This window comes from Haemaphysalis longicornis, unplaced genomic scaffold (genome assembly GCF_048455015.1).
Source record: "Haemaphysalis longicornis isolate Haplotype H1 unplaced genomic scaffold, Haemaphysalis longicornis Haplotype H1 scaffold_1, whole genome shotgun sequence".
Lineage (NCBI taxonomy): Eukaryota > Metazoa > Arthropoda > Arachnida > Ixodida > Ixodidae > Haemaphysalis > Haemaphysalis longicornis.
The window spans coordinates 57,135,732-57,259,480 of record NW_027526203.1 but is presented as its reverse complement, the minus strand read 5'-3'; the positions used below and the strand labels follow the sequence as shown (position 1 = coordinate 57,259,480).

The 123,749-nt window shown below is 49.8% G+C and overlaps 1 protein-coding gene across 1 annotated transcript; it reads right to left on the bottom strand.

Moving 5' to 3' along the window:
• Positions 1 to 17,680: 17,680 nt before the first annotated feature.
• LOC144176474 (uncharacterized) lies at positions 17,681 to 59,306 on the bottom strand. Its single transcript, XM_077705213.1, has 6 exons — positions 59,154 to 59,306; positions 51,055 to 51,362; positions 45,137 to 45,285; positions 26,887 to 26,946; positions 23,823 to 23,916; positions 17,681 to 17,972 (listed from the first exon to the last, which is right to left on the bottom strand). The coding sequence occupies exons 2-6, from the start codon at positions 51,356 to 51,358 to the stop codon at positions 17,791 to 17,793; spliced, it is 789 nt and encodes a 262-aa protein (XP_077561339.1). The 5' UTR covers positions 51,359 to 51,362; positions 59,154 to 59,306; the 3' UTR covers positions 17,681 to 17,790.
• Positions 59,307 to 123,749: the final 64,443 nt, after the last annotated feature.

The following is a 123,749-nucleotide window of genomic DNA, read 5'->3' as shown; positions in this document are numbered from 1 at the left end:
GAGGTGCGGTGCTGGAGACGGTGAGCGGGATCGACGAATAGGCGACGTGGTGTTGCGTGCAGTGAGGTAGTCGGCGATTTCGGTCGGCCGCTGGCCAAGACGGGGAGGAGGAGCAGCCGGAGAGAAGCCACGTAGTCCGATCTCGCGGTAGGGGCGCCGTCTGTAGACGTGGCCAGGCTCACAGCAGTGATAGCACAGGGGTTGCCAGTCAGCTGTGCGCCACAAATTCGTTTCGCAAACCCGGGTGGGTGGGAATTTCGGCTGCGAAGTGGGCCACGACTGCACAGGCGGGGGTGGCTGACGGAAAGGGACAGTTGGCATGTTTGGTGGCTGCTGACGCATTGCTGCTGCGGGCGGGTCGGGAGGTGAGAATGCTTGGCGCAGCTCTTCGTGCACAATCCTGGCCACGGAGGGCGTCGGCTGTGGAGTCGCAATTCCAAGCTTGCCTAGCTCTTCACGCAAGACCGACCTGATCAGCTCCCGCAAAGCGCTGTCATCGCTCGTCAGGCTGGCAGTGGTTCCGGGAGCGTTGGCGGACCTCCGAGAATACTGACGACTGCGCTCCTGCACAGCCCGCTCGATAGCCGTGGCCTCCCTGATGAACTCTTGCACAGTGCGTGGCGGGTTTCGGACAAGGCCGGCAAAAAGCTGCTCCTTGACGCCGTGCATAAGGTAGCGAAGTTTCTTCGCGTCCGACATGGCAGGATCAGCGCGGCGAAAAAGGCATGCCATGTCCTCGGCAAACATGGTGACACTTTCGTTAGGTTTCTGGATTCTCGACTCCAGCAACCGCAGCGCGTTCTCAGGACGGTCCGGGTCGGAAAAGGCTTCCTGAAGCTCCTGGCGGAAGTCGGTCCAAGACGTGAATGTAGCCTCATGGTTCTCGTACCAAATACGAGCGCCGTCTTCCAACGAGTAGTACACCTGCCGCAGTTTGAGCGCATCGTCCCACTGATTAAAAGTGGCAACACGCTCGAAGTGAGCAACCCAGTCTTCCACGTCCTCGAAGGCATCCCCGTGGAATTTATTGGGTTCCCGAGGCTGGTGAATTACCACCTGTGGTGTGGCCATAATGGGAGCTTGTGGGGGCTTACGGGTGCGGACGTTGGAAAGACCCGGTAATTCAGGAGAGAGACCGAGCTTGCGCCGACTGCTCCGATGGACGGGCGTGTTGATGAGACACGGCCTTTCTGGGCTGGCGCCGGACAGGGGTCCAGGCATAAGAAAACCCGGCTCCTCCATCAGTGTTGCGTCTTAGTAGACGGAGGTGTAGAAAGCAGGATGGCGATGTACCTATTTATTAGGCGTAGCGCTACACCGAAGAGTAGAGGCAGCACGGCGAGGCTAGACGAAGATGGCTGAATCAGTCTGGCCCGCGAGCGGTGAACCCACACATTTACGTCGTCATCTTCAGAAACCTGGTTGGCCAAGGAGCACGGAACGTATCACTAACTGGGGATTGAACTTTGCACGGCGATCGCACACATCGCAAGCAGGGCATCGCGGCTTGACAAATATCCAAGTGACAATATTTCAATATTAGGATGGATTATCAGTAGATGACTTGAGAAATAAAAGTAAAGAGATTAAAGAAAGAAATAAAAAAGGTAAAAACGAACACCATTTAATGAAAATCGGAAGTAAGAAACACGAAGAAAGTGGTACAGACGAAGCAGCGAGCTGGGCGCGCACATACTTTACAAGGGAATCCAGTAGGGCTAAATGATGTCTAGCATGGCAGACGGCCTGATTTCAGGATGAATGAGTGCAACGCACTGCAACGATCCCCGTGGCAGAATCCCAGTTCCTTCGCCCCGAATGACAAAATAACGGTAGCAGACAGCGGGATGTTTAGCCCACGACCTTCGTGGTTTAGCCGGCTACCCGTACCCTAGGTGCCAGGAGCACCGTCTTCCTCTTCTACGCAATTCGCAACATACTCCCAGCCACAAAAGAATAAAACAACGTCCACATGTAGCAAACGCCTCCTGGCATAAACACCTTACCGCCATACTCCGCAGCAATCTAACGTATGTGCAAACCAGTTCCGTCAAGACCGCCCTTTTCTTTTAGGGGCGAAGCTCCTTAGGGCGTGGGTCTGTCCATCCTCGACGTATGTATGTAGCCAATCGTTGGTACAGCAATTGCACGGACCCTATGCTCGGCGTCGTCAAACTGGCTGCGTAGTCTCACTTTGAGCCGTCTTTCATTCGATGGGACAGCCGACGCAAATGAGTTTACAGCTACGTCTGTCTCCCCCACAACCTTTAGTCCCAGCTTCTCCACGAGGTCTTCCTTGAGAAATGTCCGCTGGCTGCCACCGTCCAGAATGCCTCGTATGCAACATGGGCCGTTTGGGCCGATGATCCACGACCGGAAGGTCTGAGGCAAACGTCCTCCCCCAACTGGCAGCTAGCGAGGGCAGTAGATGCTGACTTGGCGTCCTGAGTCTGCACCGGGGCTTTGAAGGCGTGGTCAGTGTGCGCCTCGTCTGTCTTCACTTTGCATGCATAGTCTGGGTCGTACATAACAGTTGCATGCCCCCCTTGCATGTCGTACACATTATCTTTCGACGGCACTCCTTCGATCGTGTGGCCCATCGCCGTAAATCTATAGCATCGGTTCTGCTTTGCAAGCCACTTCTTTTTATCTTCTCTGTTCAACGAAGACTGGCATGCCTAGGTGTTGTGAAAGAGAGTGAATTGCTGGGCTAGTTGGTTCATAATGTTCAGGAAAGGGGAAACCAGCGAGCAGAACGCAGGACGAGAAGAGGAGGCACACACAACACCGCTGGACTAACAACGAAAAGATTGCCAGAATCGTGCCCCACGGTTTAACCCAGTGTTGTACACGTTCCTCCAAAATAGGAACGAAAGCTCGTTCCTCGTTCCTTGCCAATTTTGAAACGAGTTCCCGTTACGAGTTCCTTTATTGCGAAAGGAACGCGTTCCAGTTCCAGTTCGAAAATTGGAACGTGTCGTTACATTAACGTTACAAATAGATCTTTAAATTAAAATATAGTGTCGGATAATCCTGGGTCAAAATTAAGTGAGACATTTAAAACTCACATCGAGCTACGTATATTATACGAATATTAAAACCACCGGCAGCAGATTATCTGGAGATAAAGATAATCAAAAGAAACGCTCCTAGACGAATTTTTTCAGGGAGCACCGGACAAACTCCAGACGGCTCAAGGGCATTTCGATGCAGGATATTTTGGTGCGGAAATTTTGGTGTACGGACATATCGGTGTACGGGCGTTTCGGTGCACGCACATTTCGGTGTACGGACATTTCGGCGACCAAATTATCCGGTGCTTGCCGGTTTGCGACAGCCGTTATATTTTTATTTCCGCTTTACCTGGGTTATGGACAACAATCTGGAGCAGTGAATTTATTTTTTTGATTGATGCCATGTCAGATCTTTGCCAGGTATTTTTAGAAGTTTTACATTTATATATTTTTGTTTAATACCTCTTCCTGGGGACACCTGTTATGCAGCCGATTGAAATCTTTAGCACGCGTTTTTTTTATTTATGACAGGTTGTTAATTTATTCACTCTTTTTTTGCTAAGACAATTACCCGTGTTTACTATGGTCTACCGCCTCTTTTGTATTTTTTTAAATTACACACCCCCAAATTACATAAATTACATGCACACTCTCAATATCCAAAAAGTAACAAACATTAGCTAGCCCCCCCAGAATGAAGAAAACCTTTTGAAGAGTATTACGTAGGCTGGGCTACCTTGCTAAAATTAATTCGCGAACACTGGTCTAGGATATTGTCGGTGAGAAAACGGGCCTTTTGGAAAGCAGCCGCAGGCTCTAATGTCCTAAATGCTGATTAAGCGCGTACCGGTTGTGCATACAAATTCCACCCATTGTGTTCGGGACAACCAACCTTCGTTTAATGTTAACAAGCCTACATTTACCACATTTTAATTCTTTGTTCTAGCGCCCCCCCCCCCCCTCCCACCTCCCGCCTGTACGCTTGAATCTCGTACAGATTTTTTTTTCAGCCATATTATTTTCGGTTTCACCTGAAAATCCTACTGGCGTGGTGGAGTTCACGGTCTCCGAAGCGTCACCGCAGTGATTTTTTTTTCTTTTTTATTTAGAACATACTGCTAGCCTCTTAGTGGAGGCTTTTGCAGGGAATTGGGTGATACATTCAGAACAATGACATTGCACACTTCGCGTTTAAAACAGAGAAAAAGCTTTACATTCACCATGGGCGCACGAAACCTCTATAATGTGACACAAAAAGCCACCCAAAAGCCGCTGAGACCACAATGGCCACTATCGTTTGCTGGCTACGCCCTTCCGCGCGTCGCGGTCATATATCGACGGCGCCCCCACTCCAGGAATCGCTCTTTCTGCGCCTTCAGTCGCCTCCTTGGGAATTAACTCATTAAGTCGCGCATATCATGGACCCCCCAGTTATACATCGCTTCCTCCCATTATAAGGAGCAAAAAAAATGAATAGGCTAGTGTGACGAGAGCGGCAACAATCGTCTTCAAGTTTTCGAAGTCCAGTCGACGCAATGGTAAAGCTCAAGTCACACTCCTCTGCAGGCAGGCTCGCAGGCCCGCAGGCAGTGGCAGGCCCGCGGAACTAATCCCCCTACCGCGACGAATGCCCAAGTGCCCAGCCGGATCCCCGTCAACCCAGTAACAATGCATACGACAGAACGGACAGACTGCTAAAACTCTCTATTCTTTCCCCGCCAGGGAACAATTCTAGCGGCCAGACGCGCATTCTGGCCTCCCCAGACAAACGATGAAGGGTGAAAAGCATTCTCGCGGCTACGCTATTCACCCGTCGAACGCCGCGTAAGCAACCAGCATGAAAGCAAGCACAAGCTGCGGCCTGCTGCGTGGTTATTCTTCTGCCTTTGACTTTCGAGGAAGCACGTACGGCTGAAGGCCGGGCAAAGTGACCATCTTATAGGAAGAGAAACGCAGTAGCGCTTTGTGGATTTTTGTACTCGAGCCTTGCAATCAAAAACAGCCAAATCCTAGCGATGTAACGGCAGGAACGCCGTTCCTGCCGTTCCTTCAAAAACGTAACGAGTTACCGTTACAGTTCCGCCGACCCTTAGGGCCAAATTTTAAAACCTTTCTTACCTTACTAAGGTCGCCTTAGAACTCGCAAGGAGGCCTTAGTTCAATTTTGGAACGTTCCCTACTGAGGCCTCCTTACGAAACGCTCCCTTGATGTCTCCTTACTGCAAGGTCGCTCGCGGGCTACCTTGATGCGACCTTACCCCGCTCTTTCAACTGGACGCACACTTCTCCGCAGCACTCGGCACACACCTCGTTAGGCCGCGCGGAACGCTGGGAGCTCCGTCCGGCGGTGCTGCGGGAGGAACGCGACGGCTATGGCGTCCGAGTTTATTGCTTCGTACGACAGCTGGGCGGACTTTGCACTGTTTTGCCTGCGGGTGGACGACTTCATGTGCGGCGACGTGTACAGATATCCGTCGCTCACGATGAGGCAGCCGCGAGACCGCCTCAACCCGATGCAGTGATTTCCCTACACCCCCCCTAGGGGGTGTGTAGACCCCCCCTAGTTTTCCTGGACACCCCCCCTTGAATCCGCAAATTTCACTCTTGTCAGTCCTTGTATGGACCTTTTTCAGTATGGGTCTGCGCATGCGCGGGCTGGATGATTAGCGCTGCTTTCACGCTGCGTCAAGTAAGACGTGTGCAAGTTTAATTATAATAACTGCTAATAAATAACATATCGATTCGTCAGAGGCCACTGGTACAGAGCAAGAACAAGCCCGTGAGGAGGTACGAGCAAAGCATATATCGACAAGCACTCACCCAAAATTACTTTGACTGAGGCCGCCTTTGACTTGAACTAAGTGCAGTAAACACATATAATTTACTTTCTTCATTGAATCGATGCCGTTCTTTGTTTACAACCGTAATCTTTGCAGAAGCTCTTTCAGCATGTACATTTAAAATGGGCAATTTGGCGAGGCGAAGCGCTACGGAAGCTAATCCTGGCGTTTTAATAAATCGGGAGCGTACAATCGGTGCCTGATTTATATAAGTGCTGCATAATTCGTGTACTACCTAAACATTGTTTCAAGAACTCAAATTTCGTCACTGGCCCTGGTAACAACTTCGAAAATGTCCTTAGACGTTGAAAAATGGCGAGAAATTAAAAACAAAAAAAAATTGAATATGGACCTTTCATGGTAAAAAAAGAATTTCTCTAGATTTGTTTTTTTCTTAGATTGAATAGAAAACACCGCCTCTTATATATATATATATATATATATATATATATATATATATATATATATATATATATATATATATATATATATATATATATATATATATATACATAATCCAGGGAGTAGTAGAACTTTGAAGATGGTAGAGAACACAAGAGAAGAAAAACTTCGAACAAGGTAAAAGCACCATTGTGGCCTACGTTTCAGCAAAGAGAACTTGCTTTCCTTCTCTTTGCTGAAACGTACGCCACAATCGTGCTTTTACCTTGTTCGAAGTTTTTCTTCTCTTATATATATATATATATATATATATATATATATATATATATAGAGAGAGAGAGAGAGAGAGAGAGAGAGAGAGAGAGAAAATGAAAAACGCACGTCACGGGGATGAGCGTTTGGTTCACCGACGTCTATTATTTAACTAGTGGGATAAAAAAACAGCTTTTCCAGTTTATGCACCCCCCCCCCCCCCCCCGAGCCATTGAGACACCCCCCCTTGATTCGATGCCTGGGGAAACCCCTGGCTGGGGCATTTGAAGCCAGGCTGGAATTTTACTGAATCCCTTCTTCTGCGCAGGTGATTGCCAAAGCCCAGAAGATGATGCAGAAGAAGAACCAGCACATTCTATTCGACGACCTCTGAGGCTTGTACAGCATTGTTGAGGGCATTGCCCGAGTTGCAATGCATCTAAAGCCATTGCTGTGAGCCTTTGTTACTTGAAACGGCGATACGCTTTTGTTAATCGGCATTTGGTGCCCTTAATAAAACTATATGTGGTTGACTTGTGCAGTGAAACTGGCTAGCCACTTCTCTTTTTGCATTTCTTGTTCTTGGAATTGATGTACAAAGTTATTGGCTATTTAAAGTCATTGTTTCCCATATGCATTTCTTTTGCCTAGTTTGAACACATCTCTTGCAGTCAGAATTGATGCAAAAAGTTCGTGCCATTATTTCCCAGGCACAATTATCTTAAATCAAGTTAACAGCTTCGTGTATAGAGTAATGAAACAAATACTGTATGCTGTTGATGATGCTCAAATAAATAACATTCACAGTTTTAGCATCCTTTCTTTGCATATAAAGTGCTGTAGAGGCAATTTTCACAATGTCTGCCCATGCTGCAGTGGCATTTCAAACTTATCCAAAACAGAATGTCATTCGGCTCAAACAAAGGACTTTGAATGGCGTTTGAAATTCTCCATGTTCCACTGCAATTTCAATGGCAGCTCAAATATTTAACGTTCACGTTCTGTGTTGCACTGGCACAGCTGACATGAAGGTCCATTGTCATACCATAGGACAACATTCGAAGTAAGAGGTAATTTCTCGCAATCAAATCGTTGCCACCTGTGATTAAAACTAGCTAAAAATGTAATTTTGCGTTTTCTTTTTTTTTATACACACTGCTCTAGTTCAAACTTCATGGCCTGCATTCCTAACCTGTACAGCACTGATGTGACGGCGACGTGTCTGTACGAGCTTCATTTAGTCCGGTCTCCTTTGCCCTTGTACATTAAGTTCATCCTGCTCGTTATATATCCATGTGTCCGGTATTGCCTTCTTTTAAAGGCGATAGTCTTTCTTAATTGGGCTACTTAAACCCAGAAATTTTGGTCTGTCTGTCTGTCTGTCTGTCTGTGACTCGATTCAGCCAACCAGCCAAAGTAAAACAACGCCTGCGCAATAGTCTATATAGTCACAGCTAAATGTACCCGTCTAAGTCCCGTGTAATGTTCATACTTGTCAACATTGTTGAAGAAGAAGAAGACATTACGCAAATCTAAGACAAGAAATTAATACAAAAGTGATATTTGCAGTGTTCCTTTATAAACAATCATACATGCTTGACTTTTGCGAAATTAAATACTTCATCAACTGCAGAAAAAAAATTCACTCCGCCGTCGCCTGCTGTCGCCCGCGCCACTATAGCTTCTGGCGCCGTTTTTACGAAAGGTTCCACTAGATAGGTTCCAAGTTCTGCTTTCAACGCACGTGGGGTAGGGAAACGCGGTTCTATAAACGTTGAAGTAGGGCGCCTCGATTCACGCGCGTCTTCGCCGTACGACAGCGTTGGTATCGGGACACCCGGTTTGGAGCAGTGGAACGCGGTAAATTTAAAATGATTTAAGCAAACCTTTGGCGTCTTTACCTTGGGAGGAGCGCGACGCAAGAGGAACAACATGAGAGGTGAGCGGGAAAGCGAACGGAGGCATTTACTTGACAAAAGTCGATAAAGACTATCGTCTTTTGACGACACTTGCTACGAAAGGAGCAGATACGCGGCCAATTTTTTCTATCCCTGTGCTGATGGCTTGTAGTAGCTTTCCCTTGCTCTTTGACCCTAATTGGTTGATCAACTCTATCGGTATTCCATGCTTGGCTACTGAGGTGTTTTGGGGGACCTTTTTCTCTAATTTTCTCCACTTGAGCTTGTCCCCATCTATCTCTAGACGCTTCCCGTCATTTCATCTCTGTGACTCTGTGGGGCCGCTTCATCCACCTTACAGAATTTCAAAGTGATAATTTCACGAAGGTGTGCCAATGCTTGCTCTCCCTCGAGCATCTGCCCCTGCTCGTTTTCCATAGTACCACCTTCTGTGGGACACGTGCGTTTCCCTAATATCCACACATGGGTGCGTTTTTACCCTTCCCTCGTATTGGAGCCACCTATCGCTCGCTGTCACCCTTTATCTTCGCGTGCACCAACTTTTGCACTTTCACTTTGCTTGTATTTGACAGTGATGACACCTGCCATCAGAAGACCGTGGCCGACTCATACGGAGGTTCTTATAAGTTGAAACAAACATACAAGGCTGCCACCGTGAATGTTTTGTTTTGTGGTTTTAAATCAAACTTCCTGGAAAGGCTCACCCACCTCAAGGAGGCAAACTTCGAAAAAATATTGGCCCAGCTTGCACTAGTGGTGCAAGGCTGGAGAAACAACAGAGCTGGTGGCCCCTCTCCCTTCGTCGGAGAACCGGCTGTTGCGCCTCACATGGATTTCCGAACTTTCCGTTCATAGTTCTCTATGACCGGCATGCCCGGATCGTTTTGTTCGCAGCCCTTCACATCTTTACCAAAGTGGACTGCGTCAACACGCACTAGAACCAGTGACAACGGGTTTCGTGAGCTCGTCGTCTGTTCTCCCCACCTCATACGCGAACGCACGGGAATCGGCAAAGAAATCACACCAGGAAAGCTGGGCAGTGTTCTCGAAGGTCAAGCTGGCCGACGCCGGGCGCTCCTCGCGAGGCACACACTCGCGTGCGCTCAGTATTTTTTCTTGTTATTCGTTTTGCGAGCTCTCCACGTGGCGCGTGCTCACACGCAAGCCTAGACGACGCCGGGCGCTCCTCACGAAGGGCACGCTCACGCGCCTTCGGCTGGGCTGAGTTTTCTGGTAACGCTGGACGGCGGAACTAAAAGCATAAGCAGCTCTGCTATTAAAATTCTACCGGTGTAGTGACACTCGCACCAGCCTTCGCACACACCTGGCCAATGGATCGACAGGCATAGATTAGGACTATACTCGGCCATAACACAGTGCCCCACTAATTGTAGATGCATTCGCTGTTTTCGGTGAACTTCTCATGGTCTCTAGCACTCAGGACAGTGACGGTCAGCAAAAAAGGTGCTGCATCCAGGCCTACCACCAGACAACAAACGCTGGCTCTTTGGGCTGGCGTTTCGAAGAGCAAGGTCCCCCTACAGGGGAGCGAGAGGGCTTTTTTAAAGTGAAAGCTTTCTTAGTGGGACCAGAGTCCTTCAATGCTTTACTGGTCACGAAACTGCTCCGTAACTCAATGGGAGAGCTTCATATGCTGCATTTGGCCACCGCGCGGTGGCGCCACCCTCTCATTGAGGTCACTCCTCGGGCTGCGTTGCGCTGGCTCGAACAGCGGAGCCGCGGCGAGTTGTGTTTGTTTTGTGCGGGGAAAAAAATGTAACGTGCATTTCGCGCTCTTGTGATGCGACTTAAGTAGTGCAACGACGATGCCGAACATGTGTTGCGTCCCGGGATGTCGTCCCTTGTACAACGATACCACAGAAAATGTTTCCTTGTTCTGTTTACCGAGCGAATGGGAGCTGCGTGAGAAATGGAGGTGTGCCATTCCAAAGCAAGCAACGGGAGATTTCAGCTTCCATTATAAGTGTATGACAGTGTGTGGAAATGCACTGTGTGTGAGAACGGAAAAAGCTATGTACCCTTTTGAGAGCATCGTGGACCTAGAATTGTAGAAGGCTAACTTAAAGCCGGATTTTGTCATATCAGTCAGGTTGTAGCGGTGCTTTATTACCTGTTTGCAAACTTGTATTATGTTGGGCTCAGGCTCGCGTGTAAAAAAAGCTGTGGAATGTCCTTGTGCTTTTACTTTTCATATTTCCGCGAATTATCCCTTAGGGTTCGTTTTGTTTGTTTTGTAACCGCGCGTGGCCGATTCCAGTTTTTTATCTGGCGTTTCAACCCGTTTGCTCTTTTTGTCGTACGTCCCGTCAAACAATATTGTTTCTATGGAAAGGGTTCCACCTTGTCGCTAACTTGATTTTTTGTTTCTTCGACAATGTTCTCGATCCTGTTTCCATGGATCTGAAATTAATAACGTTCCGAGAGTAATGCATGCACAGCAAACGCCGCGCAACTCACTTTATGTCGACGTTCATCTGTGCACGTCATACTGCGGACTGCTTCTTCGACGTTTGTGTTTCATCCTAGTCTTTTAGGAGCTCGCTAGCTCGCTGCGTTCAGAAAAGCTTTGCGTCGTACGTGGCAATATTCTGTTTCCTCCGTGTGCTGCATATCGCAGCGCGAAAAATAAATTTTTGTACGCTGGACCACGCTCTTTTGTCTCCCTTCGTAACATTGAAACTTTTTTGTGTGTGATAAAATCAGTTTTATTGTTCTTTTTTCGCTTCCTGTTTTTTCAAGGATTGCAAAGCGTGGAAGGGGAAAGACACATGGTGCAACAAAAAAATTGCACCCATCTCCCCGAAGGGAACCATGAGTAGGATGCGGAGCGTCATGGGGGTTCCGTTTGCGTTTCCGTGATGTTGGTTTGCCAAATTTGGTGGAAATGCAGTGAACCCTGTAATGCTCATATATCCTACTCATGGTTCCCTTCTGGGAGATGGGTGTAATTTTCCTTATTGCATGCGTATATACGCGAGTGAGACGATATTGAAGTGGTATCTAAAGGTCTTTATTTAGGTTTGCACGTCTTCTTACTTTGAGTATGACGGCCTTATGGTCGCTGAAGTGCACAGTCAGTGGATCTCGTAGCAGCGGTTGTATGCAGTCATCGCTGTTGCAGTTGGTAAAGACTAGATCGATACACGTTCCGTGGATTGTAGTTGGCTCTGTCGATACGCACTGCAGCGAGTGACGCGATGCCATGTACTGCACTATCCAATCGCTCTTGGTGATGTCGACATTAAAGTCTCCCACGAGAACGATCGGACGCACCGTGTCTGTACATTTCTTCTTGTAGTCACCCATTGCCTCGTCGATGTACCTTTCCATGTTTGTACGCGAGAGGTTGGGTGCGAGGTACATTGTCATGACGGTAACGCCGCCGGCGTCGTCACCGGGGTAGCACACGTTGGCGGCACAATGCTCGCCACTGCTGCGTTGGCAGTCGGCAGTGGTGGGTGGTCGGAGTTGCAGGTCGAACGCGCCCACGGAGCAGGAGGAAGAAGAATGTTTGACGTACATTTCTACACCGGCGTCCAACTCCCCCTTGAATACGCGCGACCGTAACGTAACCCGCAATGCAAACGTTCACCGCGTTCATTGTCACCGCTGATGCTCTCACTTAAAGGGACACTGAAGTGATATGTAAACATTGCGGGATTACTAGCGCAAATTGTAGTCCGGAGTCCCCAGGCCATGTTTCGACCACTCTAGGCGCGTTTACGCGATTTTATTTAGTAGAAAAACTAATTCGAAAATGCTGTCCTCCTCTCTTTACGCTCGCCCATTTTCTGTGGCGTTTTCGTGTGACGTCAGGAGGGGATGAGCTGGCAATTGGCTGCGCCACGGCTGCGCTACTGCACGGCTCCCCGGCCGACAGAGTCAGTCGGCCCAGCGTTTCGTCCGCCGGCCGCCGGCGGGTCGTCGCAATCAAGGAGGTTAAAAAAAATTGCTTGGTCGCAATTCGTTCGCTTAGTTGAAACGAAGCCAGGACACGTTTGTGAATGGAAGAATGTGCCTTTCTTTACTTAGTTTGTTTGTGCACTGTATCTAGCTCCAAGTCAAGGTCGCTTCACACAAGCGCTGCACAAGCGCACACGCGACGCTTCGCTGACTGGTACGCCAGTAGGAAAATATAAGGCCTCTTGAAGGCGGGAGAAGAGTTAGCGAAGTCAATATAGGTACTAAGGAAATAAAATCAACTGATATTTTTACCGTACAGCGTAAAACTAGGGCGCGGGAAGCACTTTTTTGCGCTGGGCGAACAAGCACAGCGGTCAGCAGCACGACTACGCACCTGCGAACGCTTTTCCGTCTGCAAAATGCAATTGCTAGACGTGAGCTACTGTGGAAACTCGGGCGACGCTGACTGCACGATCGCAGTACAACAAATAGTCACCTAAGCTGCTTGAAATGCCAAAACTAAATAAAAGTGTAATCCGGTTGTACAATATATACCCTATATTAACTCGGCCTTCGCGTTTCGCTCCGTGGCTCAGTTGTCTAGCTGAGGCGCTAGCTCTGTCACCGCAACTGTTTTGCCAGTCACGAGTTCGAATCCCCGTGGGTACGTGCTTTTTTTTTTTTTGTAAGTTAACTTTTTTGTTTTCCGCCGATGTTTTCTATATGGAGTTCACCTTTTTTTTGGGCCGCAACATTCATGGCTACACGAACTAGTTCACAAAACGCACGCTAGCGAGTTCTCGTTGGCGTGCTGTTGCCATAAGCACCGACTGCTTGCAGGTAGTGGGCACAGGCCAGAATCAACAGACCCTTGGCCTGGTGCGAACACGCTTTTTACGATACAGGCATGAGGGAGGCAAGCTCCAAATATGGGGGAAAAGCGCATGACATTTGGGCGTCTGCGGGTACGCGGAGGGCGTTCATGCACTGCGTAGGTCTCGGCTAGTGAATGCTACGACTACAAGCCGTCCTGGGAGGCTTATCTTGTGCATTTTACAGCCGACAACATGGCAGAAGCGCGGTACGATGATTACTGAGATATTGAGAATGCCCATCCAACAACGCCACCGGTTGTGTTTTACAGAACCGAAACCAAAACTTGTTTGGTTGCTCACCTTGGGCATCGTCCAATCACGGTGCGGCTCCTCCTAACGTCACAGCTTTAGTTGATGCGGCCGCCGCAAACCGCGCATGGTAGTTTTTCTTCTTTCGCGCTTTGTAAAATAATTACCGATTTGTCAACCGGATAAACGATGAAAAGTGTGCTAATTTGAGCCAGTCTACGCAGTGCAAGCAAAAACGGGAGCTTGACAAATTCACTTCAGTGTCCCTTTAATTGCGTCAGCACACTCACTGACGGGGCTGTTGCTTCCATCCTACTTCATCTGAAGAATCACGGAGTAGAGCGCAAGCACAACCGGAGTTGTTGTTGTTGTTCCTCTTCTGTGGCACGTACCCACGTGGGGGATTGGCCAAGAAACGGTGGTGTGCGGACGCCGGACCACCGCCGACGCCGCGGGACATACCCCCGAGTATAAGACGTGGGGGATTGGCCAAGAAACGGTGGTGTGCGGACGCCGGACCACCGCCGACGCCGCGGGACATACCCCCGAGCATAAGACGCTCCGCATCTAATATATCTCTTCGTGTTCTGATTTTTCGCGTTTCTGCAGCGTTTTTAGATGTTCTCAAGTATGTACCCACTCATCGAAACGACAATACTATTGGGCTATCTCTTTTAGCGTTCTGTGCATTCCAGAGCAATCAACGGATTCATTAAGCGTAGTTTGAACGACGCGTACTTGGTTTCTTTCAGTTTTTTTTATTGTATTATCGATAGGTCCGCAGCAGTCCGTGACTACGCAGCTACCGTATGTGTAGTATTTACAACTTTTGCTTTAAGAAAATAAGCAATAGAGATTCAAAAGTCCGTAAACACGACGGCGCAGCGCTTGTGCCAGAGCACGCAGAAGCCGTGGCCGTTCGCGGCCGAAGTCTACGGTAATTTACTTCGAAAAATAAAACCCCATTCAAGGCAGGTGATATACAACAGTGACTGTACTATTCATCGCTAACTACTACGAAAAAAAGCACACTTAATCAGCGCGCAGACACCAAAAGCAGCGAGCGTTTGCACGCCAAGAGCTGGCCAATACGCCGCACGCGGGGCGGCTGGATGACCTTCGTGCGGCGGTGGCGCCTGCAGTGGCGCGCGCGGTCCCTATATGAAACGAGCGCCGAAGTTTCGTGACCAGTAAAGCATTGAAAGACTCTGGTGGGACCAAAGGCGTACTGTCAAAAAACTAATGCATGCCCCATAGGACGGTTGGTTATGCTCTGATAACATCTCTGGACACACGGCGCGGGCGTGTAAACTGGCTTCCAGTGTGTCAAAACGGTTACTTGAAAATCGCAAAAAAAAAAGAATGGTTCTGCATAGGACAGTACACGTATAGATCATGTAGAGGGATATGTACAACAGTATTATATACTTTTATTTCATAAACCACGTATCGGTATCCATTGCGATCATTCATAGATGTGTTTACATAGAGCGGAAAAAAATGGTCGCATGGTTCCTTTTTCGTTTTCGATTTGGGTTTTTGAAGGTTTGACAATCGATTGGATGCACTTTCAGGGAAGGTATGATGCACTTTTAGCTTTCACGCCTCTATCGACTTTATTTAGGATGGTATGATTTTTGTGCGTGGAGCAACATTGGCCATATAAGCGGTACTCCTCCTTCAAATGCACGTGGTAAACTTTATTTTTCCGTTATCTCACCTACTTCCAGCAGTTTCTTAACCTCAATGATGGGACTTCAAGTTTATGATAGTATTTGGTACCCCCGTCATCGCATGTGCCCAACAACAGCACACGGCTTCTATATGGTGCAAAGGGTGATAAACACACGAAACTATAATGCAAAATTAAACAATTTTAGCGTAGTTTTCTTTTTCGTGAAGAACAGAGCTTCACGTTGCAACATCACACAGTGCTGCTCGGAATGTTTCCTTATCTTGCTCTTAAGCCAGGATGACAAGACTGGTATCCTAATATTAATTTATATGCCATTTCTATCCCTGCAATAACCCCTAATTGAGATTGGGGGTATTAATAAATATATAAATAAAATGTAACCCCCCAACAGCAATGCATTTTCTTATTTTGTGAGGTTGCGTTCTGCCTTGCGGGGTGTTTTCTTATATTTTATCTTATCTTGCACATCGTCCAATCACGCAGCATCTTTACACGACGTAACTATGGTTAGTTGGTGCGGCCGCCGCAAACCACGCATGGTAGTTTTTCCTCTTTCAGGCTTACTGCCTTATCGCCCGGATAATCGATGAAAAGTGTGTTCATTTGAGCCAGTCTACGCAATGGAAGCAAAAACGGGAGCTTGGCAAATTCACTTCAGTGAAGGTTTGTGAGGGAGGAAAAGATGTTGCCCCTTTTCAGGGACCCATCACGTTTTGAGGGGGGGGGGGGTTAGAAAATACCATATGCTATTGCATAAAGCAGGGATCGGGCTTCCGCAGCCTTACCCTGATAGCTGAAGTGGTCCTGGAGCTCTCTGCCTGGCAAACGGACAGGGAGCCTATCAGTTGGAGCTTGACCACGACTCCGACTGCCACCGTTCGCGATTTCTTACCCTCCACCTATAAACACATTGTCACGGTAGGTTAGAACTTATGTTTGAGGGCTCGGGGTCCGCGGTGTCGCCAATACCGCCACCAAGATTGCTCAAGGTGCCCCGTGCGGGGATAACCGCGCATTTATTCTAGGAATGGCAAATAGGTAGTGCCCCGGATGTCGATCTCGGTGGTGTTAGCCCCATTCAATTCAGACGCGATTCCCTGCAAGCCTGGACCGGTGCATGGTGCGCTACGCCAAAGCACTCAATTCGCTGCTGCAGGAATGGTGCCGTGCCGCCGCAGTGCAGAGAATTGCGGAGGAGGTGCAGCGAGTTGGTGCCATGAGCACATGCTGTAGTTGGGGCGTTGCAGGTTGGCAGGAATCTACCGGCAGTTGCGGCGAGCGCGTGAAAATGCACGTCAAGCTCGAAGATACACGGGACTAATTATGTGTCGTCGCTTGTGCTCTCAGCGCAGCCTAGATGGCCGTAAACTCGAGTTGTGCAGGACGACAGGCGAGGATGATTAGCAGAAGGGTTGCAAGCTGAACTAGTTGGAAAGCCATATTCTTGGATGATACCAGCGCGAACTTAAAACAAAGACAAAGGGAGTGGAACAGTACAGCGGCTGTCCTTGTGTTCCACTTCCTTTGTCTGTTTAAGTTCGTACCAGTTTCATCCAAAAAGAGGATGATTAGCAGACGACTTTGCCTGCACCTTGCTCAATTGTAAACGCACAAGGGCGCTGCTGACAGAGCCGCCATGGCGCACAGCACCACAGAACTTTCTCTGCACCGCAACGGAGCTGCTGATTCACCCCCCTAGTCGTTTCCTCCTTCCGTCCACCTGTAGACAAAGTTGGGGGATGTGGACAACACGGGGTCCACAAAGACGACGTCCTTTTTTGTTTACATTTTCTTTTCCTCTGCTTTTCTTTTGCTGGCTGTGCTCAGTTCTGTTGAAAAACGCTGATCAAGCAACTACTGTGAACGCAAAGCACGGTCGCGTGGTGGTCAACCGTTCGCTGCACCCGCGTTGCATCCTCGTGCCAGTTTGTTATATCTGAAACAAAATGCTGTTGCCTCATTGCATGCTGTGACTGTCATGCAGCATTCGTTCGTTGTAACCATGCGTTTGTTATAGTTGTGGCTGTTATAAGTGGGCTCTACTGCATACCTCTCCGCACCATGCAACAATATTGCTGGGAATTCTACTGCTGCAATAAGTGGTCCGGTTTGCTGGTGACTGCTACACCACTGGTTGAGGCCAGTGCAATGCGTTCTTAACGCACTCTCTCCAGTTTCTTGCCTAGCAGTGTGCCCTTTTCTTGTTTTCATGTGCCATGGTCCATGGAGCAATTTGGATACATGTGGGTGTAGGAGCCGTTTCACTGCTTCTGATGTCACTGCCGGCTTTTTGCTCAAAAGGCCATTTACTGCTTTCACATTTGAAAAAAAAAAAAGGCATTTCTGTCCTACACATGCAATACTCAACAATATCTTGGTGACTGGGCAAGTGCAATTCACCGCAATGCTCACTAACGGTGCAGAAATCAAACAGTGCATGGCACCTTGTGTGCGCCCACTGTCAAGCTCACGTTACTCAAGGCAAAGCGAGACAAAATGGGCGATGGTGATGTGGACCCTTTATTCACAGCGAGCGTGCCATCTCGAAAAACGAAAAGTGATCCCGTTCGCATAAAAGTGTCGCTATACAATGAATGGTGCGGTGAGCAGTGGCAGTTCTCATGAGCCACCGCGGCCTCTGCCTCCCCGGAAGCCACCCCGGCCACCAAAGCCCCCACCGCGACCACCAAATCCACGGCCACCAAAGCTGCCGCCACGGCCACCAAAGCCGCCCCCACCGCGGCCACCGAATCCTCCGCGGCCACGGAAGCCTCGACCACCCCTGGCACCACGGGGTCCACCTGCATGGGAAGCAAAGCAAGGGCAACATTTGAAGTGCTGAGTACTTCAGGGGCCCACCTTGTCATCGTAGCTCACTCGCTGGACCCAAGTAGAGCCACACGGCGTACCGTCGTAGTGGCGTCCCACAGAGGCTTCAAAAGCCAAGCGGTTTATATAGTCATAACTGTTCAAAACTTGTGAACTGCTGGTGCTTATCATACATCTCTTCATTGTTTAGCAAAAAAAAAAAAAAAAAAAAATCTGCAGGTACATTTGAGGCAAAATATACGTAATTAACCGGCAGCGCCCGTGTTCATTTAGTTAGGAACGCTCATTGGATTGGTTTTTACGACAGTAAGCAAAGTGGCAGTAAAAAAAAAAAAAAACAAAGTGGTTGGCACCTCTTTCATGGGAATTGGTAAAACACGAAAGTGAAATGTGCCTTCACAGGAAAATTTATTGAGCACCCATATGAAGCTGCACATCGCTATTTATATTACGTCGGTATGGCACCGTTAGACGCATCAAAGTTAGACATTGCATTGTACGCGCCGGAACATTGCATAAATCTGACTGAAACCACAGCCCCTCGAAAACCGTGCGAATGAAACGGAACCGAAACCGATACCAAAAGCAGTAGGTGGCGCAGGGTGCCTCAATTCACCCACATCCCACGTACATGAAGATACTACTGGCATCGAGGCGCCAACTAACGACGCTCATTAGTGCCATGATGGACTACTTCGCTTCACTTCTCCTAGATGGCAGCATCTCCTAGATGGCATCTAAATAAAGAACGTAGTGGGAAAGATATAAGGTGCATTTCGTAGACCCACTTCTTGAATTCGTAGCACAGTGGGCAGAGCGCTGCGTACCTCCCGTTGTGGTGAGAGAGTTCGTGGCTCGAATCCGGCCACAGCTGCGTCAATGGAACTTTTTCTGGCGACGCCATTTCTGTGATGGATAGCTCTTGGTTGGTCAGATTTTGGTGTACTCAAGGAAAAAACACGTTCGTGTTGGGAAGAGAGAGAGAGAGAGAGAGAGAGAGAGAGAGAGAGAGAGAGAGAGAGAGAGAGAGAGAGAGAGAGAGAGAGAGAGAGAGAGAGAGAGAGAGAGAGAGAGAGAGAGAGAGAGAGAGAGAGAGAGAGAGAGGGGGGGGGGGGGAAACGTTCCAAATTGTGCAGTAAGGTGCCGGTGGTGCTGGCACGTGCGGGAGGAAAAGTAAGCACAAAAAGAACTGAACTTTCACTGGCGCAGGTTCATGCAGGGGGCACGCGAGCACTGCGAAGAGGCGGGAAATTTGAATGGCATTGGACAAACTCTGTTCCATTCATCAAGTGAGGAGTGAGACAGGGTGGCAAAGAGCGTGATGGCTGGTAGCAGTGAGCGGATAACGGCGCTACTACCCATTGTAGCAAACCACTGCTCTGCAGTTCAGACAGCTTTCACATTGAATGGAAAAGCTTTAATCACTTTCTTGTTTTGTGCACTGTGCATCCACTTCTAAACCACCATGTGATGCTTTCAATGTTTGTTTTTAATTTACTACACACATCCTTTTTACTTCACAGGGGCACACAGATGACACTCAATAGCTGTTACCTGCTCACTGGAAAGTGGGAGTGCTTCTCTGCTTCGGAAATTTTTGGACTGTACACATTGTGAGAATCCTTTGCAGGTGTGGGTACCGTAGGAAAAATTAAGATACAGGGTGAATATGAATACATGAATATGAATCGAATAGTACCTCAAAGAATAGTTCAATTTGCGAATCAAATATCCACTATTTAATGTTTCAAATACACAGTCACATAGATTTTCCGAATGTGCCCAGCTCTGCAAAAGTGAGAGATGTCGGCGCATGCTAACACACTGCTGCTGCATTATCTGCTCATTTTCAGTCTACTCTGCAAGCTTCATCCAAATCTCACTTTTGAAAAGTGCACCTTCTAGAGGCCATAAATATTGTTGTGCAGCACGGAGTAATGTGCGACTTCATCGATGAGATCGTCGTTGACTTTGCCTGCCATTTCAAATTCTTTGACCGAGTGTTTCCCTGTTAGTGCAGCATCCGGTAAAGCAACGTTGCCGCTGCTTTGGTTGTTTTTTACAGTAATTGTGACAATTTAAAACCAAGAGGTACAGACTTTTTTGCACGCTGTTGGTGTATGCTTTCTGCATGCCTTTTTTTGTGTGTATGTTCTATACCACGGGGGAAGAATTGGCGCGATAGTTGTACTACGTTTACTATCCCTTTGTTGAACCAATGAGCAGTTAGCGCAAGCCTTCCTTCCGCAACACATCGTTCACACTCGGCATGTGCTTCCGAAGAAAAGCTTCATCGTGGTTCGTGATTGTGGTTTTGCCGTGTCGCACGCAGGAGTTACGGGGCACTGTGTCATCGTTGCCTGCGATTGCAGCACAAGCCATTATTCGGTGCATATCGTGCCCACTCCACATTCCTCATAGTGTGCTTTGGAGACTAATGCAAGCAAATACAAGTATAAAAAAATGCCTTCTTCAGGTTGTAAAAAAGCACCTTCGCTTTTTTGCACAAAACCCTGTAAAAAATTGAGGCCTGTAACAAAATTGTTTCTTGTCTTTAATATTCGATTCGAAAGCCACTACTTGGTATTCACACACCCCTAATTTAAGAATGATGCGAAGACAACTACACTTGTGGTAATCACTGTTTAAGATCGACTAGAACTCACATTGGCCTCAACTCTTTGCAAGGATGCCCTTTCAACATGATGGTCGCCTGGAATGTTGTACTATGTCCTAAGCAGTCCCTAATAGTACCACATTTTTCTTCTTCGGCGAGGTTACTGCCCTCAGTGAAATTTACTTGCTAGAATTGAGTTGCACTGCTCAGAAAAATTCCTTTAGCTTGCATTTGACAGAAGATGTAGAGTTGACTGCCCGAACATAGGGCCCAATATCCCATCAAAAAAAAAAAAGGCATACCCATTACTGTTTCACTCTCCTTGGCCATAGTTGCTACTTGCTGAAGAAAGCTGTCTCTGCAGTATCCTGACAGCCGCCAACTACCATTCACTTTCTGTACAAAGGCCAGTGCTTCAAGAGTTCACCACTAGGGGTGTGCGAACGCCGAACAGACCCGCCGCGGTGGCTCGGTGGCTAAGGCGTTGCATGAATGCCCAATAGTAACTCTCGAATCAAATATCAATTGTTTTTTCACAGGTCTCGATTTTTCAGAGGTTTTTTGTGCAAAAGCAGAAGCTACTCCGCATGTTCAGGAGACATGACGTTCTTTTTCAACCCGGACAACACACTTTTCAACTTGCATCGGCAGTACTCCAGGAATCCGGAGCAGGCACAATATGCATTAAAAAAAAAAAAAAAAAAAACGGACTTGCACTGGAGTTGTACTGCAATCATAAGTACTAGTATACACCACCTCACAACTAGGAAGCAAGCACTTTGCAGGCATGAACAATAGGACGCGAAAACATGGCGCAACCACAATCATGGACCACGATGAGGCACTTCGGAAGCGCATGGGCAGCGTGAAGCAGGAATACTACGTAGCTGAAAGAGAGCTCGCCATGGACAAGCCTGTGCTATCCACTGTGGTTTAAAATACAAGTAAGCACGCAGTAACCATACACCAACTGCATTAACAAAAGCCAGAACCGCTTTTGACTTCAAATTAACGGAAGCACTGCCAAAACAGCGGTGGTCTTTACCGGAAGCTGCCCTAACATGTAAACATCCGGTCGCAGAATTCAAAATGGGTGCCAGAGTCAATGGCGACGGCTCAAAAAACAGATCTTAACGACGCAATCGCAGGTTACTCCGTGCAGTGGGATAAAATTTACGGCCTCTGCAAGGCGCGCTTGTCAAAAGCGCAATTTGGATGAAACTTCCCAAGCATACTATGTAGCAGCAGTGCGTTAGCGTGCAGCGACGTCTCTCGCTTGCGCAACGCCAGGGAAGTTCAGAAATTCCACTAGACTACCGTATTTTCCGGTGTATAGGTCGCGGTTTTTTTCGGAAATTTTCGTTGGTGCGTCTTATGTATGGAAGTATTCCGGTTCGCGGTGGCTGCGCGTGGGCAGCGCACGTTAAGAGACACAGCTCTATGGTCAAAATGAATCCGAAGCCCACCGCTACTGTGTTTCTCATAGCCCATATGTCGCTTCAGGACATTAAATCAAAGAATTAGCAGTTTATTCCAGTCGAAAACAATGATAATGGCCTGCGACAACCGCGCGCCACTTCTGCCATACGCAGTAACTACAGTTCGAATAAATTCAAAGTAATATCAAACTGGGTAGCAAAAATAAAATGCAGCTTATAAATTATCACAGAGAGTTACTCTGAAAGAGGTAAACGTGCTGCTAATTTTTAAAATGACAGCTTGCTGATAAGTATCGATTTTCAGGCCGCTTCCGGTCGCGCCACTTCCGTCTGCCATGACACCTTTATTGCGCTGATTTACGACAGCACGCAAGAGACGCGCGACGTTTGGAGAGGTGGCCAAATGGGTCTCCGACTCTTGAGACTCCATTTCTACAAAAGCAGTTGTAGCCGGGTTCATAAAGGCCGGAATGATCCGTTCCGCGAGTGGTGACGATGTTGGCGAAGAAGATATCAGTGAGTCGGAGGGTGATAGCGATGTGCTGGCGGAACTCCCACTTGAAGTTGCTGAATTGTTTGTTAGCGAGTCGGAGGAAGAAGACTTCGATGGTTTTGCCTAACGCCATTTGTAACTACATGCCATCTGTGTGTATCAATAAACCATTTTTGAGAACTTTGTTCTATCAAGACTTTGGACGGGAGATGCACGTGTCTAGCCCCCCTCACCGGGCGATGCGTTGATAGCCGCCGCAACCATGTACTTTCGCCGCTCTTTCTAACGATCTGATTCACTGTGAGTTTACCTAATTAACAAATGCGTCTTGTACACCAGTGCGTCTTATACACCAGTGCGTCTTATACACCGGTGCGACTTATATACGTTTTTTTTTCGGAAAAACTGTCATTTTGAGGGGGGTGCGACTTATACAAAGGTGCAACTTATAGACCGGAAAATACGGTATTCGAAAAATCAAATAGTAGATATTCAATTTGCAAATCAAATTATTCACGGAGGTACTATTCGATTCGTATTCGAGCATTCACACATCCCTATAAGCACCACTGAAGATGTGCATTTCTTTGAAGTGGCAGCTTGACTTAGTTCTGCAGCATGCTTTTATGCATTTTTTACAGCATTGTGCGCTTCATGAGACAGGAAATCTTGTTTTTTTCTTAAAAAATTCGTCAGCCTCTGAAGCTTTTTCTTTTAACCTAAATACTCTGGCTAACAGTTGTTGGTCACACCTCACTGCAGCCTGGCGCACATACCTTTTCTACAATGCATGCGTAATAAACACGGCTGCATAGAACATGCAAAAAGGCATTGCCATGTGGTTTTATTTTGTCGGCAGCTAAAACGAAAGAAAAAGGATTAAGAGAGAAATGGAAACTGTTGCTTTGCAGGCCAGATGGGCAGCCAAGCCAAAGTTAACCAAACCAAAATTGGTCAACACAAATAATGAAATTAGCCTGAAAAACTTCTGGTGTGGAATAGTCAAGTTCTTGAACTTTTCAAATGCTATAAAGCACACCCGCAAATGGAACCTAACCCAGACACCCACTCTTTCAGCAAGTCGTCGCTCTTAAACATGACAAAAACAATTTAACACTGCTTGGAGCATAAAACGCGTGCAGTGACCACATTGGCTTGGCAGCCATCCAGCTTTGTAGGACAGCACGCTTTACCACATTCACGGTGCAAAATCACCACCTGTGGTTACGCGTGCCCATCAAATGCGCGGCACGTGAAGCGAAGGCCGACTCACCCCTGCCGCCCGTGCCCCTGCGGCCACCTCCTCGAGGCTGGTTGCCAGGCAGGAACCTTGCCAGCGGCATCAGCTTGTTGGGGTCAATGTAGAACTGGACAGGCGGAGAGAGCGCAGTGGCGATGGCGGCCAGGCAGGGGCTAACGGAAAGAGACTGTGGCCTTGCCAGTCTCAATCCCTCAGCTTTCACACGTTATTACTGTTAGAGGTACAGCTGAAACATTTTGCACCAGTGTCGCACAATGATAGGCCTCGCGAAATTTTTTTTCGTCAGGAAGTCACAAAAGCTGCCTCCTCCAAAAAGCGTTTAACTGGCGTTTCACTTGTTTGTTCAAATGCGTGGTGTAGAAGGGTCATTCCATGACAAGCGTCCCCGCCGTGAAGTCGACCATCCTCACGTGGCCCACAATGCTCCCTCAAAGTGTTTTTGTCTAAAAAAATATTGTTCTTTTTCTAGCCGCCCTTTTATCTCCAGGATTTAAAGCAAAGTTACGTCTGTCAAAAAAAATTCATGAAATATCACTTCTTTTTTCAATCACCACCATTTTTTCGTGGACACCATGATGAGGCCTATGCCACATCTTTAAAATATTTTCGCTTTTCTATGCTGTGATTATGCCGTTCAGAAAATGCACGATGTTGAGCATTTTAAAACATTTTTAGCAAATACAAGCGCATTCTCTCAGTCAATGAAGCAATTCTTTCTGTATTTCACCATAGTGGACAATTGGTTAAAAATATATTGACACTGAAAAAAAAGGAGAAATGTGCGAGAAAACATTTGCCAAATTCGGAAAAATCTCGTTCCTGGCCCATATTCACCCCAAAATTGCACATTGTTGTACTCGCACTACAAATATAAAATACAGTTGAACCTCGTTATAAGAGACACGGATGTAAGAGACTAATGGATATAAGAGACACTATTCACCCACATGGTTGGCCGCCCTATCTTTCCCATTAAATTGACCTCTTTTATAACAGACATCGAATATAGAAGACAGATGGTTATAAGGGACAAGTCATCCTTGAACTTTAATCAATAATCTCTCTTGTAACAGGCATTTTAACTACTTCAGATGCAGTGCCACCAGTCACTAATTACAGTTGCTTCCATTGTGGAAACACAGGTGGACGACAGACGCCTGCAGTCGCTATTTATTATAACTTATGTTTAAATTTATTATATTTATATATAACTCATATATTTATTATAACTTATTAAATGACAATGAGAAGCCCTACCAATGGAAATGCAACTTACAGAAGTGGTTGAAGCTTATGCCATCCATTAGAGCGCAACCGCACATGCCGGCTCTCCCACTCGCGTAGCTCCCAATCAAGAAGTATCGCAGATGTTGGAGTCCTGCAAGCGTAATGAATAGCCTGAGCACACAGCGGAAGAAGCTCTGCACTCTGGCTATTCATCAGGCTTGTGAACTCAACGCCTACGATCCATCTTCCACAAACAGTGGAAGGAAAGAAAGCTTGTAGAATCGGTTGTAAAAAACAGTGTAAATACAGTCATGGAGCAAACAAAGATTCAGAACTGTTTCATAAATTCTGGGGGCCAAACATAAATTACAATGAGATCTTTTGCAACATGCTGTAGCGTTCTTTTGAGCTTATTTTAGTCATACGGTGCCCACACTGAAACCTGCTCTGATTAGTAAGTGAAAACATGGTTCCCTGCTTATAAGAGACATCTCGTACATGAGACAAAAACGGCTCCCCGGTACGTGCCTCTTATAAAGGGGTTCAACAGTACAAGGCATTCACTAGTACAAATGATCCCAGTTTATGTCAGAAAGTGTAATCAGAACCGTCTTTGTTTTACCAGAGCAAATTTTGAATCTGTACACCGACACTGCTTCACCAGGTTGTTCCACAAAGGATCTTCTCTGCACGGCATGCACCTGCCTGCATGGAAGACGCACGGGCCAGTGGGTTGGCGCTGCAAGAATACCTTTCCCTGCAATGGTATTTCGTAGTGTAAAAACGGGAAAAAGCGATAATTCGCGTGTTGGTGGGAGAAGTACAATGTGGAGCTAGTTAGTGGTGGTGCGCCCATTCTATGAGCACGTGTAGACTAACGTCTGACAGGACATAGACGAGCATTTAAAGCATTGGTGTATGTTACACGTGGTATCTTTTTGTATGCTGAACATTATGAAATAAACAGCAGCGGAGTCATCGAGTTACGTGGATTTCCTTGTATGCGGTAGCGGGAATCGCATACACCAAGCAGTGTCGGTGTAGATTCAAAATTTCCTCTGGTAAAACAAAGACTGTTCTGATTACACTTTCCGACATAAACTGTGATCATTTGTACTAGTGAATGCCTTGTATTTTATATTTGTAGTGCGAGTACAACAATGTGCAATTTTGGGGTGAATATGGGCCAGGAACGAGATTTTTCCGAATTTGGCAAATGTTTTCTCGCACATTTCTCCTTTTTTTCAGTGTCAATAATTGTCCACTATGGTGAAATACAGAAAGAATTGCTTCATTGACTGAGAGAATGTGCTTGTATTTGCTAAAAATGTTTTAAAATGCTCAACATCGTGCATTTTCTGAACGGCATAATCACAGCATAGAAAAGCGAAAATATTTTAAAGATGTGGCATAGAGCAGCCCGTGGCCTCATCATGGTGTCCACGAAAAAATGGTGGTGATTGAAAAAGAAGTGATATTTCATGAATTTTTTTTGACAGACGTAACTTTGCTTTAAATCCTGGAGATAAAAGGGCGGCTAGAAAAAGAACAATATTTTTTTAGACAAAAACACTTTGAGGGAGCATTGTGGGCCACGTGAGGATGGCCCACAATTTTTACGGAACAAATGCGTGATGGTCGACTTCACAGCGGGGACGCTTGTCATGGAATGACCCAGAAGTGAGGCAAGCCCTCTACTAGACCAAGTGCACACTGGCACTTTTGCCACTTACTGCCACCCTGTTATTCCAAGCACAGCTGGAAGCAGGAAAGAGAAGGAAGCAGTTGTTGAGGGCACTGCACGGTACTACTCTGCCGGATGAAGAAGACCCCTCAAGTCGTGCCTCACCTTTTGCTGCTTGGGGAAGGAACTGGACTTGACGTCCTCCTGCAGCTTGACCGAGACGTACTGCAAACAGGTGCAGTCAAGGAGCAACGCCACTCTTCAGACAATGTCACCACAACGCTGCTACGGTCCTTGCAGTAAGAAAACGTTGCAGCCGACATCTACGTTTGGGTCTTCCGATGTAAGACGCGACAGCATTATTTCGACTCTCAGGGAGCGTTTCTGAACGTAGTTGCTGTATTTACGATCTGCGCTTCACGAGCACTGAGGGTCAGCGAAGAGAGAAAGACTAGCAGTGAGGGTATTCAATCACCCTTTCAGGCCCCAATTTAAGGCCCTCGGCGCTTCTGTGGCCTAAGATAAGAGCAGCAAAGGTTGTGCCTGCGGGGTGTCGGTCAGTTTGAGCAAGAGGGTGGCAGTGTTTCAGAGTGTTTATGCTATGATTTCTACGCTGGACTGAACATTTTTGCTTTTTGCAAAAAGAGAAAGAGCTGAAGGGTGTAACCTGAAGACTAGGGCGTCAGGTGCAGCAGCTCCTTCCCTTGCCCTCCCATCAGACTGTGCTGATCTTGAGGTAATGAGCTGGTCAAAGCTGTCTCCCATGTCTCGATGAAAGTAGAATATGTAATGCTTGAGTTCTTCCTTGAGCGTACCCTTGGACATAGCTAGGTTGTGTGGAAGAGGGTGGATGTTTCCACCGATCATACTCGCCCACATAGATTTGTAGATACTTGTGTTGGTTCATGCTCTACAGAATGCGATTCTTCGGCATTGAGAATGTCTTGATGCAAAGAAAAAAATCGTGTTCCTATGCATAGGATGAGGAGACAATGTTTTCTTTTGAGGGAAATACAGCAGTTGAGGTCGCAACGAGCACGGTATGTGAGTTGCCTCGCTCTCTTCCAGACCCTAGTGTAGGGGTATCCAGGTGACGTTAACTTTCTGAATTGTGGAAGGGAGTATCTTACTGAAGTGTCTAGGTATTCCCTCTGCAGATAACAGTCTAATGCACTTTGAGAGTTTGTAAAGATGTTACCGCTTCGATTCGATACCTGCACAAGTTGGATTGCCAAGAGGATGTCTCCAACTTATGTTTCTGTGTCCCTGTACAAAAAAGGGCCATGCAGTCACAAATATTGTCTAAGTAGTCAACAAAAACAATTTATGCCTCGTACTTTTGTACATGCCGGAGTCAGTGCATACTGCGGTCTCATGATTTTGGAACTTTGCTCAAATGAACTTGATCCTGCCATATCACCCGTTCTTGTGTAGGTTTGGATCCACATTTTTGATAGAGAAGAGTTATTATGCGGAGTCGTTGTGCTGGTGATATGTCCATCATTGCGTGCAGTCGCTTCTTTTCAGAGGGGTGCTTGTCTTCCATTCGATGGCCTGTCTCGATTTTGATTTCCCAGCCCCTCATTGGTGCTAGGAGCTTGGTTTCTCTGATTTCTGCAAAACCCTTATGGCAACACAATGGTGAGGGTCTATTCATCACCATCATCATCAACATCCTATTCAACATCCTATTTAGGTATACTGCAGAATGAAGGCCTCTCCCATTGACCGTAACCGCTCTCATCCTGTGCTGCCCGAGTTCATTCTTTGCCTCAGAATGTTGTTATTTCATCCCTCCATTGAGGTAATAGCCGTCCCCTTTTTTTAAACCCGTCTCTATGCTGTCCATTCTGTCACCCTGGTGGTCTACCGGTTGTCGGTTAGTCTCACGCTCAAAATTGCAACGCTGAGGAGTGCCTTATATTTATGAGGAAAATTATCCACTTGTAAGGTTGCATCAAATATAGTCGCAATGTCTGTATAAGACTGCCAATCCTGAGGATTGTTTGCTTTCTTTGCCTTCCTATACGCTCTTTTCTTCTGATTTAGGCACCCCTTTGTGCTTACAGTGAACCACGGGGCATTAGTTCTTGTTCTAATTGTAATTTTTGGAATGCACACCTCTTCTATTGCTCTAAAAGTATATCGGGAAAATTACCCAGTTCTGGTCGGCAGTACGGTTTGAAAAATTCACTTCAAAATCTAAAGAAACGCTGGACAGAATGCGCGTAATTTTGTCGGTATCGGCCTTATGATAATTACAGATGTATTTTTTGGTTTTTTCTTTCGATGGGAGGGGCAGCAAGCAGAGCACAAAACAATGGCCACCGACTTCTTCCAGTGTACAGGCCTCCGCATTGATAGGTTGATTTGTGAAAGCAAAATCCAAAGTACAGTTTCCCCATGTCGGTGGATGCATGAGTTGCGTTAGGTGAAACAGCTGCAATGTATGAAGAAATTGTGTGCATTCATGTCGGATAGACTGTGTGCTGGGTGAGAATGTTTCCCAGTTTATATCTGGGTAATTAAAGTTGCCACCTAATATAATAATGCACTGTGGAAATCGATCACAAACTTTCTCAAGTGAATTATGCAGACGATCTACAAAATCAGGATAGCTCTGCGTTGGACGATAGCAAACACCAATTGCGTATGCTAGTCCAGAGAAATTGCATTGTCAGCACAGCAGCTCAAGAGGTGTGCCCAGAGTGAAAACAGTCGCCAGATAATCCCTTTTTGCTACTATGATAACGCCTCCTCCCCAAGATGCAGACGGGTCTCTTCAAAAGACAGCGAAGCTATTTGATAGTGTTAATTCTTTGTTTTCAATGCTGTATGTGGCACAGGTATCTGTACGAAGAATAATTTCAGCCGAACATACACTTGCCATTGCCTCGACAACATCAAGTTTGGGAAGTAAGCAGCGGAAATTCACCAGAACAGAAACATCACGCTTCAGACTATGTTTGGCTAAAAGATTTAGCGCTTCCTTTGAGGTTCCCGTCATTTAGAGGGACCAGCGTTATGCAATGGACCTTTTTCCAGTAGCGATCTGCGCATGCGCGGGCTGCCGGTTCGCCATTCTTGGCAGGCGCCTCCGGCAAAATAAACAAAAGGGCGACCCCCAGCTTTCTGTTTGGGGAGAGGCTATGCTGTCCAGCGCTGCGCGTTTTTATTTTTTCTCTTTCAACAGCTTGAAGTGGGTTCGTAAGTGCACACAAAAAGGGCTTTCTAGGGAAAGGGACAAAGACATTTGAGGCTGACCACGCTGGAAGCACATGCAAGCCAGTGAGGGAGTAACAAAAATGAAAAAAAAAAAAAAAAGTAAAGAAAACTGGGCGCACCGACCACTGCAAATTAGTCACGGGAACGACGCCTGCTGCCGTGACATTCACGTGAAAGGCACGGGTGACCGGTTGGTGTGGAAGGGGCTACAGTACCAGGATATTTTTTGTGGACGAGTTCTACGAAAGCTCGACTTTTTGTGGGCATGCATTGCTGCCAATTTTAGTTCGGCGTGGCGGCCGCTAGGAGGATCGGTACTGGAAAAAGGTCCATTCCAACTGAAATGATGTGCGTGAAGGCGCTCACTATTGCCCGCCACATGAAAATTCCGCTGAAAGAATTCAGAGAAAATTGGGGGTGGACTACACGGTTCATGAAGCGCAACGGGCTATGCATCCACCGTTGAACGACGATATGCCAAAAGCTTCCGATACAGTACAAGAGCCAGCTTCTGAAGTTTCACCGCTTCGAGAATGATCTCAGGCGCAAGCATGACTACGATTTGTCCCAAACTGGAAATGTGGACCAAACCCCCGTGTGGTTTGATGCACCAGAAAACACCACGATTGAACTTCGAGGTGCGAGAAGTGTGTCCATGCGCACGACCGGTGCAGAGCGATAGAGACGCACCGTGATGCTGTGCATTACGGCGGATAGCAGGAAGCTGCCAACGTACGCGGTGTTTAGGAGGAGGATGCTCCCGAAGGAGAAGTTCCCTCATGGAATTATTGTGCGTGTGCACGAGTAAGGTTGGATGTCCGATGAACTTGTTGACTGGGTGAAGACTGTCTGGGCCTGCTCAGGGAGGCCTGCTATGACGGAAAGCCCTCCTAGTGCTCGACAGCTTCCAAGGTCACCTGACAGAGCGCGTCAAAGTCCGGCTCACAGCCACCCAAACGGACTTAGCCGTGATTCCTGGCGGGATGACATGCATGCTGCAGCCGCTCAGCGTCAGCGTTAACCAGCCGTTGCCACCCGGAATGGATGGCTGCAGGCGATCATGGGAACACCCCGTCCGGGCGACTGTAGGGGGGGGGGCATCGCTGCAAAAAGTCTGCGAGCTGGTTTTGAGTGCGTGGCGAGCGGTGTCATTTGGCACTGTTGTGAAAAGCCTCAAGGTGACAAGCATTTCAAACTCAGTGGACGGTACCGAAGACGATCGCCTCTGGGAGGACCTCAGAAGGGTTGAAGCTTGAGCCAGTTGGTACATATCTTTAAAAGTAGGGAGCAGCACAATGAACGGAACGAAGCGAAGACGAGACAAACACAAGTGCTTACTAACAACCAAATTATTTATTGCATCGGGGCGCCAGTTTCATAGACGTTGGTCGACCACCAAAATAACAAGGAAAAAAGGAGGAGGGGCAGGGAAGAAGGAACGAGGGAAAACCGTACCTAATTCATTTCTATAAAATGCACAGCAATGGTGACAGGACACATGAGTCAAGTTTTCAGATAGCGAATCTCTTTCTTGGTGTACAGTTAAACCTCGATGTAACGAAGTCGGTAAAATTCGTAATTTACTTCGTTACATTGAAATTTCGCTACATTGAAATTCGCGGGAAGTGTTCATCCCGTGAAGCATTTCCTGCAAAAGAAAACGTGGCGCGCATACACGGCTGGCGCACTCTTTCTGTCTCTATCGGAGCTTAATCGTCTACGCGGGCATTAGAGTGAACCTCATGGAGCGTTTTCTCCCCGCAAAAGTGCACCCCGCAAGCCACAGGCGCGCTGACGCAGCCGCGGAGACAACCCGCGCGATGTGAGTAGCTCCGGCGACCGCTTCCGCTCGCTGAAACGCAACTCGTGGGGCAAATGAGAGGGGCATGCGAGGAAAAAAAAGCGGATTACGTGGGCGAAATTTTCACTGTAAAGCGCCATATGCGCCGCTTACGAAAGCACCCATCAAAAATCCTCGGCATGCCCGAGCGCTTCGAAGCTCCCGCCATAAGTTGCGCGCCTCCCCATTGGCGAAACTGGTCAGGCTCCTCCCACTACCGCGTGCAGCGCGAGTCACTTCCTGGCGCAGAAGCCGCCGCCGGCGCGCAATCGCGGACGTGGGTGTGAAAAAAATGCGCGCACAAGGCTCATAAAGATTCTCAAATGCCTGCTGGAACGATGAAACCCAACAAGCATGAGCGAACTCGACCGAAGGGGAAAACGGCGGCATGCGGCGGCGGCGGCGGCCCCGCAAGAGGCGTTTAGGCTTATCACCGCGGAGGATGTTTGATGGGCGCTTTCGTAAGCGGCGTGCATGAGATTTTACTGTGAAAATTTCGCTAACGTTATCAGCTTTTTTTTTTTTCTCGCGTGCTCCTCTCATTTGCCCCTCGAGTTGCGTTTCAGCGAGCGGTTGGAAGCGGTCGCTGGAGCTACCCACATAGCGCGGGTGCTCTCTGCGGCTGCGTCAACGCGTCTGTGGCTTGCGGGGCGCGTTTTGAGTTTTTGCGGGAAAAACACTCCATGCGGTTCACGCTGATGCCCGCGTAGACGATTAAGCTATGACAGAAACAGAAAAAGTGCGCCAGCCGTGTATGCACGCCAGGCAGTTTGTAGGCAAGGGGCTCACTCACAGGCCCGTGGCTCGCGGCATTGGGCGGCCCGTGTTGCCGTTCGCGTTTTATTGAGACCCCATTTCGGCGCTTGCGTCTCCCAAAATATACCTCTACAGCTTAAATTTCGTGCCTAGTTCTCCATGAAACTTCGTTACATTGAAATTCCGGCAAACGGGACTTCGTTACACAGAGGGTGAAAATACATGGTGTGCATACACTTGAAGTTACGAAAAATTCCGTGGTTCATTAAATCGAGGGTTTCGTTACATTGAAGTTCGTTACATCGAGGTTTAACTGTACTAATACAATCTTCACTGTGCTGAACAATGCAAAGAGCCTCGTAAATCTCGCATACCTTCTGCTCCCACTAACGGCCCAATATACTGCACAGATATACTACTTTTTTAGAAATGAATCTGGTGCGGTTTTCCCTTGTTCCTTCTCCACCCCTCCTATTTTTTTTCTTTGTTGTTTTGAGTGGTCGACCAGAGTGTATGAACCTGGCACCCCGATGCAATAAATCATTTGGCTGTTAGTAAGCACTTGTGTTTGTCTCGTCTCCGCTTCACCCCATTCATTGCACTGCCCACTACTATGGGAGGACGCCGACGAGGTGAGCTCTTCCACGAGCAAAGAAAGCGAAAGCGAGTAAGAATAATATGCTTCTGCTGTGTCATTTGAGTCTCTCTTACACTTTACTGCAGCAACAGAAACAGCACAAAAGCCGCAGCGGGCCGCCATCAGCCTGATTTGTGTAAGGACCCCACCCAGGCAATATTTTAGGAAAAAAAGTGCAGCCCTTACACGAGTACAGACGATAACTGGTGCGACACCTGGGAAATGTCCTATTTTAGACCAGTACCTAATTAGAGGTGTCCAAAGACCCCAAACTAGCAGTTTCAAGTACCTCAGCATCACACTAATGAGTAAACTTACAAGGTCGATACACAGATACCATTTGCGCTTCAGCACGACTAAACTTGGTATTTTGAGGCACAAAATTAAGACTTTGCCATCTCCTGTCAAACTGCTTGTAGCGGAACAACCACGCAAGGCAGACCTGGGCCATGGCTGCCCTTAGCGGGGACGATAACTTTTATGACACGGCGAGTTTGTTCGTGATAATGATGATAATTGGCCCATACCCAACGGGAGATTCAACATCCTCCCGTGTCTAAGATAATCAATGGTTGAACAATGGATCCGCAATCCTAACACTTTGGTTTTCTGTCCGCAGTCAGCCCTTGCGAAGCGGTCGTGGAATTCGTCACCTCTTCCATTTCCATCGATGCATGCGCCATCAAGCAGTCTTCAGCACACCCAGGCGCCGCCGAGGCGTAGCGTACGACAACCAAACTGTGTGAATAGCTCGCTGAAGCGTTTTCAGTCCCTTAGGTTTGTATAAACTGTAATAAAGGTGGTGTCGGGCAATTCTCAAATTTTTGGTGTAACCGTAGGTTTGGTGGAGCGAGTAGAGTGGTCTTCCCCAATCAGTATGTCGGCTGCCTCAAGTTTTCCTTTCAGTCTTTTCACCTTCTGAGAAGCCTGCTTTTGTGCTGGGTGGCAGAGTACTATGCGGCTTCACTGCTTCTTGACCACATCTCGCTGTTTCTTGGCACTGACAAGCAGGGAACAGCAAGGTTTCTTCTGCCGTTTCAATTTCAGTTCGATAAAACGACTGAGATTCACGCGTGACTGCAGCCTTTTCAACTACTTCGATGGTAGGCGCTGGTCGGGTCTTCATGTAGCGGAACAACCACGCAAGGTAGGCCTGGGCCATGGCTGCCCTTAGTGGGGACGATAACTTTTATGACACGACGAGTTTGTTTGTGACAATGATGATAATCGCCCCATACCCAACGGGAGATTCAACACTGCTTGCTTTTAATACGCTCGTAAGACCCCTTCTAGAATATGCAACGATTGACTGGGATCTTTCAGACTAAAAAGGACATCAATTAGCTCGAAAGAATTCAGAGACTGGCCATACGTTTCATTTACAACCGCTACCGTCGTCATTTAATGAATATAAACAACCCAACTGAATTAATAAATATAAACAAAACAATGACAGTGCAAGCTCGCAGGAACATAGCTAGACTTAAGTTTCTTTACCAACTATGGAACCGCAAATTTCTGCTTGACCCCTCATTGTACTACAGCCTCTTTTATCCCGGACAACCAGGAACTATCACCCTATAAAATTCACTCCCATATTTGCTCACACAAAACAACTTCGAACACTTTTTTTCTCTCGTACCATAAGTTACTCCAATGCGCTGACTCCTGAAATATTTCAGTCAAAAAATGCACATACCCTTATTGAACGGTTACAAGACTGACTCTTCGCTTTTATTAGATTTGTATAATGCTCCCTCACCCCGACCCCCACCTTTTTCTTTTTTTCCCCTCTCTGTTCAATCACACCCGTATCTGTTGTTTTTTTTTCTCATCTTTGCATTTTTGTGCAATGTGCTTCTATATGTTTACCTTCATGTCTATTTCTACAATCAATGTAATAATTTGTGTACACCACATCTCTTGCTTGGGCCACCAATGGCCACAGTGCAGAATTGAATAAAAAAAAATTGTAGCCGTACTGCATATCCACATTTTGAATTTAGTAAGAACGGGAGACATGATGCTAAAAAAAAGGAGGTTAGGATTTTAACAATTTTCAAGGCAGTGGGCATCCAGACCCTGCTTGACAACCATAATCTCCTCTCCTGTTTGCTCGATACGGCTGCTGCCGCTACTGAATGAAAACCACTAGAGGTGGGCAAATATTCGAAACTTCAAATACTTCCTGAATAGTGTTTGCTACTCAATTAGGAGTGCAGTTTCAACCTATGCAGTTTTTGAAGTTTTCAAATATTCTCAATTTACGAACAATAGGGCAATAAGAATTGGCTCTATTGCAGAACATGCAAACCCTGGGCAAAACAGGCACGCCAGCTGAAGTGAAACGCTGCTAGTGTAAAAAATTAGGCCGAAATGAAGTTTGCTGTCAATATCGTGGCAAGAGTGAGGAATCGAGAGTTACCGCTAGCAGTAAAATCATACCAGACAATAGCAAAGCCCTCTTCAGTGAATGGAGGGACCAGTTATTGACTGCTGTGAATACTTCCCACATTCACAGCATGTTGAGGAACCCGCATTTTTTTATGGAAATGTACACCAAACTTTTGTTCGACTGCTTTGCAATTAATTGTTTTTAAAATTTTTGGTGCCATTTTCTTATGACCCACTAGCACCGTAAGTCGGAATATAGGTTGACATTTCGTGCCACAAAATTTGCTGAAAAGACACACCTCGACCTATATACCGGTAACTAGCATAATGTTAGTTGTCATCTGGCAGGCCACGCAGGCCAACGTTTTTAGAACAATTCAGTTTCACAGCTCCGCTCCCGAGGCGGCCGTGGTGGCGGTCACGCGAACTAGTGGCGCTGCAGTCACGCTTTGCTTCACCTGCTCCTGCTCGGGCACGCGGACAGGCGGGCGCTTTGGCGGGCGCGCGTCGTTCGAAGCGATTTCGTTCCCCCCACGCACGGAGCAAGAATAGAATAGGAGGGGAAACAAAGGTTCCTGGGGCAGCCTGATAACGTCACAAGCACTTGGCAAACGTCAAGTTTTCGGCATCTGGCGGCAAGGGAAGGAAGTGCGCAGTCATCGCCACGGCGGGCGCGCGTTCTGTTCGCGTTCGCCCAGTCCAACCCGGCCGCGACATCGCGTCGGCATTTCGCCGGGCCGCCGAAACATTCCGTGGCTGAAGCGAGAGTGCGCGCGCTCTTCTGCGCTAACGTAGGCTGAAGAGCCCGTCTTCGCGATTAATTTTCTGGCAAATTTAAACCGGCCGGTACGAGGGAATTAAAGGGGCATTTTCTTTGAACGCGTAAGCAATCTTGCGCGAGCACCAAGCCCAAAATCAAAATACAAACCTGTAAACGCAAAAAAAAAAAAAATGTAAAACCTGTAAACGCACGGCCTTATCTCGCGTGCGATGCGCTCGAAGCGAGTTTGAGTGCACCGGCCAAATTATGACGCGCGCACGCGTGCGCGCGCTCGCTACGTCTGAGATAAACGCGCGTTCCGTCCCCGCGTCGCACAGCAGCTCGAGCGCATATCGATTCACGCCTTGTGGCGAATGCTGCAAACAAGAGTATTGCTTTTAATACATTCAACCAGGTGCTGCTGTCAAATTGTTCGTCGCCGCAGCTGCGGAGCTCTGTAGGTGGCCATAGTTATCATTGTGACATTATTTGGTCGCTCGATTGCGCCGGCTGCAATGGGCGTTTCCTCTCCTATATGTTCTAGCTCCGTGCACACACGTGCGCCTGAATTATCCGGTTTCCGAATGTTTGCTTTTTTGTAGTGGAAATGCCTTCGTGTTTTGCGCCGGGATGTACGAGTGGCTACAGAAATGACGCCGCAAATCGTCATTTTTTTACCCCACCACGAAAGGCCACGGAGTTTAAACAATGGGAACAAATGCTGCACCGCAAGGACAGGCGCCTCACGAAAAAATCCAAGGTATGTGAGAGACATTTGGAAGAGCAGGACATTGTAAAGTATTTCAAGCATGTTGTAAAGGGCCAGGAGGTTTTAATTCCCCGTGGTATAACTGGAAGTTAGGGCCAGGAGCGTTGCCGCGTCTCTTTCCTGGCTTGCCGGAGCACATATCTAAGCCAAGAATGACGACATGCACGCGAAAATCACCGAAAAAGCGGAACGAAATCGGCTTGGAAGCATCGGCGGAAAGTGCGTCTTGTTCGAGTGGCTCGTGTGGAGAGGCCTCCTGGCATTACTGACAGCACTGAAGTCACTCAAAGCAAAAGCTACCGTACCGAGGACGTTTGCTGTGACGAACGGGATCATGGGTACCAAAAAGATGGAGCACATGAGATGGTAGTATACTATCTAGCCGGTTATGTGCACAAGAAAATTACGAAAACAATAGCGTGCGAAAAATGCTGTGCGTTGCTCCCAGCTTCTCCCGATAAGTTCAACTCCAAGGAAACACAGCTCAACCAGAGGTACCTGACTGAGTTGAGGTCATTCAAGCCAGGATGCCTTCGAGAGGCCTCATTTCGGCTGTACGCATTAATTAAGGAAGTAGAAGAGGTTGTGCACGATACACTTGAAACGTCGGCAGTGTTCGGGGATATTTTCTGGATTGTATTAGACAGGCTTCATGCGACTGCACTGCCTGCAATTGGTTGTAATGAGCACCATGAATTCCTCACCGCAGAGATAATCAAATGCTATTGTTTGATGCGCATGCACTTCTTCTCTCAAAAGACGAACTGTGAACTGCTTGTCACGGAAAAAGTTCAAAATGCAAGAAAAAAAGCTAAGCTGCTTTGAGCTGCCTTTCTTGCTCAGGGAACGATGCAATACTATTCTGGATTTGCAAGAAAATATATGTTCCTTCTGTATTTGCCATTTTTACTTTCTCAGTATTATTATTCTCACCATGTTATCTTCAAATAAGATTCACGGGAATGGGAAAGGAAAAAACACCGAAATCGGATTGACCAGTCTGTTCGGTAAACGGCGCATGACTATGCGGCATCAGAAACGAGCACTGTGCTTTTAAAAAGTTTTACTGTATCTACGTTTTCTTTGAAGGGTTTTTTTTTTTACAGTTATGCTCGCGCGAGGCCGCCTATGCCCACATAAGAATGTACTGGCGACGGTAGCTATAGATGTAGCCTAGATACCTAATTCCACCAGATGGAAACGGGCGCAGCAACAATGAAATGCATGTATACGAAGAAGCTGCTGCTTTGGCACGAACTGTTCCGCTAGCAAAGCGAAACTATGGTCAGCGAAACGCTTTGAAATGCGAGCGGTAACACGGTCGTGCCGCACAGCGTTTCCTCCGGTGTAGCAGACGACGCGCGGAGTGCGGAGCAAAGCATGCCTACAGCGCCCCTAGCGCCCGCGACACGCTATGCGGCCGCGCCGGATAATGGGCGCCTATGGGAAGCTGTGAAACTGAGTTGTTCTAATAACGTTGACGCAGGCAGCCCATCGGGTCCATCCAAATTGCAAAGGCACCATTGCCACCACTATCAATCCGACGTGGCGATATCTTTTTTTGCTGCGTCTCTCGCTGTAAGTGAGCATGTGCATGCTATTTTCTTCTTGCTCAAGGTAAGTTCAGGCACTTGGCACCAGTTTGCCTCAGTAAACGGCAACATGCCTGCCTAGCGCCAGCTCGGTGTCATTGCAAAAAGTGGTACTGGCGTTAGCTGAAAGGCAGCTCTTGGTATGCAACGCTTAAAAGACCTCGTTTCATAAGCACTGCACCGTGCACCTGAAACTGAAGGACAAGGTGGCGACTTTTGTCTGCAAGCATCATGCGACCCCTCAATGAACCAGCGACAACCCCAAGGCATCTGCTGGCCGCCTGCCCAGACTGGTTCTCGCGACGGTCCGCGCATGGGAGTCTCGTGCTTTGCGCTTGTTTCACGATGACATGGTCTTGCGAGTGTTTAAGAAGTGCTGCATAAGCAATTCCCTGGACTGCACAGAGGACGACTTGGTGTGTGGGAGACGGCACAGTCGTCCATCAAGATTTAAGACAGCTCTAACGAGTACCCGAGACAAAACAAGTGCTTATAGCCCCAATAAAACGATTGCGTAATTCAAATTTCCTTTAAAATTTCTCGGCTGCAACGTGAGGAACTCGACCTACTGCATAATGCAAAATATAAGTCAACCCCCTTATCTTGTATTCAAAAATTCAAAAAAAAAAAAAAAAGTACACAAAATCGTTTTATTAAGGCGATAACTTGTTTCGTTGGAGTTCTCGTTGGAGTTGTCTTAAATGTCGTCGAACGACTGCTTCTCACTGGCTGTCACCCACACAGCAAGTCATCCTCGGTGCAGTCCAGGGAATTGCTTAAGCAGCACTTCTTAAACACTCACAAGACCATGTCATTGCGAAGTGAGCACAAAGCATGGGACACTCGTGTGCAGACCGTACTGAGAGACACTCTGCAGGCAGCCAGCAAGCATCTTCGGGTATCCATTCGTAGAGACGTCACACGAAACTCGCAGACAAAAGTCGCTGCTCTGTACAACACCACAGGCGCACAGAGCAGCGCTAAAACAAGGTCTTCTGAGCATTGCATACCGAGAGCCGCCCCTTCAGCTAACGCCAGTAGCGTGCACTTCTTTTGGTGGCACCGAACTGGCGCAAGGTGCACTCGTCGTGGAAAACTTCCAAATTTTCGTTTAAATACTGCTGTGAAGTGGCACCAAGCGATTAAACTCATTTTGAGCAACAAGAAAATAGTACGCACACATTCACTGACAGCGAGAGAAGCAACAAAACAAAGATGGTGGCCCGTCCGATTGATGGTGCTTGTGATGATGCTTTTGTGGTTTGGATGGGCTCGATGGGCTGCCCGGTTGCCAAATGACAACTAGAATTATGCCAATGACCACTATATAGGTCAAGGGGTGACTTTTTGGCAAATTTTTTCAGTAAAAATCTCGACCTATATACTTCTTTATACGGTATATTCCGGCTTATACGGAATATGAACAGTTAGTCCTGACCGCCTAAGTTATCATTTTTCTTGTAGCTATGTGTGAGAGCTACATGCTAAAGCAAAAATATTAATATTCAAGAATACTTGTTTCAATCTGCAAGTCAGTTTTTACTCTTCATGCTTTATTTGCTTTATTCCCAGTCCCAAACTCGATATTTGCACACCTCTAAAAATCACTCTAGTGACTATTGAACATTTACGTCAGCAAATCTCCATAAGCCACAGGGGAAATTACTTGGGAAAATGGCTGCAGTCAGCTACATTGGCGAAGGCATCCCCAACCCGAGCTCCGCTGCCTCTATCATGTAGTGGTAGCATGGTGAATGAGTGGCGAGCAGGAGAGCTGCCTCTGTTCCGGACGACGAAGAACCGTGAGCGAAACTTAACTCAGGGTTCGTACAGGCTTCAAAAGCAAGAATTCAAGGGTTTTCAAGCACTTTCAAGGACCAGAAAACACATTCTCAAGGTCCCAATCTAACGTTTTATCTGAGATTATTTATAACTTTTTCAACACAGTGCAAAATTTTTTTTCTTGCACAATACCTAAGCACATTAGTGCATGTTTAGATAGGTGCTAACGGGTTCGTCAATGCTCCCCCACCTTTTTTTATTTTATGGTTGGTGTTTTTCTTTTTCCTTGATGTTTTGCTCAGGCTGTCTGATTTCAAAACTTAGTTAATCCCGCCTGCATCTCTTGCTTTGTCAGAAAGGGTATCAGCTGAAATTAAATCAGCGAGTGTTGCTGCAAGGCAGTACACACTATATACACGCCTGCCATTTGCACGTAAAAGCAAACGCAGATGGAGCATATGAGGCACAGCAAACATGCAATGAGCAAGCGTCCACAGACTAGATGGAAGATGCAAGATAGAGAACAGAAGCCGGCTTTCACTGGATTGTATCCTGACATGGATTGGATTGAGAAGTGCCTGCTCGCAATGTTGCCTCATAATGAAAATTCACCAAACTTGTTGCAATTTCACGCAATACACTGAAACTTGATTGTTACGATGTTTCTTTACATTTGTTGACGCCTAAAATCCACGACAAGCTCTTTAAATTCTCATGAAAAGACAGGGCCATTGATTCTCTCCAGGAAAATCAAGGGATTTCAAGGACCATTTAAAAATTCCAGGACTTTCAAGGCCTTGAAATAGGGACTTCTAAATTCAAGGGTTTTGAAGGTTTCCAAGGACCTGTGCGAACCCTGTTAACTGTTCAATGCATGGCGATATGACGGTAGCAATGATACAGGAACACCAGCCCGCTGGCAAGCTTACGGGATGACTCGGGCAGACCAACGCTCTCACGTGAACGCAAAGCAATCTGACACGGGTCGCCGAAAGGGCGGAATTTACACACAGAAGTGCCAACGGACAGCAGCCTTTCCAGCGCTTTGCGCACAGCTCGAAAAAAGTACAAATACACAAGACACATCTTCCCTAGCTGCAGTGTTCAAATGTCCCTAGAATCAGTGTCGAGGTCCTCAGAAGTTGGCACATTCTTCCCCAAAGAGAAGTTGGGGAGACAATGAGCCATGCGTGCCACGGTCGCTGCTAGCATGAGTCACTCACGAGTGCCAAGCCTGCTGGACAAGTTCCAGCATGTCTAACTTGTTTGAGGAGGGCGGGCTTTACTGCCGTGCACGAAAACTTCGCCACAGCGCACCAAACGTGTATCATGCGTGCACAGTGTAGTGGCGCGCTGAATCGTAACAAGTCGTAGCACTACACTGAATTACACTTGGCACTTACGTAGGCATATTTTGCTACCCGGAAAGTAAAGGTGCTTCTGTTCCCTGACTACTCGTATTGCTCTCAAGAATGCAACAGTGCAACCCATACAGTTGGCAACCTGTTGCCAGATGTGCAGGCTGCGCAAAAGGGTGAAGCAAGGCCGAAACCAGCATGCCAAGCATGGTCCAAAGAGATGGTGGAACGCAGCTGTCCGAACTGCACTACAAGAGAGGAAGGCAGCATGTCGACAACATCGGACGGCGGTATGGGCTCAGCAACCTGAGCAAGTTCGCAAACAGCTGTGGGACACCTACAGAGAAAAGAAGTATGTGGCAGCCTGCACCATACAGAACAGTATCCGCCAAGTGAACAAGAAGTTCATTGAAGAGTTGAAAAGGAGTGGGCGGGAGGCACCCTGAAAGTTCTGGCAGCATATCCAACGCTCGCACAAACATGCAGAGTCCAAACAGCAGCTGCGACACCCAGAGACTCGACAGCTTCTGTCGGAGGGGGACAGCAGGGAGCTCATGGTGTCGGTCGTTGCGGCTCTATTCAAGGAAGAACACCCAAGTGGCGCCTCAGAAGGGATTGAGCATGGATGCACTAAGCAGGACTGCACAGAGACCAACACAGATGGGCAAGGGCAGGATGGAGGGGCTGCAGCAGAGCAGCAGACCTAGAAGAGTGGCTTGGGTCGGTAGGAGAAACCGAGTTAAAGCGGGCTCTAACTCATATACCAGCCTGAACAGCGACGGGTCTGGACGGCTTCCCAGCAACTCTGCTGAAATGTCTGGCCCCAAGGCAGCGTGAGGCATTACGTGAAATGTTCGGCATCATTCTGGTGACGGGGCAGGTGCCCAAAGAATGGAGCTGCAGCCGCATGATGTTCATCCCCAAGGGAACTGGAGATCGCAGACGCTGGAAGGCCTATAGGCCAATCATGGTCACAGCGGTGCTGTACCGTGTTTTCACCCAGATCCTTCGGACACAGCTGCAGGTATGGGCAGAACGAGAGGGAGCCCTGGGAGAGTTCCAGAACGGCTTTCGCAGGGGCAGACGGCTGGATGACAACCTCTACGTTCCGACCCAGTGCATAGAGGTGGCCCGCCTGCAAGGGCGGGAACTGTGGGCTGCTCTCCTGGACATGGAGAAGGCATATGACAGGGTTGACCACACCTTACTGTGAAAGAAGCTACAGGACAAGGGCCTGCCAGTGGAGGTAGTGAAATTGCTGCAGAGCCTGTATGTGGACACAGAAGTGGTCGTGGAATGGCAGGGCGTGTGCTCCCAGCCCGTACGTGTCGAGCGGGGCCTCCGTCAGGGTTGCCCTCTGTCCCCTCTGCTATTCATGCTGTTCCTGAGCGATCTGGAGGCAGAGCTGGAGGGAAGTAAAATAGGCTTTGATTGGACTTATACGGAGGAGGGGAGGACAATCCACCAGCGACTACCTGGCCTCATGTATGCTGATGATATTGTACTCATTTGCACCAAGCACGCAGAGCTGTTGGGGCTGAGGTTCAGCGCACCGAAGTGTGCCATACTTCGCTGGGCCGACACGAGCGCACTACCAGAGGGAGAAGCGCTCACAGTGCAGGAGAAGCCTGTCCCTTTTGCAGCGGCGTACCGGTACCTGGGGGTGGACTTGACCACCGATCCGGACTACTTGGCTGCACATGAGCAGGGGCTTTGCGGAAAGGCACTGCGCAGCCAGAACATCCTGAGGGCCCAAATCCTCTGGTCCTTCAGCAGGGTAGAGGTTGTCAGGAGCCTCTGGAAGACGGTGCACGTTCCGGTGCTCACGTTTGCTAATTCAGTGCTTTGCCTGTCATCAGCCACCCGAGAGTAGTTGGAGAGAAGACAGAGGGAGGTGGGACGACTGGCTCTGGGTGCCCACCGGTCGACACCAAATGAGGCAGTCCAAGGGGATGTGGGCTGGTCCTCATTTGAGGCATGAGAGGCCGTGGCCAAGCTCAGCTCCAACATCCGCGCATGCTTGCTAAGCGACATGCTCCGGGTGCGGTGCATGCTGCTCGCAGGTGACGCCACAAGGTGGAAGAAAAGGGTGCGCGCACTGGCCCACAAGAACGAGGTGCTGCTACCAGTTTTAGATAACATCAAGGAGACCAGCCTGAGCGGGAAACAGCTGCGGGAGCGAGTGGTAGCTGCGGAAACGAGAAGATGGGCGGACAGGGCCGTGGCGAAACCATCTCTCCGTCTGTACACATCACACAAACACTCCATTTCCCAGGAGCACTTTTACGACAACTTGCCAGGAAGTGCAATGTTGTTCGAAGCGCGGGCTGGGGTGTTGAGGATGCGGTTGTGGAGGCGGAAATGGGACGATGCGGAGGAGGTGATGTGTGCGGTGTGTGGTGAGGAAGAGGAGACAGCAGAACACATTGTGTTGCGTTGTGAACAATTGAATCCCCACCACCCTAGTGACACCACCATGGCGGAGGCGCTGAGCTTCGCTACACATCCCCCGCCAGGGGGCACACTGGGCACGGGCGACACCACGGATGCGAGTGGAGCGCCACCGGGTCGGGTGACTAGTGACGTGGCGCCGAATCTGGTCGGCACTACGAAGCGTCGACTGGAGGAATGGCGAAGACGCGCCCGTTAGTGTGAGGAAAGAAGACGACGTACAAAACTCTTGAGGCTAGGACGTCAGGGGGATTATTTGCCCTCAGGAGTGTCCCCCCGCTATAAAGGGGCAGCCACCAAGTCATCATCATCATCATCATCATCGTGCAGGTTTGGTCACAGTGGAAAGTAAGCTGCCACTTGACAGAGCTCTAGTCCAACACAACAGCTTTTATAGGGCTTTCCCAATGACTTTGCCTGTCCACCAGCCACCTCCATTTGTTCCACCTTGGCACGCATTGCTGCCTCAACCCTTGAAAGCATGCAGCACGAAATTTGAGGGGAGGAGGAAGACAAAGGTGGGGTGAGGGGTCCCCTCTTCCTGTGTCCGCCTTCACTAGACGTAGGGTCTGAACCCCTTTCAGTGTAAAGGTGTGGTAAAGTTGCTTTGCATAAATGAAAGAATGGTGGTATACTCAAGGATCATTTCTGTCTGGCAGAGTGTCTTTGTACAGCGACGCACACCACATGGTCGCAAGAGCCTGTCGACATTTGCTGTGCCGCTGCCATGCGATGCCTGCCCTCTGTCTCCTCTTCTACTCGCACACGTGCCGACCACTAGGCCACGATCATCGCTTCTCCCCCGCCCCCCTTCCCCCCCACAAAAAACTGACGTGCCAGGGCAAGGATACGAAGTCCCGGATGGGTCCGAAGATCTCGTCGACCTTGCCCACCTGCTGCTTGTTCTCCAGGTAGATGGGGGCGTTGAAGAAGGGCACCCGCTCCTCCGTCACCTTGGCCACCAGGTCGTCCTGGCACGGGTGGCTCAGGTACGCAAACTCTGAGCACAGGGAAATACGAATACAGTCGAGTCCACTGATAATGATGCCGTTTATAACAATAAATCGGATAGAACGATTAACAACTATGGCACCGTCCACTTTCGTATGCGTTCTATGGTAAATTAAACGGCTTATTAGGCACAATGCTCCGGTGCCACGGTATCGGATATAATGATTGAATCCTGTTACAGTGCACCGAAAATGCAAGCTCCCGTTGGCTCTCCATGCCGACCACGCTGACAACACGCAGCGCAATGCGCCTCGCATCACGGTACAACCCCCTGCCCACCCCTCAGAAAACGAGTCGACCGCGTCGCTTACGAGGAAGCGAGAGGAGGAAGGGAGCAGTTTTCCTTGTGAACCCCCCCCATCCCAGCACCGGTGCCACCACTTTGGCGTCGTCCCTGTGCCTGCTCGCACCGCGTTCACTTGTGTTATGTGCGCGTGACTTTCAATTTCGCTAGCTGCCTCTTCAACTGCCCCTGTTTTTCCGCAAAGGGGTGTAAGGGCCGATGTTTTGGAAACGTCCCAGTGCCTCACTGAAGAGACGATCGTTCAGATACAGGCTGCAGACAGCGATGACAGTGACGACTCTGACAATGTAGTTGCGCACTCTACTCAGGTAGTGTCTTTGCAGGAGGCCCAATGCATTACACTGTCCCTCAGGGTCTTCATAGGCCTCCTGCGCTGGAGTTTTGGCGACATGCAGCGCCCCTAGTGGCCGACGCCTCTGGGTAGTACAAAAGCAGACGACCCCAGCCGCCCTCCGTGCATTTTTAATTACAAGGCAGAGTGAAACTTGGTTGTACTTAGTTTAAGCGCTTTATGGTGCGTTTAAATGACTGCACACTGTATGAAATAGCCCTTAAAGTAGTTGTAGAGGCTAAACAAAATAATATCCGCTCAAACAAGCCGATTTATCGGCTTTCTTTTGAGCAAGCTGTCGCGGTCGTCGCGGTGTGGGACAGTATCGCCAGGTCGAGTGGTCTAACTTCCTGACGACGATTAGCGTTCTTTCTTCTTGCGTGCGGTCGACAAAGGAAAGTTCACGAGTAGCATAAACAGGGAACGTTAGGTAACTGCAAAAGGTTGCTTCGGCGGAAGCATGCAAGCGAACCCAAGAATTGCACAGCCGACTCAGCTGACACTGCTGGCCTCACACCGCCTTGAAAACGAGTGGAAATTTTGTTTTGTATTTTCGCGAACCAAATGATCCTTGCGTAACGTCTTACGCCGCACGATTTACGAACGGCAGGGTACATTCATACTAGCGAGTAGGTGAGGCATTGCGTGAAATAAACAAATTAATCGCTATTAAAGGACGCAAAACAATCACCAAATCGCACGCCCGCTGCCTGCAGAAATGTGTACTTCTATATTTGCTTACATAACATAACACAGCCGCATACACGGCGCCGCCCCGAATATTTACATTCGATCATCACTGACTCTGTTGGTTATCTTCATCGCTAACAATCTGAACGCCGACACGCCAGTTTTGTCCTCAAATGGAGTTAGACAGCGAGACAAGAACAGAAAATTGGTCGCTTCCAGTTGAATGGTCCCCTATCTCGACACTTCGCCAGAATATTGTCAAATATTATTGGCGATTCGCTGAATTTTTTCGCTTTGCATTCAAAGCCCCCCTTCCCCATCCCACCCGATTTGCCGTCCAGCCCTCCGCTGTGTCGGATGCATGCAACTCGGCCCTTCAGTTCAAAACGTTGCTGACCCTCATTCTAGCCTATTAAGTGCGAGCTGGGAATATATGATGCAAGAGCGTAATTAAGTAAAGTGAGCGCAAACAAGGAAAGCGAGCGGCCTCTCGGTTTGCCCGACGTTTTACGGCCACTACTTTCGGAATCGCAAAACAGATTTCAGGCTTCTGACGACCGCTGAATTTTGTCACTGAGGCATGCAACAAAACGGCAAGCTAATGCTGCACCATGTATTCGTAACGGCGACGCGAACGAGCACTTTTTAATGACAGTACACGCATAGTGCGCAGGTACGCAAAAGAGCGGCGCACCGGAGCAGACGAGCCTGCGGTCCGCCGGACTCGCTGGCTTTTTAAAGCGCGATCATCGCCGATTGCGTCACTCTTCTTTTCTGATCGGCTGTTGCTGAAAACTCCTTCACCCAGAGTATTAGTTTAAACTAGAAGTTTCACTTCAAATTTCACTTCATACGACCATCGATGGGTGAACCTGCGAGTGGCAGAGCGCCGTCACGGTCCCGGCACTTTCGTCGGTGCTGTAGACGAACTTAGCGCTGCAAAACTTTTTCCCCTAATGCCAAGTTGATCGCCTGAAGAGATCGGACTCGTCGGGAATGGGCTGATGGCCATGTCGCTAAACAGTCGGGAGCATCGAGCTCATTTTGCTTCTGTCAACACAGGATCCTATGGGACCCGCGCAGCTTTGTACTACTCGGAAGTACTGCCCGGAAGCCGCTTGCGCAGCGCCCCCTGGGCAGCGCAGGAGGCCTATTTGCACCAAGGACCTTTGGCTCAGCTAGCTGAAGCAATTATAGGTGCTCTTGAAAAAGATGTGTGCCAGCTTCACATGCACCAAACAAAGCTGACCGACTATAGCTTCTTTTCCACAAATAAGCAGTAAAAAGACCTTGCTTGCACGTGAATAAAATGTTTTGAGCTCTGTATCATCTTTTCATTTTGCAACCCGCTTTTAACAATTATCGGTTATAATGATGAGATTTCCTTGGCACTTGGATGTTATTATAAGTGGACTAGACTGTACACCTACCCAACTTTTGCCCTTTTATTATAAACGATTGGTACAACTGAAACACCAAAATCCTTGTTGCACAGCTCTGTTGCATATTTCAGAGGTTAGCTACAATGCTGTTTCGCTTGTAGTTTTACGTTCGCCCAAAATTTCAGCTGAACTGCCTTTCCGGCAACACTTTTTAATATTGCTCAGCAAGCGAATGGGCATTCATTTAATTAAGCCCAAGTTTGTTACTGATGTTTGTGCTGGATCTGTTCGGCAAGTTCACCTCTGGCATCCAATCCCATCTCTGCCCTTTGCTCAGACCAGACACCAATCGCATGGCAAGTAGCAGATGAAGAATGTTTCGTATTAAAAACAAACACCCTGTATACGTGTGCATGCATCCTAGCAAGTGACAATGTCAGGAGAAGGGATCAACACCATCGTCAGCCTCTTTATGTCCACTGCAGGACATAAGGACGAACGCCATTACCTTGCGACGCCCAAATCATTCTTTGCACCCCCCCCCCTTGATTTGCCCCCTACACATCGGTTGTATGCCATTCTTTTCAATGACAGGGCTGGCCTATTGTTCCTCACTTGAGTTTTCTTGCCTAATGACCCCCAGGAATTATACGCAGGAGTTCTTTGCTAGTACAGTTGCAGAAGCATTTTTTTCAGGTGTTCTCCAGACTTGCTGAGTAATATCATGAGTATGGTTAGACCACAGACTAGTCTCAGCTGATGGCACTGCTCTAGCACAATCACGTAAGGGAGCACTGGAGATGTAAAATACTTAAAACAGTGCATTTTCAGTTATTGATTTGATTGATTGAAGGGTTTAACTCTTTCGTTACCGCGGGAAATTGACCAATTTTGAGAGGTCCAACAAAATATTTTTTTTGTGCTATACATATTGGTTAGGCATACATTGCAGTGACATAAAATGCAGATTATTCCACGCGCTTTTCAACGACACCAGTTTTAATAATGTTTTCCTAAATAATGATTGCGAAAAAAAATATCGAATTCGAAATTTTTGTCCTCGCGTGGAAGAAAATAAGAAAAAAGTAAGTTGTGTATAATAAACGACCAGGAGTAGAAAAAATTTAGAATATACATTTTGTAGGTAGACATTTCAAAAACCCGTCCTAGAAAAAAAGTTGAGTTGCGCAGTACAGTTTGTCAGATATAAAAGAAAATGTTAGCCCGCGTGGTGCCCGTGCCATGTGGTGAAGCCCAACCACTATTTCAAATTTTGCTATTTTGGATGGTTCTCTAGAAGAAATCTGGTGGTTTCACATTATTAAAGGCCCAAATTAGCCTCCACGTGGTGTAAAAACACCTTGTCAATGATTATGACCGGCACAATATTGAAGGCAAGCAAGCGATGTGAAAAAATCCGCTTGGAGTTGAGAACCAAACTCTTTGGTGGATGCTTGTTGACGTTCTGATGATCACTTATCAGTCAGAACTTTCATTTGCGGTTTATTATCATGTTCTGACTCACTATGGTAGCCCTGCTTGCAGGAATAACGTACGATGCGCTAGAATCCCGCCCAGCAAGCTTTCACCAAGCCGCCATCGGGCTGTGAAGCAAGTGCAGCCCTACGAGCCTACTACATGGCAGCGCCACCTAACAATTTTGGAAAGAAACAAATACAAGGCTGTTGGAGACTTTGTCAGAATAGACAGTACTACTAAGAAGCGACACTAGACCTCCGGAAATACCCTCGTGTGAAACGAAACTGGCCGGTGACCAGCTGGCGGTGTTCAAGGCCAATTGGAAGCGTTCTCCTCGTCTGAACTGATACCCGACGACTTCGTGTTATCGTTTGACTTTCAGCGGAAGCTCTCATCGCAGAAGCAAGGCGTAGATAAAGTGGAAGCGCGAGCAGCATGCTTTTTTTGGGGAGCAGTAGCGGGCAACGGAGGCACCATGGCAAATGAGCTTGTAGTTGGGTAACTGCGTAGTAGCGCCAAACATGAATTTCGCAATGCAAAAACGAAACCGAAACTGCTGGAAACTGGTTGAAAATGGCAGGCACACTTGCTGGACATGCGGGGGACCATCAGAAATAAGCTTTGGGAGAATAAAGCTGCCCTTTGCCCGAACCAAAGATCATTAGTGAATAGCTGGGGCCATTTTCAAGTAATTATCACCTCTCAACGCTGTCGGATTACAAAGCTGACCGCATTATTTGGTGTTTGACTTGCCAGGAGCCTTTTGACAAAAAAAAAAAAATATATTATGGTAATGCAGCCTAACCACGACCTGCATCCTTTTTTCTCAAGTGCAGCAGCCACGCCCCCTTCCTCAAAAACACACGCACCTCAGCTCGCAAAAAACGCCGTCAAAAATCTCAATGTCACCGGAGCGGGAAAATTTCAACTAATTATAAAAGGGCAGTGCCTAGACTAACCACTGGCCGCATTACGTGTACGAGAAATGACTACAACATGTTGAAATAGGCAATATAAATCATCGATCACTGGTGATCGATTTGAATAGGCGTGGTAACGAAAGAGTTAACCCGCCGACGCAACGCAGGCGATGAGGCGCGCCGTAATCGAGGGCTCTGGTTTAATTTTGAACACCTGGGGATCTTTCACGTGCGCCGAAATCTCGAACACATTGGTGTTTTTGCTTTTCACATCCATCAGAAAAGTGGCTGCCGCAGCCGGGAATCAAACCTGCGTCCTCATGCTCAGCAGCACAATGCCTTAGCCACTGAGCCACCGCGGAGGGTGCGTTTTCAGTTAAATCAATTTGTTTGGATAATTCAGCGTGCAAGTGCCCACAATTCTTTTAGCCTGATTCGGGCAACTGAGGCATCTCTGGAACCTGTTGCTTTTGCAGCCTGGGCAAAAAATTTAACACCATGCTAAAATTGCCAATGTGCACCCAGTTGTAATTCAGGTGCCTACAAAAGGAAAAGAAAAGAATCACTGCTGCCCCAAGAGAACAACACCCCCCCCCCCCCTCCTCCTCCTCCTCTTCCCACCTTTCCAAGTGAAGAAGGGGTGTCTACTTGCCAACAACCTCTTCAGGGGGCCCCTGGTCGTAGCCTCCACGAAAGCCACCGCCGCCATAGCCGCCTCGGCCCCTGAATCCACCCCGGCCACCAAATCCGCCGCCACGACCACCCCAGTCACCACCGCCACCACCGCGGCCACCCCTGTCGCCCCCATAGCCGCCTCCCCGGCCGCCGTAGCCACCCCTGTCTCCACCGCCACGGCCACCACGGAAGCCGCCGCCGCCACGGTCACCGCCCCCGCGGAAGCCTCCGTGACCTCCGCGGAAGCCCCCGCCGCCACCAAAGCTTCCGCTCGTGTTCATGGCCCTGCAGGGGGGGAGAGACGAGACGCAGCCATCAGTTAAACACACAAAGCACTCAAATCCAGGCTTCGACGGATGCCCATATGGTTGGGAATGATCACTGGAGAAAAAGCAAAGACGCTGACCACAAGCTAAAGAAACACTGATGAAGACAGATTACGAAAATAATGTTTTCCCAGCATGGTGTACAAAGTTCCAGTCAATTGAGCATACACTGAGCGATGGCTATGACAGCATTGTAATGATGTAAGAAAAGAGAAAGTGTCTGGAAATTTTTAATCATGAAATAGACTCCGAAAAGACACATGTTCTCGCTGCCAAAGAGCTCACCTCCAGACTGTATCTTGAATCTTTAATAATACAGACAACAAAAAGTACACTTAAGATGCCCCCCCCCCTTCCTTCCACGCAAGTCATTGGCTAGCTGCCTCCAGCATGTCTAACTTATGTTTTATTTCTTCACTTTTAATGTGCACAAGGCCGAGGGACTGAAACGTCATTCAACTGTTTTTCTCTTGTGGTTGGTATCTTAGCTTTTTTTTCTTCAACCCACAAAGCACTGTACGTTCACTGCAAGATTTTGCACCGATACACTCGATTTTGCCACCCATACACGCATGAATTGAGGTGATGCAGGTGGAAGTAAATAACCGGTTGCTCGCTTCATCCACCTATTGGCACTAACAAGCTGGGCACTGGAGGGCCAACTACAAAAAGGGCCAAAGCAAAGGCTTGCATTATTTCAGCCTTTAATTATTTTCTTTGTTATTCAAAATGAAAGCACCTCTACCCTACCTCCCTGGATTCCAAGAGTGTAATACGAAGACTTAGCCATAGCCAATCGAATTGCTGGCATGACGAGGGGGGGGGAGGGGGGATGATATCCCTTTTAGCGGCGGTGTGTTAACGATTGTACACATCACGCCATGATGCGCAAGCTCCTTTGCTTCAAATGGAATGGTACTTCCCGTTGCGCACTGCTGCAAGCCTTCCAAGTGGACAATTAGCGCCAGCTTTTGTTTTCGCACCAAAGCCGAAGCCAAAACAAACACTCAAGATGGACGCCTCCAGCTATTATGGTAAAGCTATTATGGTATGGTATGGCACGTGAGTGCATTGTGAATTTTTGTTTTTACGGGTGATAACGTTTTTAAAAAATGTTCAATCAGCTTAGCATATAAGGTTCTAGCTTGTCGCAAATGAGAAGTTTCTGTGATTCTTGTAAAAGATGGCAGTAGGCCGCGGAGAAAAGAAACGCATATGTACAATTGTACACGATGCCTCAACGCTCACTAGCCGGATCACCTTGTCTGCATTTCATTTTTATCTAACTTGTGTTACTGCATTCATGCGAGTATTGTATCTGTTATAGGTATGAGAGACGGCTCACTAACTCTGCAAAAGCGGCGACAACGTCGTCTTGAGCTCTTTTGGCCACAACTGCTGATGGGAACAGCTGGCTGGAATACATATGAGATGCGAATGCTGAGGGACTCCCTCAAAGAGAGGTGAAACACATCGTGGCATTTCAGTCAGACATTGCACGTAGCTTGATTGCCAGCAACAGGGCTGCGCAACCCAAGAGGGGAAGACCACGCACGACCTCTCCAAAGCATGTCCACAAATTGCATGTTGGCACGCCCATGCCAATGAATTTCACAAGGTTTGACAGAAGAACCACTGGCCAATTCACATCAGTGCTAACTTCTTTCGAATGTACTGGAACACAGGCTGTGCGGAGTTTACCTCAGCCCCAAATGCTGCAAAGGATTGCCTATTCCAATTTCATGCCAAAAAGCAATCTAGAGGCATTGATAATGCACTCTTGAACACTACTAACAAGTCAAATGCCAGAACATGGTTTTTTATTGTGCTCACTGACACGCTTTACTTAAAAGGGGCACCATGTGTACAAATGTACACATCAGTTTTTTTTTCTTGGACCAATAAACCTAATTTCATTCATACCACTGAGTTTAGGTTTGTTTTTAGAAAGCAGATTTGAAGGAATCACAATTTTTCTTCTTATTTATCCTAATTTGTGTCTGAAGGGGATATGCGCCGGCCGCCGTTAGTACGCCTAATGGCACGTTTTGCAGTATAATGCCGCCGCCAGGTTGGCGCATGCTGCTCCGTGTATATCGCATCACAGTTTTGAGACTGACGTCGTGCTACCCAGGCGTGTTTGACCACAGGTGGTCTCGACATGTTCACTCGCTCTAGCGTGCAAATCCAGACTGGCCATGGTGCGACAAGAACAGTGACGTAAAGTGCCATCCTGTCATAACGGCCACTTCGGTGTTCACTTCACCGAAACACATACGAATAAATAAGGCTGCAAATAATTATTTACGCTGCGGTTGAACATCTAATGTGTTATTCTATGATTACTGGACTGGTAGGCATCCAAAACACAGTGAAAAAAAAAACATAGCACAAAAATTCTGTGTCAGCACTTCTGTAACACAGGCCTGACAAGGGTGACTCGTCAAAACTGCCAGCCGTAGTAAAGGTGAGAAGGAAAGATACAAAGAAAAAAGATGCTCTTACACCCACATCTCAATCTACACAAGTGTAGATGTCCCCTCTGAAACTTGCATCAAGCTCGCTGACAGTGGCACACACCAACAGAGGGGCATTTGACGCTTCACAAATTGGCTCACTCAATCATTTCAGTCAGTCAACAACTTAAACTGATCAATAACTCAGTGCCATCAACATTTATTTATTTACTGCAACATTTTGAATTACATATGTTACATAATCAACTGCATTGGTACATTTTTTTTTACATTTGTATGGAGCATCAGCTAAACTAAATGCACGCCAATACTGATGTTGCCTCTTTAGTTGCTACCAACTAAGCTGCAAGTTAAACATGGTCACATGCGCAAGACATGACCACATCTAATTAACATTTTAAGGCAGTACCGAAAGCTTTGCAGCCCAGCTTTCAAGCTGAAGGAAGCACCATCACTTGATCCCTTTTCAAATAGAATTGGCACTGTGGCTCTTACATTTTTTGCCTGCATTATGTACCCCTAGTGATAAAATCACTTACCACTAATCTTTCATTTTAGCAGAACTTTTGTCACAGAGCCAGCAGCTAAAGAAGGGTCACAGAAGTCTTCCGTGCCAGACAAAATCCTTCGTAAAGTAGTTTATTTTGTACCTGTTTCCTGCCTATTCAAAATTCTTAACAGCGTAGCGCTATCCTGGCATGGCAACAGAATGATAGGCACCATTTATAGGACTGTTCTGTTTTATGCTGGTTTACATATTCGCTTGTGTGTATGCACTGCAGTGAAGTTGTTGGCACAATGTAGAGTGGGACAGTGTACCCTATCACTAAAAGTGCAACTGAACAGTGGTCCCACTGAACAGTTGCGCACTACACGCGGGTGCGACTTAAGAACCCCAACAGAAGTTGCCCCTGCGCCTTACTGCGAGTATTTTGAATGTGACAACAGTCTTTTCCGTGAATTTTCCGGCTTAGTCTGCTTACAAACTACTTCAAGGACGACAAACAAACTACGTGAGAAAAAGTGGAAGATGCCGTGCATTAGGCACAATCTTCTTTCGAAACGCGCACCCGCGTTGACATCTAGGTTTATTGCTTCGGCGGAGTGATACACTACATGAGCTATTGCCGTTCTTAAGATGTACCCCAGTATAGCACTCAACAGTTGTTTACACTTGCCAATAATGTGAGAAAACAGTTTGCTTAGTAGAAAACCCTCTGTGCATCCCTAGGCAATAAGTCATGCAGTGACTTGCTCACTCGAAACTGTTAAAGGGCTTCGAAAAATTACAAAAATTAGCAAGCAAAACATCAAGGCACCTGAAAAGCTATTCTGATGTCATAGACATGAGAATTCACCTGGTTCTGATGTCTTGGGACTGTCAAGGACGCACCGTTGGTTTGCGCTGTTCCACAGCACTCATTGACAACATACAGACAGCTTTAACGACGAGATTTTGTTGAAGCCGTTTTATCAGAAACGTTTCACCAAGGCTTTTTGTTAAAAAAAAATTTACGCCAGTCCTTTACGTTTAAAAAAGAAATCCTTCTGTCTAGTAAGCGAAAATTTGACTCTGTTGATTGTACCAGCCCAATTGTTAGTTAAATCTCCTTCCCGTTCTAACCCTCCCTCTGAACAATAGCAACACAGCATTACAGGCTAGCTGTTTTTGATTTTTTTTTATTCCAGTGTTTTTTTTCACACATTTGCTGCTAAGTCATCGCTCCTGTCACACTACATTCGCATGGCACTTCTAGGTGCAGGTGTGTCCAATGTCAAAAAGAAAGTTGGAAGGCTTGTACCTGTGTCCCTCTTTCTTTATCAGCACTGCATTTCAGTGCAACAGGTTACCAAGCCTTGTCCTACCATTTCAACCGCCTTTCTTGGGAGCTGAAGGGAACAAAGTTAGTAACCACAATGCAGGTTGATCTGCCTCAATCTCTGTCTCCCTTCACCCAAGCATATCATGTGATTTCAGCTCCCCACAGTTTAATTCTATCTCTTGGCTCAGACCAGGTGTATCTTTTTTTTTTTTTATTTATGCAACGCTCCCAACCAGAACTGAACTTCTTGAGACGTGTTCAAAAGCAAAGCAAAATGCTGCATGTGTGAAACTTTAGCGCAAACTGACACAGGGACGAGAACGGGAAACGAGATCAGCACTGGTCTTGTTTCCCTTTCTCATATTTGTGTCCATTTGCACTTTAGTTTAACTCATGGATGTTCACAAAATAGCTCGTCTCTCCATTTTGCTGCATGTGCAAGACAGCAACTTGTCTCCTTCAACTTTCACGTTCTTGCCTCCACAACTCCACTTTTCACTCTACTGACTACCAAGCTTTATCCCACCACTTTTAACACTGCCGTTTGACGTAGACGGGGCAAATGAAGACGTTTCCAGATGTACCGCACAACAGCACCGGCTGCAAAAAAAGCTCCATCAATAGTTAAGGGAGAGCGGTTACTGAACACACTGATGTTCCTGACCACACTATGTTGGAAGGCCTCACGTCAATTCATGCACCAATCTTTCGAACGACTTTGCAAGCTATTTCTGCTAAAGGACAATAAGACCGCACTGCCAAAGCGCGAATCGCATCACTACATGCGTTGGGGGAGGACAAGGCTCTGAGACGCCTAACCATGAACAACAATGGGGAAAGGTATAAATTGACAATTTCCGGACTACAAGTTATTATTACACCAAGGCTGCTCTGAATTCTTCCAAATAGAATTATCAAATACTAAGCCTTGCAAGGATTGCTAATATGGTGATAAATTTCATAATACAAAAATTAAAGCACACAAATTTAGATTGAAAACAAGAACATAAATCAAGTGGGCCGGGGGCCGGGGGGAGATTCCTGCTGAAAGATGGGGCGACAAGCCGGAGAAAGTTGATATGCGAAAAGGCTGAGGCTAGCGTTCCATCCAGACGAAAGTAAAACCGGCTGATTAGACGCCATCTTGAGTATTCATATTTGGTGTAGGGGTTGCGCCTCGAATAATGGCACTATCGTACCGGGTTCGATTCCCCCCGGACATGGTTTTTTTTTTTTTTTTTTGCGTGGTGGTGCCAGCGTTTGTAACAGCTAACTTCGCGCCCACTTTACAATTGACGCGGTGAGAGCGGTCGGTCAAAATTTTGTACTCAACAGAGCCAAGGCCGACGTAGCCATCGCTAGTTACGCCCGATCTCCTGTAATTATTACCAGTGATTGACAGTGAATCAGGCTAGTCAGTAAGTGGAAGCGGTTTGGCCGGTTGGGTAAAGGTAAAAAAAGACTGCTCTCACTGGAATATTGTGAAGCGGGCAGCGGGTGGCGGCTTGGAGATCCGTTCGGATTGAGCTAGAGTTAGTCCGATCATCTGTGATTATTAATAACGATTAATAATAAACAGTGATTCTACAGTCAGTGAGCGGAAGCAGTTTGGCCGGTTGGGTAAAATTTAAAAAAAAAAGACTGCTCTCTCAACGCGAGTTGTGTTGCCTCTGGATGGAACTCGACACTTTTGTCTTCGCGTAATAATTCACACTGACTCTGGCTAGTTAGTGAGTGGAAGCGATTTGGCAGGTTGGGTAAAAATAAAAAAGACTGCTCTCAACGCGAGTTGTGTTTCCTCTGGACAGAACTTTAGTGACAGTTGCCTTTCCGTCTGGACGGAACTCGACACTGTTTTCTTCGCGTTCTGTCCAGACGGAATGGCAACTGTCAATAAAGTTCTGTCCAGAGGAAACATAACTCGCGTTGAGAGCAGTCTTTTTTGATCTTTACCCAACTGGCCAAACCGCTTCCGCTCACTGATTGCCTGATTCACTGTCAATCACTGGTAATAATTACAGGAGATCGGGCATAACTAGCGATGGCTACGTCGGCCCTGGCTCTGTTGAGTACAAAATTTTGACTGACCGCTCTCACTGCGTCAATTGTAAAGTGGGCGCAAAGTTAGCTGTTACAAAATGCTGGCACAACCACGCAAAAAAAAAAGCATGTCCGGGGGGAATCGAACCCGGTACGATAGTGCCATTATCCATGGCGCAACCCCTACACCAAATATGAATACACAAGTTGGTGTCTAATCAGCCGGTTTTACTTTCATCTGGACGGAACTGTACAAATTTCACGCCGGCTCCGTCTGGACGGAATGCTAAGCTTTCAGTTGTATTCCGTCTGGACGGAAGGATAACCTGCAACGTTCCGGTCCGTCTGGACAGAACTTTCGCACTTGTATATCATTCCGTCTGGACGGAACGCTACCCACAGCCATACGAAAAACATGTAAATATATATTGGGAGCTTTCTGCATGTATAATGCATTGTAGAGACATGACCAAACGAAAAAAAACCTGAACGTTTGGCTAGACAAAATTAAAGCAAAAGACTTTCCAGTCCTTTGCTTTAGTTTTGCTTTAATGGCTCTGAAAGGTACGAAACCTCAATTTTGATAAAACGAACGTACATTGTTCGCTAAACCGGCGTTAAAACAAATGCCTCTTCGATAAAATGACGTTTGATAAATTGTCTGGAAAACCTCCACGACGCTATTGCCAACGTGAAGCTACTACAGCTACCCGCCGCGGTGGCTCAGTGGCTAAGGCGTTGCGCTGCTGAGCACGAGGTCGCGGGTTCGATTCCCGGCCGCTTTTCTGATGGAGGCGAAAAGCAAAAACGCCCGTGTGTACGAGATTTCGGGTGGTCAAAATTAATCCGGAGCCCTCCACTACGGCGCGCCTCATCGCCTGCGTTGCGTCGGCGCGTTAAACGCCACAATCAATCAATCAATCAAGCTACTACAGCTGAGACACTTTCACAGCCCCAACTGCGCGATCGCCGAGAATACGCGGCAGGATTCAAGCGATGTTGACGAAATCTGGTTCTGATGCAACGGACCATAAAACGGGGGGAAAGCAGTTTAGGCAGGACACATTTTAGTTCCTTTACAAACAACTTGTTACACGAGTTTGCGCACACCAACACGTACACGATCTCAATGAAGCGATTGCTTCGACCAAAGAACTTCACTACCAAATCTGTTGTGCAATGCAATGCAAATTCCTTGCATTGCATTTCACGAAAACACCGGGCCGCATTAATAAGCGCGGAATGTGTGCGCTGAAAGCCGACAACGTAGTGCAAGCTCTTGAAAACACGGGCATTTTGCACGCACCACAGCTGGCTCACCTTCTTCAAAACATCTTTCAACTGGGCGTAAGGTGCAACAGTTCAACATGAACAAGAAAAAAAATTGTCAATCAGGCTAAGATACATTACCTGCACTAAAATAAGACGGAATGTTCCCGCTTCGGCGGTGCCAACGGTCACCACGTGCAAAAACGACACTTGGAGAAAGGAGTCTGAGATGTCTGAGAGGGGACGATGACGATGCGAATGTCCAAGGAAAGAAATGTTCACTTTGCGCTAATATACTAAAAAAAGGTACCATAAAAGTAAATGCATCTAAAAAACGCACAAAAGAAAGTGACTAGTTTCGCAAGCTGTAGCAATTGCTGCATAAACCATAAATGTGAAGTCGGCCGCAAGTCCGCGAGGAGTCGGGGAGGCGTTTGTGATGACGTCACTAAATGGTGCTTTTTGTGTTTGTTTTACGCATGGTTTTACGAGAAGCGGAGGCGCGAAAACATGGAGGAAGAAAAAGCTTAAGAGACATCATGGAGGAAAAAAAAGTTAGGAGACGGCATGACGTCACGCAGCTAGCCTTCGCAAGCCCAGGTCCGTTGAAGCCGCTCCCTCCGCCGTTTCCCTACAGTGAACTAGAATGTCTTGATCCAGTGGCGCGAACGGGAGCGCTCTGCCATAGAGTTAATACTACTCGCTCTGCCGCGTTCGGCTGAAGCCAAGGAGGTTGTATAAAACTTCTGGAGTGGAGGCCGCCCATAGCCCATAGCGGGCAACGCGGGGAGGTGAAGCAGGGCGAACCGGTCGGCGGCCATATTGCCGTGGGTAGAAAAAGCGCTGCGCCGGCAGGGACGCTGAAGTGCGGTCGCGTTTTTTTGGCTTTACAAGAGAGAAAACGATAGTAAGCTAGTATATCGATTACGATATTTAAGGGCAGACTGAATTTTGCCTTACGCGTAAGGTTTTGACGTAAGATATGGTTCAAGCAGCGAGTTCGCCTGTCTATATCTTACGGTGGTCAACAGAGCTGTCGATGCGGGAAAACGCGCAGCGCAATGCTAAAGGCACCACCCCTGATTTTATTTCAATAAACGTTTATTCGGTATAGGTAAGGCTATAGACCGCCCCCTTAACATTAAAATTACCTCATGTTGCGCGCCATGGCAAGAGATTCCGCGTTATAAGGTTACTATTAGCCGTGATTTCACGCTGGAAGTGCGGGACACGCGAAAGCGCGATTAGTATTAATTGTTTCTTTTAGCGGCGTGGCTAGGATTAATGAATTCTTATTCATTAATGATTAATAAATAATAATGCAGTAGCGGTTCGAATGGTTTTTAAGCAGTAGTGCAAGAATCATATCCATCAGGATATTGCAATCTTTATATGTAGTGCAAATGCACGTTTTCTGGTTTAAACAACATGCCCAGTTTTGCCCTTGCCGAATACCAAATTAAGCACGAGCTTTTGATGGATTGATTGGTTTATTAATTGATTCATTGTGGGGTTTAACGCGCTGACGCAACGCAGGCGAAGAGGCGCGCCGTAGTGGAGGCCTCCGGATTAATTTTGACCACCTGGGGAATCTTTAACGTGCACCGAGACATCGTTCACACAGTAGTTTTCGCGTTTCGCCTTCACCAGAAAAGCGGCTGCCGCGGCAGGGAATCGAACCCGCGTTCTAGGGATGAGCAGCACAGTGCATTAGCCACTGAGCCAACGCGGCGGGTCTATTTCGAGCTTTTCAATCGTATTTTGCGAAATGGATTTGGCACACACTGAAGCACTTTAAAGCAGGTTTTTCTTATTCCGCGTGCACTTTATAGAAGGCATGGGACTCCCACTGACTTTATTTTTCAAATCCAGATGGTTACTTAATTGGATGCACGACTACATTAACCGCGCACGTTGGCACGATAGTAGCGTGCTATTGATAAGAAAACTACTCGCAGGAGGTTACTCAATCACATTCACAACCTCGTTGACCGCGCAAGTTCGGACGCGAGCAGTGTGCTATTGATAACAAAATCCCGCGGACGAAGAACGCGGGAGAGCATTGCGGCGCATCGAAGACTTCTACGAAACAGCGCTAACGAGAAACGTCAGTGTATTCACGTATGGCCGGATGTAAAGGAAATGTATTAAACAAGAGTGCCTTGATTTTTGACGGTAACTGCCTTAGCAATACCCTGCATTTAAATTAGTGCGGAAAAACAATTTGCGCCCCACATAGTTACAAACATGTGATTCCGCGCAGCCAAGCGACCACAGGACCACCACAACTACGAGCGAAAACATTCGCATATCTGCGTAAACAAGCGCGTACGGTATGCTCAGTAAGCGGACGGCAGGTGCTACGGCAAATTTTCCCTTTACATCACGCACAAACGGCGGGCAAATGTGCACTCATAACGTTATAATACTAGTAATGCCCACGAAACCCAAAACAAACAGATACCCTCAGTACTGTATACAGATGAAAGGTGATCCCCGACGCCTTTTTCGCGCGATTAGCGCAGCCGAACGCGACGCACGAGCAGACCATTTCTGCTTTCTACACCTTTGGAGCATCCATCCGCGAACGAGGATCGAACGAACACGAGTTCTGCTCTTTGGCAAGAGAGAACTCGGAAGAACGACACATGGGGCAGAAAAAAATGTCATTGTGCCTCCTGTTTATTTTAGTTGTTAGCGCCCAAGAATGTAAATAATTACCAGATGTGTGCGCCCCCGGCGCACACACGGGCGCCTTGCGAGGTATAGAAACACGGAGAGGGGAGCATAACCGAAACCACATGCGGCGAAATGAACGCGCGCAAGAAAAGCTCGGTGCGCTTGAAGGTAGCCGCATGAGAGAATCAACTTGCAAAACAAAACAAAACAAAAAAGAACGGAAGCTAAAACATAACGTAACCCGCCGCAAAAACAAGTACATTATGCGACGAATGCAATGCGTCTGGTACCGCGGAACTTAACTCTATGCCGCGGAACGAGTTTTCTACCCACGGCAAGATGGCGGCCGTCGGCGTCAGTTTTCGAGCACCATCTCCACTCCAGAAGTTCCATACAACCTCCTTGGCTGAAGCAAAGCGCGTCTACCGCCGCCAGGGGCGCCACTGCGCCTTCTCCGAAAACGGTACTGCGGTTGAACGGGCCGTTGCTTGGGGCGCTCGCCAGCTATTGCCGCTGCCGTTTTTTAGTGTGGTACAGTAATTAACCTTTATGGAAGAAAGATGCTCACTTTTGTTGCCCCTGTACCTTTCTAGGAACATTTTGGTGCTTATCAGACCCGCTTGAGCCATCGGGCAATGGCTACAAACAAAGTATCGTCTGCTAGCGGCGCAGACGATTCGAGCGGATGTGCGATGCGTTGGTGGCGCGCGGTCGGACAGACTCTCCGTCTGTTCATGGCCGAGGCCGGCCTTTCATTTTCTGCGTGTTTTGCGTTTCCGTGATGTTCCCTTACAGAAGCAAGAGGTATGCAATCGCCAGGAAAATAGTTATTGCGAGTGCTGTCGAATATTCGCCGCGAGCTCGACATGTAGGTGGCGACACCGTCGCGCTGCTAGTGTGGATGCTCCGCAGAGCGGCCCGTAGGAATGCACACTGTGGGCGCGCTTCGTGCTTTTTTCTCGCAGTATGAGCGCACGAAAGGTGCAAACAAGAGTGGTATGCTGTAGTTCGGTTCCTCAACGTTCAATGTATAGCATGGAAGCGGCAGTCAGTTTTTATTACTACGACAAAAAAAGCGACGGCTCATCGGGAATCTCAGAATGGCCGTAATTGTGACAATGAACTTGTACGCTGTGGCTCGTAGCAAGCTCAATCTTTCCCGACTATGGCTTTGAGCCTTCAATAACAGCATAAATAGAAACAAATCAGGAAGCCTCGATCTTTGAAATTCAGTTTACAACGGCAATCTCAATCGCTTTCACTGGTAGCATGACGCATTCTTGCATTTGTGGGATGCCCTGAAATGGTAACACTACTTAACTGCCCCGAAATTCTTTCTAAGAGCTTACGATATTTTTTGTGTGTTCAAAAGGCAACATAAAATTACTGAATTTTGATCAGCGCAGAGATATAAATGTAACCGCTCTAACGGGTCTAACGGGACTCTGAAGGAAGGTTTGATGAATAACGGTTTCGGATCACTTATTTACGGCTTTCGTCGCAAGTGAACTTGCGAATTGAATTGTCAACGCACGCAGTACAATCAACATCTCATGTTTAGCTAGGTTTTAGCAAAGTGACAAGCAGGTTTACAGTGTGCAAACCAAGCTTCTGGGACTTCACAGTGAGCACAAATTTTCTGTTACGGCTGCTCTGTTGACCTATTGCGTTCCTTTTAAAATCTAACAGGTGCCTGCAACACTGAGATGTGTTTGCATTCTTGCGTATAAGGTCGCTTACGAACCCTAAAGATGGCAATAAATGAAGTTGCGCTGTTGCAGATGTAGTAAAACATTTCCTTTTTATTTCTCGTTGCGAATCAGCGCAACGGGTTCCCGGTAACTACTTTGTTTTGTAAACTGAATATCGCCTTTGTCTTTTATTTCTTGAGGATTGGTTAAAAAATGAAATTCTGTGCATTTCCTTTTTTTTTCGTGAAGAGGGGGGAGGTCCTGCCAACGGTGCAAGAGCAGAGAGAAGAGAACGCGTGTAACGCGAAAAGCCAAACTACGGTTATCACTATTACTTACAATCGAAACTACACTAGGCGTTGTGTTCTGTAGCGGTGAAAAAGCAGTACTTTAACACGTATTTTCAAAATTAATTAACCCCCCTTTGATCCGAGATTGTCCAGGAATTGTGGCTCGCCTTTTTCAAAACTGTATTGAAAGCAAGCATTGTGGGAAAAAATTAAAAACAAAATCAGCGAGTGAAGGCACACACGCCCCTCACACATGTGGGCAACAACGTGCATTATATTACGCGTTTTCACCTCTCTCTTTAAACTTAGGTCCACCTTAAAAGGTTAAGACGTGACCATATTAGGCATTTGGTTATGCAGAGTGAGACACGTTTCTGGACAAGGTGATTCATGTCGGATTTGAAATATATGAAAATGACACACGAAATGCCACATGACAGACGCAAACTCACAACTGCTTAATTTTACCGAAAAATCCCCCCTAAATACTCTTGCGCATCCATAGAAACGTATTTTAAATAATACGTAAAATTAGCAACTCAACACAGCTGAATAAATGTTTATTCCTCCTCCTGAGTATAAACAACGACTGTCCAAAAATGGTATTTATTTTAGAAATATATGGGAAGGACACGATCACACAGGCGCTTGCTGGTGTAAAATACGTGTCCGGTAATGTATGGGCGATAGCTCAGGGGTCGTGTGCAGTGTAAATGTTTTTGTTTGTTTCTTCTTTCTATAAGGACACAGCGCAGTTTTACAAGGGTGTGGAATTTGCACGCGTACGCAGGTCTTGTCGCTTCTTACCCGTTTCGCGTACTAAACTTTTATGCTTTAAATAATCACCACGCCACCTTAAAAAAGCACCCTTAGACGTTCCCGAAACGGCAGACGACTGCACTCAACAATAGGAAAAGTGCAATGTGTGGAAGCAATGTTCACACTCAAGCGGTGACCACGGCGAAGATGTTTCGTGAAATTAAACCAGCGCATTAACCCACAACGGCCGCTGATTATTGCGTTTCTAGAGGAAATGCGCAAGCAGAGGTAACTATGTCATTGCTTACTGCCAAACGAGCACACATATTGGTTGTTTTGTCGTGTGCAGCACGCGTCTTGCGCCGCACGCAACGTGAAAAAGCAGACGACGCGAGAGCGCCATCCACACTAGGAGCGGTTCGTCCCGCCGCCGCCAGGGGCCGACTCTGTTCGCGCTCGGGGCGAATAGGTTGCACAGGCCGGGTAGCCGCGATGTCAAAACGAAGGACGGACACCCATTGCTTTGCTCCGGGTTGTCACAGTGGTTACCCAGGTGCTCCCAAGGCGTCTTTGTTAGCCGCTCCCCCGGACGATGAACTGCGCAAAAAGTGGGAACAAAATTTGGGAAGACTGAACAAACTCTTGACCATATCTTTAGCCGTCGGTGAGCGCCACTTTGAGCCCGAGTGCATATTGCGGGATTACATCCACGTAATAAACGGCTGTGAAGAGCGACTTGCAAGCGGGAAGCTGTCACTGGTTCCAGGTGCTGTACCTATCATCGTGCCTGACTGTGCGTCGAATTCTGTACTGAGCATGCACGCGGAAGCCGCAAAGGAACAGGCGGGCAACAACAAGAGTTTCAGTTTCGGCAGCCAGCAAGAAGCCACGACAAAGCTGAAGAGCTTATAGCATCCTCGATTAACCGCACCGATGCACACCGGGGCACACCGGTGCGCCTTTTCATCCTCGATAAACCGCACCGGTGTGCACCGTTCGTCCTCGATAAACCGGGGTGCACCGTCGGTTGCACCGGCGCGCACCGAGAGAGTCGACGGTGCGCCGGCGTGCAGTCCCGAGATGCATCGCGGACGATGCCGGCGAAGGAGAAGGAGCTTCCTCCGCCGTGTGCTGCAGCGACGGCGCATCGCCGCACTCGTGTCAAGGCAGACGGAGCTGTGTATTGTTGCTGACAAGGATGGCGTGCTTGTGAATTCATCGGGCAACGATGCGATAGTCTCCTAACGGGCGGTAACAACGGCCAGTGATTGTAAATGAGGGCGCGAACTTTGTGTACTTCAAAGACGGCTGCATGCATTGCCAGAAAGTTGCAATGGGGATTGACATTCGTTTCGTTCGATCGAATTATCATGAGCTGTTACCGGAGTGCCTAGACGATGAAGACCTACTTGTTTTGCTGTAACGGAAGGGCGGAACAAAACAGGCGCTCGCATTATGGCTCAAACGAAGATTAGAAGCAGCTTGTATGTAGCTGTTTAGTGGAAGCGGTGGCGGTACGTTGTTCTGCATGTGTGACGTATTTAAGTTGTGCGTACATATAATCATTGGCCTTCAATAAATACCACTTTCATATAGCGCTGTGTCTCATTACAGTGCTGTATTGTTACTTGTGAACGTTTTTATGAGTTGATTTCTTAGATTAAGAGATGGCGCCTGGGTAGAACCGCCCCGTTTGTCCTCGATCAACGCTCCGTGCCGGTGCGCACCGTCGTGGGGCACTGTGCACCGCGCCGGTTTTGGGGGCAACACCGGTGCGTGTTTATCGAGGACGCTATTAAAAAGATGAGGTGCGCCAGCCACACCACGAGGCTTCTCTCTCTCCGCAGGGCTCATCAAATGAAGTCACAAGTTCTGTGGAACGGGATGCTTTCACAATGAGCCATCTTCAAGAAGTCAAGCTTCCTTCACAGCTCTGGTGCCGGCTAAATTGTGCCGACGATCGAAACGTTCTTTTCGCTACCCCATCGATACGAAGAGAGTAAAATTTAGAAATTTTTCACGAGAAATCTGTGCTCTTCTATCCACATGACGACAAAGTGTCGGCGCAAACATTTTTTCGCGGTGTGTTTTCGCGGAAGCGGTGAAATAGATTCCCCCCTAGCTGTTGCGAACAGTGTGCTGCAAGAGGCTAGCAGCAGTTCGGCCTGTGAAGGGGCCATATGATGGCTGCGGGGTTTACTGGGTTTAGTGATGTATTGCACGTGCTAACGCCGCCTTCAGCCCTAAGTGCCTGGGGAAAGTTTCCTCTGAAGGTAATTTGTTCATTGCAAACTTTTCTACTGAAAAAATCAGCCGGGTGCTACTGGACGCGTGAATACTGGGTATAATTTGCTTCTGTAGAGGCAAATTCACAAGTAGGTTCATGCCGGGACTTTATTACAGCAAATACAAAAAAGTACATCAATTCGTAAAGAATTAAACATAGCAGTTGTCCGCCGGCAGCACATCGAACGCGTACGCTCGTATCGATCGTCTGCGCAGGTAGCAGACGACACCAAACAACTCGTTTCCCTACCGCTCGAACGGGCAGATTTGCAACAAATCGTTCCTAGCAAGGTACGGGGACGCCAAACGCGAGTAGCCATTTTTTTTTTTTTTGTAAAGGTTAATTACTACCCAACATCGGAACAACGACAGCCAGAACCACTGCCGATCGCCTGAAGTACAGCGACTGCCGCGGCGGCACCTCTCGAAGAGGACGCAGCAGCGCCACCTGGTATTTTCTACACGGAAGAGCACGCCCCTTCCTCGCCGTTCGCGCCACTAGATCATTCTAGTTCACTATAGTTTCCCTTTCTCAAGCCGCCGCAGTCGGCCCGATCGGGTGGGCCGGCGGCGGCGGCGGTCTCCGACTCCGGGGCATCTCTCGTGTTTCGGTGGCGGTAGCTGTTCCCCGTCCTTCCTGCATTTGTCTGCTCGGCGATCTCATGCCCGTGTGCGGGCAGGAGTGCCGCGTACGTGCGGAAGACAAAAGCCGTGGGAAAAAAAAGCAACATATAGCAGGCTTCGCGACAACGGGCCGCAGAGCAGTTTCGAGCAGACGAAATTGAAGAGCGCGGCGGCCCATACAGAGGCGGTGCGGTGGGGTCACGTGGTGCAGTGACGCCTGGGCCGACTTCGATTTTACTTTTTATGTATAGGCTTCATGTTTCTCCGGCGGCGCCGTCTCCTAGTCCTAACTTTTTCTTCCTCCATGGGAGACATGGGGGATGTTAGGAGAGGCCCTGACGTCACACCCAGCGCTTAGGAGGGAGCATGACGTCAGGCGGCACAGCTTTGGCAAGCCAACCTCCCCTGACGCCGCATTCTCCTCTCCTCTGGCTCCTCCCGCGCAATGCATTATGGAAGAAGCACCACTCTCAGGCCCGCGGTAGCATTTAGTGGCTCCGGCGCTGCCGGTGGAGATGGAGGCGAGCGCCGTCGCCGAAGGCGCCGTACAAGATTGTTCGCCAGCGTTGAGCTCCAAGCTTCGTATCGTGGAAGTACTGCCGCTCTCGCTGTTCAAAGCAAGGCGAGACTTCGATCGCATTCTTAAGAAGCACCCACACGAGCTGCAAGCAGAATTTCACTTCTGACGTTGGATCGCTCGAACGCGCCGTAAACATTCACAAGCATGGAGCGGCCTACAGCTGCGCGGTGTTTGCCAGGTGTGCTGTGACGATTGCGTTTGGCATTCTGCTGAGTTATCGCGCGTCGGCGGGGAGGTGGTGAGACTAGCTTTGGTTTCGCTCGCGCGCGCTTTTGCATACGTTCGCCTTTTCGGTGCTCCGGCGTGGTGGTACGTTTTTATCTACTTCAGTACACTGGAAAACATGTTGGGTGTGACCACCTCGCGTCGCAAGCAGTACGCCGGCTGTTTGTCCGCTGAGGACCGCTCGATCGGTGCGATACGTATATGAAAAAAAAAAAAAAGAAAAACGAATGCTAGATTACGCCTGGGAGGGACCTCGCTGAATTGTGGACTTACTGCGCCTTGGCAATAAATGGTTAAAGAAAGGGTTGAAATGGTTGATCTTTTCAACTTTGCCTGAGCGGCGAAGTTGAAAAGATCATCTCCACTTCTGCACGCGGCGGCGGCACACAACTCTCCGACTGCGGCGTGAACTTCGACGAGTCCGAAAGCTCAGTAAACAAAGATGTTTTCTGCCTCTCCCGTCCGACCACTTTGCCCGCACGATCAGGCCGCTGCGCGTTTCGGGTTGCAGGCAGAGCTGCGCGCAACGACTCGTCGCCGAAACTCGAATACGCGGACGGCCCGGCAACCAAACGGATAGACGCACGCACGCAGCGTCGGCGAAGGGCCACATGAGGCGCAAAGAACTACTGCTTGCCTGTCACGTGAATAGAACACCTCCCATCAGTCTTTCCTTTTTATTTTTTATGACTAGGCTTCACGATTGTCACGTGACGCTCCCTCCTAACCCAGCGCCATGGAGGAAAGAAAAGTTTAGGAGGGAGCGTCACGTGACAATCGTGAAGCCTAGTCATAAAAAATAAAAAGGAAAGACTGATGGGAGGTGTTCTATTCACGTGACAGGCAAGCGGTAGTTCTTTGCGCCTCATGTGGCCCTTCGCCGACGCTGCGTGCGTGAGTCTATCCGTTAGGTTGCCGGGCCGTCCGCGTATTCGAGTTTCGGCGACGAGTCGTTGCGCGCAGCTCTGCCTGCAACCCGAAACGCGCAGCGGCCTGATCGTGCGGGCAAAGTGGTCGGACGGGAGAGGCAGAAAACATCTTTGTTTACTGAGCTTTCGGACCCGTCGAAGTTCACGCCGCAGTCGGAGAGTTGTGTGCCGCCGCCGCGTGCAGAAGTGGAAATGATCTTTTCAACTTTGCCGCTCAGGCAAAGTTGAAAAGATCAACCATTTCAACCGTTTATTTAACCATTTATTGGCAAGGCGCAGTCAGTCCACAATTCAGCGAGGTCCCTCCCAGGCGTAATCTAGCATTCGTTTTTTTTTTTTTTTTTCATATACGTATCGCACCGATCGAGCGGTCCTCAACGGACAAACAGCTGGAGTACTGCTTGCGACGCGAGGTGGTCACACCCAACATAAGGGTTCTGAACCCTTTGTTTTCAAGTGCACTGAAGTAGATAAAAACGTACCATCACGCCGGAGCACCGGAAAGGCGAACGTATGCAAAAGCGCGCGCGAAACCAAAGCTAGTCTCACCACCTCCCCGCCAACACGACACTCGTTACGCGCGATAACTCAGCAGAATGCCAAACGCAATCGTCCCAGCACACCTGGCAAACACCGCGCAGCTGTAGGCCGCTCCATGCTTGTGAATGTTTACGGCGGCGCGTTCGAGCGATCCAACGTCAGAAGTGAAATTCGGCTTGCAGCTCGTGAGGGTGCTTCGTAAGAAGGCGATCGAAGTCTCGCCTTGCTTTGAACAGCGACAGCGGCAGTACTTCCACGATACGAAGCTTGGAGCGCAACGCTGGCGAACAATCTTGTACGGCGCCTTCGGCGACGGCGCTCGCCTCCATCTCCACCGGCAGCCAGCCGGAGCCACTAAATGCTACCGCGGGCCTGAGAGTGGTGCTTTTTCCATAATGCATTGCGCGGGAGGAGCCCGAGGAGAGGAGAATGCGGCGTCAGAGGAGGTTGGCTTGCCAAAGCTGTGCCGCCTGACGTCATGCTCCCTCCTAAAATTTTCTTCCTCCATGCCCAGCGCAGCCGGAAACGCCATTTTTGTAGGTCGAATGGCGGACTCTTTTTCACTCTCTCTCGGCGCACATTCTCCGCCTCCTCCGTCCTGTATCGCCTCTCTTGTCGTCTGCATCTGACAGCGCCGAGCCGACGGAAATCAGCTGATAGGCAGGTAGAAGGCCGGGGTCTAGGTCTTTTCGGTACAGGGCGGTTCGGTACAGGGCGTTTCGGTACGGTCTTTTCGGTACACGGGCGTTTCGGGACACGGGCGTTTCGGGACACGGGTGTTTCGGTACAGGACATTTCGGTACAGGGCGGTTCGGTACAGGTCGTTTCGGTGCGAGAACGAATTCGAGCGAGCGTTTGAGGCGGCCAAATTCGCGTGCGTTGTTAACATGGGAGTTGCAAGTACGCAAATCGAACCTGTTTATTACAAGTGTTGTTGCTTGTATTTCTGCGTTACTTTAGTCCAGTAGAAATTTATGCGGCCTTGCCAAAAAAATGCCTATTTGCGTAACCGTAGCCAGAAAATGTATAGCTTGTTCATTACTTCGTTTCTTTAGCGACAATATCATCATGTATTTTCTACCCGCCGCGGTGGCACAGTGGCTAAGGCGTTGCGCTGCTGAGCACGAGGTCGCGGGTTCGATTACCGGCCACGGCGGCCGCTTTTCTGATGGAGGTGAAAAGCAAAAACGCCCGTATGTACGAGATTTCGGCGCACGTTAAAGATCCCCAGGTTGTCAAAATTAATCCGGAGCCATCTACTACGGCACGCCTCATCGCCTGCGTTTTGCGTCGGCGCGTTAAACACTACAATAAAAAAGAAATACTAAATATTCGTCCTCTCGCGGGGCTGAATTTTTTATTTGCGCCCTCGCGTTTCCCACACCATCGTCGCCCACGTGATCTCTTGGGCTTCGGCGCATTCTGCTAAAAAAAAAAAATGCCTTGGTACCCCGAATGGTTAGCGGCACGAATGTGAGCGGGAGCCCGATCTTAGGGCGAGCGTTTTAGGCAAGCTCTGCCGCAAGCCATGCACGCTCCTCCCCCACTGTCCGTGCGTCCAAAGAAATTCTGGTAAGACAGGTGACTGACCCCACGGGGAACCTCCATTGGGGTTCCGCAGCCCCTTCGGTCCAAAATTTTGGTCCAGAATAAAAAAATTACGGGTTTAAAGAGTTTTCGCTGCATGAACATATCAGTTATTTCTTTATTTTGTTTTTGTTTTGCTTTGATTTTGCACAGGATCTCTAGGATCTATTTCTTTAGACGGCTTCTGAGCTCATATTGTGATTATTTAACGCCTACTTACGAATCCGCATGCTTTTCAAGCGATTTCTCCTGTAAATATTTGTTGAGGATAGTTCCTCGATCCTGTTTCATTTGTTTACTTCTCGCATAAATGTTCTCTGAATCGATTATTCAATTACTTAGACAAATTTTGTTCTGAGTAGCGAAGTTCTTTGTCACAAAAGTACCGTACTTCAGAGGTACCAATGAGCCACGATCCAACGTGGCTCCTATTCGGGGACGCTGCTTTGACGTGCATGTTTGCTGCGGGAAATACGCACTAAGCGCTCTTCAGGGCTGTTAAACTAAGTAAACACCTAGCTTATAAATAAGAATGAAATGGTTTAACAGTGCAGTTATACCCCTGTCACACGCGCCAACCTAATTTCATTTTAGACGAATGAGATTCGTTTCAAATGACATTCGTCTGCTGTCACACGGGCTCAGTCTAATGACATTCGCTGCGAATGACATTCGGTACCAAATGAGTCCAGAGAACTCATTCGACTGTGAATTCGGACCAACTGCGTACTCTCAACAGCAGAAGACCAGAAAAAAATATCTTAAAAAAAATAAGAAACTTATTGTTTTCCACTTTTTATTTGATCTTGCCTGTTTTAAAAGCTTTCACTTGCTTTATTGAGCACTTTGAATGAATTACTTCCGCTTTCAGTGTGACCGCATGGGTTCCCGGCTTTTCCAACTTTCAACCATTTCAACATGGCTGCCGTCGGCATGGGGACGGAAAATGCGCGCGCCCGCAATGCCGCGGGAAACCCAAACGAACGCACGCAATGGTCCGAGAGCGAGACGTTCGCTCGGCGACAGCCTTTTTCACGTCTCTCATCGCCGCGTCGTCCCCGCGCGCCGCCATGTTGGTGGACAAATTGCGGTATGGATCATGGCGGATCTCCTTGTTATTTGTCTTGGCTTCGTATGACTTATTGCAACAAATTACGGCCTAAAAAGAGTGCGCATAACGCATGCTAAAGCATTTTAGACACTTTTTCTCAAAGTATAAACGCTTATCTGGATTACATCATCATTCTATGCAATTTCGAGTGCGCCAAGTATACTACCGATTGCCATTGACATCACACGTGAATGACATTTGGTTTGTTCGTGTAGCACCTATGCAGAAAACGAATGTCATCTGAAACGAATCTCATTCGTCTACAATGACATTAGGTTGGCGCGTGTGACAGGGGTATTAGAAACATTATCCGTCGGAATAGTAGCGCTAATGTGTTACATTGGGTTTTTCACTTACATCATCCCACGCGATTTGAGTTGCAGCGGCTCATTTTAACCTGCAGCATGCCTGTTGCAGTCGGCACTTGTTTATATATATATATATATATATATATATATATATATATATATATATATATATATATATATATATATATATATATATATATATATATATATATATATATATATATATATATGTCATGTATAATGTCGTGCCGAGACCTGCTTCTGCGAACATCATTTTAACGCTGTGCGGCTCAAAAAAGTACTGATTATGCGGAGCAGCAGGTGACATTGGTCTCAGGTCACGACCATATTAGCAAAACGCCAAGAATTTCAGATGAGCAGTCCTTGCGAAGAAGAATAACTGTATGTATGCTGCATAACACATTACAGAGTGCTTTCAATGCTATTACAAAGCATTTCCAAATTTGGTTCACAAACACAATAAACCCGCCGCAGTCCCTGTTAACTACGAATAAGTCGGGACGGAAGTGTGCGGCAAGGTAGAATAGGTGCCTTCCGTAATGCATTGCTAATAACACCTCAAGTACTTGCGTTATCAGAAGAAAGCAACGCACACAAATGCAGAAACACAAGAAATTGCAACTTCTTCGTCATTACGTTATAAAGGGACAGGTTCCTTCCCCGTGCGGTGGGACTCATTCCCGCAACCGTTGTCGAAGGGTTTCCGCAAAGTGCAAAAAGAAAATATTTACCTCACTGATTTTCGAAAAAATAAACAGGTGATAATAAGTCGTCAAAAAAAAAACTAGTGAAAAACACGATGATACTATCACTGATTTGTTATATAACATTCTGGTGATAATAGGTCGCTAAGAAACAAAATAATGAACACTTATAGGTTGTCTGAATGCTACAAATATCGCAGCTAATATTTAACAAATCAACAGAGGTTTTTTTGGGAAGGCCGCATAACCAACTTCTGGCCTAAAATAACGCAGAATTTCGAACGAGAACATCTGTAATAAATAGGTACAAATTCCGTGCTTGTAACCACCCCGTAAACAACGCTCGCAGCTTAAAGCGCTCGCCGAAACGAAACGACCTGTACCGAACCGCCCTGTACCGAAATGTCCTGTACCGAAAGGTCCGTGTCCCGAAACGCCCGTGTCCCGAAACGCCCGTGTACCGAAACGCCCGTGCACCGAAAAGACCGTACCGAAACGCCCTGTACCGAAACGTCCTGTACCGAAAAGACCGGAGCCGAGAAGGCCGTTTTGCAGCGCGTGACCGTGAACCTAAACGCGAGGTTACACGGCCTTCAGTGTGGCCGCAGCAGTTTTGCGAAGCGGCTCGCTCTAACAATGCCGCAATGCTCGGTGCCAGGCTGCAAGTCGCGATCGGTACCCAAGGAATTGGGCGTCACTTTCCACCGGTGAATGCATCATTCCGCTGACTAGTATTGCTGTACATTGGTGTGCGTTCATCCTTTGTTTGCAATCGCCGCCCTTTATAGGTTCCCAAGCGATGGAGAACTCCGCAAACAGTGGGCGAACTACGTGCAGCTACCGGACCGGAAAGTGCCCAAGTTTGCGTTGCAGTTTCACTGGCAATCCCAGAGATGACTAGTCAATTAAACGGCCGTTCTATATATGTTGTTGGCAAGAGCTTCTTCCCTGTATACGCTCATCACATCGTTCATATTCACTGAGCTCATCATGCTACTGCGTACTGGACCGCGGCACTCGCCTTCGAGGTGTATTAAACGGTAGAAGGATCTATGTACAGTATATACATGGCGGCCATTAAAGAGTAACGCAGGGTCCACCAGCACTTTCTTCGTCATCGTCCAGTGATTTCCCTACACCCCCCCTAGGGGGTGTGTAGACCCCCCCTAATTTTTCTGGACACCCCCCCCTTGAATCCCCAAATTTCACTCTTGTCAGTCCTTGTATGGACCTTTTTCAGTATCAATCTGCGCATGTGCGGGCTGCCCGTCTGTTATTCTTGGCAGTAGCCTCGGGCAAAATAAACAAAAGTGCGCCCCCCGAGCTTGCTGTTAGCGTTGCACGTATTTATTTCCTTTTTTTCGATAGCTCGTGGCAAGTTCGTATGTGCACACAAAAAATGCTTTCAAAGGAAAGGGGCAAAGTGGTTTGAGGCTGACCACGTTGCGAGCACATTGCTACCAGCCAGGGAGTAGCGAAAATGAAAAAAAAAAAAAGTAAAGGAAAAGGGGAGCTTCAACGGCCGCAGATTAGTCACGGAAACTTTCGCCCGCTTTTTTAACTAGTGGGATAAAAAAACAGCTTTTCTAGTTTATGACCCCCCGACCCCGAGCCATTGAGACGCCCCCCCTTGATTCGATGCCTGGGGAAACCCCTGTCATCGTCTTCACGGGCGATGTGGGGTATTGTCCACGTAGATGTCCCGTGACAATATATAGGTAAGCAGCACTTCATGCAGATTTCAAGCTAAAAAATTGTGGAATGTTTTTACCGTTGTTCGAGTGCCTTCGATAGAATTTTTCGCGAAGGAGGAGGAGGCGGAGGAGGCAAAACGTTTTATCGAGCAAAAAAAAAAAAAAAAAGAAGAGGGTGGGTGGCGTCCATGGAGGAAAGAAAAGTTTAGGAGGGAGCGTCACGTGACAATCGTGAAGCCTAGTCATAAAAATAAAAAGGAAAGACTGATGGGAGGTGTTCCACTCACGCGACAGGCAAGCGGTAGTTCTTTGCGCCTCATTTGGCCCTTCGCCGACGCTGCGTGCGTGCGTCTATCCGTTTGGTTGCCGGGCCGTCCGCGTATTCGAGTTTCGGCGACGAGTCGTTCGCGCAGCTCTGCCTGCAACCCGAAACGCGCAGCGGCCTGATCGTGCGGGCAAAGTGGTCGGACGGGAGAGGCAGAAAACATCTTTGTTTACTGAGCTTTCGGACCCGTCGAAGTTCACGTCGCAGTCGGAGAGTTGTGTGTCGCCGCCGCGTGCAGAAGTGGAGATGATCTTTTGAACTTTGCCGCTCAGGCAAAGTTGAAAAGATCAACCATTTCAACCACTTCTTTAACCATTTATTGCCAAGGGGCAGTCAGTCCACAATTCAGCGAGGTCCCTCCCAGGCGTAATCTAGCATTCGTTTTTTTTTTTTTTTTTTCATATACGTATCGCACCGATCGAGCGGTCCTCAGCGGTCAAACAGCCGGCGTACTGCTTGCGACGCGAGGTGGTCACACCCAACATAAGGGTTCTGAACCCTTTGTTTTCCAGAGCACTGAAGTAGATAAAAACGTACCACCACGCCGGAGCACCGAAAAGGCGAACGTATGCAAAAGCGCGCGCGAGCGAAACCAAAGCTAGTCTCACCACCTCCCCGCCGACACGACACTCGCTACGCGCGATAACTCAGCAGAATGCCAAACGCAAACGTCACAGCACACCTGGCAAACACCGCGCAGCTGTAGGCCGCTCCATGCTTGTGAATGTTTACGGCGGCGTGTTCGAGCGATCCAACGTCAGACGTGAAATTCGGCTTGCAGCTCGTGCGGGTGCTTCTTAAGAATGCGATCGAAGTCTCGCCTTGCTTTGAACAGCGACAGCGGCAGTACTTCCACGATACGAAGCTTGGAGCGCAACGCTGGCGAACAATCTTGTACGGCGCCTTTTGCGACGGCGCTCGCCTCCATCTCCACCGGCAGCCAGCCGGAGCCACTAAATGCTACCGCGGGCCTGAGCGTGGTGGATTTTCCATAATGCATTGCGCGGGAGGAGCCCGAGGAAAGGAGAAAGCAGCTTCAGAGGAGGTTGGCTTGCCGAGGCTGGGCCGCCTGACGTCATGCTCCCTCCTAACATTTTTCTTCCTCCATGGTGGCGTCAATAAACTTTTTTTCGCCAAGTTTCAACTTGTCTCAGTGTCAATAAATTCAAGGTGATATGAGCTGAAAACGTTCATACACTAACCTCGCAGTCTGAAGCGTTGAAAAGCGAAATCCAGAGCGAGACCACAAAAAAGATACAGATTCCAGATCCAGCACTCTTCCAGTCAACAGACGGACACCTACCAAGGTAATAGGACGATGGAATTATATAAACCTGGAATCTACCTTGTAACAATTGCAAAGGCACTGCCGCGCATCGCCGGCCTAGCAAACTGCATGCAGCGGCGATAACCAAAAAAATCAGTTGCGAATAGTTCGGTTGCAAGTCGCCTACGCACTTGTTCAGCGTAGTCGCCTACGCACTGCACTGCACACTGCAGTTCCCGAAAATCTACTTGACGGGTGTCCGCGCGTATAGGGACCGGTCAGCTGGACGGGTGGCGCCACCACTCGGCGCTCCCCTCGTCAGTGGAATGAGCCGGTGGATTGGACTACACAGCCTCCCGTTGTTTTTGTCGTGTTTGCTTCGGTGCTTTGTAGGTTTTGGTGGCGTTGTGAGCAGACATGTGAGATGAAACGAAGTCTAGACAGATGTGTTGGGTTCGTAGATGCAGTAATGACTACGTAAACTTGTCGGACGCTTCTAAAGTTGGGTATCGGCTGCAATGGCACGAGCGCTTTTTGCAGCGATCTGCACTTGGCTCCACCCGTTCTGAGTACGAATAAAACTATTATTAGTAGTATTAGTTTCTTCTTAAATGCACTAACAGCTACGCAAACTTATTGGATGCTTGTAAGGTTGGGAATAGGCTACATTGACACGAGCGCTTTTTGCAGCTCTCTGGGCCTGGCTCCGCGCGATCTGAGTAGGAATAAAAGTATTAGCAATATTATTATTCATTTCTACCATTTTAAATTATCTTCACTGGTTTCAATGACTACGGTTTCCACGCCAGCCTTAGCGCTGCGATACCTCGATACGTGTGCCTTAAATCAGGCGGGTAAAGCTGGCTCAAAAATGTGTCTAAACACGAAAGCCGCCATGATGCCACGCTGTAGTTGCCAGATCAGTAGTTGAAGATATGGCTAACAATTTTTCTTAAAAATGAGGCACAAATTTAGGGCCCTAAGCTAAAATTAGGCAACTTTTATGGCAATAACTAAGTTTCTTTACGAGTTTGTATGTTTTTTATTAGTCTTTTTGAAGTATTTATGCTTGACGAACAAAAATAAATGAAATTATAAGCAAAAGGAAGACGTCGGGCTGAGGCGCCAAATTCAGTTTCGGTATATTGTGAGGAGCGTCAGTCGTGTGGGGCTAATTTACAAAGGTTCACTCTAACACGCCTTAGTGTCTGCTGTGTCACTTCGTTGCTTGCGAAGACACGCTTGCGAAGACTGCCGACGATACGGAATAAAGCCGCCGCCGCCTATCTTCAAGGACACCTTCTCTACATGTCCATAGTGGCTGCTGCCGCTTTGAACTCGCCGTCAGCCGGTCATATGTTACGCGAAACATGTCTGGGCAGATCGGCTCCTTTTAATCGCATATGATTCGTAAATTAAAAACAAAGAAATGTACGAACCATTTTACTATGCCTAGCGTATAACTAGGCTCTTGTTTACGGGTGCTGTTATACTTTAACTGAACGGTGTTTTACTTGAGTCAGAGATAAAACAACTGCCAACTAATAATAACAATGGTAACTTTATTTGCACGATAAGGTGGTTTTCTAGAGGACAAGGCGAAGCCGAAAGGTAATCCCGAATGTAGGTGCAGAAATCTCCTGTATGGGTGTGTGCGATTGGTGCATGCTCCTTCGATCGCTGAAACACGCAATCTGAAATTTTCGAGAATATATTTGATGCTTTGCATAACACATTTCTTAAATTCGGCGGATGAGCGACGTTGTTTAATTACGTATGCTTGCACCTCTGCTCTCATATGGCCCATGTATATACCTGCACAGAGGAGGTGGGGAGGAGTAAACTTCGTTCATGTGAGATGGGCACCCGTGTGGTGGGGCGTTAAGAAAAATTATTCTGTACTTCCCTGGGTGCCTTCGCCAATGAACGGAAACGGCCACTTCTGTTCACGCCCAATTATCAGGACCACCCCGCCTGCAGGCGGTTTTGCCTGAAATGCCTGCGGGTTCGGCCGGAAATCTGTCTGTCAACAGAGACCGCTTAGGAAGCATGTTGAGGTAACACACATATGCGCTTTCTTAGGTCGCGATGAGACCGTCATGTATTTTGTGCAAGGCGAAGTCGACGAAGGATATACGTCTCCCTTGAAAAGTAAATTAATTTGAGTGCCCCTATAAATTGTTATTGCCGCTCATTAGTTCAATCATAGTGGTTAATTTTGAAACAGCTGCCAAACATAACTATAGCAGGTGAATCAGACTGCCTAGCATGAGACTATCAATCGCTAATATAGAGTATTCAGACACTTAATGTGCATTGCATATGGCAGTCATTAAGAAAGCCGACAATAAATTGAACTCTCAATTTTATTATTTGCGACTGTTACATCTGCACGTATCGGTTCAGCCAGGGCCATCTGGAGACGTTCTTCAGCTGTATACACTAGATAAAAGGAAGGAATGCGATATGCGAATGCGATACGCGATAGAACGAAGGAATTCGATATGTGTAGCACAGCCTTCTCATTTATGCCAACATCAAACCGGTGGCCACAAAGGTGCCACACCAGACCTTGTAGAATTTCCACGCTTCCATTCCAGCGTGCTCACAGCAACAAGGATGATGACGAAGTTGCATTACCGAAGCTGGGTTCCAGTAATGCTGTAGCTGATTATGAAAGTTCTGGCTAATGCTCATTCAGATTGTGGTCATCAGCATTCTTAGTTTCATCAAAAATAATGGGCAATCGCAATGCCATCAGTCCGTGCATCAGAAGCAAAAATAAACACAGCAAAAGCAAGAGGGTCATATGTACAAGCAATTCCTATCCAAAAAATGTTATTTCACCACCAGTAATACCACCAGACCTCTAGGGAAGTTTGTGATGGTAAGAGCAAGGCTAAGATGACCTAATGTGCGACTTTAAAGAAAGGAAGAAACTGTAGAAGAAAGCTAGGGAGGTTAACCAAGGAAAGAAGAAGAAGAACTGTCCAGCTGGCTGTGCTACATGTGGAAATGGGAACAGTAAACTTGAAAGGAAAGGACTGGCATAAAATAAAGGATAAAAAATTCGTGAGAAAAAAAAAACATGGCGAGGAAATGGCCAGTACAAAGACAGCACCATGGGCGAAAAAAAGATAGGCATAAAAGAAGCAGGCAAAATGACGAAATGGGCAAACGAAGAATGCTGCATGCTGGTAACACCCCTACAGCATGTGTGACTGTTTTTCTCTCTTAATCACTGCAATCTGCTTCTTCAAGGCAAGAACTGATTTGGCTGCCTCAGCTCCATCTTGTCTAAAACCACTGAAATATGTCTGATTTTCTATGTACATAATGTAAATAGGGTACATAATTTCTAATTTTTTAAAATTTCTCCTGAAGTGTCTGCTCCTTCGTGGAAGCTTTCGCGACTAACTGCCTCGTAGAATTGCATTTGCTTTGTTCATTTTTTGCTCTTTTATGCTGCCTGTGCTTGTATTTGTTTATTTCGTTCTTCTCCTCTTCTCCAGTGCTTAGGTTTTTTATCATGAAATTGTTTTTTCTTCAAAAAGGTTTTTGGTTTTTAACCCTGTCTGTTTATTGGCTTTAAACCTGCCATAGCTTTGCTGGAAATAGTTAGTTCCTCCCACAATTTTCCTCTTTCTTAATTCTGGGAGAGGAGGCATGAAATTTTAAAAGGTAACGAGCCCTGCAGCGACTAATGAACACTTGCACTACTTAATTTGTAGTTGGAATTACTGAAAGCTATAGTTCCACAAACCCAGAATGGAAATGCGCGTTCTACATGATATCTTCTAGTCTCTGGTTTGCTTTTGTCGAGATTTTGTTTAAGCTGCTATTAAATAGAATTATGCGACCTAATGTAACCTGACAACATTAATCATGTACCTTGTGTGACGTCCCCAAGCATACAATCAATGACAAATCCTCTAAGCGTACCTAGAAAAACGGAAAATCTCTTGAGAGAGTTTCTTGATGCACATAACTTAGTAATATTAGGCTTGGGTATTTCACGGTTATTGAATCTAAGCTAATGCAAGGGCCACTACCTAAAAGCATTTCAACTGGAGAAAAGAGTTGACACACGTGCTGCAGGGGCCTCGTAGACAGGCACAGGAACAGGCACAGAAAGCATGTTTGTTTAGCATAAAGTGCAGTGACAAATACGATTTCCATTTACATGCATTTCTTGGAAGCGTTGTCCAGTTCGAACTTCCATTCGCTAGAAAAGCAAGTAGTTGTAAAGGGCACCTCCATAGATTGCGAAAACAATCAGCTGACGCAAACAGGGGGGGGGGGGGAGGCGTGTGAAACATGTTAAAATAGCGCTGTACAGACGGGACAACAAAGAAAAGACTACACAGGACTAGCGCTGCATATCAACTGAACTCTTTTAGCACACACAAAATGATATATACAGAAACAGCGCATGCGCGAATACAGGGGAAGCCACCAGGAAAAAAATCAGGGAAAAAAAGCAATCAGGGGGAAGTGATTTCTTTTTAAAGGAAGCAGGAAAATAAATGAAATGGGGATATTATTAAGCTCTCATGGGAGCTCACCTGCATTTAACACAGTCCGGAAGCGGGAATAGTTAGGGAAATAGGATAGGAGAAAGAAAAGTAAAGATTAGAAAGGTGAGGAAAGAGTAGAGAAGAGTAGTTCCACTGTGGTCGATTCCGTCGCACACAACACACCACGAACACTGTTGGCTGGCGTAATGCTGCGTCCGGGAGACGAGAAACCTCGAAGGGAACACTGAAGCGCGGAGGCGAGCATGGTGCGACGAAGAGCGAAGTCTGCGGCGGTCCCGACCGCTTTGGAGACGGGTACTGGGTGGGGGGCGGGAGCTGGCACTCGACCGCCCACACCAGCAGAGCGAAAGCCAGGCGACGTCCAACGGCCCGCGCTTGCAACGGGCCGCCGAAATGAAGCCCCTCCGAAGCACAGGAGAACGAAAAAACACGTCCGCTCAACTCCGAATCGACGACCGAACACTCCCCTGACGCACCCGCAAAAGCTACCTCTCCGAGCGTACGAAGTACCCGCTAATCTAGGCCCTACCCTTTTCAGTTGCGGAGAATGCAAAACTGCATCTAATGCGGCAGCATGGCACAAAAGTTCGCTACCTACCACAGGAAAAGCTTCACACAACGTTTCTGCACAGCAAAGTTTTCACGGCGCACTCACAGCGCGGTGGCTGCCATGATGGAATGCGTTGGTTACTAGGTGAATACCGACTACTGCCGCCAACTCTAGTAGGCAAAAAGGCAGCGGGCAACGCTGTGAGGGTGGCATCATGTCAGCGCCCGGGTGTAGCACGGTTTCAATGCACGGGCTGGCCGGGCAGCTTTTGCTCTAGAGTCAGTAGTATTAACTCTATGCCTTAAATAGAAAGGCACCTGCATACGAGATGGATTACCGTGTAGCCGTAGAAACGTTGTGGTAGTTTACACTTTCTGTAACCGTGACCTTTGTGCCTTCGGTTTTGGTGAGCGACACTGTGACAGCATGGGAGTCTTAAAGCCGAAGTGGAAATCCTTGCGGTGGTCATTTTATCAAGAGCCAAAGTTATTCACCAACTCAACAGCCCAAGCTACAAACCATCCACCATCCCTCCTCCCCTTCCCGTTTTACCACCTGCGTAGAAGAAAGGCTGGCACCGATAGTTTAAAAAATGTGGCAGCGTTAATGTCGGCCGGTGTTTTTTAATGCTGAAGTATTCTTTACAGAGTACCTAAAAAATCGTGTAATGCTTGGTGAAGACTCCAAAAACGCGCGATTAGTTGCCTCAAATATGGGTGCATCAGCCCGAGTCCTCCAGCACAGACACATTTCCGACACGCTGGACAAAGTTTAGATTTGGAGAGGGGGGCATGGAAGTTCAAAATTAAACAGCAAAATAATCTAGCTCTCCGTCTAATGATTATGATGGTTGATCGCAAAGCTTTCTTCTTGCGAAATCGGATGGGAAATGGTCAAAGTCAAAGACGCTGCGATCATAAGACCAAACTGCGTGCTGGTCAAATTCGACGCTCAACTAGTCAAAGTTTAAATCCAGAAGGCAACCAAGGAAACCCATACGATAGAGCTTTGCGATAAACCCTCATCGTCATTAGACGAAGTGGTGTATGATTTTTCAAGCGTAGGTGGCAGCTTGTAAACCGACCGCAGCATTTAGTTGTGAAGCTGAGTACAGGTTTCGGGCACCCTCCTGTCTTGCGTCCTTCAGCCACGCAGGAATTGGTTTTTGAAAAACCACCTACCAACTAGCCAGCAACCATTGCAATTCTTGTAAAGCAATGCTTCTTCACGACAAGCAATAACGTTCTACTATCATGCGGTATTTATTCTATCAACGATTCCCGATGACTGTAGTAAGCGCATTTCTGTGAAATTAAACATGTTTCAGCCGTAGGTATTGAAGTTACGGAAGCGTCGTCCATCACAATTTCTGGTTTGAGGTAAATCTTAGAAGACACCCCCCAACTTTGCCTTTCGCTTGTGCAAGATGTCGACGCCGTTTCGTCATCAACTGCCCAAGGCCAGCGCCACAGCATTCCTAGATCGGTTGTACACACCGACTTTGTGGGAGCATTTAGCTGCAGTATACTCCTCGATACACGAAACTGCATGCAGACATCAAAAAATTGCATGAAGCAACAAACTTTCACTTCCAGCTTGACTTCCTGCTTGGCGCATTAAGCGTCGTCTGCTATTTGTAAATACTGTGTATGGGCGTAAATCACACACATGGCATGCCTCGTAAACGTCACATCCACGCTCAAGATTTACCGATCTGAAAAATGCACGTGGGGTTACGTACGCTTTGCAAGCCGCACCGCAGAAAAACGACAGAAAGCCATGCACAGTTACGCTGCGCTGACCGCCACCGGCATTCCACTGACGAGCGGGTCGCCACGGGCGGCGCTGTTCGCTGAAGCGACGGTGGTGCCATACAACGGCCGCCCGGTCCCTATGACGGGACGGCGGGTTCACGATATCTGCACTTCAATAGGCGCGTACTGATCGCGACCGGAGCAAAAGCTTGACGCGGTACAAGGTGCACTTGCAAGTAGAAATTAAATGACATATTCACATCGGCGCAGATGTCGCAACTCTCAGCATCCTTTTCGAGTTCCGCAAGACCACAGCGCAGCAAAGCGAAGCAGCAATTTTCGCAATCGGACGACAAGGCAGGCGCTGCCTTTCCTCCATGACTGGCGGACGGCGGGTGGGCCGTTGCTAGGAGCCTACTTCCAATGGCCGCCGAAAACACGTGACTTCCTTCACACTTTTGCCAATGAGCGGGGATAGCTGGGGGCCTCTCCTAAGCTTTTTTTTTCCTCCATGCGCGGAAACCATGGAGGAAGAAAAATCATGGCGGAAACACGGGACGGCGAAAGATGGCGTGAGATGGCTGGGCGCACCAGGGCGCACTGTGGGGAGTGCTTGTATTGCAAGATGTGTCTGTGTGTCCGTCTTGTTTGTTTTAGTTGATCGGTTGGTGCTTTCAGTCGACGACGGCATACGTGCGTGAAGTGGGTGATGCGTTAGTGCCCGGTGGGCAGCACTTTATTTATTTTATTTTTTATTTATTTTCAATACTGGGAGCCCTTCCGGGCTGTTACAGGGTGGGAATACAATGCAAGGTTCACACAAACAATGCATTCAAATTTTGCACAAAAGCGTCAACCGTATTGTTGATGGGAAATACACATGGGTTTAAGTTGTTCCACTCAACAATTGTTTTGACCATGAAGGAATGTTTAAAGACATCCACTCTAGGCACGCAAGGCATAATGGCATAATCATGACTAGTTCGCGGCGAAACTCTTCCAGGAGGCTTTAGGTACAAACTGGGGCTCAAGTTTAGCTTATTGTTATAAAGTTGATATAAAAATTTGAGGCGTGCAATTTTCCTACGCACAGCCAATGTGGTAAGACCAGCCCTCCCAATCATAGTGGTTACCGAGTGTGTTTTATCGTAGTCAGAAAAAATAAACCTGACCTCCATTCGCTGAATTCGTTCTAATCTATCTATTATGTATTGCTGATGTGGGTCCCAAATTATACTAGCGTAATCTAGATTTGGACGGTCAAAAGTGGTGTATGCTTTAAGTTTAATATTTGGAGCAGCATCCCTTAGTTTACGTCGTAACAAACCAAGCCTGCGCTGGGCAGATCCACAAATATTTTCGACATGTTCATTCCAATTAAGGTTACTGGAGATCGTTTCGCCAATATATTTCAGTTTCGTGGAACGCTTAATTACATTATTATTAACAGCGTATGGAAACATCAAACATCAATGGAGATTTCTTATTCGTGACCGTCATACAAACAGATTTGTCAAAATTATTTGCATATTCCATTTTTCGCGCCAGTTATAAATTCGACATAAAGAATCATTTAGTTGATTTAGTTTAGTTGAAGTACCTTTGACGCGACAAAACAGAAGACAATCGTCGGCAAACAACCGCACTTCAACATTAGGATGTACATCAGTTGCAATGTCATTGATATACAATAAGAACAAAATTGAACCTAAACCGACCCTTGAGGTACACCTGATGAAACAGGAAGGAAAGAGGAGCACTCACCATCCCTTTCTACAAACTGTTGTCTATTGTGCAAATAGGCCTGAATCCATTTTGTAATTTGTAAGTTAATATATTGTACCCATAAAGTTTTTCAATAAGCTTCGTATGGCTGACCCTGTCAAACGCCTTTGATAAATCAAGAGCGATGACATCAACTTGTTAACGACAATTAAGTGCCTCTGCAAAACTGTGTATTGTTTCAAATAATTGCGTGACCGCTGATAGGCGCCTCCGAAAACCATGTTGCTTGCTGTAAAAAATATTGTCTCCCACCTCAACATGGGAGAACGCACATTCAACTACATCAAGGACTTCCTGACAGCCCGTACCACCACCATCGTGGCAGGGGATCTGGAGCTACCGACCAAAACGTTGGGGAGCATAGGCACACCGCAGGGGGCCGTGATCTCGCCGACGCTGTTCAACCTAGTCATGATTGGAGTGGCCGAACGCCTCCACGCCCTCCCGAAAGTCAAACACACGATCTATGCCGATGATATCACCCTCTGGGTGACGGGTGGCAGTGACGGCGATATCGAGGCGTCCCTGCAGCAAGCCATCGACGTCGTTGAAGACCAACTGCAAGGCACGGGCCTCCAGTGCTCCCCAGCCAAGTCAGAACTGCTCCTATTACTGCCACGCCGCAAGTTCAGATCCGACAGCGCCCCTGACATACAGCTCCATGCGGGTGATGGTACTACCATCCCAAGAGTCAGCACCTTGCGTGTCCTGGGCCTCCAGATCAAAGAGCTACGCTACAACGGCCACACCGTTAAGCTACTGGATTCCAAGGTCTCCAGAGCCATAAGCTTAATTAAGAAGATTTCAACCAAATACGCTGGCATGAGAGAGCACAACCTGCTCAAACTCGTACAGTCTTTCGCCATCAGCCACCTGGCCTATGTCGCCGCCTTTCATGACTGGACCGACCTCGAGCGTAGAAAGCTGGAGGCGCTCATACGCAGGGCACACAAAGCTGCACTTGGTCTTTACAACCACACTAATAACGAACGGCTCCTTGAGCTAGGCGTGCATAATACACTAGGCGAGATAGTCGAGGCGCAGCAAACCGCGCAGCTTACACGTCTCGCGCAGACCCGAACGGGCAGGGCAATACTTCAAAGGATAGGATATCAACCGTGGCTGCAGGAAGGTAGGGACTGGCTGCCGCTTCCGCGGGACCTACTGCGCAAGCTGCAGGTCGCCCCACTTCCCCGCCACATGAGTCCAGGGGAGAAGAACGAAAGACGGCTCGCTCGAGCGCGGGCACTTACAACCACTCACTCCAACGACACCGGGGCCTTCTACGTGGACGTGGCCAGGTACCCGGACCGCAAGAACACGTACGCCGCCGCCGTCGTCGCAGCCACCACCGGTGAGCTCTACACGGCCGGCAGCATCGTGGCATCATCCGCTGAACAAGCGGAAGAGCTGGCCATCGCGCTGGCTCTCTCCAACCCTAACTGCACCACCGTCCTCAGCGACTCCCGGACGGCCGTCCTGCGTTCCGCCGAGAACAAGGTGCACCCGAGTGTTGTGAGGGTGTGCGGGGCCCTACGGTCATCACAGACAACGGTGTGCATCAAGTGGTTCCCAGCCCACATGGGCACAGTGGGACCCGAAACGAACCGCAACGAGGACGCGGACCGGATGGCGAGTGCGCTCACTAGACGCAACGCCGGCTCGGTCTCCCCTCCTCCAGCGGACGATCACGACAACGAAGGTGAAGACTTCAACCCGATTACTACTTGCGGGGAGGTACTGAAGTGCTTCCGGGACTCCCGGAGACGATACCCTGGGCCTCACTCGAACCTCTCTAGGCAAGAGGCAGTACTGTTCAGACAATTGCAAGTGCGTGCGACGTGGACCCCTGTATGGGTGAAACACGTCCACCCGAACTACAGCCGAGTGACGTGTGTATGCTGTGCAGTGCTAGTCGCGCTACTATGGCGCACATGCTATGGACATGTGCTGTGACTCCGGACCCAACAGACGTGCGTCCACCCCATCTTGCTCGTGCGGTGGGCAAGGAAGACTTAGAATCTCAACGGGGAGCCGTCCAGTTCGCGATTGAGGCCCTTCAACGCCAGCAGCCATAGATGCTACCTCCCCTACAGGAGGCTGGTATCTGCGAATAATTTAGCCGGCCAATAAAGATGTTCTCTCTCTCTCTCTCTCTCTCTCTCTCTCTCTCTCTCTCTCTCTCTCTCTCTTGTTTTAAATGCAGAGCATTTCAGTAACTCACGATGTCACCCGTATTGGCGTCCGTAGTCCGCACGCTTACTGCGCATGCGCGTCGAGTCGAGGCGAAAGCGAACACATCTCTCGCGAGGGGCATTGGATTGGATTCGAACACTCTCTCGCGAGGGGCATTGGATTGGATTCGATTGGATTGGCTTGGATTGGATTGGCTTGGCTTGGATTGGATTGGATTTGGATTGGATTGGATTGGATTGGATTAAAGTGGATTGTGTTGGATTGTGTTGCGTCATAGCCGCGGCACGGTGCGTCATAGCCGCGGCAGACGCGCTTGGGCCGGCGCATGTGCAGTACTCTCTCTTCCGCGGTTTCCTCTCCTTCGGGCGCGCTGCGCATATAACCGGTGTGCCGTTTTCCGGCCAAGCAACATCCGCGGTTGGCTCAAACACCTAGAGTCCACGCCGCTTTACAAGTACGCCAACGTCGTCGACTGGGACCGGCTTACGCAGTCCCCTCAACGTATATAAGCGGTGGAGCGCGCGTTCGGAATTCAGTCAAGGGCGTCTTTGCATGGCTTACGCTTGACGTGACGCTTTGCTTGACTCGAGTAGATGCGACGCATTTACTCGAGTTCCCCCCGTGGGAAGATGCGGGCGGCTTTTCGCTTTTTTTAATGTACTCTACTAGTTGCTTACAAATAATATGCTCCATAATTTTACAGGCTGTACAAGTTATTGATATAGGACGGTAGTTTCCAATGTGGAACCTTTCTCCTGCCTTAAAAACAGGTACAATCCTCGCTAATAGCCATTAATCTGGTAATGCACCACTTATTAGCGATACGGAAAAATCTTAACCAGGAAGCATGTAATCCATTGACAGTATCGCCTTAAATATTCGTTTGGTATTTTGTCAGGGCCTGGAGACTTTTTTACGTCACGTTTTAGCAGCATGTCGACTATACCTTCTTTTGAGAAAAAAGTGCTTACATCGCTATGGTTTTGAAATTCAAAATCTACTGCAGTACTCTCATCTTTTTGGCTGAATACAGAGGCAAAAGAAATTGTTAAATTCTTGGGCAATTTCGGAGGGATTGTTGCACACGGCATTATTTACAACTACTCCATTTATCGAAGGCTTAGATCGGGCAAGGCATCGCCAAAATTTTTGAGGTGATGTTTTAAGGTATTCAGCCAGTGTTGTAGTAAAAAAGCGTGTTTTGGACGCTCTTAATGCCTGTCGAACTTGAATGCCAAGTACCGCTATTCGCTGAGAATTTTTAGGCTTCCGTTGCCACGCACGACGTAGCTGACGCTTTAAAGGAGTACTGACACGAAATTTTTATGTTACGTTTTTTTCGCTGCTCTGCGTGCCTACCAGCCCACTAATCATAGAATGACAGATTAGACGGTCGAGCGCAGCGTAAACATTCATTTACGGCGTCGTTTATTCGTGCCAGTTTCGGTTTCGACAAAAAAACGCCGAGCAGCCGCCATGACAGCATGTATCACATGGCGTCACCATTCTTGCCGTATCGCTGCCTCTCTGGAAGCGCGCGCACGCGCGCGCCCAGACCGGCCGAGGTCTTCGCCGTCCCCACAGGCTCGGGCAGCATGACGTCAGTCCCAAAACCATGACGTGTCCACACGCCCGAGCAGCGCGCGCCAACCACAGCCAGCGCGTCGGCTTCGTCACGGGAGCCCCGACGTCGGCAGTTTGGGGCACGTAGCAGATGATGTCACGTCGGCCCGCTCTGGGCTTTCTCGTGCGGGCGAAGATTAAAATGGATTTTAACTATGTTTCGCTGAACGGTTGCTGTTGAAACTTGCTGGGAGATATCTCCTGATAAAAAGGAAGCGTTTTACATAGTTATCTCAGCTTTGAAATTTCGTGTCAGTACTCCTTTAAATGTATTATTTCACGGGAGACCCAAGGATTGTCTTTATGTATACGCTTGGCTCTTTTTGGCACAAACCTAGATAGTGAAATATGTACGGCATCGGTAAAATAATTCCATAGTTTGTCTACGTCATTATCGTTTGGCATACGGTCTAAAGCCAATTCTAAATAGTCTAGGACAGACGTATCGTCGGCTCGGTTAAAATTATAAACGTGAACTATCCGGTTCTTAGCTAAAGGTTTGTTAATTTTGAGAGTGGCGACAACAATCCTATGATCCGAGATTCCGTCATTCACTTCTATACTATGTTCAAAGGTACTCTCAGATAGGAATAGAAGGTCTAGAAGGGCGCTGGAATTTCCTTGAATTCGCGTAGGTTTATCTACCACCTGAACCAAACCATATTTTACCATCATTTCTAACATAAGTTCAGCATGTGGCCTGTCCAACGATCCAGGAATTCGTGCGTCCCAATTTACTCCCGGTAAAGTAAAATCCCCTACCAAAATAACTTTATTTCTGTCTTTAGTTATTTGTGCTATGGTTGTCAATGCCCTCAAAAAACTTAATAAGGCTTCCCGCTGGTCTATAAATTACGCCGATTACCAACGCGAAGTGGTGGAAAAATAACTTACACCATACGCTTTCATGGGTATCAATTGACGGCAATACTTCGTGTCTCAGTGATTTCTTAACTAACAGTGCAACGCCGCCGCCCCTCGATGCCCTATCTGTACGGAGCACGTTGTATGCGCCCGGAAAAACTTCATCATCCGTAATATCCGCGTGCAGCCAAGATTCAGTTATTGCTATTATATGGGGGTCATGTTGTAGCGATAGGCATTCAAGTTCTTCCGCCTTGTTAACAATGCTTCGTGCATTTACATTTATCAGTCTGAGCTCATGCGCCTTTCCTTGTCAGTCTTGGCCGCCGGGGCTGGCTACAACATTGTTGCGAATTCTTACCCTGCAGTTAGACTGCGCGTCGCATGTGTAGGGAATGTCGTTGATAAAAAGCTTGTCGTGAACAAGCCTGACCTTGGATCCTTCATTTTTATCGCTTTGAGCCGATTGCCACAGCAACTTTCTTTTTTGAAGCGTGTCGTACGAGTAATCGTCAGCGATACTTATCTTTGTGCCTTTCAGTTTCTCGTAGTTTTTGAAGATAGCTATTTTTTCATTATAATCGTACAGGCGTAAAATAATGGGTCGTTCACTGTTATCCCTTTTTTTACCAAGTCTGTGAATTCTTTTGACCGACGATGGTTTAGTACCAAGCAGTTTATAGAATATGTTCGTGATAACTTTATTTTCTAAGTCTTCTCGTGTTTCGTTAACACTTTCCTTTACACCAAACACGATAAGATTGTTACGCCGGGCTCTGTCTTCCATATCGCTTATTTTTTGCTGCTGACGCTGGACAGTAGATTCGAGATCTCTAACAGAAGCTTCAAGACTGGCCAACTTTGCACCTTGCTCGACAAATATATCGAGTTTCCCTTCAATCTGCGTCAGTCGAGCTTCCAGTAGCGTTTGTTTCTGCAAGATTTCCTCAAGCATTTCTTCAATTGTAGGGCCGGGGTTACCTTCGATATCCCCAGCCAAAAGAAGTTGTAGGTATGACCACAGCGCATGCAAAGCATCGCACCACTTCACTGGGAGCGGCAGCACGACAAGGCACAGGCAGTTCGAACGGAACTGCGAAACATAAGAATAATAATGAACCTGCAAAGAAATCCAAACGTGTCTGAGCGACATTGTCGGTGCGGTGCTGTCGCTCCCACTGGAGGCGTTCAGGCAAAGGCGTCAACTACGTGGGGGCAACGGGGCGCGTGCCCCCACCAAGCTTCCCCGGGGGGGGGGGGGGGGGGGGGGGGGCGTCGCCCCCACCGGGGAAGTTCGTGTAGAACTCTTACCATCCGGCCAGCCGGGGCCATAATATTGATAGTTGGTGAAACCTGTAATGACCTCGCAGCTAGTGTAACTATACCGACCAGTATTCACCCGCTCTTTGCACGCTCTAAAGCGGTAACAACCCGTGACAACTGACATTTCGCCGGCGTTACAAGAGAAACATCGACGTCTCTCAGGCCCCTTCTACGCAGTCGCACAGAAAAACGCGTCTTTCAATACTCCCATACAAATTATCGGCCATTCTGCTGGCAAGACCGCAAAGGTGCGGCTCTCCGCCCGTTGTGCGCTTAATTAAATTCGCGACATCTTGGTTTCCCCAGAAAAACAATGAAAGCTTGAACGTCTTCCACAGAACCCTGGCTGGGTGCAGTAGCGGTCCCAGAGACTGTTTTTTTTTACTTTTTTTTTTTTGGGGGGGGGTGGTGCGAATTTCGATACCGAAAAACAGTAAAAAAAACACAGTAACAACAGTAAAGGAGAAATAAGAGGGCACTCGTCGTTATTATTCGATGCTCCGCAGCATGCAGGTGTAGCGGTCCCCTTTTCCGAAATCAGTTAGGGGCGAAGAGGCTTTATTGCACCTCTGAGGATCTTTGACTTGTTCCCAAGCCTGCGCTCCGCGCATAAACGTCACGTCAAAGGTCGCACCGCCACTACAAATCAGTCGATGGCCTAAAACCGTTCGTCGTGACGCACGCGGAACGTCCCGAAATGCCGCATGCGTCCCGAAAGGCCGCATGCTGACAGGACCCTCCGATACCCAAATGGCAAAAGAACACGCACCCGTGATGCCTCGGAAGCTGCCGGCGCACTGTTCTAGGAATGCGTCCTGAGCCGTGCGCGCACGCACACACACGGTTCGTAGAAACGGTGAGGAAGCTGGAAAGGAGGCGGCCGGTGGGGAAGCGTGCGGCCTTCAATCCAGTGGGACATAGGGAAGCCGCAGTAACCCAACGCTCCAGCCTCCAATGCATCGGCAAAGGCGGAAAATGGGGCCGGCCGGCTGTTCTGCGGACGCCCCAGTCGTCGGCAACTAGTAAAGGAAGCGACTTCTTCGTAACAAGTGCACGTGGTTCGGCGGCCACGGTTGCAGCCTGGATAAAGAACCTCTCCCCTCCTTGCGCTACTTCTGCGGAGGAGGCGATAACCATGCCGGCGTGTGCGCGTATGCGGTGTAACCCGCTTGCCCACAAATCACTTGGCGACACAGTGGTTTTTAGCACCCCTTAGGTGGTGCAATGGCTGACTCGGGCCCGTATTTCTGACGGTCGCAACACGTTTTCGACCTCGCATAAGTGGGAAGCTTAAAAAAACAAGAAATAAGAAGCTGAGGAGCTCTTTGGAGAGGGGGGCAACGGTTCTGAGAATTTATGTCCAGTTGTCGCTCCGTTTCCGGTAATCCCCGAATTACTCACTTCAAAACAAACCAGAGCGTGTTACAGTCTCAAAGAAAGCCGTCGACGCCGCGGCCGCCGCCTTGACATTTCGCGTGTTCGGGACGTGTCCACCCAGCGATTTATGACACTGCCGCTGCGCTGCCGCTATTGTTCCCGCGCCGAAGCCTGAACACTCAACGCGCCCGGTTCGAAACCACATGGCCCCCGCCCCCCTCGCATGCTTCCCCGATTCCCAGTTGCCGCCGAAGCCGCCCCTGGAGAAACACAACAAATGCACTCGAAGAAAGTACTTCCATCTGTGGCGCGTCGCGCCCCTTGGCGCCTCGAGGCCGGCTAGTTGACACTCAGTCCGAGCCTTTACAAAAATGAAAAAAAAAAAAAAAAACAAAAAAAAACAGTGCAAGCAATCCGGCCAGTCAGCGGCCCGGTGTGTGTTAGTTGGCCTCCGTATACTGTTGTGACACGCATTTGGAGGCGTGGTTTCTGTGCCATAAAACTGAAGTGTTTGGTGTTTTGGGAGCAAGGAAAGTAAAAATTTGAAGTTGGAGACGAGGGCCGGTCGACCGAACAACGTAGCGGGCCGGACAGAAGCAGTCGCTACACGTGATTGGCAAGAGTATAGAACCATCCGTCTAACCGTTTTGTTTGGCGGGAAGCGTGCCGTGTGAAAGTGGTTGTGCTGGGCTGCGCGATCGAGTGGACTGGACACCCATGCAAAGAAACAAGGCAAAGGTATGTGTGGCATCAGTTCTATATATTCAGCTGTTCGTTCAGACCGTAGTCTAGAATTACTCGCTACCGGCAGCCGGTGGAGAATTGTTTGTCAGGTCGGGACACTTAACAAATTTATTTAGTGTAGTCGTTTGTGTTCTAAGCAGAGGCGTGTTTAAATTCATTCATTTTACCTTTACATTATCCATAGGTTTAACATACCCATTGAAAAGTGTCTCGGACAGTGCTATGACGGCGCGGCAAACATGAGAGGGCAGCCAGTGGGCTGCAAGCTCTCATACGAGAGGAGGAGCCTAGAGCTATATACGTGCACTGTCTCGCCCATGTTTTTAAACCTTGTTTTGAACGACGTGAGGCAAACAGTTGACAGATGCCGTGACATTCTGAGTGTGATAACGGAGCTGATAAGTTTTGTCACAGGCTCCCCAAAGCGCCTTCATTGGTTCAAAACATTTCAGGAAGAGGAAGAAAGCGTCAGTTTGGTTAAGTTTTGCCCCACCAGGTGGACTCTTAAAGCATCTTCCCTGCGTTCTGTTTTGAAGAACTACAGGCCGCTTATCTTATTTTTGCAAGAAGTAGCCTCGGAACGCAGTGAGAGCAGCGCAAAGGCTTCTGGGCTCGCGAAGGCGCTTTCAAAGTTTCAGACTTACTTCATACTCAAGTTAATGAAATTAGTATTCTCACGCTTAGAAACGGTGAGCTCCGCTCTACAGAAACGGTCTTTAATGCTTGACGAAGCTAAAAGGATGATTAAGGCTGCTAGGGAGAGCATTAGTGAACTCCGTCACAGCTTTCCCCGCTTTTGGGCTGAGAGCCTGGCCGAAGCTAGTGAACTCGAGATTGAAGAGCCATCGATCCCAGCTTCAAAAAAAAAACTCCACGCCGCTACGACGATGGATCTGGGGGTCATGTGTTCCACTCTACTGAAGACCTGTACCCCCGGTTGTACTACAACGTAGTGGACACGGTGCTTTCTTCCTTAGACGACCGTTATCCCGCCGATACGTGGCAGCACATCATCAATATTGAGCAGTTCCTCGCTGGAAAGGCCGACGCCACATACGTTTCCCAATTTTACGGCTCAGATTTTCAAACTGAGCGCCTAAAGCTGCACCGAGACATGCTGCTTGACATTGCAACGCAGCGCAATGAACCGCCGAAGCCACGAAAAATCAAGCAGAAGTGGACTATCGTTCCCGGTTGATACAGGTCTGGCGATTAGTGGCAGCATCTGCAAAGCAATCCAAACGTGTCTGAGCGGCATTGTCGGTGCGGCGCTGCCGCTCCCACTGGAGGCGTTCAGGTACGGGCTGTGGTTTATATACTCGGTGCCAGTCGATGACGTGATCCGGCGAGGAAGTTCCCATTGTCTCATCCAGTGAAAGTCAGCGTCCCCCGCTCGAAGCCACGAAGAATCAAGCAGAAGTGGACTGTCGTTGCCGGTTGATTCAGGTCTGGCGATTAGGGGCAGCATCTGCAAAGCAATCCAAACGTGTCTGAGCGCCATTGTAGGTGCGGTGCTGCCGCTCTCACTGAGGTGTTCAGGTACGGGCTGTGGTTTATATACTCGGTGCTAGTCGATGACGTGATCCGGCGTGGAAGTTCCCATTGGCTCATCCAGTGAAATTAGCGTCCCCCGCTCGAAGCCCCGAAGAATCAAGCAGAAGTGGACTGTCGTTGCCGGTTGATACAGGTCTGGCGATTAGTGGGAGCATCTGCAAAGCAATCCAAACGTGTCTGAGCGGCATTGTCGGTGCAGTGCAGCGGCTCCCACTGGAGGCATTTACTTACGGGCTGTGGTTTATATACTCGGTGCCAGTCGATGACGTGATCCGGCGTGGAAGTTCCCAATGGCTCATCCAGTGAAAGTCAGCGTCCCCCGCTCAAAGCCACGAAGAATCAAGCAGAAGTGGACTGTCGTTGCCGGTTGATACAGGTCTGGCGATTAGAGGCAGCATCTGCAAAGCAATTCAAACGTGTCTGAGCAGCATTGTCGGTGCGGTGCTGCGCTCCCACTGGAGGCGTTCAGGTACGGGCTGTGGTTTATATACTCGGTGCCAGTCGATTACTTGATCCGGCGTGGAAGTTCCCATTGGCTCATCCAGTGAAAGTCAGCGTCCCCCGCTCGAAGCCCCGAAGAATCAAGCAGAAGTGGACTGTCGTTGCCGGTTGATACAGGTCTGGCGATTAGTGGGAGCATCTGCAAAGCAATCCAAACGTGTCTGAGCGGCATTGTCGGTGCGGTGCTGCCGCTCCCACTGGAGGCGTTCAGGTACGGGCTGTGGTTTATATACTCGGTGCCAGTCGATGACGTGATCCGGCGTGGAAGTTCCCATTGGCTCATCCAGTGAAAGTCGGCGTCCCCTGCTCGAAGCCACGAAAAATCAAGCAGAAGTGGACTGTCGTTCCCGGTTGATACAGGTCTGGCGATTAGTGGCAGCATCTGCAAAGCAATCCAAACGTGTCTGAGCGGCATTGTCGGTGCGGCGCTGCCGCTCCCACTGCAGGCGTTCAGGTACGGGCTTTGGTTTATATACTCGGTGCCAGTCGATGACGTGATCCGGCGTGGAAGTTCCCATTGTCTCATCCAGTGAAAGTCAGCGTCCCCCGCTCGAAGCCACGAAGAATCAAGCAGAAGTGGACTGTCGTTGCCGATTGATTCAGGTCACGCGATTAGGGGCAGCATCTGCAAAGCAACCCAAACGTGTCTGAGCGCCATTGTAGGTGCGGTGCTGCCGCTCTAACAGAGGTGTTCAGGTACGGGCTGTGGTTTATATACTCGGTGCCAGTCGATGACGTGATCTGGCGTGGAAGTTCCCATTAGCTCACCCAGTGAAAGCCAGCGTCCCCCGCTCGAAGCCACGAAGAATCAATTAGAAGTGGACAGTCGTTGCCGATTGATACAGGTCTCGTGATTAGGGGCAGCATCTGCAAAGCAATCCAAACGTGTCTGAGCGCCATTGTAGGTGCGGTGCTGCCGCTCTCACTGAGGTGTTCAGGTACGGGCTGTGGTTTATATACTCGGTGCCAGTCGATGACGTGATCCGGCGTGGAAGTTCCCATTAGCTCACCCAGTGAAAGCCAGCGTCCCCCGCTCGAAGCCACGAAGAATCAATTAGAAGTGGACTGTCGTTGCCGATTGATTCAGGTCACGCGATTAGGGGCAGCATCTGCAAAGCAACCCAAACGTGTCTGAGCGCCATTGTAGGTGCGGTGCTGCCGCTCTCACTGAGGTGTTCAGGTACGGGCTGTGGTTTATATACTCGGTGCCAGTCGATGACGTGATCCGGCGTGGAAGTTCCCATTAGCTCATCCAGTGAAAGTCAGCGTCCCCCGCTCGAAGCCGCGAAGAATCAAGAAGAAGTGGACTGTCGTTGCCGGTTGATACAGGTCACGCGATTAGGGGCAGCATCTGCAAAGCAATCCAAACGTGTTTGAGCGCCATTGTAGGTGCGGTGCTGCCGCTCTCACTGAGGTGTTCAGGTACGGGCTGTGGTTTATATACTCGGTGCCAGTCGATGACGTGATCCGGCGTGGAAGTTCCCATTAGCTCATCCAGTGAAAGTCAGCGTCCCCCGCTCGAAGCCACGAAGAATCAAGAAGTGGACTGTCGTTGCCGGTTGATACAGGTCACGCGATTAGGGGCAGCATCTGCAAAGGAATCCAAACGTGGCTGAGCGCCATTGTAGGTGCGGTGCTGCCGCTCTCACTGAGGTGTTCAGGTACGGGCTGTGGTTTATATACTCGGTGCCAGTCGATGACGTGATCCGGCGTGGAAGTTCCCATTAGCTCATCCAGTGAAAGTCAGCGTCCCCCGCTCGAAGCCACGAAGAATCAAGAAGAAGTGGACTGTCGTTGCCGGTTGATACAGGTCACGCGATTAGGGGCAGCATCTGCAAAGCAATCCAAACGTGTCTGAGCGCCATTGTAGGTGCGGTGCTGCCGCTCTCACTGAGGTGTTCAGGTACGGGCTGTGGTTTATATACTCGGTGCCAGTCGATGACGTGATCCGGCGTGGAAGTTCCCATTAGCTCATCCAGTGAAAGTCAGCGTCCCCCGCTCGAAGCCACGAAGAATCAAGAAGAAGTGGACTGTCGTTGCCGGTTGATACAGGTCACGCGATTAGGGCAGCATCTGCAAAGCAATCCAAACGTGTCTGAGCGCCATTATAGGTGCGGTGCTGCCGCTCTCACTGAGGTGTTCAGGTACGGGCTGTGGTTTATATACTCGGTGCCAGTCGATGACGTGATCCGGCGTGGAAGTTCCCATTAGCTCATCCAGTGAAAGTCAGCGTCCCCCGCTCGAAGCCACGAAGAATCAAGCAGAAGTGGACTGTCGTTGCCGGTTGATACAGGTCACGCGATTAGGGGCAGCATCTGCAAAGCAACCCAAACGTGTCTGAGCGCCATTGTAGGTGCGGTGCTGCCGCTCTCGCTGAGGTGTTCAGGTACGGGCTGTGGTTTATATACTCGGTGCCAGTCGATGACGTGATCCGGCGTGGAAGTTCCCATTAGCTCATCCAGTGAAAGTCAGCGTCCCCCGCTCGAAGCCACGAAGAATCAAGAAGAAGTGGACTGTCGTTGCCGGTTGATACAGGTCACGCGATTAGGGGCAGCATCTGCAAAGCAATCCAAACGTGTCTGAGCGCCATTGTAGGTGCGGTGCTGCCGCTCTCACTGAGGTGTTCAGGTACGGGCTGTGGTTTATATACTCGGTGCCAGTCGATGACGTGATCCGGCGTGGAAGTTCCCATTAGCTCATCCAGTGAAAGTCAGCGTCCCCCGCTCGAAGCCACGAAGAATCAAGAAGAAGTGGACTGTCGTTGCCGGTTGATACAGGTCACGCGATTAGGGGCAGCATCTGCAAAGCAATCCAAACGTGTCTGAGCGCCATTGTAGGTGCGGTGCTGCCGCTCTCACTGAGGTGTTCAGGTACGGGCTGTGGTTTATATACTCGGTGCCAGTCGATGACGTGATCCGGCGTGGAAGTTCCCATTAGCTCATCCAGTGAAAGTCAGCGTCCCCCGCTCGAAGCCACGAAGAATCAAGAAGAAGTGGACTGTCGTTGCCGGTTGATTCAGGTCACGCGATTAGGGGCAGCATCTGCAAAGCAATCCAAACGTGTCTGAGCGCCATTGTAGGTGCGGTGCAGCCGCTCTCACTGAGGTGTTCAGGTACGGGCTGTGGTTTATATACTCGGTGCCAGTCGATGACGTGATCCGGCGTGGAAGTTCCCATTAGCTCATCCAGTGAAAGTCAGCGTCCCCCGCTCGAAGCCACGAAGAATCAAGAAGAAGTGGACTGTCGTTGCCGGTTGATACAGGTCACGCGATTAGGGGCATCATCTGCAAAGCAATCCGAACGTGTCTGAGCGCCATTGTAGGTGCGGTGCTGCCGCTCTCACTGAGGTGTTCAGGTACGGGCTGTGGTTTATATACTCGGTGCCAGTCGATGACGTGATCCGGCGTGGAAGTTCCCATTAGCTCACCCAGTGAAAGCCAGCGTCCCCCGCTCGAAGCCACGAAGAATCAAGCAGAAGTGGACTGTCGTTACCGATTGATTCAGGTCACGCGATTAGTGGGAGCATCTGCAAAGCAATCCAAACGTGTCTGAGCGGCATTGTCGGTGCAGTGCAGCGGCTCCCACTGGAGGCATTTACTTACGGGCTGTGGTTTATATACTCGGTGCCAGTCGATGACGTGATCCGGCGTGGAAGTTCCCAATGGCTCATCCAGTGAAAGTCAGCGTCCCCCGCTCAAACCCACGAAGAATCAAGCAGAAGTGGACTGTCGTTGCCGGTTGATACAGGTCTGGCGATTAGAGGCAGCATCTGCAAAGCAATTCAAACGTGTCTGAGCAGCATTGTCGGTGCGGTGCTGCGCTCCCACTGGAGGCGTTCAGGTACGGGCTGTGGTTTATATACTCGGTGCCAGTCGATTACTTGATCCGGCGTGGAAGTTCCCATTGGCTCATCCAGTGAAAGTCAGCGTCCCCCGCTCGAAGCTCCGAAGAATCAAGCAGAAGTGGACTGTCGTTGCCGGTTGATACAGGTCTGGCGATTAGTGGGAGCATCTGCAAAGCAATCCAAACGTGTCTGAGCGGCATTGTCGGTGCGGTGCTGCCGCTCCCACTGGAGGCGTTCAGGTACGGGCTGTGGTTTATATACTCGGTGCCAGTCGATGACGTGATCCGGCGTGGAAGTTCCCATTGGCTCATCCAGTGAAAGTCGGCGTCCCCTGCTCGAAGCCACGAAAAATCAAGCAGAAGTGGACTGTCGTTCCCGGTTGATACAGGTCTGGCGATTAGTGGCAGCATCTGCAAAGCAATCCAAACGTGTCTGAGCGGCATTGTCGGTGCGGCGCTGCCGCTCCCACTGCAGGCGTTCAGGTACGGGCTTTGGTTTATATACTCGGTGCCAGTCGATGACGTGATCCGGCGTGGAAGTTCCCATTGTCTCATCCAGTGAAAGTCAGCGTCCCCCGCTCGAAGCCACGAAGAATCAAGCAGAAGTGGACTGTCGTTGCCGATTGATTCAGGTCACGCGATTAGGGGCAGAATCTGCAAAGCAACCCAAACGTGTCTGAGCGCCATTGTAGGTGCGGTGCTGCCGCTCTAACAGAGGTGTTCAGGTACGGGCTGTGGTTTATATACTCGGTGCCAGTCGATGACGTGATCTGGCGTGGAAGTTCCCATTAGCTCACCCAGTGAAAGCCAGCGTCCCCCGCTCGAAGCCACGAAGAATCAATTAGAAGTGGACAGTCGTTGCCGATTGATACAGGTCTCGTGATTAGGGGCAGCATCTGCAAAGCAATCCAAACGTGTCTGAGCGCCATTGTAGGTGCGGTGCTGCCGCTCTCACTGAGGTGTTCAGGTACGGGCTGTGGTTTATATACTCGGTGCCAGTCGATGACGTGATCCGGCGTGGAAGTTCCCATTAGCTCACCCAGTGAAAGCCAGCGTCCCCCGCTCGAAGCCACGAAGAATCAATTAGAAGTGGACTGTCGTTGCCGATTGATTCAGGTCACGCGATTAGGGGCAGCATCTGCAAAGCAACCCAAACGTGTCTGAGCGCCATTGTAGGTGCGGTGCTGCCGCTCTCACTGAGGTGTTCAGGTACGGGCTGTGGTTTATATACTCGGTGCCAGTCGATGACGTGATCCGGCGTGGAAGTTCCCATTAGCTCATCCAGTGAAAGTCAGCGTCCCCCGCTCGAAGCCGCGAAGAATCAAGAAGAAGTGGACTGTCGTTGCCGGTTGATACAGGTCACGCGATTAGGGGCAGCATCTGCAAAGCAATCCAAACGTGTTTGAGCGCCATTGTAGGTGCGGTGCTGCCGCTCTCACTGAGGTGTTCAGGTACGGGCTGTGGTTTATATACTCGGTGCCAGTCGATGACGTGATCCGGCGTGGAAGTTCCCATTAGCTCATCCAGTGAAAGTCAGCGTCCCCCGCTCGAAGCCACGAAGAATCAAGAAGTGGACTGTCGTTGCCGGTTGATACAGGTCACGCGATTAGGGGCAGCATCTGCAAAGCAATCCAAACGTGGCTGAGCGCCATTGTAGGTGCGGTGCTGCCGCTCTCACTGAGGTGTTCAGGTACGGGCTGTGGTTTATATACTCGGTGCCAGTCGATGACGTGATCCGGCGTGGAAGTTCCCATTAGCTCATCCAGTGAAAGTCAGCGTCCCCCGCTCGAAGCCACGAAGAATCAAGAAGAAGTGGACTGTCGTTGCGGGTTGATACAGGTCACGCGATTAGGGCAGCATCTGCAAAGCAATCCAAACGTGTCTGAGCGCCATTATAGGTGCGGTGCTGCCGCTCTCACTGAGGTGTTCAGGTACGGGCTGTGGTTTATATACTCGGTGCCAGTCGATGACGTGATCCGGCGTGGAAGTTCCCATTAGCTCATCCAGTGAAAGTCAGCGTCCCCCGCTCGAAGCCACGAAGAATCAAGCAGAAGTGGACTGTCGTTGCCGGTTGATACAGGTCACGCGATTAGGGGCAGCATCTGCAAAGCAACCCAAACGTGTCTGAGCGCCATTGTAGGTGCGGTGCTGCCTCTCTCGCTGAGGTGTTCAGGTACGGGCTGTGGTTTATATACTCGGTGCCAGTCGATGACGTGATCCGGCGTGGAAGTTCCCATTAGCTCATCCAGTGAAAGTCAGCGTCCCCCGCTCGAAGCCACGAAGAATCAAGAAGAAGTGGACTGTCGTTGCCGGTTGATACAGGTCACGCGATTAGGGGCAGCATCTGCAAAGCAATCCAAACGTGTCTGAGCGCCATTGTAGGTGCGGTGCTGCCGCTCTCACTGAGGTGTTCAGGTACGGGCTGTGGTTTATATACTCGGTGCCAGTCGATGACGTGATCCGGCGTGGAAGTTCCCATTAGCTCATCCAGTGAAAGTCAGCGTCCCCCGCTCGAAGCCACGAAGAATCAAGAAGAAGTGGACTGTCGTTGCCGGTTGATACAGGTCACGCGATTAGGGGCAGCATCTGCAAAGCAATCCAAACGTGTCTGAGCGCCATTGTAGGTGCGGTGCTGCCGCTCTCACTGAGGTGTTCAGGTACGGGCTGTGGTTTATATACTCGGTGCCAGTCGATGACGTGATCCGGCGTGGAAGTTCCCATTAGCTCATCCAGTGAAAGTCAGCGTCCCCCGCTCGAAGCCACGAAGAATCAAGAAGAAGTGGACTGTCGTTGCCGGTTGATACAGGTCACGCGATTAGGGGCAGCATCTGCAAAGCAATCCAAACGTGTCTGAGCGCCATTGTAGGTGCGGTGCTGCCGCTCTCACTGAGGTGTTCAGGTACGGGCTGTGGTTTATATACTCGGTGACAGTCGATGACGTGATCCGGCGTGGAAGTTCCCATTAGCTCATCCAGTGAAAGTCAGCGTCCCCCGCTCGAAGCCACGAAGAATCAAGAAGAAGTGGACTGTCGTTGCCGGTTGATTCAGGTCACGCGATTAGGGGCAGCATCTGCAAAGCAATCCAAACGTGTCTGAGCGCCATTGTAGGTGCGGTGCTGCCGCTCTCACTGAGGTGTTCAGGTACGGGCTGTGGTTTATATACTCGGTGCCAGTCGATGACGTGATCCGGGGTGGAAGTTCCCATTAGCTCATCCAGTGAAAGTCAGCGTCCCCCGCTCGAAGCCACGAAGAATCAAGAAGAAGTGGACTGTCGTTGCCGGTTGATACAGGTCACGCGATTAGGGGCATCATCTGCAAAGCAATCCAAACGTGTCTGAGCGCCATTGTAGGTGCGGTGCTGCCGCTCTCACTGAGGTGTTCAGGTACGGGCTGTGGTTTATATACTCGGTGCCAGTCGATGACGTGATCCGGCGTGGAAGTTCCCATTAGCTCACCCAGTGAAAGCCAGCGTCCCCCGCTCGAAGCCACGAAGAATCAAGCAGAAGTGGACTGTCGTTACCGATTGATTCAGGTCACGCGATTAGGGGCAGCATCTGCAAAGCAATCCAAACGTGTCTGAGCGCCATTGTAGGTGCGGTGCTGCCGCTCTCACTGAGGTGTTCAGGTACGGGCTGTGGTTTATATACTCGGTGCCAGTCGATGACGTGATCCGGCGTGGAAGTTCCCATTGGCTCATCCAGTGAAAGTCCGTCTCCCGCTCGAAGCCACGAAGAATCAAGCAAAAGTGGAGTGTCGTTGCCAGATGATACAGGTCTGGCGATTAGTGGCAGCATCTGCAAAGCAATCCAAACGTGTCTGAGCGGCATTGTCGGTGCGGTGCTGCCGCTCCCACTGGAGGCGTTCAGGTACGGGCTGTGGTTTATATACTCGGTTCCAGTCGATGACGCGATCCGGCGTGGAAGTTCTCATTGGCTCATCCAGTGAAAGTCGGCGTCCCCCGCTCTAAGCCACGAAGAATCAAGCAGAAGTGGACTGTCGTTGCCGGTTGATACGGGTCTGGCGATTAGTGGCAGCATCTGCAAAGCAATCCAAACGTGTCTGAGCGGCATTGTCGGTGCGGTGCTGCCGCTCCCACTGGAGGCGTTCAGGTACGGGCTGTGGTTTATATACTCGGTTCCAGTCGATGACGCGATCCGGCGTGGAAGTTCTCATTGGCTCATCCAGTGAAAGTCGGCGTCCCCCGCTCTAAGCCACGAAGAATCAAGCAGAAGTGGACTGTCGTTGCCGGTTGATACGGGTCTGGCGATTAGTGGCAGCATCTCCAAAGCAATCCAAACGTGTCTGAGCGGCATTGTCGTTGCGGTGCTGCCGCTCCCACTGGAGGCGTTCAGGTACGGGCTCTGGTTTGTATACTCGGATCCAGTCGATGACGTGATCCGGCGTAAAAGTTCTCATTGGCTCATCCAGTGAAAGTCAGCGTCCCCCGCTCGAAGCCACGAAGAATCAAGCAGAAGTGGACTGTCGTTGCCGGTTGATACAGGTCTGGCGATTAGTGGCAGCATCTGCAAAGCAATCCAAGCGTGTCTCAGTAGCATTGTCGGTGCGGTGCTGCCGCTCCCACTGGAGGCGTTCAGGTACGGGCTGTGGTTTATATACTCGGTGGCAGTCGATGACGTGATCCGGCGTGGAAGTTCCCATTGGCTCATCCAGTGAAAGTCAGTGTTTCCCGCTCGAAGCCACGAAGAATCAAGCAGAAGTGGACTGTCGTTGCCGGTTGATACAGCTCTGGCGATTAGTGGCAGCATCTGCAAAGCAATCCGATCGTGTCTGAGCGGCATTGTCGGTGCGGTGCTGCCGCTCCCACTGGAGGCGTTCAGGTACGGGATGTGGTTTATATACTCGGTGCCAGTCGATGACGTGATCCGGCGTGGAAGTTCCCATTGGCTCATCCAGTGAAAGTCAGCGTCCCCCGCTCGAAGCCACGAAGAATCAAGCAGAAGTGGACTGTCGTTGCCGGTTGATAGGGGTCTGGCGATTAGTGGCAGCATCTGCAAAGCAATCCAAACGTGTCTGAGCGGCATTGTCGGTGCGGTGCTGCCGCTCCCACTGGAGGCGTTCTGGTACGGGCTGTGGTTTATATACTCGGTGCCAGTCGATGACGTGATCCGGCGTGGAAGTTCCCATTGGCTTATCCAGTGAAAGTCAGCGTCTCCCGCTCGAAGCCACGAAGAATCAAGCAAAAGTGGAGTGTCCTTGCCGGTTGATACAGGTCTGGCGATTAGTGGCAGCATCTGCAAAGCAATTCAAACGTGTCTGAGCGGCATTGTCAGTGCGGTGCTGCCGCTCCCACTGGAGGTGTTCAGGTACGGGATGTGGTTTATATACTCGGTGCCAGTCGATGACGTGATCCGGCGTGGAAGTTCCCATTGGCTCATCCAGTGAAAGTCAGCGTTTCCCGCTCGAAGCCACGAAGAATCAAGCAGAAGTGGACTGTCGTTGCCGGTTGATACAGGTCTGGCGATTAGTGGCAGCATCTGCAAAGCAATCCGAACGTGTCTGGGCGGCATTGTCGGTGCGGTGCTGCCGCTCCCACTGGAGGCGTTCAGGTACGGGATGTGGTTTATATTCTCGGTGCCAGTCGATGACGTGATCCGGCGTGGAAGTTCCCATTGGCTCATCCAGTGAAAGTCAGCGTCCCCCGCTCGAAGCCCCGAAGAATCAAGCAGAAGTGGACGGTCGTTGCCGGTTGATACAGGTCTGGCGATTAGTGGCAGCATCTGCAAAGCAATCCGAACGTGTCTGGGCGGCATTGTCGGTGCGGTGCTGCCGCTCCCACTGGAGGCGCTCAGGTACGGGATGTGGTTTACATACTCGGTGCCAGTCGATGACGTGATCCGGCGTGGAAGTTCCCATTGGCTTATCCAGTGAAAGTCAGCGTCCCCCGCTCGAAGCCACGAAGAATCAAGCAGAAGTGGAGTGTCGTTGCCGGTTGATACAAGTCTGGCGATTAGTGGCAGCATCTGCAAAGCAATTCAAACGTGTCTGAGCGGCATTGTCGGTGCGGTGCTGCCGCTCCCACTGGAGGCGTTCAGGTACGGGCTGTGGTTTATATACTCGGTGGCAGTCGATGACGTGATCCGGCGTGGAAGTTCCCATTGGCTCATCCAGTGAAAGTCAGTGTTTCCCGCTCGAAGCCAAGAAGAATCAAGCAGAAGTGGACTGTCGTTGCCGGTTGATACAGGTCTGGCGATTAGTGGCAGCATCTGCAAAGCAATTCGAACGTGTCTGAGCGGCATTGTCGGTGCGGTGCGGCCGCTCCCACTGGAGGCGTTCAGGTACGGGATGTGGTTTATATACTCGGTGCCAGTCGATGACGTGATCCGGCGTGGAAGTTCCCATTGGCTCATCCAGTGAAAGTCAGCGTCCCCCGCTCGAAGCCACGAAGAATCAAGCAGAAGTGCACTGTCGTTGCCGGTTGATAGGGGTCTGGCGATTAGTGGCAGCATCTGCAAAGCAATCCAAACGTGTCTGAGCGGCATTGTCGGTGCGGTGCTGCCGCTCCCACTGGAGGCGTTCAGGTACGGGCTGTGGTTTATATACTCGGTGCCAGTCGATGACCTGATCCGGCGTGGAAGTTCCCATTGGCTCATCCAGTGAAAGTCAGCGTCTCCCACTCGAAGCCACGAAGAATCAAGCAAAAGTGGAGTGTCCTTGCCGGTTGATACAGGTCTGGCGATTAGTGGCAGCATCTGCAAAGCAATTCAACCGTGTCTGAGCGGCATTGTCAGTGCGGTGCTGCCGCTCCCACTGGAGGCGTTCAGGTACGGGATGTGGTTTATATACTCGGTGCCAGTTGATGACGTGATCCGGCGTGGAAGTTCCCATTGGCTCATCCAGTGAAAGTCGGCGTCCCCCGCTCGAAGCCACGAAGAATCAAGCAGAAGTGGACTGTCGTTGCCGGTTGATACGGGTCTGGCGATTAGTGGCAGCATCTCCAAAGCAATCCAAACGTGTCTGAGCGGCATTGTCGTTGCGGTGCTGCCGCTCCCACTGGAGGCGTTCAGGTACGGGCTCTGGTTTGTATACTCGGATCCAGTCGATGACGTGATCCGGCGTAAAAGTTCTCATTGGCTCATCCAGTGAAAGTCAGCGTCCCCCGCTCGAAGCCACGAAGAATCAAGCAGAAGTGGACTGTCGTTGCCGGTTGATACAGGTCTGGCGATTAGTGGCAGCATCTGCAAAGCAATCCAAGCGTGTCTCAGTAGCATTGTCGGTGCGGTGCTGCCGCTCCCACTGGAGGCGTTCAGGTACGGGCTGTGGTTTATATACTCGGTGGCAGTCGATGACGTGGTCCGGCGTGGAAGTTCCCATTGGCTCATCCAGTGAAAGTCAGTGTTTCCCGCTCGAAGCCACGAAGAATCAAGCAGAAGTGGACTGTCGTTGCCGGTTGATACAGCTCTGGCGATTAGTGGCAGCATCTGCAAAGCAATCCGATCGTGTCTGAGCGGCATTGTCGGTGCGGTGCTGCCGCTCCCACTGGAGGCGTTCAGGTACGGGATGTGGTTTATATACTCGGTGCCAGTCGATGACGTGATCCGGCGTGGAAGTTCCCATTGGCTCATCCAGTGAAAGTCAGCGTCCCCCGCTCGAAGCCACGAAGAATCAAGCAGAAGTGGACTGTCGTTGCCGGTTGATAGGGGTCTGGCGATTAGTGGCAGCATCTGCAAAGCAATCCAAACGTGTCTGAGCGGCATTGTCGGTGCGGTGCTGCCGCTCCCACTGGAGGCGTTCAGGTACGGGCTGTGGTTTATATACTCGGTGCCAGTCGATGACGTGATCCGGCGTGGAAGTTCCCATTGGCTTATCCAGTGAAAGTCAGCGTCTCCCGCTCGAAGCCACGAAGAATCAAGCAAAAGTGGAGTGTCCTTGCCGGTTGATACAGGTCTGGCGATTAGTGGCAGCATCTGCAAAGCAATTCAAACGTGTCTGAGCGGCATTGTCAGTGCGGTGCTGCCGCTCCCACTGGAGGTGTTCAGGTACGGGATGTGGTTTATATACTCGGTGCCAGTCGATGACGTGATCCGGCGTGGAAGTTCCCATTGGCTCATCCAGTGAAAGTCAGCGTTTCCCGCTCGAAGCCACGAAGAATCAAGCAGAAGTGGACTGTCGTTGCCGGTTGATACAGGTCTGGCGATTAGTGGCAGCATCTGCAAAGCAATCCGAACGTGTCTGGGCGGCATTGTCGGTGCGGTGCTGCCGCTCCCACTGGAGGCGTTCAGGTACGGGATGTGGTTTATATTCTCGGTGCCAGTCGATGACGTGATCCGGCGTGGAAGTTCCCATTGGCTCATCCAGTGAAAGTCAGCGTCCCCCGCTCGAAGCCCCGAAGAATCAAGCAGAAGTGGACGGTCGTTGCCGGTTGATACAGGTCTGGCGATTAGTGGCAGCATCTGCAAAGCAATCCGAACGTGTCTGGGCGGCATTGTCGGTGCGGTGCTGCCGCTCCCACTGGAGGCGCTCAGGTGCGGGATGTGGTTTACATACTCGGTGCCAGTCGATGACGTGATCCGGCGTGGAAGTTCCCATTGGCTTATCCAGTGAAAGTCAGCGTCCCCCGCTCGAAGCCACGAAGAATCAAGCAGAAGTGGAGTGTCGTTGCCGGTTGATACAAGTCTGGCGATTAGTGGCAGCATCTGCAAAGCAATTCAAACGTGTCTGAGCGGCATTGTCGGTGCGGTGCTGCCGCTCCCACTGGAGGCGTTCAGGTACGGGCTGTGGTTTATATACTCGGTGGCAGTCGATGACGTGATCCGGCGTGGAAGTTCCCATTGGCTCATCCAGTGAAAGTCAGTGTTTCCCGCTCGAAGCCAAGAAGAATCAAGCAGAAGTGGACTGTCGTTGCCGGTTGATACAGGTCTGGCGATTAGTGGCAGCATCTGCAAAGCAATTCGAACGTGTCTGAGCGGCATTGTCGGTGCGGTGCGGCCGCTCCCACTGGAGGCGTTCAGGTACGGGATGTGGTTTATATACTCGGTGCCAGTCGATGACGTGATCCGGCGTGGAAGTTCCCATTGGCTCATCCAGTGAAAGTCAGCGTCCCCCGCTCGAAGCCACGAAGAATCAAGCAGAAGTGCACTGTCGTTGCCGGTTGATAGGGGTCTGGCGATTAGTGGCAGCATCTGCAAAGCAATCCAAACGTGTCTGAGCGGCATTGTCGGTGCGGTGCTGCCGCTCCCACTGGAGGCGTTCAGGTACGGGCTGTGGTTTATATACTCGGTGCCAGTCGATGACCTGATCCGGCGTGGAAGTTCCCATTGGCTCATCCAGTGAAAGTCAGCGTCTCCCACTCGAAGCCACGAAGAATCAAGCAAAAGTGGAGTGTCCTTGCCGGTTGATACAGGTCTGGCGATTAGTGGCAGCATCTGCAAAGCAATTCAACCGTGTCTGAGCGGCATTGTCAGTGCGGTGCTGCCGCTCCCACTGGAGGCGTTCAGGTACGGGATGTGGTTTATATACTCGGTGCCAGTTGATGACGTGATCCGGCGTGGAAGTTCCCATTGGCTCATCCAGTGAAAGTCAGCGCTTCCCGCTCGAAGCCACGAAGAATCAAGTAGAAGTGGACTGTCGTTGCCGGTTGATACAGGTCTGGCGATTAGTGGCAGCATCTGCAAAGCAATTCGAACGTGTCTGGGCGGCATTGTCGGTGCGGTGCGGCCGCTCCCACTGGAGGCGTTCAGGTACGGGATGTGGTTTATATACTCGGTGCCAGTCGATGACGTGGTCCGGCGTGGAAGTTCCCATTGGCTCATCCAGTGAAAGTCAGCGTCCCCCGCTCGAAGCCACGAAGAATCAAGCAGAAGTGGACTGTCGTTGCCGGTTGATAGGGGTCTGGCGATTAGTGGCAGCATCTGCAAAGCAATCCAAACGTGTCTGAGCGGCATTGTCGGTGCGGTGCTGCCGCTCCCACTGGAGGCGTTCAGGTACGGGCTGTGGTTTATATACTCGGTGCCAGTCGATGACGTGATCCGGCGTGGAAGTTCCCATTGGCTCATCCAGTGAAAGTCAGCGTCCCCCGCTCGAAGCCACGAATAATCAAGCAGAAGTGGACTGTCGTTGCCGGTTGATACGGGTCTGGCGATTAGTGGCAGCATCTGCAAAGCAATCCAAACGTGTCTGAGCGGCATTGTCGGTGCGGTGCTGCCGCACCCACTGGAGGCGTTCAATTACGGGCTGTGGTTTATATACTCGGTGCCAGTCGATGACGTGATCCGGCGTGGAAGTTCCCATTGGCTCATCCAGTGAAAGTCAGCGTCCCCCGCTCGAAGCCCCGAAGAATCAAGCAGAAGTGGACGGTCGTTGCCGGTTGATACAGGTCTGGCGATTAGTGGCAGCATCTGCAAAGCAATCCGAACGTGTCTGGGCGGCATTGTCGGTGCGGTGCTGCCGCTCCCACTGGAGGCGCTCAGGTACGGGATGTGGTTTACATACTCGGTGCCAGTCGATGACGTGATCCGGCGTGGAAGTTCCCATTGGCTCATCCAGTGAAAGTCAGCGTCCCCCGCTCGAAGCCACGAAGAATCAAGCAGAAGTGGAGTGTCGTTGCCGGTTGATACAAGTCTGGCGATTAGTGGCAGCATCTGCAAAGCAATTCAAACGTGTCTGAGCGGCATTGTCGGTGCGGTGCTGCCGCTCCCACTGGAGGCGTTCAGGTACGGGCTGTGGTTTATATACTCGGTGGCAGTCGATGACGTGATCCGGCGTGGAAGTTCCCATTGGCTCATCCAGTGAAAGTCAGTGTTTCCCGCTCGAAGCCAAGAAGAATCAAGCAGAAGTGGACTGTCGTTGCCGGTTGATACAGGTCTGGCGATTAGTGGCAGCATCTGCAAAGCAATTCGAACGTGTCTGAGCGGCATTGTCGGTGCGGTGCGGCCGCTCCCACTGGAGGCGTTCAGGTACGGGATGTGGTTTATATACTCGGTGCCAGTCGATGACGTGATCCGGCGTGGAAGTTCCCATTGGCTCATCCAGTGAAAGTCAGCGTCCCCCGCTCGAAGCCACGAAGAATCAAGCAGAAGTGCACTGTCGTTGCCGGTTGATAGGGGTCTGGCGATTAGTGGCAGCATCTGCAAAGCAATCCAAACGTGTCTGAGCGGCATTGTCGGTGCGGTGCTGCCGCTCCCACTGGAGGCGTTCAGGTACGGGCTGTGGTTTATATACTCGGTGCCAGTCGATGACCTGATCCGGCGTGGAAGTTCCCATTGGCTCATCCAGTGAAAGTCAGCGTCTCCCGCTCGAAGCCACGAAGAATCAAGCAAAAGTGGAGTGTCCTTGCCGGTTGATACAGGTCTGGCGATTAGTGGCAGCATCTGCAAAGCAATTCAACCGTGTCTGAGCGGCATTGTCAGTGCGGTGCTGCCGCTCCCACTGGAGGCGTTCAGGTACGGGATGTGGTTTATATACTCGGTGCCAGTTGATGACGTGATCCGGCGTGGAAGTTCCCATTGGCTCATCCAGTGAAAGTCAGCGCTTCCCGCTCGAAGCCACGAAGAATCAAGTAGAAGTGGACTGTCGTTGCCGGTTGATACAGGTCTGGCGATTAGTGGCAGCATCTGCAAAGCAATTCGAACGTGTCTGGGCGGCATTGTCGGTGCGGTGCGGCCGCTCCCACTGGAGGCGTTCAGGTACGGGATGTGGTTTATATACTCGGTGCCAGTCGATGACGTGGTCCGGCGTGGAAGTTCCCATTGGCTCATCCAGTGAAAGTCAGCGTCCCCCGCTCGAAGCCACGAAGAATCAAGCAGAAGTGGACTGTCGTTGCCGGTTGATAGGGGTCTGGCGATTAGTGGCAGCATCTGCAAAGCAATCCAAACGTGTCTGAGCGGCATTGTCGGTGCGGTGCTGCCGCTCCCACTGGAGGCGTTCAGGTACGGGCTGTGGTTTATATACTCGGTGCCAGTCGATGACGTGATCCGGCGTGGAAGTTCCCATTGGCTCATCCAGTGAAAGTCAGCGCTTCCCGCTCGAAGCCACGAAGAATCAAGTAGAAGTGGACTGTCGTTGCCGGTTGATACAGGTCTGGCGATTAGTGGCAGCATCTTCAAAGCAATCCGAACGTGTCTGGGCGGCATTGTCGGTGCGGTGCTGCCGCTCCCACTGGAGGCGTTCAGGTACAGGATGTGGTTTATATACTCGGTGCCAGTCGATGACGTGATCCGGCGTGGAAGTTCCCATTGGCTCATCCAGTGAAAGTCAGCGTCCCCCGCTCGAAGCCACGAAGAATCAAGCAGAAGTGGACTGTCGTTGCCGGTTGATACAGGTCTGGCGATTAGTGGCAGCATCTGCAAAGCAATCCAAGCGTGTCTCAGTAGCATTGTCGGTGCGGTGCTGCCGCTCCCACTGGAGGCGTTCAGGTACGGGCTGTGGTTTATATACTCGGTGGCAGTCGATGACGTGGTCCGGCGTGGAAGTTCCCATTGGCTCATCCAGTGAAAGTCAGTGTTTCCCGCTCGAAGCCACGAAGAATCAAGCAGAAGTGGACTGTCGTTGCCGGTTGATACAGCTCTGGCGATTAGTGGCAGCATCTGCAAAGCAATCCGATCGTGTCTGAGCGGCATTGTCGGTGCGGTGCTGCCGCTCCCACTGGAGGCGTTCAGGTACGGGATGTGGTTTATATACTCGGTGCCAGTCGATGACGTGATCCGGCGTGGAAGTTCCCATTGGCTCATCCAGTGAAAGTCAGCGTCCCCCGCTCGAAGCCACGAAGAATCAAGCAGAAGTGGACTGTCGTTGCCGGTTGATAGGGGTCTGGCGATTAGTGGCAGCATCTGCAAAGCAATCCAAACGTGTCTGAGCGGCATTGTCGGTGCGGTGCTGCCGCTCCCACTGGAGGCGTTCAGGTACGGGCTGTGGTTTATATACTCGGTGCCAGTCGATGACGTGATCCGGCGTGGAAGTTCCCATTGGCTTATCCAGTGAAAGTCAGCGTCTCCCGCTCGAAGCCACGAAGAATCAAGCAAAAGTGGAGTGTCCTTGCCGGTTGATACAGGTCTGGCGATTAGTGGCAGCATCTGCAAAGCAATTCAAACGTGTCTGAGCGGCATTGTCAGTGCGGTGCTGCCGCTCCCACTGGAGGTGTTCAGGTACGGGATGTGGTTTATATACTCGGTGCCAGTCGATGACGTGATCCGGCGTGGAAGTTCCCATTGGCTCATCCAGTGAAAGTCAGCGTTTCCCGCTCGAAGCCACGAAGAATCAAGCAGAAGTGGACTGTCGTTGCCGGTTGATACAGGTCTGGCGATTAGTGGCAGCATCTGCAAAGCAATCCGAACGTGTCTGGGCGGCATTGTCGGTGCGGTGCTGCCGCTCCCACTGGAGGCGTTCAGGTACGGGATGTGGTTTATATTCTCGGTGCCAGTCGATGACGTGATCCGGCGTGGAAGTTCCCATTGGCTCATCCAGTGAAAGTCAGCGTCCCCCGCTCGAAGCCCCGAAGAATCAAGCAGAAGTGGACGGTCGTTGCCGGTTGATACAGGTCTGGCGATTAGTGGCAGCATCTGCAAAGCAATCCGAACGTGTCTGGGCGGCATTGTCGGTGCGGTGCTGCCGCTCCCACTGGAGGCGCTCAGGTGCGGGATGTGGTTTACATACTCGGTGCCAGTCGATGACGTGATCCGGCGTGGAAGTTCCCATTGGCTTATCCAGTGAAAGTCAGCGTCCCCCGCTCGAAGCCACGAAGAATCAAGCAGAAGTGGAGTGTCGTTGCCGGTTGATACAAGTCTGGCGATTAGTGGCAGCATCTGCAAAGCAATTCAAACGTGTCTGAGCGGCATTGTCGGTGCGGTGCTGCCGCTCCCACTGGAGGCGTTCAGGTACGGGCTGTGGTTTATATACTCGGTGGCAGTCGATGACGTGATCCGGCGTGGAAGTTCCCATTGGCTCATCCAGTGAAAGTCAGTGTTTCCCGCTCGAAGCCAAGAAGAATCAAGCAGAAGTGGACTGTCGTTGCCGGTTGATACAGGTCTGGCGATTAGTGGCAGCATCTGCAAAGCAATTCGAACGTGTCTGAGCGGCATTGTCGGTGCGGTGCGGCCGCTCCCACTGGAGGCGTTCAGGTACGGGATGTGGTTTATATACTCGGTGCCAGTCGATGACGTGATCCGGCGTGGAAGTTCCCATTGGCTCATCCAGTGAAAGTCAGCGTCCCCCGCTCGAAGCCACGAAGAATCAAGCAGAAGTGCACTGTCGTTGCCGGTTGATAGGGGTCTGGCGATTAGTGGCAGCATCTGCAAAGCAATCCAAACGTGTCTGAGCGGCATTGTCGGTGCGGTGCTGCCGCTCCCACTGGAGGCGTTCAGGTACGGGCTGTGGTTTATATACTCGGTGCCAGTCGATGACCTGATCCGGCGTGGAAGTTCCCATTGGCTCATCCAGTGAAAGTCAGCGTCTCCCACTCGAAGCCACGAAGAATCAAGCAAAAGTGGAGTGTCCTTGCCGGTTGATACAGGTCTGGCGATTAGTGGCAGCATCTGCAAAGCAATTCAACCGTGTCTGAGCGGCATTGTCAGTGCGGTGCTGCCGCTCCCACTGGAGGCGTTCAGGTACGGGATGTGGTTTATATACTCGGTGCCAGTTGATGACGTGATCCGGCGTGGAAGTTCCCATTGGCTCATCCAGTGAAAGTCAGCGCTTCCCGCTCGAAGCCACGAAGAATCAAGTAGAAGTGGACTGTCGTTGCCGGTTGATACAGGTCTGGCGATTAGTGGCAGCATCTGCAAAGCAATTCGAACGTGTCTGGGCGGCATTGTCGGTGCGGTGCGGCCGCTCCCACTGGAGGCGTTCAGGTACGGGATGTGGTTTATATACTCGGTGCCAGTCGATGACGTGGTCCGGCGTGGAAGTTCCCATTGGCTCATCCAGTGAAAGTCAGCGTCCCCCGCTCGAAGCCACGAAGAATCAAGCAGAAGTGGACTGTCGTTGCCGGTTGATAGGGGTCTGGCGATTAGTGGCAGCATCTGCAAAGCAATCCAAACGTGTCTGAGCGGCATTGTCGGTGCGGTGCTGCCGCTCCCACTGGAGGCGTTCAGGTACGGGCTGTGGTTTATATACTCGGTGCCAGTCGATGACGTGATCCGGCGTGGAAGTTCCCATTGGCTCATCCAGTGAAAGTCAGCGTCCCCCGCTCGAAGCCACGAATAATCAAGCAGAAGTGGACTGTCGTTGCCGGTTGATACGGGTCTGGCGATTAGTGGCAGCATCTGCAAAGCAATCCAAACGTGTCTGAGCGGCATTGTCGGTGCGGTGCTGCCGCACCCACTGGAGGCGTTCAATTACGGGCTGTGGTTTATATACTCGGTGCCAGTCGATGACGTGATCCGGCGTGGAAGTTCCCATTGGCTCATCCAGTGAAAGTCAGCGTCCCCCGCTCGAAGCCCCGAAGAATCAAGCAGAAGTGGACGGTCGTTGCCGGTTGATACAGGTCTGGCGATTAGTGGCAGCATCTGCAAAGCAATCCGAACGTGTCTGGGCGGCATTGTCGGTGCGGTGCTGCCGCTCCCACTGGAGGCGCTCAGGTACGGGATGTGGTTTACATACTCGGTGCCAGTCGATGACGTGATCCGGCGTGGAAGTTCCCATTGGCTCATCCAGTGAAAGTCAGCGTCCCCCGCTCGAAGCCACGAAGAATCAAGCAGAAGTGGAGTGTCGTTGCCGGTTGATACAAGTCTGGCGATTAGTGGCAGCATCTGCAAAGCAATTCAAACGTGTCTGAGCGGCATTGTCGGTGCGGTGCTGCCGCTCCCACTGGAGGCGTTCAGGTACGGGCTGTGGTTTATATACTCGGTGGCAGTCGATGACGTGATCCGGCGTGGAAGTTCCCATTGGCTCATCCAGTGAAAGTCAGTGTTTCCCGCTCGAAGCCAAGAAGAATCAAGCAGAAGTGGACTGTCGTTGCCGGTTGATACAGGTCTGGCGATTAGTGGCAGCATCTGCAAAGCAATTCGAACGTGTCTGAGCGGCATTGTCGGTGCGGTGCGGCCGCTCCCACTGGAGGCGTTCAGGTACGGGATGTGGTTTATATACTCGGTGCCAGTCGATGACGTGATCCGGCGTGGAAGTTCCCATTGGCTCATCCAGTGAAAGTCAGCGTCCCCCGCTCGAAGCCACGAAGAATCAAGCAGAAGTGCACTGTCGTTGCCGGTTGATAGGGGTCTGGCGATTAGTGGCAGCATCTGCAAAGCAATCCAAACGTGTCTGAGCGGCATTGTCGGTGCGGTGCTGCCGCTCCCACTGGAGGCGTTCAGGTACGGGCTGTGGTTTATATACTCGGTGCCAGTCGATGACCTGATCCGGCGTGGAAGTTCCCATTGGCTCATCCAGTGAAAGTCAGCGTCTCCCGCTCGAAGCCACGAAGAATCAAGCAAAAGTGGAGTGTCCTTGCCGGTTGATACAGGTCTGGCGATTAGTGGCAGCATCTGCAAAGCAATTCAACCGTGTCTGAGCGGCATTGTCAGTGCGGTGCTGCCGCTCCCACTGGAGGCGTTCAGGTACGGGATGTGGTTTATATACTCGGTGCCAGTTGATGACGTGATCCGGCGTGGAAGTTCCCATTGGCTCATCCAGTGAAAGTCAGCGCTTCCCGCTCGAAGCCACGAAGAATCAAGTAGAAGTGGACTGTCGTTGCCGGTTGATACAGGTCTGGCGATTAGTGGCAGCATCTGCAAAGCAATTCGAACGTGTCTGGGCGGCATTGTCGGTGCGGTGCGGCCGCTCCCACTGGAGGCGTTCAGGTACGGGATGTGGTTTATATACTCGGTGCCAGTCGATGACGTGGTCCGGCGTGGAAGTTCCCATTGGCTCATCCAGTGAAAGTCAGCGTCCCCCGCTCGAAGCCACGAAGAATCAAGCAGAAGTGGACTGTCGTTGCCGGTTGATAGGGGTCTGGCGATTAGTGGCAGCATCTGCAAAGCAATCCAAACGTGTCTGAGCGGCATTGTCGGTGCGGTGCTGCCGCTCCCACTGGAGGCGTTCAGGTACGGGCTGTGGTTTATATACTCGGTGCCAGTCGATGACGTGATCCGGCGTGGAAGTTCCCATTGGCTCATCCAGTGAAAGTCAGCGCTTCCCGCTCGAAGCCACGAAGAATCAAGTAGAAGTGGACTGTCGTTGCCGGTTGATACAGGTCTGGCGATTAGTGGCAGCATCTTCAAAGCAATCCGAACGTGTCTGGGCGGCATTGTCGGTGCGGTGCTGCCGCTCCCACTGGAGGCGTTCAGGTACAGGATGTGGTTTATATACTCGGTGCCAGTCGATGACGTGATCCGGCGTGGAAGTTCCCATTGGCTCATCCAGTGAAAGTCAGCGTCCCCCGCTCGAAGCCACGAAGAATCAAGCAGAAGTGGACTGTCGTTGCCGGTTGATACGGGTCTGGCGATTAGTGGCAGCATCTGCAAAGCAATCCAAACGTGTCTGAGCGGCATTGTCGGTGCGGTTCTGCCGCTCCCACTGGAGGCGTTCAGGTACGGGCTGTGGTTTATATACTCGGTGGCAGTCGATGACGTGATCCGGCGTGGAAGTTCCCATTGGCTCATCCAGTGAAAGTCAGCGTCCCCCGCTCGAAGCCACGAAGAATCAAGCAGAAGTGGACTGTCCTTGCCGGTTGATACAGGTCTGGCGATTAGTGGCAGCATCTGCAAAGCAATTCAAACGTGTCTGAGCGGCATTGTCAGTGCGGTGCTGCCGCTCCCACTGGAGGCGTTCAGGTACGGGATGTGGTTTATATACTCGGTGCCAGTCGATGACGTGATCCGGCGTGGAAGTTCCCATTGGCTCATCCAGTGAAAGTCAGCGCTTCCCGCTCGAAGCCACGAAGAATCAAGTAGAAGTGGACTGTCGTTGCCGGTTGATACAGGTCTGGCGATTAGTGGCAGCATCTGCAAAGCAATCCGAACGTGTCTGGGCGGCATTGTCGGTGCGGTGCTGCCGCTCCCACTGGAGGCGTTCAGGTACAGGATGTGGTTTATATACTCGGTGCCAGTCGATGACGTGATCCGGCGTGGAAGTTCCCATTGGCTCATCCAGTGAAAGTCAGCGTCCCCCGCTCGAAGCCACGAAGAATCAAGCTGAAGTGGACTGTCGTTGCCGGTTGATACGGGTCTGGCGATTAGTGGCAGCATCTGCAAAGCAATCCAAACGTGTCTGAGCGGCATTGTCGGTGCGGTTCTGCCGCTCCCACTGGAGGCGTTCAGGTACGGGCTGTGGTTTATATACTCGGTGCCAGTCGATGACGTGATCCGGCGTGGAAGTTCCCATTGGCTCATCCATTGAAAGTCAGCGTCCCCCGCTCGAAGCCACGAAGAATCAAGCAGAAGTGGACTGTCGTTGCGAGATGATACAGGTCTGGCGATTAGTGGCAGCCTCTGCAAAGCAATCCAAACGTGTCTGAGCGGCATTGTCGGTGCTGTGCTGCCGCTCCCACTGGAGGCGTTCAGGTACGGGCTGTGGTTTATATACTCGGTTCCAGTCGATGACGTGATCCGGCGTGGAAATTCTCATTGGCTCATCCAGTGAAAGTCAGCGTCCCCCGCTCCAAGCCACGAAGAATCAAGCAGAAGTGGACTGTCGTTGCCGGTTGATACGGGTCTGGCGATTAGTGGCAGCATCTGCAAAGCAATTCAAACGTGTCTGAGCGGCATTGTCGGTGCGGTGCTGCCGCTCCCACTGGAGGCGCTCAGGTACGGGCTGTGGTTTATGTACTCGGTTCCAGTCGATGACGTGATCCGGCGTGGAAGTTCTCATTGGCTCATCCAGTGAAAGTCAGCGTCCCCCGCTCGAAGCCACGAAGAATCAATTAGAAGTGGACTGTCGTTGCCGATTGATACAGGTCTCGTGATTAGGGGCAGCATCAGCGAAGCAATCCAAACGTGTCTGAGCGGCAATGTCGGTGCGGTGCTGCCGCTCCCACTGGAGGCGTTCAGGTACAGGCTGTGGTTGATATACTCGTTGCCAGTCGATGACGTGATCCAGCGTGGAAATTCCCATTGGCTCATCCAGTGAAAGTCAGCGTTTCCCGCTCGAAGCCACGAAGAATCAAGTAGAAGTGGACTGTCGTTGCCGGTTGATACAGGTCTGGCGATTAGTGGCAGCATCTGCAAAGCAATCCGAACGTGTCTGGGCGGCATTGTCGGTGCGGTGCTGCCGCTCCCACTGGAGGCGCTCAGGTACGGGATGTGGTTTATATACTCGTTGCCAGTCGATGACGTGATCCGGCGTGGAAATTCCCATTGGCTCATCCAGTGAAATTCAGCGTCCCCCGCTTGAAGCCACGAAGAATCAAGCAGAAGTGGACTGTCGTTGCCGGTTGATAGGGGTCTGGCGATTAGTGGCAGCATCTGCAAAGCAATCCAAACGTGTCTGAGCGGCATTGTCAGTGCGGTGCTGCCGCTCCCACTGGAGGCGTTCAGGTACGGGATGTGGTTTATATACTCGGTGCCAGTCGATGACGTGATCCGGCGTGGAAGTTCCCATTGGCTCATCCAGTGAAAGTCAGCGTTTCCCGCTCGAAGCCACGAAGAATCAAGTAGAAGTGGATTGTCGTTGCCGGTTGATACAGGTCTAGCGATTAGTGGCAGCATCTGCAAAGCAATCCGAACGTGTCTGGGCGGCATTGTCGGTGCGGTGCTGCCGCTCCCACTGGAGGCGCTCAGGTACGGGATGTGGTTTATATACTCGGTGCCAGTCGATGACGTGATCCGGCGTGGAAGTTCCCATTGGCTCATCCAGTGAAAGTCAGCGTCCCCCGCTCGAAGCCACGAAGAATCAAGCAGAAGTGGAGTGTCGTTGCCGGTTGATACAAGTCTGGCGATTAGTGGCAGCATCTGCAAAGCAATTCAAACGTGTCTGAGCGGCATTGTCGGTGCGGTGCTGCCGCTCCCACTGGAGGCGTTCAGGTACGGGCTGTGGTTTATATACTCGGTGGCAGTCGATGACGTGATCCGGCGTGGAAGTTCCCATTGGCTCATCCAGTGAAAGTCAGTGTTTCCCGCTCGAAGCCACGAAGAATCAAGCAGAAGTGGACTGTCGTTGCCGGTTGATACAGGTCTGGCGATTAGTGGCAGCATCTGCAAAGCAATCCGAACGTGTCTGAGCGGCATTGTCGGTGCGGTGCGGCCGTTCCCACTGGAGGCGTTCAGGTACGGGATGTGGTTTATATACTCGGTGCCAGTCGATGACGTGATCCGGCGTGGAAGTTCCCATTGGCTCATCCAGTGAAAGTCAGCGTCCCCCGCTCGAAGCCACGAAGAATCAAGCAGAAGTGGACTGTCGTTGCCGGTTGATAGGGGTCTGGCGATTAGTGGCAGCATCTGCAAAGCAATCCAAACGTGTCTGAGCGGCATTGTCGGTGCGGTGCTGCCGCTCCCACTGGAGGCGTTCAGGTACGGGCTGTGGTTTATATACTCGGTGCCAGTCGATGACGTGATCCGGCGTGGAAGTTCCCATTGGCTCATCCAGTGAAAGTCAGCGTCTCCCGTTTGAAGCCACGAAGAATCAAGCAAAAGTGGAGTGTCCTTGCCGGTTGATACAGGTCTGGCGATTAGTGGCAGCATCTGCAAAGCAATTCAAACGTGTCTGAGGGGCATTGTCAGTGCGGTGCTGCCGCTCCCACTGGAGGCGTTCAGGTACGGGATGTGGTTTATATACTCGGTGCCAGTCGATGACGTGATCCGGCGTGGAAGTTCCCATTGGCTCATCCAGTGAAAGTCAGCGTCCCCCGCTCGAAGCCACGAAGAATCAAGCAGAAGTGGACTGTCGTTGCCGGTTGATACGGGTCTGGCGATTAGTGGCAGCATCTGCAAAGCAATCCAAACGTGTCTGAGCGGCATTGTCGGTGCGGTTCTGCCGCTCCCACTGGAGGCCTTCAGGTACGGGCTGTGGTTTATATACTCGGTGGCAGTCGATGACGTGATCCGGCGTGGAAGTTCCCATTGGCTCATCCAGTGAAAGTCAGCGTCCCCCGCTCGAAGCCACGAAGAATCAAGCAGAAGTGGACTGTCCTTGCCGGTTGATACAGGTCTGGCGATTAGTGGCAGCATCTGCAAAGCAATTCAAACGTGTCTGAGCGGCATTGTCAGTGCGGTGCTGCCGTTCCCACTGGAGGCGTTCAGGTACGGGATGTGGTTTATATACTCGGTGCCAGTCGATGACGTGATCCGGCGTGGAAGTTCCCATTGGCTCATCCAGTGAAAGTCAGCGCTTCCCGCTCGAAGCCACGAAGAATCAAGTAGAAGTGGACTGTCGTTGCCGGTTGATACAGGTCTGGCGATTAGTGGCAGCATCTGCAAAGCAATCCGAACGTGTCTGGGCGGCATTGTCGGTGCGGTGCTGCCGCTCCCACTGGAGGCGTTCAGGTACAGGATGTGGTTTATATACTCGGTGCCAGTCGATGACGTGATCCGGCGTGGAAGTTCCCATTGGCTCATCCAGTGAAAGTCAGCGTCCCCCGCTCGAAGCCACGAAGAATCAAGCTGAAGTGGACTGTCGTTGCCGGTTGATACGGGTCTGGCGATTAGTGGCAGCATCTGCAAAGCAATCCAAACGTGTCTGAGCGGCATTGTCGGTGCGGTTCTGCCGCTCCCACTGGAGGCGTTCAGGTACGGGCTGTGGTTTATATACTCGGTGCCAGTCGATGACGTGATCCGGCGTGGAAGTTCCCATTGGCTCATCCAATGAAAGTCAGCGTCCCCCGCTCCAAGCCACGAAGAATCAAGCAGAAGTGGACTGCCGTTGCCGGTTGATACGGGTCTGGCGATTAGTGGCAGCATCTGCAAAGCAATCCGAACGTGTCTGGGCGGCATTGTCGGTGCGGTGCTGCCGCTCCCACTGGAGGCGTTCAGGTACAGGATGTGGTTTATATACTCGGTGCCAGTCGATGACGTGATCCGGCGTGGAAGTTCCCATTGGCTCATCCAGTGAAAGTCAGCGTCCCCCGCTCGAAGCCACGAAGAATCAAGCTGAAGTGGACTGTCGTTGCCGGTTGATACGGGTCTGGCGATTAGTGGCAGCATCTGCAAAGCAATCCAAACGTGTCTGAGCGGCATTGTCGGTGCGGTTCTGCCGCTCCCACTGGAGGCGTTCAGGTACGGGCTGTGGTTTATATACTCGGTGCCAGTCGATGACGTGATCCGGCGTGGAAATTCTCATTGGCTCATCCAGTGAAAGTCAGCGTCCCCCGCTCCAAGCCACGAAGAATCAAGCAGAAGTGGACTGTCGTTGCCGGTTGATACGGGTCTGGCGATTAGTGGCAGCATCTGCAAAGCAATTCAAACGTGTCTGAGCGGCATTGTCGGTGCGGTGCTGCCGCTCCCACTGGAGGCGTTCAGGTACGGGCTGTGGTTTATATACTCGGTTCCAGTCGATGACGTGATCCGGCGTGGAAATTCTCATTGGCTCATCCAGTGAAAGTCAGCGTCCCCCGCTCCAAGCCACGAAGAATCAAGCAGAAGTGGACTGTCGTTGCCGGTTGATACGGGTCTGGCGATTAGTGGCAGCATCTGCAAAGCAATTCAAACGTGTCTGAGCGGCATTGTCGGTGCGGTGCTGCCGCTCCCACTGGAGGCGCTCAGGTACGGGCTGTGGTTTATGTACTCGGTTCCAGTCGATGACGTGATCCGGCGTGGAAGTTCTCATTGGCTCATCCAGTGAAAGTCAGCGTCCCCCGCTCGAAGCCACGAAGAATCAATTAGAAGTGGACTGTCGTTGCCGATTGATACAGGTCTCGTGATTAGGGGCAGCATCAGCGAAGCAATCCAAACGTGTCTGAGCGGCAATGTCGGTGCGGTGCTGCCGCTCCCACTGGAGGCGTTCAGGTACAGGCTGTGGTTGATATACTCGTTGCCAGTCGATGACGTGATCCAGCGTGGAAATTCCCATTGGCTCATCCAGTGAAAGTCAGCGTTTCCCGCTCGAAGCCACGAAGAATCAAGTAGAAGTGGACTGTCGTTGCCGGTTGATACAGGTCTGGCGATTAGTGGCAGCATCTGCAAAGCAATCCGAACGTGTCTGGGCGGCATTGTCGGTGCGGTGCTGCCGCTCCCACTGGAGGCGCTCAGGTACGGGATGTGGTTTATATACTCGTTGCCAGTCGATGACGTGATCCGGCGTGGAAATTCCCATTGGCTCATCCAGTGAAATTCAGCGTCCCCCGCTTGAAGCCACGAAGAATCAAGCAGAAGTGGACTGTCGTTGCCGGTTGATAGGGGTCTGGCGATTAGTGGCAGCATCTGCAAAGCAATCCAAACGTGTCTGAGCGGCATTGTCAGTGCGGTGCTGCCGCTCCCACTGGAGGCGTTCAGGTACGGGATGTGGTTTATATACTCGGTGCCAGTCGATGACGTGATCCGGCGTGGAAGTTCCCATTGGCTCATCCAGTGAAAGTCAGCGTTTCCCGCTCGAAGCCACGAAGAATCAAGTAGAAGTGGATTGTCGTTGCCGGTTGATACAGGTCTAGCGATTAGTGGCAGCATCTGCAAAGCAATCCGAACGTGTCTGGGCGGCATTGTCGGTGCGGTGCTGCCGCTCCCACTGGAGGCGCTCAGGTACGGGATGTGGTTTATATACTCGGTGCCAGTCGATGACGTGATCCGGCGTGGAAGTTCCCATTGGCTCATCCAGTGAAAGTCAGCGTCCCCCGCTCGAAGCCACGAAGAATCAAGCAGAAGTGGAGTGTCGTTGCCGGTTGATACAAGTCTGGCGATTAGTGGCAGCATCTGCAAAGCAATTCAAACGTGTCTGAGCGGCATTGTCGGTGCGGTGCTGCCGCTCCCACTGGAGGCGTTCAGGTACGGGCTGTGGTTTATATACTCGGTGGCAGTCGATGACGTGATCCGGCGTGGAAGTTCCCATTGGCTCATCCAGTGAAAGTCAGTGTTTCCCGCTCGAAGCCACGAAGAATCAAGCAGAAGTGGACTGTCGTTGCCGGTTGATACAGGTCTGGCGATTAGTGGCAGCATCTGCAAAGCAATCCGAACGTGTCTGAGCGGCATTGTCGGTGCGGTGCGGCCGTTCCCACTGGAGGCGTTCAGGTACGGGATGTGGTTTATATACTCGGTGCCAGTCGATGACGTGATCCGGCGTGGAAGTTCCCATTGGCTCATCCAGTGAAAGTCAGCGTCCCCCGCTCGAAGCCACGAAGAATCAAGCAGAAGTGGACTGTCGTTGCCGGTTGATAGGGGTCTGGCGATTAGTGGCAGCATCTGCAAAGCAATCCAAACGTGTCTGAGCGGCATTGTCGGTGCGGTGCTGCCGCTCCCACTGGAGGCGTTCAGGTACGGGCTGTGGTTTATATACTCGGTGCCAGTCGATGACGTGATCCGGCGTGGAAGTTCCCATTGGCTCATCCAGTGAAAGTCAGCGTCTCCCGTTTGAAGCCACGAAGAATCAAGCAAAAGTGGAGTGTCCTTGCCGGTTGATACAGGTCTGGCGATTAGTGGCAGCATCTGCAAAGCAATTCAAA

Bases quoted from the DNA above. Each gene is read 5' to 3' on its own strand.
- LOC144176474 (XM_077705213.1), bottom strand. From the start codon at position 51,358: ATGAACACGAGCGGAAGCTTTGGTGGCGGCGGGGGCTTCCGCGGAGGT. The intron at 26,947-45,136 runs GTATCCTTGCCC...ACCTGTTTGCAG, and splicing joins TCGGACCCATCCGGGACTTC to TACGTCTCGGTCAAGCTGCA. The intron at 17,973-23,822 runs GTGAGTCGGCCT...CTTCCCATGCAG, and splicing joins CAGGGGCACGGGCGGCAGGG to GTGGACCCCGTGGTGCCAGG.